General features: G+C 38.6%; 1 pseudogene; it reads right to left on the bottom strand.

The window, feature by feature from the left end:
• Nucleotides 1-43950: 43950 nt before the first annotated feature.
• On the bottom strand, nucleotides 43951-127812 carry LOC132215439 (WD repeat-containing protein 53-like; annotated as a pseudogene).
• Nucleotides 127813-144179: the final 16367 nt, after the last annotated feature.

Raw genomic sequence — 144179 nt, 5'->3', positions numbered from 1 at the left:
GTTCAATTCCCGGTCAGGGCACTTGCCAGGGTTTGGGCTTCATCCCCAGGAGGGGGCATGCAGGAGGCAGCCAATCCATGATTCTCTCTCATTGATGTTTCTATCTCTCTCTCCCTCCCCCTCCCCCTTCCTTACTCTGTAATCAATAAAAACATATTTTAAAAAATAAAAAGAAATAAAAAATATACCTCAGGATATGGGACTACTTTATAAAAGAGATCCTGGTACTTGAGTAATTTGACCATCTCAAATCTAAGTAACTTTCTATAGAGCAAAATGAGGTCAGGTTACTAATTTCGTTGTATTAACTTTTCCCCCAGAATTCTTTGCCAGTAAGACAGGAGATGCCACACACTACATGCTGCACGCCTTAAAATTGCTCCAGTGCCTGTGCTGCCTCTGTTAAACCTAAGAATCTCAAATCTTTTCTCCATCATGTTTTTCAGTTTCCATGACCTTATGGCTTTTCAGACTCTCCCCCCATCATCCTCCAATTTTTTCTGGCTATTCATGTGCAAAACCACACAGAGAAAGGCCATGCTATCCATTTCTGGGAAATGGCCTATTCGGGCTCCATTTCTCTAAGTGGTCTATTTTATTAAATTACTATCTGGGTTCTCTGAGATGATGACTGCGTCAGCCATTCTGCCCCATTGGCCCAGTTCTGGGTCTTGGCCCTGTGGGGCCATAATTAACCGCCTGCATTGTGGTGCTGGCCAGCCTTTGAAACTAGTGATGCTCTTGGCTTTCCATGGAGCTGCAGCATACAGTGGCTAGCTACTTTGTGAATCTCTGACTCACAGAAGTATCTCCTTTCCTTGCTCTGAATTTGCTCATTGTGACACATTTTTGCTGTGGAGTATTTTAGAGCTCTTCATTTATCTTTCATTAAAGTCTGAATTAGCATTTTGCCACTCTGGGTTTGAACGTACAATTCACTTGTTATATTGTGCTAATATAGTAAAATCAAAGTGCTTATAAGTATGGTAGCGTCTTACCCACAGCGGTTAGCAACTTCTCAAAGAACAATGATCAGAGCACAGAGTTCAAAGTTAAGAAAAACAAAGGGCTGCAATAAAAATTGATTATTGGTGTCCAGCTGACAACAGATTTATACACAAGAACCAATTTATATGTAGATTCAGAATATATAACAATGCATTTATTTCAGATTCTCCTATTCTTTATTACCTTTTCAATTTAACCATGTTTTTAAGATCTTTTTTAAAAATTTTATTGGATCTAAAGTTTCTTTCCAGTGATATGTCCTCTACATCTATTCCTTTTATTAAGTCTCATAATACTTTCAAGCAGAGATGATATTATAGGCTATGAGATTCTTTTGCCACATACTCCTTCCATGGGAAACAAGTAGAATTTTATTCCACAAATAGATTTATATTTGGACTTCCTCTTATTGAAGTCCTTCATCTTGTTCTTTGGCTTAATCTAAGCATTTCAGTTGTTCTCTCTTCTCTGTACTTTCAAACTGGCCAATTTACTAGAAGCTGAGAAGCTATTATAATAGCGCCCTAGAATTTTTACAGCATTACAAAATGCATTCCTGTGTCATCTTTCCTTCCCTGCAAAATGAAATTGATGAAGGAACTGAGGCTAATGAAGTGATGTTCACAAAGTTAATAAGGAAGAGTTAGAGCTATGTGCAACAACTTTTTCACCTTTTGTCTAAGTCCTTTCCCATTTAGAAGGGAGAAGATGATGGATGTTAAGATTCACGAGGCAGATGTTTGAATAAAAAATAGTGGAAAGCTTACAGGAGTTTAATATAGAACTATTACTACCTCATCCATCTTTAAAATCAATTTTACCTGGATTCTTAAGTTTTCCTTCGATTTTTTACTCATTGCATAAGAACCTTGACTTTCGGTATACATTGATATAGAATCCAAGATTTTGGTATAAGCAACAAATAATTCAAATATATGTAAAAATAAAATGGTCATATGGACATGTAAATTTTGGCTTCCTGGAGACAAAAAGAAAATGTTGCTTCAAATTGAAAGATTATGGCCATTATTTCAAAAAGAATCATCATAGTATTGATTTTTGCTTGTCCTCTGAATTTTCCTTCCTTTCTCTACCAATCTTCATTCCCCGCCCCTTTTCAGTTAATTAGTCTTGATGAAAAGTGAAAATGAAAGTAAGAGTTTCCAATTACATTGCTATTCTACAAAGAATTTCTTTGATATAAGTTTCTTTTCTTCATCCTCAGCCTGAGCTGCTAATACTTGTAATTTTTGATATAAAATAACTCTAGGACCCAGAACTGAAAATACAGTGGCTATGTTCAAAGATGACAGAATGAAATTCATGATTTCATGATTACCCATCAATCCCACTCACAATCAAAGAGCATACTTTTTAAATTGAGATAAGGTCCAGTTTAGCATCCTTTCCTCTCATGGGTAGTGTTTTGGGTATCAGATCTAAGAACTCTTTTCCTAGTTCTAGGTGGCAAGAAGTTTCTCCTATGTTCTAATGTTTTGAGCTTTACATTCAAGTCCATGATTCATTGTGAGTGAATTTTTATGTAAATGATAAAGTATAGGTGAAGATTTTTATTTGTATTTTTGCCAATGAAGGTCCAATTTCCCCAACACTATTTATTGGCTTGTGCTCCTTTGTGAAAAATTAAGTGGCCATATCTGTGTGGCTCTGCTTCTGCATTCTCTATTCTGTTCCATCGATCTAAATGTCTACCCCCTCTCCAATGCCACACTACTATGATTTCTGCAACTAGATTATAAGCCTTAACATTGGAGTGATCATTCTTTCTAATTTTTTTCTCTTCAAAGTTGCTTCAGTTATTCTAGGGACTTCACTTTGCCATATAAGTTTCAGAATAAACTTGTCTACAAAAGGTTTTCCTACGATTTTCATGTGAATTGTATCAATTTAGGAAAAAATTGACATCTTTACTAGATTGAGTCTTCCAATCTAAAAATATGGTATGCTTCTTAATGATTTAAAGTCCTTCTTTATTTCTTTCATCAGCATTTTATAATTTTTATCACATAAATTCTGTACATGCTTTGTTAAATGTATATCTATTTTTTCCTTTGGAGAAATCCTAAGTGGTATGATTGCATTTTAAATGTTGGTTTCCACTTGTTCATTACCAGTGTATATAGATGCAACTGATTTTTATGTGTTGCTCTTGTTTCGTTTTCATGACAGCTGCTTTAAATCTTGTCAGATCATTCCAACATCTGGTTCAATTCCGTATTTGCATCTATTGATTGTATTTCTCCTTCAGATTATGGTTTTCCTCTTCTTTGGTATGACCTATGATTTTTTTATTTTATCCTGGACATTTTATTATATTAAGAAACTCTTAATCTTATGTAAATCTTCCATTTTAGATAATACTTGTTCCTTTAGCTTTAGTGAGTGAATTCTGGCTACCTCTTGTGGGGTTTAGTTTTACTGACAGGTTAGTTGTTGAGCCCTTGCAATGATGTTTGGTGCACTTCACTCTCCTGGGGAGCCTGGGCTCCTCATCAACCCTTGCTGCTGTCATCTATGGGGACAGAAAGCACCTGCCTGGTGTTGCTGGGCTACGGTGGGAGGAGGGGGAGCAGAATCTGTTGGCATGAGTCCCCTTATTCCACTGGGTAGAAAGCAGGTGAATGCAGGTCTCTGGGATTTTGGCCCTTCTGGAAAAGCAATCTGCTTCTAGTGCCTCCGTTGTGACATGAGGGCTAAGGTGGTCCAACGTATTGCTGAACTGAATAGACCACACTGCTGCCAGAAGCAGGCTGTGAGGTGAGATGGGATGGCTACTTATAACACTTTGTAAGCACAAAAAAAGACATGAGAACAGCAGAGACCATTGGTTCTTCAAGTGTGGTCTCAGAACCAGCAGCAGCAGCATCAACCAAGAACTAGTTGGAAATGCAATGCAAATTCTGATTTGGACCTACTCTATCGGAAACTCTGGGGTGGGGACCAGAACAATGTATTTTAATAGGCAGGCCCTCCATGGGCTTCTGATGAACATGAACTTTGAGAGCCACTGCATAGGTGATGGCTATATTTAAGTGAATGTGGCCTCCTAGTGTCCCCCTTCTGTTCTTCACAGGATGTCTCTAGAATGATCTTAAAACTAAAACAAGCATTTGACAAGTGCTGGAATTCCACAGCAAAATGGCTCATGCATATTTACTTCATACATACTCTTCTTCATCCAAGCTGGAAGGACCACCTTAGCAATTTGAAACAAACACATAAGACATACCACCATGTAAGACAATAGTTTTCCCATTCAAAAAGCCACATAACATCTTTTATCACCATACATTTGGCCCCCTTTATCCCTTACTACTCCTACCCTCTTCCTTCTGGTAACTACCATACTGTTGCCTGTGTCCATGAGGGGTTTTTTTTGTTTGCTGTTCTTCTTTGTTCATTTGTTACTTTCAGTTTTATATCACATACTAGAGGCCCGTTGCTCGAAGATTCGTTGCATGAAGATTCTTCCTTCCCCTGGCTGCCGGCACTGGTTTTCCTCCAGCAGCCATGACCCAGGCCTCTGGTCTGGCCTCAGCGCGGCTTGACTTCTCTGCTGTGGCTGCAGCGAGGCTTGGCTTCTCCCCTCCAGCTGCAGTGAGGCTTGGCTTCTCCACCAAGCCTCTTCAGTCTTCAGTCTTCAGTCTTCAGTCTTCACTCTGGCCAGAGCCTTCAGCCTTTGCTTCGTGCCTGCATATGCAAATTAACCACCATCTTTGTTAGGTTAATTTGCATAGTTGCTCTGATTTGCTGGTGGGAATAGCGGAGTGACACCAATTTGCATGTTTCTCTTTTATTAGTGTAGATATGAGTGAAGTCATAATTTTTAACTTTTTCGACTGACTTATTTTGCACACATACAATATGCAGATCATGCATCATAGAAGTGTACACTTGAAACCTATATCATCTTATTAACCAATGTCACCCTAATAATTTTTTTAAAGCCACAGAACATTTTCTATGTATTTTTAAAATCTTCACCTGTGCTTCCTAACCAGATATCAAACGATACTACAACGCTATAGTAATCAAAACAGCATGGTACAGGCATAAAAACAGACACATAGAGCAATGGAACAGAAGAGAGGGCCCAGCCATATGCTATTTGCTTTAAATTGTTTCATTTGTTTTGTTTTGTAATTGAGACAGATATATGTGACATATTCCATCACTTCCCATAGGCAAAGAAAGGATTCCAAGTTGGACTATAGGGGTATATTCTGATTATGGGACACGATTATGCTGATTTACACAACAATAAAATCCTGACTAGTGTAATGCAGTAGCTAAGTTAATCAATTCCACCGAGTTTGGAATTTTTTTACTCTTTTTTCTATGTATTTTATCACTGAGAATATTTTTTCAGTGTAACTATTTATAGATCTGATAACCAAAGTAGAATGTAAAGTTCTTAAGTATGTGTGGGGGGGAAGGGGGGAGGAAAGAGAACGTCTGTAATGTCGACAATAAAAAATAAACGTAAAAAATAAAAATATTGTAATGATCAAAAAAAATAAGAATAAGTACAATATTGTATCTTACACAAATGTATATCCCTAGCATCACAGTGGACAGTTTTTGACATGTAATAATAGGCACTCAAAAAAATATCTGTGGAGCTGAACTTTTGAAGAAATTCTTATGACGTTCATCCATTTAAAGCCAATAAATTCTGTTTTGTTTTTCCCTCTGATACTCTTTTTGGCCTCTCTGATTTATAAAGAACCTAAGAATGCTATGAATTGCTATTTAAGGACTCTTTAAACTTTTAAATCTCACCACATCTGTCATTGCTGTTCCTTGTAACTTCTTTACATAATTCCTATGTTCACACTTTGAAGTTTTCTCAGTCCTACATGTTTTGGCCTCTGAACATCTTCTCCCATCCAGAAGCCCCCATTGCTTCACAGCTTGTTCCAATCACATATCACAAAACTCATATTCCCCGGTACCTTCTCTTTTTTTATGTCATCTCTTCTCACCTAATGAAAGTGGCCCAAATCCTGTACTCAATCTCCATCCCATTGCGTGGTATATGAGCGTATCTCATCGCTTCATTTAAAGGATTCTGATGGGTGATAGTCATCTTGTTACATAATACATCTTCCTTAGTTCAGCCACCCGGCTTCCACTTTCCTTAACCCTTTCTCTGTTCTGCCAAAATGTTCCTCGTCAAGGACATGTATAACACACGAGGGTCTTTGAGTTTGCCCTCTGACAAGGATCTTTTTTTTGTGCTCAGCTCTTAGATCTCCCACTTCAGAAATATTTTCCTGAACTTACAGATAAAATTAACCACTCTTACACTTGCACTTCCAGGTGACTCCTCCCTGCTTCTAGTGCCTCATTGGTCACATGCTCACTTATTTGTTCACACGTCTGTCTTTTTGCTCTAAGAGGAGACAGCCCCTGGGTCGTATTCACATCTAGATTCACAGCACCCAGCAGAGGTCGTTGCAAATTTTTTTTAATTTAATTAAGTAACCTCTTTGAGTATTGCCTTTATAAGTAATATATTTTAGAAGCCTCTTGAGAGGATTTTCCAAATGTATACTTCTCTGCACCCTTTCCTTGACCACCCTGCTTTGCATGTAGAGGGCAATGAAAAAAAAAAACTTAAAAAAAAATCGAAACAACGTTGTTGTTGTTGTAATACACAAAACGAGGAAGGTGTGATTATATTGACAAATGCACATATTTTCTTAGAACTAGGTAAACAGAAAACATCAGGACACCTGACTTAGTGATACCATTAGTGCTAATGGTAAGTACCACTGGGTCTAGAAGGCCTTGGAATTTCATTGTTAGGAAATTTCACTCAAGATGATTTCAGGAGTGGGTTGTTTTGCTGTTAGTTTGGCTCCATAAGAACTAGATAAGCTCTATATGGCTAACTTCTCTTTCTCTTCCAATAAAGTTTTCAATATCATTTTTCTTATTACAAAAGTAATACAGGCTTATTTCACAAAAATAAAAAAATACAATCACAAAGAATGTAACAAGCAAGCACGCATATTTCCATTGATCAAGAGATAGCTGCTGACTAACACTTCGGTATATAGACTTTGGGGAGGGGAAGTGGGTATATCTAATCACAGTAAATGCTGCCAGTTACTAAACATTTTCTCTATGCTAAGTTTTCTACACATTTAGCCCAGATGTCAGCTCAGCTTTTTCTGGCTCTTAAAGTCTTTGTTGGATTGAACTGACCTCCATTCTAGGGCCTAGGATAATAGTGCACCCTCTTCTTCATGCTTACAAATGTTAGAGAAATTGGCCCTGTGTCCTTGCAAACTGCAAACATTTGGTGTCAATCCAATTCTACAGTTTAAAAACAATTCCTTTGCAATTCCCCCTTAGATGTTTCTGTTTATCCTACGTCCTGCTTCCACCAGAGATCACTGAGCCTTCCTCCTTCTGGCCTCTCGCCAACCAGGAATCTCATCTCCAGCCACTTATGTTTATGTGGGGCCTCCTCACTCTCCTTCCAAAGTCCTTTCTATATAGAGACACTCATAGTTTTCTCCTCTTCTTAAGCCTAAGAGTTAAAGATCATCTTTTATTAATTAAACCTGACCTCTGGGTTTTATCCTTTACCACACCTGCATTGATCTTTTTTTTCTAAATAAGAGTAATTAACCAAAGATATAAGCATGATATTGTTTAATTCTCACAGCAACAGATGAGGAAGGTACAATTAGCTCTATTTTATAAGTGAAATCAATGAAGCATAAATAAGAAAGATAAACAAGTTACAATAGTGTTTATAATTGCCTCTAATTGCTTGTATCCCCATTCATAATGGTAGAAATCGTGCCCTAGTCTCATTTGTATCTACAGTGTCTAATCAGTGGCTGGAATATAATAGATAGGCAATAACTTTTTTAAATATATTTTATTGATTTTTTACAGAGAGGAAGGGAGAGGGATAGAGAATCAGAAACATCGATGAGAGAGAAACATCGTTCAGCTGCCTCCTGCACACTCCCAACTGAGGATGTGCCCGCAACCAAGGTACATGCCCTTGACAGGAATCGAACCTGGGACCTTTGCGTCCACAGGCCGACGCTCTATCCACTGAGCCAAACTGATTAGGGTGGCAATAACTTTTTAAATTAAAAAAAAATACATGAATGAGTACGTAATATTGTCCTGTATCACAGTTCTCATTTTAGTTGACAACAACTTTAACCCTGTTGATGGCTGCCCACTCCACACGGCACTTCCTCTATTTGAGTCCCAGAACACTAGCTTCCTTGGTTGCTCTTCAGTACTTTTTTGTTGGTTTTCCCTCTTATTCAAAACCTTGGAATGTCCCAGGGCTGAGTCCTTGGTCATCTTCTCTCTTAAGTCTACACTAAATATATAGGCTTTTATCTCTATCGGTCCACAATATGCTGGTGAATCTAATTTTTATGTGCAGTCTTGAACTGTCCAATTGCTATCAGAACCCAAAATATCCAAACTTAACTTTTCATCTCCCACAATTCTGTTAACCCTGTTAGTCTGCTTGCTCCAAACACCTGTAGTCACCCTTGATTTCCCTTTCCTGCACTCCATATTTAATATCTTTGGGAAACCTACGGCTCTAATTTTAAAATATATTCAGAAATCAAAATGTACCACCACCTCCACAGCTGCCATCTAGTCTGAGCCACCATTACTTCTCCTCTAAATGAAGACAACAGCTGCCAACTGTTCCTCCCGCTTCTTTCCTTGCCATCCCCCAGATGTTCTTCCTACATCGGCCACAGTGTTTCTGTTATCCCTTTGCTCAAATTATTCTATAATGTATAATTTACACAAACAATAACAGTAAAAAAATCAAGTCTCTAAAATAATTGGTGGAAAGTGAATACTGACCGGCTACTTGGTAACAATCAAGATTTGCTTTTCAGTATGATAATGGTTTTGTGGTTATATTTAAGACATGAAGGCCCTATCTTTTAAAGCGTATTAAAATATTTATAAGTCCAATGATATAATGGCTGTAATCTGTTTTAAAATAATCAGGGAATGAGGAATGAAATAAAACTGACCTTATATTGATCATTATTTTAGCTGAATTATAGGGCTCAATTGTACTAGTCTTCACTGTTTTATGTGTTTGACATTTTCTATAAAACAAAGAAAAGAAAAGTAATCCTCTAATGACTTTCCTTGTCACTCAGGGTTAAAACTAAAATCCTTCCAGGTTGCCCTCCCCCAATTTTTCTCTCTGATTTCATTTCCTATTGACCTTCAAATTGCTCATTCCACTGCAGCCTCTCTCAGCTCATCAAACATATCAGATACACTTCCACCTTAGGCCCCAAGCTCTAAATCTTTTATCTGCTTATATATTCCTAACTTTCTCATCTCCTGCAAGTCTTTGCTCAAATAGAACCAGCTCAATGAGATCTATCTTGACTACCCCATTTAATAATGGAATTTGTCCCCCACACTCACCAAATTCCTAATCCTCCCTACACACCTCTCCTTTTTCTCCATACCATTTGAAACATTTTCATGTTCTTAACAATTAATTTATCATGTTCATTATTTATTGCATATGTCTGTCCGCTAAGATGTAAATTCCCGAAAGCAGTGGTCCTTGTATTTTTTTGTTCTCATACCTGGCACATTATGGGAATTCAACAAATATTTGTTAAATGAATGAATCAATAGCCTATAACTGGCAGAGCATAGATTCAAACCAGAGTGGGCTACTTCCAAAGCCAATGCTCTCAATTGATATGTTCTTATACCAAGTCTATAGGTAACAAATAATCACTTATTAAAATGTCTCAAGTACACCTCTACAAAAATCTTTATCAACTGACTACTAACAGGTGTAGAACATTGCATTTTCATATTTAAATATAGAACAAGTTTTAAAGTTTGTTTTCTGAGATACAGTATATAAATGCTATGCCTTTTCTTTCAGCCTCACAATGTCCCTGATTGGCAGCACACAGGGCCAAACTAGGCTTCCTTTCTTAATGTGAAGAGATTGTGATATTCCTGGCAATAGAATTTCAATAAAAACCAAACCCTCAACCCAATGTTCTTGGCTTTAAGCAGGAGTCCATTGATTTTGCTTTGTAAAACTTCGCTCTGGAGTTTAAAATATAATACACAAGCAATCCTTTCCATTTTGGAATAAAGGACACTCTCCAGTTAAAATCATTTGACAATCAGTCAAGTGGAATCCGTGGCCTTATCTTTCATACCAGTTCCTCAAATCCCCGTCTGCACTTCAAACTCAACATGATAAAAAGAAAACTCATTATCTCTACACCACTCAAGTCACCTACTCCTCCTCCTCTGACTTCTTTATTTTGGAGAATGACATTACTAGTCTTACAAGCAACAATTGCTTCAAAGACTCAAGTCACTTTTGACTTTCCTTATTCCCATCATCCCATCAGCTGTCACATCCAATAGAGTCAACTCCAGCAGAGCATCTTGCATGCATTTTCTTCCTGTCATTTTTTTTTCTATTTTCACCCAAATGCATCATGCCTATCATTTAGATGTTGGCAATACTCTCATGCCTGGACACCCAACACTACATCTGTCCCACACACTCAGCCAAATGATTCTTACTAAACTGAAGCTTTAGCTATGCTGCACTCTTGTTCTTATGATTTGAGGATGGCAGAGAAAATGTACATATCTACATTTAAATTAACATTGCATTCCATTTAAGAGAACCCGAGCCTATATGGAGGCTTAACTGTCAGTGAACTACCTGTAAGAAAGGACTGTTGTTATAAAGGACTTTTTATGCTCACTAAATTGAGAAGCAGCACATTCCAGAATGGAAGATTTTATACAGTATATATCGACTACACATTACCACTAGCTTAATCAATGAGATTGCATAAAAATCACTCCACCGTGCAAGGACTTAGGGAGTAATCATTTCTTTTTCTCACTGTTAGGTCCGTGAGTCGGGTGGGATAGCTTTGCTCCAGTTTGGGATTTGGTTGTTTTTGGATGCAGCCTGTGCACGGGGCCCAGACATGTTCTACATGTCTCTCATCCTCTTTGGCACAGAAGCTACCCTTGGGACTTTACCTCTCATGCTAGTTTTATGGCAAGAGGCAAGCCAAACTGTGTCAGCACATGTCAGCCCTCTGCTTGAGTTCATCTTATTATGTTCCATTCGCCAAAGCAAATCCCATGGCTGAATCCCAAGTCCAAGGTCTAGGCAAAGAAATGTATATCTCTCTGACACCAGAGAGAAAGGGAGGCATTTAAACATTTCTCCGGTGTATCACAGCCGCCTTATTTATTTGCTACTCCTCATTCATGTTTGATGACTACTGATAATAAAAATATTTTAACTGTGATGATCATTTGAATCAATACTTATAATGATTACTTGTAATAAGAAAGTTGATAATTTTTGAGGTGATTTAGTATAGATCTAGCTATGTTATTTGCATATATCAAACTATTCAGCATAAGTTCATTTTCCTCAGATATGTCCCATGATTCCTCTTAAGTTTTATTCATTGTTTCATTTGCATAGTATGCTTTCTTCCCACTTTTATAACTTTCTAAACTTATCAACAGCCTATGATCTACTGGAAGTATCACCTTTTCTATAGTTTATTCTTACTTAACTAATCAGACCTACCTACAGTGACTCTCCAGAGCACTTTACAAAAACAACTCATGGCATTTCAATTCTGTCCCATGAAAGCCAGTTTATGTCCCTATTCTCACTCTGAGAATGAAGCTCACTGAGGACAGTACAGCTGTCATGTTCTTCTTTGTGTCTCCCACTGGGGTTAGTAATGATCCATGCCAGGTATTGTCTCCCCCTGTCAATTACAAGCAAGATGCTGCCGGGAGTCTCAATCCCCTTTCCACAGCAGCCTCACTGATTCCTGAGTAACTTTTAAAAAGTCACATAACCTCCCAGTTCCTCATTAGCTCTGGCTTTAAAAATCAGAACATGCTTATCGTCAAGCTGTCTAATGATTCAGAGGTACTGTTAAGGATTAATGAGATAGAATAAAGCTCCCTGAGTCCTCTAAGGAAAGGTGTGATAGAGGAACAAATGAGTTATTATTATCTATTAGTAGCACCTTGCATAAAATTCTCCCCAGCTCTGAAAATAAATTAGATGATTTTGGAAGAACAATTAACTCTTTCGGTCCATTAGGCAATGAATTAATACATTAAATTTAATAATAAGGCCTTACAGATTCCATTTACAGAGTGCTTTCACAAATATATTCTCTCATTTCACCTTCACAAAAATGTTAGGGAATGAGCAGAGCAAGCACTGTTATCTACCATCTACATATGAGGACATTGAGGCTCCGGAAGATCAAGTGGCTGTGCTAGCTTCAACAATTAAAAAATTTTATAAAACTAAAACCTGAACTCATTGTTTTGACTGTAATTTCAGATCCCATTTCACTTTATTACACCAAAGTATTAATATAATGTGTAAAAATGTCCTGTGTTATCAATAATCTCAGAAATGCAAACAAAAAAAACCCATCTACAAACATTAACCGTCTTTCAAAGTTCAGCTTTGAAAGTGTAGAATAAATGGATTCATATAAGTTGGTGGTAAGTTGAAATAGTATCATCAATTTCAAAATCCATTCATTCATTCGGCAGATATGTATTGCCTTGCTGTGATGTGCTAGGCATGCTGAGATAGTATGGTTCCTGCTCTTCTAGCTTACATTCAAGTGGAGGGAAAGAGATGGGAAACATACAATAAATAATTTCAGAGAGTGTCAAACTAAATAATGAAAATCGAAGAATGTTGGGATAGAGGATGACAGTGGTGAGCATCTGAGATATGCTTGTCAGGGAGAATCCCTGAGGAGGTCAGATTTGAGCTGAGATCAGACAATGAGGTGCTTACCATGAGCAGGAATGCGGTGGCCCAGAGACGGGAAAGAATACGGCCTGCTGCTAAGAAGTCAGTGTGAGCGATCAGGCTGGGACAAACTAAAACCACACTCATTTCTTAAGGAGAAAAAGGTATGTAATTTATTGATCTAAACTTACACTGACAAAGAATAAAGAATAGCAAATCCCAAAGACTCTTTTTTTATCTTCCTTGCTCACATAATGTTCAATGTGGAAAAATATGAACATTAGTAATTCCCAATATCAAATTATTATTAAAGATTTCAAATAAACTATTAACATGTTTTATTTAATTGACTACTTATAAAAATAAGCAGACTATGGTTCAGAACACCCTAGCAAGGACCATTAGTACTAGGAATTATTAGGACTTGGACATTATTGCAAAAAAAAAGAAAAGAAAATATTTTCAGTAGGAGGACAAAAATGAATAATATGTATTTTTTTCTTGTTTAAATAAATTAAAACATATTTTAAGTATAATTTTATTTTTCTACTTCCTTACTTTAAGTATTTTGTTATACTTACACTAGAGGCCCAGTGCATGAAATTTGTGCATGGGTAGGGTCCCTAGGCCTGGCTGGAGATCAGGGCAAATTAGGGCCTTCCGACTGCCGGCTGGGGCCTTCTTTCGTTCTGCACCACCTTCTGGTGGTCAGCGCAAGTCATAGTGAGCAATCGAACTCCCAGTCTCCCAGTCAAACTCCCAAGGGGACACTTTGCATATTAGCCATATATATATATATATACAGAAGACTTAATATTTACTCAATATTCTTTCTAAATTGATTAGTAGACTCAGCATAATTCCTATCACAATTCCATCAGGATTATTTTTGAGAACTTGATTCTAGTTTTACATGGAAATGTAAAAGCCCTAGAATAACTTGAACAACCTTGAAAAATAATAAGTTGGAGGACTTATACTACCTAATTTTAAGACTAACTAGAAAGCTACAGTAATGAAGACAGTGTGTTATTGGTAAAAAGATCAATAAGTCAACAAACAAAAATAGGAATCTAGAAATAGACCCATACATATAGAATTAAATGATACTCAACTAAGGTGTGAAGTTAATTCAATGGAGAGGTCTCCTTCCTCCCGCACCCCGCCCCCCCCAAAAAAAAATTTTGCTCTAATAACTGAATAGTTGTATGTTTAAAAAAGAATATTGATTCTATCTTATGTTATACACAAAAACATAATTTGATATGGACAAATAGCTCTAAGTATAAAAAGCAGAATCATCATGAATACAACATAGGAACCTATCCCTGCATACTTGGGGTAGGAAAAAGCACTAACTAAAAGACAAAAATATATTCACTAGCCTTCATCAAAATGAAGTTTTTGTACTATCAAAAGCTACTATTATTAAAAAAATAAGCCACAGACTAAAAGAAAATATTAGCAAATATATCTGACAAAAGAGTGGTATCAGGATATATAACAAACTCCTACAAATTAGTAATAAGAAAACTACTATTCCCAGCCCAGAGTAGGAGGCCATGCAAATATACATGTCAAATGAGTGAATGAGTAACTGGAAGCAATGGCCCAACCTACTATTTTTATAATTCCATCTTTCGAACATCCATACTTACATGCCCGCTGGACACCACTTTAGAATCACATTGATGAAAGGCTTGTTTTTATTTACTTTTAAATGAAAAAATGCCATTGACCATCTCAGGCTTTATGATATCAAATGTCTATCTTGGTTTTAAAGAGTGCAAGTTGCCTGACTCTTTACATGGAGTTGGAGGAGGGGAAAGAGTGGTTAAATTCTTATCAGAGGCCATAGAAAAGAAAGATACAGGGAGTATCGTGGTCTTCAAATAATACTAAATCATGCTGAAACAAATGCTTTTCAAGCAAAAGGCAGGAGAGGAAAAGACTGCATATCTTTGAACATTGTTGTTATTTTGTCTTCAAACTATTGGCAATAAACAGAGGATAGATTCTATCTTGTCTTACTTCATTTTTCATTATTAAGCACTTACCTTCATAAAATTTAACAGGAATTAGCATTTGTAAAATAGTCATTTATCTTCCTACTAGACATCCTCATTTTTTCAACCTGAAATGTTCTCCACCTCCAGTCTGCCAGATGAACTTAGTATCTTAGGAGATAGTAAGATATATTTGAAAGTTCTCCAATAGAAAGCATTCTCTGATAAACTGATATTCTCTCTCTCTCTCTCTCTCTCTCTCTCTCTCTCTCTCTCTCTCTCTCTCTCTCATACATACACACTCACACACACATGCATGCACACACACGCACACACACACCACTCTTTCTCCTTCCATCAGCCTCTACCCCTGGCATCAAGAAGAGTAAACATTCCTCCTTTGTGAAAATTTGGTCTCATATCTATTCTTCTAACCCCACTGTATTCTTTAGCCCACTACACTGCAACCCACTACACTGCAACTCATTTACATCCATATTACCACACTAGGCCACTTGTTTCTTTAAGTCAGGGGTTGTGTTGAAATCACCTGTCATGTCATAACTATCTAAAATGGAGTGTAATACCTCTGTATTAAGTTACAACTTCTCTGAGCTTTACTACTGACCTCACAACATTGGTATGAAGATTTTAAAAGGTGATGAACTTAAAGATGCCTGCCAGGCACAAACAGGATGGCTATGGATATTCTGAATTTAGGGAGGAGGTATTAGCACACACATGCTTCCATTATCTTATTTGATCCTTGAAACCAGGCATTGGGTAGATAGGAAAAGTAGTACGATTACGTATCCTTTTTTGCAGATGAAGAAACTGAGGTTCAGGAAAGTTGGAGCAGGCTCTAGGCTTCCCTGAGATAACATGGCTCACTTAGTGAGCAGTGATATAGGAATCCAGCTTCACCATATTGGCTGAGCACCCCACTGGTTTTTCTGCCACACTTTCGAAGTGCAGGATCGCATTGATGAAAGCTTTGTTTTTAATTACTTATAAAAGAAGAATTCTTGTTGACAGTATTATGTCCTTTTTCAAAACCAGCTCCATGAAAACTAGTGCTATCTACTTAAATGCTATGTAATTTTCACTGCTGGACAAAACCAGGGACAAAAGAGCATTTAAGGAAGCCTTTTGGATTTTTCAGACAATAGAAGAAAATAGCAATTGCTCTCTACACCCCCTGCTGGCCAATCCACTCCCCAGCATCCTCAACTCCCCAAATATAACTGTCAACTTCTTGGTAGACTATCACCATGGAAATCAACTGCAACTCTTTCACGGAAAAAGTCAAAAACTGCTTTTCTTCATTAGAGCTCATTTATGCCAAGGCTCTTTCCAGCAATCTACACTTTTTTACTAAATAGACAAAAATGAATAACAGTCGGAAAATGATTGCTTTTCTCTCTAACATGCATAAAGCAATTACTTTCTTTTGTGTTGAAGTCCAAAGAATCTGCATAGATGGCTTTGTCACCAAAGTCAAGTCAATCCCTTATTGCCAAATGGTGTAGCCCACTTCTAAGTTAATGATGCATTTGGCTTTTAATACTCTAGTGACTGAAAGAACTGTAATGAATCTCCCTGACTTGAATTTCAGGGCATGGACCTGCAAATCAATGGCTTGGAAAAGTCACCTTCAAGGTTGTCAAAGTGCTACGTTAGCTTTATGTCTCCTGGTATAGAAAACCGCTCTCTTTTCTTGTTTAAAATTATACTGTCTGTGGATTTGGGAGTCTATCAATAGCTAACGAACATCCCAGCATCATTTTCATGGAGATTACTAGCCAAGTCCTATTAGATTCCTATTCAAAATACCCAAATTTGAAAATGCACATGCAGAAAAGTGGGATGAGTTATAAACATCTCGGGGTGTTCTTTGTCAATTGCACTTTCTCTAGTTTGGTTTCGGTCGTGTTTGATTTGAAGATTTCAAATATAATTGAAAGCATTTGAGTTCAGAGAAAAGTCCAGCATGCCAATTATACAGATCAGCCCTTCCTATTCACAGTCCTCCTGGGAGGAGTATGTGCTGTGATGTAGCAGCAGTCCTCGATGTCTTTGGTAACTCAGGGACCTTCTTTTATCTCTTCTCCTTCATTTGCATTCATATTTAAATTGGACAATGTGCTTTCTGTTTAACCTGACATACAAGTGTTTCATGAGTTGGCCTGAAGTATAACATTCTGGGGTAGTGATAGCAACCCAGAAGAGACATAAGAATCTGATGTGTTCTGATCCCATCACTCTCCTGCTTAAATATTCGAATGTGTCTTGAACTATAAGAGCAGCCCTTGTTTTTCTTTCCGATATTTTTCTTTCCCCCTTTCTTCTCTGCTTGGTGAGCCTTGACTCATTTCCCAAAACTCCGCACAAATATCAACTTCCTTGTAAAGTCCATTCCCAATCTGTGTGGTTATTCTTTTACTTTATGCTCTTAGAGCTCCCTGTATAAGCCTATAATGTAGCACTTATCACCTACTATTGTATTTATTGGTATGTATTTCTATTTCACCAATGTTGAATTCTCCAAGGGCAGAGAATATCTTCTTTGTGGTTAGCTTGAACAGAGCAGGCCTGAAAATGTTTACTATATAAATGAGTAAGTGTGTTCTGGCAGGAAAGAACCATCAAAGAGTCAGAATGGACAGACTCTGGCTACGTTTGAATCATTCTTGAATTATTCTGCCCTCCTCTTTGAAGAGGGAAGAATTATTTTTAGGATCTCTAATGTGTGTTTAAAAGTTGCAGGGAACTTCCAGTCTTAACTGATTTACTAGCCAAAGCAGATTGAACCTGTGCAGGTCACAGCTTCCCGGGGATTTTTTTTAATAGCTGGTTAAACGTAAAAGGAGCACACAGGCCCCAAGGCTCTTTGCTGACAGATATACTTTCAGAAGGGCAATCCTGTTCTAAAGGGATGGTAAAGCTTAAGTTATAAAACTCAAAGTATTTGTCTGCTTTTTAGTAGTGCTATGATAGCAGACAGGCCTCGGGGGGATAAGGATTTATTCCAAAGGTTAGTTTAGTTGCTTACAAAGATGTGACTGATTGTTACAGCAGTATATTTTACTAGGGGCCCAGTGCACAAATCCATGCACCTTGAAAGGAACTGTGGGCCGTGGGCTGTGGTGGGCACAGGGGCGGGTCTCGGCCCATCCTCCATGCCCCTGCCTGGCCCCTCCAGCCACGGGCCCAGTCCTCTGTCTGTTGGCAGCCCCGTCCCTGCCACCGCCAATCCCACATGCTGAGGGCACTGGCCCCGCTTGCACCTGCTGACCGCACTGAGCAATTGGGGCCGGTGCCAGCAGCATGTGCAAGTGCCCGGCGGGACCACGGCATGCAGGAGCAAAGAATTTCAGTAACCACCAGCAGCTCGCCCGATGACAGCGACTGGTGCCCTGCCTTGCTCTGCTGCCATGCTCCCCTGCTCCACCATCTGGCCGCAGCCAATGCCTGCCATGTTCCACACTCTGCCACCTGGTGGTCAGCACACATCATAGCAACCAGTTGTTCAGTTGTTCAGTTGCAGTTGGGTCTATTTGCACGTTAGGGTTTTATATAGAGAGATTAGGCCTGCAGTCCAATGGTGAGATCTCTGCAGCCCAGCAGCAGGGCCTCCTCTACCCCTTACCTCTCTGCACACCCACTCAGCCAGGCTGAACAGAGAATTGCTAGAATCTGATGGAAAAGTAATGGCATGGCCTGTAGACACAAGATACATAAACGCAATTCAGAAAAAAAAGAATTGGGCCAAATATGATCAAGAAGACCAAGGAGAAATAATCATCCTTATAAATACGCAAAATGTGAAACTTAAAGCAACAGCAACATGGTAATATGCCTTTTTCCCCATCCAAATGTAATTATTTACAGAATACAGTGCTATAAATAGTCTTATCATATACTGCATAATCTGTAGGAAAATTTGAAGGTGATGATAAGAGACTTAGATGTATGCATAACCTTTGATTCAACAAGCTCACCTTCCAAAATCTAACCTAAAGAAACAACCAGAGATGAGTACACAGACTTACTTATAAGAGTTCTTGTTTAATGTTATCAAAATAACAAAAAATGACATGTTACATGCTGAACATGAAAAATTGCCTAAATAAATGACAGCTCACATGAACAGTTTTATAAAAATAACTGAAAGAATTTTTAAAGACAAAAACCAAGGCAAAATCAAAGTTTATGAGCAAGATGTACAATAGGTTATTATACGTTTACATCTAGAATATGTCCCAGTGGCCAAAAAAGGCTTGGAATAGCATTTAGCATTTCTCTGCCTTGACAAAAATAAATTGAATTCACCAGGAATTTATTGAAACTAGGTATTTTTACTAAAGATTCATTAAAATGGATGTGTTGGGGTAGGGCAGGTATACACTCACACAGAAAACGTGAATTTGCTCTGAAATTCCCCATTATTCGCCCTGAAGTCTACCCTTTGATGGTCAGACCTGCATCTCTGCCTTGTCCCTTTGCTCCATCAAAGGCACTGAATCTACCCTGTCTCTCATCCTAGGAACTGCCCACTATGGTAGCTCCCAGCCACCTACAGCTCATAAGCACTTGAAATTAAGCTGTGAGTATAACACATACACTAGATTTTGAATATTTAGTACAAATAAATTAATAAAAAATATCATATTATTTTTCTATTAAAACTGTTTTGATATATTGAAATTTTTGGCATATTGGTTTAAATAAAATATACCATTACTATTCATTTCTTTTGTTTCTTTTTATTTTGTAATGTGGCTAGTAGAAAATTCTAAATTTCAAATGTGGCTGGCATTATATAGTCAAGTAAGTCAAAAATAGAACTTAGATTTTTAGCCTCAGTTCCTGTTAGTCTCAAGATTACTCTAAACCAATCCCAACAAAAGTAAGAACAGAACTTTATTTCCATTTTTTACACTGAAGATGCTTTTGTCTTTTGGGGAAAAATCCTTAACACTCTACATATGTATCCAAACATAGAAGCCCTGATTATGAAATACCAAACTTATAAAGCATCAAAGTACCAGTTATTAAAAAATTCACCTTCTGACACCAATCATTTCGAGCACGTTGATTCCTGATCTACTCAGAGGGAATTGCCTGTGGAAGCCAGAGAGATGAGGCAGGTATAACCCACAATTGATCAGCTACATTAGAAGCTTCCCAGCCTTTGAAATCTTTCTGTGGCTGAGAATGTTGCAGAGCAGGAAAACAAGGAGTGACAGGGTTAGCTGGCACTTAATCTTCAAGTCAAGCTTTCTTATTTGGAAAGCAAAGCAAAAGATAGGAATGGACTCTGAGTCTCCTTGAGGATGAAGCAATTAGCTCTTTGAAATGTGCATTTCACTAGCTGGTGAAGGGGCTCTGGGAAGGAGACACACTCCACTGTCTTTCACTGCCTGCAGGCACAGGCATGTGAGATGTGAGAGCACAGAGCCACTCAAACTGGCCTTCCAGCAGTGCCAGTGGGTGACCCTTTGTCAGTGGTCTGTGGCCTGGTATGTGCAGTGCTGGGAGTGAGCGCTAAGCGCAAAGGCACTTAGAGAGCAGTTTGTCAAGTTGTGCTGAACTAAGAATACAAAAGAGGTTTGTAGTTTTATGGGCTTATTCTTTATTTTATTCTCTAGCAAATCAGTTTTATATAACGTTTTATAAATTCGGTGTCAGGTTGTATAGATAGATGAGATAGGTTAGAGAGGGAAAGGAGAGGAGGAGGGGGAAGGATGGGAAGGGAGGAGGGAGGGAGGGAGGGAAGGAAGGGAGAGAGAGAGAGAGAGAGAGAGAGAGAGTGAGAGAGAGAGAGAGAATAAACTAGTTCTTCACCACAGACAACTTGGGAAGCACTGCTTTAGCAGGTATGCATTATTTTCCTCAGGCAAAATGAAACTAATTCATTCCTCAGTTGTGATCTATTTCCTTTTTCTATTTTAAACTCACTAGGAAAACATGAAACCAAACGTAAGTCCCATAGTACTCCTTTGGCTAGTCCAACTAATGGCAGACAAATTGCAGAAACCACTTTATAGAGGAAAGATGCTCTATAGGGAGAAACAAACAGAAAAATAAAAGAATAATAATAACTCAATGAAAGAAAATGAGGAAAAACAAGGACTCTGTCTTATTCATATGTGTAACCTAAGCAGCAGCAGCAGCATGCCTGATACATGGTTGGCCAACAGCAAATATCTGTTGAATTAAAGAAGTGGTAGGTGCCATTATTGCTTCTTTATTCTTGGTAATTTTCCTCCTTCCCCTTTTCTAACAACTTCTCTCTACCATAACACAGAAGAAAAGAAGAGGGGTGTCTCAATCTATATATATAAAAACCTAATATGCAAAGTGTCCCCTCAGAGGTTCGACCAGGAGACCGGGAATTCGATCACTCGGTATGATGTGCGTTGACCACCAGGGGGTGGCGTGGAACGAAGGAAGGCCCTGGCCGGCAGCCAGAAGGCCCTAATCAGCCCTGATTGCCAGCCAGGCCTAGGGACCCTACCCGTGCACAGATTTCATGCACAGGGCCTCTAGTTAATATATATTGTATAATCAGTCTATTAATTGAATTGAAGACAGCTATCTATGAACTATAATATGGCCCCTATCATTTCTGGATTCTCTCCTTCCCACTTCACCACACACTACATAGCCACATCAATATCTTCTTGGTTTTCTATGCTTCCATTGATACTAGCTGTTGTGTGAGGTATATTTTTACTAAAGTTTAAGTTAAGGATGAACAATTGTAGCATCATATGATATAGACAACAACCTACATTAACTATCATGACCTAGACTATCATTCCTCCCACGGGGAATGCTCCTGGTCTTCCATTTGGGCTCCATCTTACTGCCATTCTCTAAGGATGTTTACATTCCCCAAAGGTCTTGCTCCTCAAAATTTTTGATGCTAATTTAAATCTCCAAATTCCTATTACTTCTGTAAAGTAATAAAGTTCTTCCTCAACCATCCAGTTATGTAGGGTCCCATATTTACAAAACAGAAGTGTCATTACAGGTCATCAGGATTTACCAAGATCATTTTTTCACAAAAACATACCTGCTGCCTCTCTCTTTTATGATGTGAAAGCACACCAGCTATTCTGTTTTCTCTCTGTTTCTTTCCCTGTTTGGTATTTAAACATCCATCAGTGGGAAAGTATGTACTGCATTGCCTCGCACCACGTCAAGTGCTTTGAATTATGAATAAGTGTAAACATTTGATCTTTGACATCAGTAGAAAGGAGATTGACATGAAGTACCCCTGGCACATTATAAGACTAAACTACGTGGTACTTTAGATTCAGTACCATTCAGTATATTTTAATTTAAACCATAGCAAGAACAGAGAGTCATGGAGAGTAGAGGGAGGCATGAATTAACATTGTAAGTAAATCTTAATGTTATACAACAGGTATAACAATGAAGATATATACAAGAAACAGAAGCAACACAAAGAAGAGGATGATTAAATGTGTACCTGAATGTGAGGTTCAGTGAAAGCTTTACAGAGGAGGTGGTGATTCTACAGAGCTTTAAAAGCTGAACCTTTTTCTAGGTAAATAGAAAGGGGCAAAGTGTTGACATTCCAAAGGGAGAACACAGCATGTGCTAAGGTACAGGGAAATAAACCAGTGTATGGTCAGAGAGCTATAGGAAATTGCCATGTCTGAAGGTTAAAAATCTAGAGAAACACACGGGTAGGTGAGCATCAGAGCACGACTGATTGTTAAGCTATGAGCAGCAGTCACTGTTGGCTGCGTATTCAGCATCTATTTACCTCTGACACATCCCCAATACTATGTCCAACTGAGGGATTATGTAATGGTGGAACTAAGCCAGTCTGGGAAATTCCATTGCTATTGCCATATATTGATCTGTGATGTTGCATAAGACCCAATTTTGGCCAACAGATTATCAGAAAGTGTTGCAGACATTTGCAACCAGAGGAAAAGGTCAAAAAAAATGACAGAGATATTGACCCAGAGCCTTAAGGGCCCTGATCCATTGTAAATCTAGCTACTTCCATATTCTATTTAAGTGATACAACAAAACACTGCATTGTTCACAAAGTTAATCTGTTATTTGAAGCCATAAGCATCCTTGTTGACATATCACATTAAGGTGCTACTTATCTAGCAGAAACAAGGTATAAATGCTAGAGGAAAGTGACCTGGAATAATCAGAAATGGCTTTACAGAGGAGGTGTGGCTTCTACCAAAGTAATCAGAACTAGTGCTTTTGTAGTACCTTATAGTTTACAAAAGAACAAAGTATTATATCATCTGGAAGGCAAAATGAGGGAGAAAATAGCCATTTCATATAAATAAATGAGAAGATTGTAGGAACCATGTAGAGGTATGTTGGGAAGGAGGAATTGAATCCATAAAGGAATTTTTCACATGCCAGCTTAAAGAAATGAAGCTCGTATGTAGAGGAGTCAGCTGTAGAAACCAGGCATGTCTGAGTCCACACCCATGCTTTTTTGACTACCCTATACTCTGATGCCTGTCAAGGTGGAGTGAAGGTAATTTAGAAAGAAGATATCAAGACCCATCAGAAAGTTATTACAATAATCTAGGATAGGGCTGATCTAATACCTTGCCCTGAACTAAAAATCAGCACTCCCCTCTTAATTCCTCCTGGTATGTCTTTACCAATGTAAGCCGAACACATTTTGGTAATGTTCTCTCCCTACTTAAAATTTTTCAAATTGTTTTCATTATTTGCAAATTAGACATAAAAAATACTTAAAATGGTCTAAAGACTCTACTGTTGTGACCTTCACCTCCAGCTTTTCTACCACATTCCCACTGACATTCGTGATCCTGCCATCTAGGCCCCTTGCAACTGTTGCCAACGGGCATTAGCCCTTGTTTTATCTGCCTTCAATATCCTTTTCTTCTTGCATTTGCCTTGTTCATATTTATTCACTTTTTATGTGAAGAATAACTTCCAGGAAAGCCTGACCTGAACTCGCCAAATACAGCAAAGCCTCAGTTATCTATCTGCATAGCAATGCTGCATAACAACCATGAAACTGCACTAGCACACAAACATGAACGTTTATTTTTTGTTCATGAGCCTCTGGGTCAGCAGGGCAATTCTGGAGATCAGAGATCAGCTTGGTTGGGTGCATTCACATATCTGTCATCGGTTATGAGCTACCTAGGCAGCTGGACTGATCTCTGGGCTCTCTCGTGTCCAGGGGCCTGGCTGGGACAATTGAGCTGACACCACTTTGCTCCATGTAGCTCATCCAGAAGGACTGAATCAAGCATGTTCTCATGACAAAGGCAGAGGAGCAAAAAAAAGGGAATGTCACAAAGCCTCTTGGGGCCTAGCTTTGGAACCACCACCGTGTCACTTCTGCCACTTTCTATTGGCCAATAAAGTCATGAGGCCAGCAAGGGTTCAGAGAGTAGGAAAACAGATTTCACCTCTTAATGAGAGGAATTATGAAGACATACTGCAAGGTGTTTGGCTATAGGAAGAGGCAGAGACGAGAGTGTATCCTCCAAATTAACCCTCCATACTGGCATAGTACCATGCATCTTCCCTACAGCCCTTGCTGAAAGTTTTATTTTATGTGTTTGCTTTACACTTTGATTGACATCTGTGTGCTTTCCCCAACCCACTAGAATGTAAGTTTACAAAGGCAAATGCTCAGTGCTTCATACACAAAAGTCATTTCATTTTTTTAAAGATTTATTGAAAATAAATCTACTATCCTCAAATGTCTTTTTAATGGTCTTTTGAATATGATTTAGTCTTTAGCATAGCTAACAATATGAGGAAAAGCTACAGATATCGTAAATTCTCCCATAATTTAAAAAAATGTTAAATATATTTCTTTATAGATATACTAGAGGCCCGATGCACAAAATTCATGCAAGAGTAGGCCTTCCTTCCTCTGGCTGCCAGCACCAGCTTCCCTCTGGCACCAGGGACACAGGCTTCCTTCACAGCCCCGGCTTTGTCCGGAAGGTCGCCCAGAAGGATATCCGGTCTAATTAGCATATTATACTTTTATTATTATAGATAAAGGAACTGTATTGTTGAAACCTTAGAGGAGGATATAGAAAGCTGGGATCCAGGTTTGCTTGCCATATAATTATTCCTATGACCACAAATGACATGTGGCAAGATCAATACTTATACTTTGATCAGATTTATAAAAAGGAAAAGTTGACCTGTGTAATCTGGAAGAGAGATAATAAATAGGGTATTTTGATGCATATTTTTTAACAAATGAGTAAATAAATCAATAAATTGCTTACCTACTAGAGAGGGAAAAACATCCTAGCTCTGCCGGGCCTGAGACACAGCTGTTTCCAACTATCGTTGACAACCTTTAAAGCTGACGGCAGACCACGGTAGGATAAGCAAGGGCATCACACGCATTTCCCCAAATCTGAGGAGACTGGATACAATCTAGGTTTCCCTAGGACTCTTTAAAGAAACAAAGCACATACCTCTACTTTAGAAATAAAAATTTTAAAAAAACAAGCAGAAATGAACAACAGCTTTTTCCAGGTTCAATGATTCCTACTGAGGATAGTCAATATAGTGATTATATTCATTTTATGGGTAAAATGATCAGTAAAATAAAATTTTATTTTTGATCACATACACATAACATAACTATTTAATTCACTGATATTTCCATTTTAGCTTTTTAAGTGAATTTGGGAACCTGTTAAATGGCATTGCCAATTTGGTTCAATGAATGAGAACAGCAGGAGGAAATAATATTAAAAAGAATGTCTTCGTTAATAATTGCATTTTTCCTACATTCCTTTAAAACATTTGGCTTTGTGATTAATGGATACACTTTCTATTTGAAGCTGTGGTATTTTATTTTTCTCATAGAGTTTAAAGAACCAATATTTTTTAAAAAGCAATAGGTTTTAGCTATTTTTTAAAATAGTGACTTTCCACCTTTGTAAGAACCTTTTTAGATTTTTATCACTCATCAATTACAGGTTGTGAAAAATATGAAACATACTGCGGAACAACATTTATGACCTCTAGCTTTCTTTGTGATAGTTTTTCATTTCTCAGAGTAGTCGCATTTTTCAAGCTAAAAAAATAATAATAATTCTACCCAGTGGAAATTATTAAATAAAAATAATGCTGCAATTAAAATAGCTTTAAAAAGTTGAAAGCACTTGAAAGACACACAGAGTCCTTTTCAGTGCTCTGGTAGAAAGGGCCTTCTGACAAGTGTGTTTTTTATCTCCATTTTTTAAAAACTGTGGCTTTGTGGTTTAGGAATTTATATTCTGTTTTAAAGCTTATCTCTTCAGTGTTCAACTCTCCATTGTGCTATGCTACAATATGCAATAAAGTTCTAGATGGAAATGAAAGTAATTTTTAGAAAACAGCCAATTTACCTGCCCTTCAGCTACTCAATAACATTAGGCAGTCACTTGCTTTGCATCAAAGGCTTGTAAAAATGATTGTTTAGAGCCCTTTGTGGAATCCAAACTGGAAGGTCAAGAACAGCCTATTCCCACACTTTAGGAAATGAAATTCATATGTGGGATGAACTTCAAAACTAAATTAAAAAGGAAAAAAAGAAACTGCCATTAACATAAACATCAAATAGTAAGTTCAGATCTAGAGTATTCTTAAATTGAAATAAGTACTGTTGGGAGAGAATGTTGCAACTTCTGAAGAGTTCAAGTATCCATGAACCATTAGAAAACAATACTGACCGAAGAGTGAGAAGACCTCAGTTGTGCCACTAGACCTGCCACAAGTTCAGCTGGGAGGATATAGTTTAAGTGTTGGAGGTTTGGAATCAGAAAAACTGATTCAAATCCTAATCTAGTACTTCCAGTTGTGTAACTTAAATGTCAGCAAGTTACTTTATAACTAGAAATCTCAAATTCTTAATATGTAATTTAGTGATAATTATAGGTTTTACATCATAAGATTATTGAATCAATGAAGAAATTTGATGCTTGGCATAGTAGTAGACACATAGTGAGTAGTTGGCTAATGAGTTGTGTAAACTTGGGTAATAATATATTGGTGTCGTTTTAAGTACCAAGCACTATGCTAGACACTCTACACAGGATATCTCATTTAGGTGTTCAACATTATGAAGTAGAAATTGTCTCCAGTACAGAAACGAAAACTGTGGCACACAGAGAGATATAAATCAATTTTCCAAAGGATACAGAAAGCCATGATTCAAATCCATACATGTGCAACTCAAAAATACATGCTCGTCTCATTTTGCCATGCTACTCCTAAACTCACTTAATAGTTCTTCTGTCTCTGAATTTATATCAAAATTGAATAATTCTGGTTCTGGGTAAGAAGGAATAAACATATGCCAATCCAAAGATGCTAAAAAAAAAAAAATACCCCAGTCTTAACTCAAATACCCTGTTTATTACCTCTCTCCCAGACTACACAGATCAACTTTTCCTGATTATAAATCTCATCAAAGTAAAAGTATTGATCTTGATCTTTCCACATGTAATTTCCTGTCATAGGAATAATTTATATGGCAAGCAAACCTGGATCCCAGCTTCCTATCGTCTCCTTTAATGTCTCAACAAACACCATTCTTGCTAATGCTGCTGTCATCAACACAATAGCCTCTACTTACAGAATGTAGCCAAGAAATAAAACTTAGTAGGGCACTTACTGTGGGGTCCATAGAAACCCTGCATAGAATTTATTGACTTGAATAGGGGAAAAAACCTTAATCTTTGATAACCCATATCTGATATAAAGCATGCCCTTTAATTATAAATGTTGGCAAATAAGAACAACAGCAACAACATTGCTGTCCAATAGTATGTGTCTTTGTCACCAAATGAAGTCACAAATATTCTACACTTCACACTTTACAATCATTGTAAATGTCTCAAAACATTTTATTGTGTGTCTATTTCCAAATTGTATTAGTTATTAGATCCACTGCTAGGTCTTATTAAGAAGAGGGAAAAGGTAAGATACCAGATCTGGCATAGCTGGCATGCGGAGCATTTCTAAGAAAGAGAGAAAAGAGACTAGAACAACTTCTGGGCTATGTGGAGCTCTGGGAAAAGATGAACAAAAAGAAGCTTTTGAGGAAGCTCTGTAATGTGTACACAAAGGTAATCCACCCTTGACCATGCCCTCAAAAATATTTCAAGTCAATGTTGCTTTTCTTCTGAAAGCATTTTTGCAGGGTTGAGGTACGCCTCCGGCAGGAGCAAGATGATCTGTCGATGGTCCCCACATGATGATGGTACAGAAGCAATACATATTCAGTAGAAACCTCACTTCAAAATTTGCATTTTGATCTTGTCCTGGGCTAGCAATATGTGGTACCATATTCTCGCACGAGGCTGGGTGGCAACAGTGAAGCATAGCTCCCAGTCAGCCTCACAATCATGAGGGCAAACAGCCCATACGCTACAGCGTACTATGTGGCCAACGTTTTGAGGATATTGTGTTTTGTGTTTTCACATCCCATCATGTCTACAAAACAGCCATTTGTGTTTCCTGCTTCTGGTGAAAGTACAGGAAGGCAATTACTCATTTTATTTGTTACTTAAAGCAGTGGTTCTCAACCTTCTGGCCCTTTAAATACAGTTCCCCATGTTGTGACCCAACCATAAAATTATGTTCCTTGCTACTTCATAACTGTAATGTTGCTACTGTTATGAATCATAATGTAAATATCTGCTATGCAGGATGGTCTTAGGCGACCCCTGTGAAAGGGTCGTTTGACCAGCAAAGGGGTCACGACCCACAGGTTGAGAACCGCTGAAAGGCTTCTGCCGTGTGTGTGTGTGTGTGTGTGTGTGTGTGTGTGTGTGTGTGTGTGTGTGTGTGTGGCAAGCATTTTTAAAAGACTTTGTGGACTACATCTATCACCTCACTAAATGCCTTTTATAGCTCAAATCACAGACTTCTCTCCCTGCCTTTTACTTTGCACTTCCAGCTACTTCCTTGACAGCTGTCTCCATGCCTTATTGATAGGTACAATTCAACATGCTTAACATTAAACTTTTCTTTCCAAAAGTTAGTGAATTATTGATTATGTGTACAGATTATTAGTTGTGTATTTTCTGAATCTCTCAAGATGAATATCTCGGGACTTCATTTTGCTTTCCTCATGTATTCATGTCCATCCACATTTATTATTAAACACATAGGTGTATTGGGTGTTGATCTAGGCACTCAGGATACAGTGGTAAAACATGGGATGTTTTTCTTCTAGAATTTCTTCTATCTCTTTCTTCCTTACTACCAAAAATCATAATTCAGATTATCATTTACTTATGCCTGAGGAATTACTATTATCTGCTATCTGGACTTTGATCCGCCTTCTAAACTTCCACACTGTTTCTTTACTGAGTTTTTAATCTTATATTTTACTTGAAAGCGTCACTTGACCTAAAGCATGGAATCCATTCACTTTACCTAGTATTCAGATACTCATAGCCCAACCCTGACATTATTGGTTAACTTCATCTCTTCTGTGGGTCCATTGATGTGCACTCTTCTACTTACTATATTTTCAACATGCCTTAAATTATTGTTCATGCTATACAAAAACAATAAGAAATAAATATTATTTATGTGTAGCATAAAAAAAGAACTTCAGCCCAAATTTATAGAATACCTTCAAGTTCTTAGAACACATTTGCATTAGTTCTCTCATTCATCATTGTTTTTCATCCTCATAGGAGTATGCTTCGAAGAACTGATTTTAGTTTAGCCAATCTGAATGAGGAAACTGAGTCAAAATAAGGTTATGAATGAGTTGATGAATATCAAGAAATTTAACTAGAAATTTTGAGTCTTAGTTTTTTCCTGCTCTTTCCACCACGCCATGTATGTAACTGCTAAAACTTACACTGAGGAGATTAGAATTCTAGCAACTTAACAAATGGCAAATGTAGCCTCCTCATGGAAAATTGCAATGCTCTCTCCCGAGAGTAAAGAACTTGATCAATTAGGATTCTATGTGACACAAATGCTCTGCTGTGGGATTGACTGCATCTCCTTGAAAAGCACACGGCCCTTTAGCTTTCATTTTATCTTCATCTCCCTGCCTAGGTGGAAACTATTGTTGATTTAATACCCTTAGCCTCCTTTTAATTCTTAGATTGATCTGGACGAGGTAAAGCTAGATTTGTCAAACTCGGGTTATATATTGGGGCTCAAAGTGAACCTCTGGGATGCCTCGAAACAGTTGGTGTCAACTAGAATATGATGAAATCCTGTAAGAACTGAATGGGCTATGAAAACATTGCAGCAAGGCCACAGGAGTAGGGAAAACAGGAAACATTTTTTTAAAGGTGAGAGAGAAAAAGAAGATAAATTGCTATGGAGATACAACCAAAAATTGGTGCTCACGTTATGTACCTCTTCTGACTGAAAGATATCTCTCTATAGTCAGCAAAAAAATTGCTCCAGCTCAGTTTTTTTATGGTCAGTGTTGCTATTCTTATACTAACATGTATATTTTACATTTTATGAATTTCATATAAATGGCTACTTTTTGTCACAATTGCCAGAGAATAAATATTTACCAACTGCAGTCCCATACAAAAACTCATTTGTTTTGAAAATACATCCTTCTTGGCTCAATGAGAATCATCATTTATCTTTCATATGTTAATATTAGAACATTTTGTGTTTTGACTATAAAATATTCCAATAACACAAAGCCTGGAAGAGAGGAGAAAAACAAATGGCATTTACTGGGCTCCCAGATCTTTACACATTCTCATTTTATTAAAAGTCTGTCTTTTGGTCTACATTTTAGAAATGAGTAATTAGAGTTTTAGAGAAATTAAATCATGCACTCAACAGCTCTCAGTTAGGAAATGTCAGATGTAGGCTTGAACTGGGTGTGTTTCACTCAAAACTGATGCCCCATCCACTTAGCAAATCATTTGGCACATATTCATTAATTAGTAAATAGTAACCAAATAGAAATTTCTTTCAAAATCAATTTTTTTCATACCTATGAAGAAATACTGAAAGTAAAAAATAATAAATAAGTAAGTAAACCGGGAAAGAAGTATGCATCTTTGTAGAAAAATTAGAAAAATGATTTATATCTTAAAATGTGTAAAAATTAGATTCTTTCTGCTTTCTTTAGAAAATACGTGGCAAGAAAAATTATTAAACCTCTAAGATTATATGTTTATTTCTTCAAACAACATACGCATAAAAAGTTGACATTAAAGTAAGTTGAAAGTAACAGGGAGCAGAATTTGCCACCTTAAAACATGTCTCTTTGGCATTAAGATTATTTTGAGCTGGTTATTTTTAAGAAACAGCAGACATAGAAGAAGCTCTGAAAACTGAGTAAGATGCGTATACCTTTATAAGGGAAATCTCTATTTTCAAGGGTTCTCCCTCTCTGTACCAAGCAGTATGACCCTAAATCTCTAGAAGTTGGAGACTTAAATCTGCATAGCAACCGTGCCCTTGTTTACTGTGCTTTTTCTGGTTCTATTACTGGTATCCTCCTCTCCAACATTTTCTTTTGTCTTCAGCTGGAGATGTTATCTAAGGTGATAGCTTGGGCCTTTTCAGGCAGTAATTCCGTTTTCCTGGATCTCTCGTATGTATGCAGGAAGTATACACATTATTTAACTTCTGGATTATTTTTTCCTAGTAATCTGTCTTTTATCATACCAGGTATCTCGGGCAAGAACCTAGAAGGGCAGAGGGCACGCTATTTTTCTCCCCCATGAAAGTAAGATTGCAAGTGAGTAGAAGCTCTCCACCATCTTCAAGCACAGGTGGGAGAAGAATGACAACATCAATAAAAGCCCAAGTCATTTTTCTCAGTCTCTTTTAAATGCTGGTCTTTTCACAGTCAATCATCATGCCATCAAAACTAGCACTATGGACAAATTGTCTTGTTCCTTTGAATGAAACCTGTGGCAGCTTAGCCAATTGTAACTGGTTTCTTCCCATGTGTTTCTAACCTTACTTATGTCTTTGGAGGATGTTTTTTATTTGTCTATTTCTGTCTAAAACATCCCCTACTTATGTGATATTTCGCCATTAAACTTTTTTTTCTGAATGGTATTTGAAATGTCCTAAGTTAAATTACAGTGGGCCAGAGGACAGGATGAGACAAGAGAGGTTAATGAGTTAACAGCCTAGAGCTGAAACCAAGGAAAGATTGCCTGCATTCCTCAGTGTGTTGAAAGGGATCAACTTCTAGGCTGCTATCTAAATAGAATTGCCAACCACTAGATGTTAAGGCAGCTTGCTTATGCACAAACTTTTCAGAATGTTGCCCACAACCAATCCAGAAACAGCAAATACTTCTTCCTTACAGACTATACAACTTCCTGGGAACTAGCCCCAATTTACCCACTCCTGCCCCCTTTATTTATAGCCACTGTAAATTCTTTTAAAACAATTTATGTATTTCTTCACCAAACTCAATATATAAAAGAGCTTCATCACTCCAGGATAGCCGACATGTTTGTCTTCTCAATCTAACCTTGGTACTGATGGTTTAGACTGCATGCCCCAAGGACTGGCCTCTTTTCTGGCCAGCTTGTGACTCAAAAAAAACCCTTTCTTTCAGAAAAACTTTTGACCTCAAAGGTTTTCATTTAACAAAGCAAATGATTTATTGTTGTTTTATATTGTGATTGAAGTGTCAGAATCTGGAGTAAGACTCAGGGGGATGAAACCCCAGTTCTGTCAAATATTAATTGTGAATTAGGGAACATTACATAACTGTTTTTCTCTTCAATTTTTAAAAATTGATTTGAGAGAGAGAGAGGAAGGGAGAGGGAGAGACAGAAATATGGATAAGATTGGCTGCCTTCTGCATGTCTTTTAGTGGGGATCAAGCCCACAACCCAGGAATGTGCCTTGACCAGGAACCAAACAGGTAACCTCTTGGTTCAAGGGTCAACATTCAACCACACAGGCAGGGCATTACTTAACCTTTTTATGCTTCCGTTTTCTCATCTTTAAAATGGAACTAGTAATAATCATATCAATATGGCTCACATGGTTTTATAAAGATTAATGTACGGCTTAGAAAGTATTTTACAAAATGTTTATCAAATCATACTTATCAATGAACAAAAAAAATTGTTATTAGTTTTTACCCAATTATCCAATAAAATACTCAAAAGCTTAGAAAAGAGAAATACATGATTCCACTTTAAAAAATTATTAGTGTCTCTGTGGGAAGGCCAGACTCTTGTCCTTTCCATGTCCTACCTCAATGTCTGGTATGTGTTTGCTCCTCAACTTAATTTATCTGCACTGAAATTGGTTCCCAAAAGTATGAAAAGATGTTCACTAATTTCATTTCCGGTGAAATTAAATTGAGTGGCACAAGTGATGACACACACTGTAAATGGGTTAAAGATTCTGCATATTAATATAGCCTCTCACTTCTGCATCAGAGAAGGGGCCATAAACTTATTCAAGGTTAATTAATCTCCATATTTGGATTAATTTCCTATATTTGAGAAATTGAGGAGAAAATCCCACAACAACATTAGTCCTGTGGGATAAAATGTATAAGGCTAAAAAGGAATTTATTCAGGAAAATATATTAGCTCTATAAGGCTTGGAAACCCAATATCAAGATCAGAGCTGATTGCCAGTGAGCTCTCTCTTCCTGGCTAGAACTCTGATATCTCCTATTCTTATAGGAATACCAACCCAATGAAATCAAGGTCCCACCCCTATGATCTCATTCAACTTTAATTACCTCCTAAAAGTTCTATGCCCAAATATTAAGTCATGTTGAAAGTTCTGGCTTCAACATATAAAATTTGAGGGGGACACAATTCATCCATATCAAGAACATAGCTCAGAAAACGCATAGATTATGAAAATAAGAAAAATGATGCTATTTTAGAAATCAGATATGAATGCTCCTGAAGGGAATGGAAAAAGATGGGTTTTTTGAAACTGGAGTGGGTGTTGAGAAGTGACAGACTAAGCAGAGATGAGCGGAGTAACAGGAAATGAAACATGCAGTGGAAGTACTGAATTTTTTAACCTAGAGACTGCAAATTTCCTTACTAAGTCACTCAGGTAGACCAGTTACTCCTAAAGTCTTTACTCTATAAACAAAAAGGGGGCTTTGTACAGTTCAGTGACAGAAAGTAACCTCAGAGGATGATCAGATCATAAAATCCTACTTGGGCAGGTCATGGTGTGTCATCATTCCTCAGTCCTGTAATTTCCCTAGTAAGAGATTCTCTTTGCCTTAAAAGCAATTCCTATCCATTGCTTTTGTGCATCTAAGTTAACACACCTTTGAAATGTCTCTTTTTCAGACTCCTCAGAAGTGAACCATCCTCAAGAGAGCACATTATCTTATTAACCATCATACAATCCAAGCACAGAGATTTCCCAGGCTTGTTTTCTCCCAAGTTCATGTCAGCTTTCTTACTTTCCCTCCTTAATTCCAAATGTAAAAAAAGAAACTGCAAGCTATCATTCTGAAAAGCATTTTTCTCAGTCAGTTGAGATCTTGCTTCCAGACATGTCCTTTTTTTTTTTTTTTGACTCAAACTGTTATAAACTCTTCTAAAAATTTTCTACAGGTTTGGGTATTCTTACATTGATAACTCTAATAGAGGAATTACTATCATTGATGCATTTTTCTTAACATCTACTGCTTGGTTAAATTGCAAATTTCCATGAAGAGCATTTCAGGAATAATTATTAAATAAATTTTAGATTGTAGTATTTGGTGTGAGGAGGGTTGGGGAAAGAGATAGGAGAGCAAATTGGATGAGTAGATAAATGAAAAGGAATAAAGAAGGGTGTTGATAAGGGATAGCCCAGTCATGGAGAACTCAAGATGGCAAAAAAAAAAAAAAAAAAAGTGGCAGAGGAAATTAGTTAAATAACAAGTAGAAATAAAGTAAATAATAGGCAAAGGCAAAAGGAAAATGCTACCTCAGGAACAGCACTTATGCCATTATCATATATTAAAAGATGATCTAAATATGAGAGTCAGGAGAATAATAAAAATGCTAAGGGGTTCAAATCATTGTTCCATTGTATTTTAATAAAATCTTGATGTGCTTTATTCTGTAAGTTACTTTCGGGAATGGTCCCTGTCTTACATCACCTTATATTCCCGTAGTACCGTGTGAACAAACTGTTCCACAAATATTTGTGGATTGTTGAATTCAATAAATATTGATTGTGTTTTTACTACCTACCAGATACTGTGATAGTTGCTGAGAATATAAAGATAAATGTGCTTTGGTTTCTAACCTCAAAGTGTTATCAAGCCTAGTTAAAGAGAAATATAGATATCCAATATTTACTCCTGAAATAGAAGCAAAAATCACCTAAAAAGATGGCAAAGTTTTAAAGGACAAATACTTAAGATAGTAGACAAAAGGCACATTTTTAAGTGAAAATGAACATTTTAACACCTTTTTTCATATCGGTATCAAATACTCCTAAACTTATACCAATGTGCATTATCTTCAAGGGCTATTCTTGAAATTTTCAGATTTCAGGCTACACTGAACTATTTCTTCTAATTATCCTATAAGTTAGACTCCTTCCTAATACCCTGAACTTCACACAAATTTTGACAATAATGAATATGAAAAGGAGTTGACTTTTCCAAAAACCATAGAGCTGGTGTGGGGCAGAGACAGTTTAATAACTAATGCTGTGGGTTCTTCAATCTGGAAATTTGGAGAGATAGCATTACAGTTCATTCTTCATAATATCTTCTCTCTCCTATTTTGAGATGAAAGTCAGAGGAAACTCAATTACAGAATCCTGTAACATTATATTATGTGTAAATCTAGCCCGCCCTCTTTTTTTAAAAATATATTTTATTGATTTTTTTACAGAGAGAAAGGGAGAGAGATAGAGAGCTAGAAACATCGATCAGCTGCCTCCTGCACACCCCCCACCGGGGATGTGCCTGCAACCCAGGTATATGCCCTTGACTGGAATCGAACTTGGGACCCCTCAGTCCGCAGGCCGACGCTCTATCCACTGAGCCAAACCGGTTTCAGCGAGCCTGCCCTCCTTTTAATTTCAGCCTTGGAAAGACTGATCAAAAATACAAGTCAATTTTAGGGCTGTGATAAGAGCTAGAAACAAAAAAGCAGGAAGTGAGATCATCTAGTTTAAGTAATTATAAAGCCCCTTCTTAAATCAGAACAATTTCTAGCAGGTCCTATCATAAAAATTTCTGCCCAGAAGAGTCCAGCAGAGAATGAACTAGCTGCCAGAGCCCTTGACACAGCTCAGCTTTATATCTCTTCCTCAGAATTTTTACTAAAGCTTTCGACAGCCTTGGCTAACTCACCAGATGGGTTTGAAAGAATGTCATTACAGAGTCCTTATGAGTTGGCAAACAGATGTCAACAAAAGCTTTGTACTTTATCCAGACCAGCCCATGCTGAGGACTCCAAAGTCTGATTCTCAATACTAAAATATTTTCATGTAAAAAATATGTCCCATCTGAAGCTCTACAGCTTTGCTCATGTTCTCCCTCTACCCCTCTCTCCATTCTCTCTCTCTGTCTCTCTCTCTCTCTCTCTCTCTCTCTCTCTCTCTCTCTCTCTCTCTCTCTCTCCACCCCTTTCTCTTTCTGTCTCTGTTTAAATTTAGACTTCATAATAATAAAATATTTCAAATGAGCACCAATTCTAAAAGTCACCCTGTACATCAGAGGCTAAGTCAACAGGTTGGAGAATAATAGTACTTGGGGGGAGATAAATCCTCTTGGTACTTAACGTTATGCATTTGTGTTTATGTGTATCCACATGTATAACTTATCTTCCTTTCACCCACTATGTCTCAGTTTTATATTTGTTACATGAAACAGATAGTAGGTCCTTCCTCTGAGAAAAGAGAAATCAATCTGACCAGTGACCAGCCCGGTAGGAAAGTTCTGTCTCCTGAATTGCAGCAGGTCCCCACCTGAAACTTGAGTTGTTGAGAAAGCAGGACACAAGCATTGCCAGGAGGAAACCTTTTAAGTTGTCTCTGTGTAGGACTCGCCACCTGGGTTGCAAATGGCCCATCTGTTAACAATGGCAGTCTCCTTGAGAGGCAGGAATAGCTCCCGTGAAATTGAATGTCCCACACAGGCTCCATGATCATCAAGAGGGGAAGAACCAAATGGCTCTCCCACGCTGTGGCCCACCCACGTGAGAGCACGGATGCATTGTGAAGAGCAAGCCTGGCAGATGTCCTCAACAGGGAAGAGCAAGCAGCATATTTGCACACTGTGCTTCTGGTCATACTTGACTTGTGAAGGGTGGGGGTAAACAGCTACTCAGAGTGTTGGCTGAGCTGGGAAGGGACAAGCTGAGAAGCATGCTATTCTGAAATGATAGTCATATATTCATTATATTTTAACTAGAGGCCCGGTGCATGAAATTTGTGCACGGGTAGGGTCCCTAGGCCTGGCCGGTAATCAGGCCCAATTGGGGCCTTCCGGCTGCTGGTTGGAGCCTTCCTTTCCCAGCTGCCGGCTGCCAACCAGGGATTGCCTTCATTTTTCACTGCCCCCTGGTGGTCAGCTCACATCATAGCGAGTGATCGAACTCCCAGTCTCCTGGTCAAACTCCTGAGGAGACACTTTGCATATTAGCCTTTTATATATATAGATATGCATTTACTGATACAGTTACAATGTTTTTGATGTGTCAGAAAGAAACTTTAGCTGAAACTGGTTTGGCTCAGTGGATAGAGCATCGGCCTGCGGACTGAAAGGTCCCAGGTTCGATTCCGGTCAAGGGCATGTACCTGGGTTGCGGGCATATCCCCAGTAGGAGATGTGCAGGAGGCAGCTGATCGATGTTTCTCTCTCATCGATGTTTCTAACTCTCTATCTCTCTCCCTTCCTCTCTGTAAAAAATCAATAAAATATATTTTTTAAAAAAAGAAAAAAAAGAAAGAAACTCTAAATTCGACCTTCATCAGGAACAAAGGTTTTTCCCTTCATGTCCTCATTTATCAGAAATGCCTAGTCTGCCACTCTCTGTTCAAGGAACTCTACGGTACTGAGGACTCGCAGGTGGGAGGGTTGTTCACAGGGAATGGCGCCAGGGGATCTCACTTGGAAGATACCAGTATCTCAGGAGCTGTGATTCCCTTCCACTTTTTCTCTTATCCTCTTGACAAAAGATTCTTCTCATCTCTCTCATCAAGAACTCAAATCTCTCACCCTGCCCGGTTTTTCTCAGTGGTTAGAGCATTGGCTCAAGCACCAATGGGTCTCAGGTTCAATTCCCACTCAGGGGCACATACCTCGGTTGCTGGTTTGATCCCCAGCACTGGTCATGGTGCATGTAGAGGCAACGAATCCATGTGTTGTGTCTCTCTCACATTGATATTTCTCTTTCTCTCTCTCTCTGTCTCTCTCTCTCTCTGTCTCTCTCTCTCTCTGTCTCTCTCTCTCTCTCTCTCTCTCTCACACACACACACACACACACACACACACACACACACACACACACACACCTTCTCCCTCTCTCCCCCTCCTCCCTCCTTTCCACTCTCTCTAAAAAAAAAAAAAAAAAATTAATGGAAAAAATATCCTCAGATGAGGATTAAAAAAAAAAAATTCAGGTCTCTCAGCTCCTTTCTTTAAACCAATTTCCTCAGACTCAATATTATCTAGCCTTTGAGAGAAAAACTTACTTTGTAACCTAGCATTCACTTTAGACCTTTCTTTTTAGCCCTTAGGGCAAATGTTTCTTTGAATACGTATTTGTTTCTGCCCGTGGATGAGCTTAAACAGCAAAAATGGCTCACAAGCTCCCACTGGCAGATGAAGGGATCTGAGCAGCTTCCCAAGATGTGCTGCTTTGGCAAGGGCATTATTTTGAGATAAAGGCCATCAAGGTCCTGGGGACTCAATAGAAACGTTTACCTCTCCCTTAAAGCATTTAAATGTAGTGTCTCGCCCATAGTAAGAGTTATCGCCAGAAATGACTTTTTATGACCTATTTATAGGGCAGGGTAAACTTCTAATTACTGAACATCTGCTCTTCGAATCCAGCTGTTAATGCCCCTCTGCCGTTCTGAAGTTCCAGGGATCTTACCTTCATTCCTTGACACAAGGTTTCATATACACTTCATTTTATCCATTTTATCTTTCTGTCTCTGAATAGCTTGTGTATGTGTGTGTGTGTGTGGAGGGGGGGGGTGTCCTACTCTCTCATGTATGCAGGGTTCCTCTGTGTACATATGTAAGTGTGGTTATTTTCTCTTGTTAGTCTGTCTCAGGTAAATTTAATTACTAGACCAACCAAAAGAAACTAGAGGGACAGAGTAAAATGTCTTGCCACACAGAGCAAAAAGGGAACTACACAGAATGTACATGGATTTGTACTTGAAGGAAAACACTACATTTTTAAAGACATTATCACATGTTTTCTTCACACTACCACTTTTAGGTAGATATGATTAGCCATTCTGTACAGATGAGAAAACTGAGATTCAAAGAGGTGTTACTTCAGCGGGAAAATGTGGCCTATCTATAAGTGATATGAGTGTGTGGGTAGCAGAATATGCCACCTCAAAATATACATCTTTGGCATTTGGATTATTTTAAGACGATTATTTTGAGAAATAGACATAGGAGAAGCTCTGAAAACGTAGTAGAAATTACCCTTTATTTACAAGAGAAACTCACATTTATAAAATAAATCTACATTTGTGTTTCCTTTCTTGTACCCTGAAGAGGATGGCTTACCAGTGGAGAAGGAAGAGAGATAAATCTGCATAGCAAATCATATTCTTGCTCACTATGCTTTTTCTGGTAACCTCCCACAACTGGCCTCTCCCTAGTCCATATTCTTTCTTTTGTCTTAGCTAAAGATAGTATTTAAAGTGGTGGCTTGGGCCATTTTAGGGAGTTTACTCATTTTTCCTGGGTATCCCCCATGTATACAAGAAGTATGCCTGTTAATAAACTGTTGGTGTTCTCTTGTTAATCTGTCTTTTATGAAAGAGAGTCTCCATCAAGAACTCGGAAGAGTGAAGGGTACATTGCTTTGCCTGCCTGAAAAGTGATATTGGAATTATGAAATATTTCTATTTTCTCTTAGCCAGTTAGAGTTCTATAAGGTTATTATCTTTTAAACTAAGATATTGCTATTGCTTGTAAGCTCCTTAAACACAGAAACCAAATCTCTATGGCTCGCCATAGTAATGGCCAGCGCTTAGCACACTGCCTGACTCATGAATGTTCAATTAAATATTTGTTTCGAGGTATGGGTAAGGTATGCAGATAGAATTATAGTTCATGTGTTTTCTAATTTTTCTTTCCTAGTGTGGATTAGAGTTAATGTTATTCCTTAGCCTTAGGGCACAGAGTTGGATAGATTAATATATTCACTCACACATACATAGGTATCTCAGTGTTTCCTGAGTAATGTAGTATATTTGCTACTTGTGGTCTTCTGTATGTAATCCACTGATAAATAATGGGGTATGTAAAAATTGCATATATCATTATTTAGCTATAGAGGCCCAGTGCACGAATTTGATCAGGCTGGTGGCCAGCTGGGGATGGACCACAGGAGGTTGGCCAGCCGGGGAGGGGCCATGGGAAGACTCCAGGGTGTGTCCAGCCTGTCTCACCCAGTCCCAATGGGCTGGACCCCAGCAGCAAGCTAACCTACAGGTCAGAGCATCTGCCCCTGGTGGTCAACGTGCATCATAGCAACAGGTTTAGGCTTTTATATATATACTAGGGGCCCGGTGCACGAAATTTGTGCACTGGGTGTGTGTGTGTGGGGGGGGAGTGTCCCTCAGCCCAGCCTGCCCCCTCTCACATACTGGGAGCCCTCAGGCGTTGACCCCCATCACCCTCCAATCGCAGGATCGGCCCCTTGCCCAGGCCTGACGCCTCTGGCCTAGGCGTCCGGCCCGGGCAGCGGGGACCTGCAGTGGCAGCGGGGGGGTGCCGCGATTGCGCGGGCTCCGCCCCTGCCCCTGCAGGACGCCTCTGGCTGAGCAAGCAAAACCTACTTTATTTTGCACTGTGTACATGGCTCTCTTTTATGTTCCCCTTTTTTGATGTTGTCCAAAGGTATATTTCTTACCTTTGTGTATGTTATACACTTTTATAACAATACTTTTATGAAGACTTTCACTGATGCACAGTCAGTTGAAAGCTCTATAAAAATGTTGGCTCCTATTACTAGAAAAGGAGGCAGTTCTTGTCAGAACAAATTTCTCAATGGGTCTGAGAAAGGTTTGGTTTAGGAAGAAGTACCAATCAGGGTCTATCCAGAAGAGAAAACAACTTTGCTTCCATTCAAAGCATCTTAGAATACTCTCTTTAATTGAAGAGGGCTCAAAACTCAGTTATCTTTTAAGCACTTTCGAATTAGTTTTATTGTTATTTTTATTTGATCTGCCAGGAATATACTACTTTTGCATGTACATTACTCAGTGACTTTCAGAGTGTACCTTCACTTCAGTAGAGCTCCAGAGAAAGAGATAGAATACAGGGTGGGGCAAAATTAGGTTGACAGGTGTTAATATGGAAAGTAACACAATAATTATTTAATAATAATACAAGAAAAACTGTATGTTTCTCATAGTCACAACTGTAAACCTATTTTTGCCCTAACCTGTATGTTACTAAGAGAAAATGGCAATGTTTCAGATGACATTCTAGACAGAAGTCACTTAATAGATATACAGAGCATAAATTTTATAGACATAATTATATATCAGATTCAAATGTACATTTCTGATAAATGTTTATCAAGTCAGGTAAAAAATACTGTCCATAAAATTACATAACTTAAGGGTTGACAATGTCTATAAGTCTATATCTAATTCCACAATGTCTCAACTATATCCATCACACTTAGAAGCTATCGGAAGGCAGATTTATCAAACGTATGAGGGATGAATTGCCATGTATCATTAAGGGCCGGGTAAAGCTCAAAGAGGGGAAACAAAGGCATTCCATCTTTGTCCACATATGTAGAAACAGACTGTACCTCTATCATAAGTTTCTTTTCTGAGGAACTTTGAAAATTACCTGCCCAATTTCATTGACTCTTCAACTGAAGTGTTCAAACACTTACGATCAGGATTCATGCTAAGGAAAGACCCAATAAACAGCCATTTCTTTTCAGATGAGGAGGATAAGCACACAGAATAAAAACAATGATACTAACATGCATTCACATCTTAGTTATAAACTCATCCTACACCAGTAAAAACTGTGGCTTGTCCCTTAGTAGACCACAGAGCTAACATTTAACAAAGTGTGAGTGGATGCGGGAGTATATCACCTGGTTACCTTCATTCAGAATCAAGACTCTCATTCCGTGTCAGGAATTTTGAATGTGAGCACCCACATATGTGTCCCTCACTGCAGGAAACAGTTGCCTCAACCAAAGCCACGACCCCTCCTTAAGGATGGGGGCAGCAAAGACTGGCAGAGGCAGAGCACCAGGTTTCCCCCTTGCCTCAATTCTGGACCTTTCTAGAAGGTCGTTCCTGCTCCAGAGAAACCCCAGGGGATTGGCTGTGGCCCCTGTTGCTAATGCATTGCAGTTCAGCTTCTTCCTCTGCAGCCTGTACGCTCTCACAGGTGTTTCTGAGAGTACTCCCAATCAACCTCAGGCATATATACCTCCATCTCAGAGTCATTTCCCAGGAGCCCAACATGGCCGTGTGATTTTTAAAAAGCAGACTTTTCTGGGGTTATCTTCCGTGCATATAGTTAGTATTGTCCACAAACTGATCCGGAACTACCACCACCACCAATCACCCGCCCAACTCTACCTCCAGGGGAAAGAATGTTCTGAAATTATGTACAGTGGGGCCTTGACTTACGAGTTTAATTCGTTCCGTGACAGAGCTCATAACTCAAATTACTCGTATGTCAAATCAAAAAGTGAACGAGTGAGACACGTGATGCTGGGCTGATGTGGCGTTCACTGTGACGTTCGCTGTGCCAACTAGCGGTGGGGTATCTGAATCTGGCTCATAACCCGAATCTTAGTTCACAACTCAAAGCAAAAAATTGGCTGAGAGACGGCTCGTATCTTGAAAAACTCATTAGTTGGGACAATCATAAGTCAAGGTCCCACTGTATCTTCCTCCCACCTTGCTGGCTCAGCCCAATAAGGGAAAGACAAAGGGTTACATTTATTCATTTTTTAATATTTTGGTTGATTTCAGAGAGGAAGGGAGAGGGAGAGGTAGAAACATCAATGATGACAGAGAATCACTGATTGGCGGCCTCCTGCACACCCCCTACTAGAGATTGAGCCGCATGTGCCCTGACCGGGAATTGAACCATGACCTCCTGGTTCATAGGTCGATGCTCATCCACTGAGCCACTGTGGCCAGGTGATCTTTATAAGTACTTCTTTCTATTTTCTAGGTCTGGTCTGGGCCAATTCCACAAAAATGGAAATCAACTTTTTCTCTTTATTTGTGGTCATAAGAATATAATAATCATAGCAACCACTTTGAAAAAAATGTGCTGAGCCCTTGCTTATTTTCTGCTTCAGTAATCTTCACTGAACAGCAATCCTGTTCTACATTAATAATATTTGTTTTACTTGGGGGCCCTAAAATTCTTTATCTAATATTCATTGTGCACCTGGTCTCATCTTTACTTTTCTGTAGCTGTTTATGAAAACAAGCTGGCTCAAGAGATCATGGGCTGAAAAGAAACAACATAATTCTAACGTTTTTAGAGTTTTTCTGTGAAGCAAAATAAACACTGTGAGGCCCATTTCTCCAAAGGCTCTCTTCCTACATGATAGAATCCTAGATAATATAAGCTTATGATATGATTGCCTCAAGTTCCTCACTGAATTCTGCAGTATTACGGTAATAGAAAGTCTTAAAAGAAAATATTGGGTGTTCTTAGTGCCATATCATGAGCAGGTCTGCTAAAACATCAAGGACAACTGCAACCATCTCATTTCTGTCTATAAACTGCTATCAGCTAGGCTAAATATTGATTAATCAAAACTCCCAGGATTAGAAACCAAGTATAGAAAAAGAGACAAAAGTCCCACCTCCCCCCTCCAATTTTTCAACTGTTTATTATTGTATTTAAAATTTATTTCAAGGATATATATATATACACTAGTTTGATCAGCTACTAATAAATTTTGGTATCCCTTTATTTTTTTGTACTCTGTGTTCAATACTTAGCTTTGGAAGTTTTGCCAAGTTCTTCATCTGTTACTAAAGTGTTAGCATTTCCATCATGCTTGGTATAAGTTGCCCTTTTAGCTTTCTTTCTGTGGGTATGTTTTGTAGGACTCTTCTGTTTTAGGTTTTTGGTGTTTTGTTTTGTTTTTTCATAACTGCGCTGCTTACATCCCACAACATGATCTTCCCATAATTCCCTCCAGTAAACAAGATTCCAGCAGAAAGCAGACCCGGGACATCCCCAAAGTGTGACCCTTACATCCCAGTTCCTGTTCACATGACTCCCATCACCATCTTCTTCACCATAACTAAAACTATTGCCAGGTGATGCCACAGACACAGAATGGGCTAGAGCAGGGTTTAAAGCTAACCAATCCCAGTGAATTCTCTGTATCTGTGTCTTCAATGATGCTGAGACAGGCAAAACTACAATTACATACAATCACTCAATTAAATTTGCACTTTTTGAAATCTACATTAGGTCAGTTCCAAAACTCTGCAAGAAGGACTGTAGGGAATCAAATAAGAACACCCAAATGCAATGGCAATCCAAATGTAAATCCTTTCCTGGCAAAGATTCCCACAGCAAAATAGAATCCAGTTTTCTTGAGAATGAAGGAACTCTGGTATGGGAGAACACAACTTCTCAAAGGCCAAGGTGCTGTCTTTGGAGACATACTATGGCCCCCCAAAAAAGAAAGAACAAAGAGCATGTATTCTCTGTTCCTAAGAACCAAGATCTTATGACCATCCATTATACCAGCGTGGCCTCGCCAAGTCCTCCAAAGAAGCTACTGACAGAGATTTCAAGAGAATTCACAACCCCAAGAATATGCAGTTTTCAAGGATTTTATTCTAAACATTTGAGAATGCCATGCTGCTATTGCTTTCATTTTCCCAGGAAAAAATATTATAGACTATGAATAATAATCAATATTCTTAAGAATGTCTATGAATGTCAAAGGGGGTGTAGAATCATAGAATTCAGCACTCCCAGAGCCCGTTTATCCACAAAACTAAACAGTGTTGCCTTGTAAGGATAAGTTTTCTTTTTTTCTTTTTCTCAAAAGTAGGTGGCCGACTACATGATAGATTTCAGAAGCATCAGGAAGTCTCCCATTCCCCAAACATCTTTTTTTCTTTATTACTATGATTTCTTAAATAGGAAAACAACATTAATTTTAAAAATAACTGAAGAGTAAGTAGGAAAACAAATATCTTTTGAGCTCAACTATGTGCCAGAACTAGAACTGGAACACTTTCATAAATTACCTCACTTAATTTGTTAAGAGTAACAAATGTCAAGTGATTTGGACACAGTTTCTGTGGCTTCCAGCATCTCATTCCTTTATTCATTTATTTATTGAACAGTGTTTATCTAACAATTCCTCTGAACTAGGGATCATGTAAGATGAACTCAGAAGTGGGGATAAATCACAAGGATCAGAGTGCAAAAATATCATTAATTTAGCCAATAATGCTAGCTTCCTCTGAAGCTTAGTCAGAACACTATGTAGAGAATAATCAATAGATAGAAAGAAAATTTAGTTAAAAAAAAAAAAAAAGCAATGATAAACAATGATGCCATGAGATGAAGTCTTTGAGCGAGACAAGAAAGTATTGCTATTTCCAGCTGGATTCTCAGACCCATTCACATCATAGTCTTACTGTACTGCTCCCTTTCTATATGATGATCTGATAATTGTCTCTATTTATAACAAACTCAAAATCAGAATTAACAAAATGCGTTAAAGACAGAATTTTCTATTTCTACATTAGATGAAAAACATGATATTAAAAATGTAAATGATTTCCCTAAGATCATACAACTGGGAATGTTGCAATATTGAAATGTTAACACCACCCTAGTAGAAAGTACCCGATACATGCTGCCTCTTTAAGAGTACAAAACAAACATGCCTTGAATAAAGAAAGTAATTCAAAAGTTACCAAGCATAGGACTGATATCCTTACTTTCGGTGAGTACTGAGTTTGATAGTGGGAAGGAAACAACAAGAAGTGTTGACCATATACAATAATTTTTCTCAATTCCCAAATTTGCTTCTCACTATACTAGAAACTATGGTTTCATATTCTTGCTTGAAGGTTGTGATGTTTTGAGTCCACACAGAGTTCTGGGATCTTAATGGAACATTTTTGTAATGAAAGAACAACTTCCATTGCAATTAATTGCATTTTTAACCAATTGATACTGCAGTGACAAATCTAGTCAAGAAGTCCAGTAGCCATCTGTTCTGATATGATATTTCTGCAGAAAAGTCATCTTTTCTTAGAGAATCTTAGAGCTGGGAGTAACTTTAAAGATCATTTAATTTAGCTCTTTGGAGAGCAGTGTTCAATAGATTCTGTGAGATTTACTGAGGAGCATTAGGTTTTTTTTTTCTGAAGTTATTGATTAGACCCAGAATGAACACAGTTGAAACTGCATAACAACCTCAAAACTTAGTGGCTTAAAACATCAACTTATCTTCCATGGTTCTCTGAATTGACCTGGCTCAGTTTTGCAGTTCTTGCTTGGGATTTTTCACATGCTTTGTCAAATAGCAGCTGAAGCTGGAGTAGTCTGAAAGTTCAGCTGACTCACAGTCCATGACAGCTGTTGGCTGGAAGGTTAGTTGAGTTTCTGATTAGAGAAACGGGGCACATGTCTTTGACCTGCAGTATGGACTTCTGACAGCATGGTGCTTGAGTCCCAGAGAGGGAGCACCGATGAGTAAGTCTTCCAGAGACACAGGGAAGAAGTTTCAAGGAATTATGATTTGACCTGGTACATCCCAGAACATTGAATCACCACCATCTGTTGTTCAAGTAAGTCACTAAACCCATACTACATCCATGAGAAGGGCAATTATATTCTACCTTTAATGTGAAGGGCAACCAACATGTGCACATGTTTAAGGAAAGAAATTGTTGGTGGACATCTTTGAAGAATATCGACCAAAACATCTTTCCTTGGTATATAGTTAGATTAGGTGAAGTTTTACTTGGCAGTTTTATTGTCTTGAGTTTTCTCCTTTTTATCCCTCCTGTGAGCATTGAAAGGTATGTTTTTGGATAGAAAATAATAGATCAAGAATAGTTTTATTGCTTGATTGACATTGTTCAAGTAATATCAATTCTGGGCCTAATCAATAATTGGATTAAATAAAATGAGCTTAATTATTCTCACTGAATCTGATAGAATATACTGAATTCTTTTCTCTAAAGAGCTCAAGTAAATGGTTTTTAAAATCCTTTACAATTAAAAAATACTGTAACATAGGATGATTTTCTACAGAAATACCTGCCTCTACCTAGTCAACATCAGATCATTAAATAGAAAAAAAATGTCATTATTAGAAGTGTCATCACATTTCTTGATAAATAACTAACTCATTATATAATGAAATTGCATTGTAGGAAATCGGATTTTGAATAAAGAAGTAGAGAATTTCTACTATCATTCCATCAGTATTGTCATTTAGTATATATCTGCCTGAGTTTTCACTGCCTTCAACAGGATCTGAAATGTAGTTACCACTCAGTAAATGTGTCTTGAATCTTAAATGTTTGAAAGAATGCATGAGTGCATGACACCACTAGCACGTCTAAAATAGCACAAGGATGTGTTCCACAAATCCCAGGAAATGAATGCGAATAGATAATACTAACTTATGTGAAATTTATGTGGCATAGTGCAACTAGATTTATAATTTCCGATCTCTCTTGAATGGAGCTGTATCTCACACTCATAATCCAGGCCCCAGGAACCATTTTTCCATTGTGTCCCAAAGATTCAACAAAAATCCGGATGCCTTGAGTTGAGTAACGAAGTTACAAACTCAATAGGTAATGAAAAATCACATTTCTGATATAAATCTTTCAAAGATCTTTCTAAGGTATTATTTCCATTTTGATCCTGTTTCTGGACAGAAAAATCAGCCCATGTCTGTATCTGCAAGGAAGCAGATGCAAAGGCGACGTCATTTGAGTTGGTTCGATGCCCTGGCATGTGTGCTTCCAGGCTGATTGTGAATGTTCCAGGTAACAGACAACATGGTGGTTCCAGCTCATGTCCACATGGCCTGGAGGCCCATGTGCCCCAACACTTTTTGAAATACTGTTGCTAAAATCCTAACACTGCTTCTCCTAAGAAACTGCAATGAATTCAGATACGAGAGTACAACTTCAAATCTGGTAGCCTGAGAACAGGCACACTGCTACCTATTGTCAGAATCAGAGCAGTTTGGCTTTGCTCCAAGCTGTACCCTTCACACACACCAGTATTGTTATAGAGAAGCTTTGTAAACAGAGAATTAGACAAATTCCTTAGGTGATAGATCTTTTCTACCTTCCTGTATAAGAAAATCCCTGCAACAGGTAATTTTTTTTTAATATCAATGTGCCTTTTTATCTTTGTGTTTTCTTATTTATGACTTTTCATTTACTCCTCACCCAGAGGTATGTGTCAGACAGCAATTACAATGTGACTGCAAACAATTAAGATTTGGCTTCTCCTATCTCAGTTGAATTTTAAAGTCTACATCAATGGTGAAGACTGGAATTAACTTTAAAAGGGGTGGGGGGGTGTTCATTTTCTTATCATCTTTCTTGCATTTGAAATATGAAGAGGTAATTCTTACAATTTGATCACAGAATTTTACAAAATAGAATTCTTTCCCAATCAGGAAGAAAAAAAAACATAGTGGAAGTTCTGCCCAGTTCTGACAGATTGAGAAGAGTGAAAGAGGAGAGAGAGTTAAGGGAATGAGAAACTTGCCCAAACCTTGCCTGTCCAGGCCAAAATTATAAAGAAAAAAATGAAGTATATGTGTTGGGAGGAAGGGAATCCACAGAGTAGACAGGCCTCTATTTAACTACTCATTTGGACTCAAGGAAGAGAAAGGTATCCCTCTAACTTCATAAGAAAATTCCAAAAGAGTCCACCAAGAGGGAGCAATGACATGGTCAGATAAAGAGAGAAATTAGTGCTCAAGAGCTGCCATTAGCTCCAAAGTGACAGAAATAATTGGAAGGTCATGCATGTCACCTACGAGTGGGGGAGTGCGGTAGACAGCTTCTAAGGTGGGTCCCGTGATACCCACTTCTTGGTATGCACATTCTGGTAGAATCTCCTCCTTTTGGGTAACTTGAATCTAACCAAGAGAATGGAGTAATCCTAAGGGAATGTCACATCTGTGATTAGGTGTCTAACACTGTGATTTCTGTCTTGCTAATGGACTCTCTCTGTTGCTTTCTCAGCTTGCACACTTTAATGAAGAGGCTAACTTGGCTGTAATGAGGAAGCTAAACGTAGCTGTAGCTGTCTGCCCAGGTGGCAATACCAGAATACCAGAGATTGAGTGTCTTAAGTAACAGAAAATTATTTTCTTACAGTTCTGGAGACTGGAGGTTTAAGATCTAGATGTCATCAGGGTTGGTTTCTGGCGAGACCTCTCTCCTTGTGTTGCAGACAGTCACCATCTCACTGTGTTCTCACATGGTCTTTCCTTCTCTGCACATGTAGGGGGAGAGGAGGAGAGAAAAAAAAGAGAGAGAGAGAGAGATCTTTGGTGTCTCTTTCTCTTCTTATAAGGAAACCAGTCTTATTAGATTGGAGATCCACCACAATTACCTCCTTTAACCTTAATTATTTTCTTAAAAGCCCCATCTCCAAGTGCATACTGGGGTTTCGGGCTGCAATATATGAATTGGGGGTGAGGGCACAATTCAGCCTATAACAGTAGCCTCTGGGCAAAAGCCAGTGAGGATCTGAGGTCATCAGTCCACCAGCTAATGAAGATCTAAATGCTGCCAACAACCAATGTGTGGCCTCGGAAGCAGATCCTTTCCCAGGTGAGAAAGCAGACCCTGGGCCACCACCTTGTTAACAGACTTGAGAGTAACTGTGAAACAGAGGATAGAGGTCAGTCATGCCAAGACTCTTGAGCAACAGAAACTGCAAGATGACAAATTTGTATTGTTTTAAACCACTCAGTTCTGTGCTAATTTGTTAGACAGCAATAGATGGCTAATATAGGGCAGTAGATGTTCTGAGAGCCAGCAGCTCACCTACTGGGGCCAGGAATCAGGCAACTACATAGCACAGGAATAGGGAGTGGTGTTGGTGAGAGGAAAACGCCTGTCCCTCCTCAGTGTGTTATGAAAGCAGAGAAGTTTAAGTGCAGTTGAGAAAGTGGGTTCAGCCCCGCTGGTGTGGTTCAGCGGTTGAGCATCCACCTATGAACCAGGAGGTGACGGTTTGATTCCTGGTCAGGGACATGCCCAGGTTGCCGGCTCAATCCCCAGTCGGGGGTGTGCAGGAAGCAGCATATCAATATTCCTCTCTCATAGATGTTTCTATTTTTCTCTCCCTCTCCCTTCCTTTCTCTCTAAAAAAATCAATAAAAACTTATTTTTAAAAAAAGGGCATGGGTTCTAAAGTCAGACAAATTTGAACTCTTCTCCTTCTGAACCTTACCAGCAGTGTACATGCAAAGTGGTGAGTGAAAAACACAGTGGCTTAATATCACAAATGAATATTCCAAATGTGCTGAGAAATAAATGACATACCAAGAATAAACTATTTAGCATATAAAAAGTGTTTGATTGACATTAGCTATTATTGTTAAGATACAACTAGGGAGGGAGAGTAGGCCTGGGGCTTAAAACACATATTGAGTTTATGTGCCAAGAAATTTGCTATGCTGTACGTATACTATGCTATGTAAAACTCTAGTATATAAACTAGATATGGTCTTGCATCCTCTACATGATGATTCTGCAGCCACTGCACAATTCTCCTCAATGGTTACTATTAGCCTCATTTTTGGAACAGGCATTACAATTTCAGAAATTGTAAGTAATTGACTAGGGTCATATGGATCCCATGGGAATGTGGATCTAGGATTATGGGTCTTGGGAACCTTGGCCCTTTTCGTTGTATCATGTCTGAAAAATGATGATAAAACCCTCCCAAACAACAACAGAACCTGTGGAGGTTACGCAGTACCCTGCAGAGCTGTGTGCCAACCTATTGCAAAACAGAAAATCTAATGACAATAGGACACTCGATGGTTCAGACTGTTTTCAATTTGGATTGAATCCTTTTTGCTTTCATTTTGGCTAATGTGATGGCCACATGAGAAAGAGATTATCATTGGCTGATTTAAAATGACTTTATTCAATTTATTCGATTTACTTCACAAAAGAGAGAAGTAGGTTTATATTTCCCATCACTTATGAACAAAATAGGGTCATCAACCTTTGCATTGCATTGATTTGATTTTTGTTCACATCTTTCTCACATACTCTGTTAGTTGCAGCCAGATAATTTCTGCTTCCTGAAACTGATCAAATGTACATTGGGGAAGATGCTTTCTGAGGCAGAAATCAGAAACATGAAACCTTTTTCTTTCATATTAATAAGACCAGAAGTGGCTCCTGAAATTGGCATGCTAACCTTCTATTTCCATGCACTCTAGGGGAAAAAACCACACAGCTATGTGTATATGTTTCTTAGGCTTTCTCAATATGCTCTAAATGTTGCATCTGGAAAATACAATGGTCAGATTCTCTAAGAACATCAGGGAACTGTCAGGCACATCCCACAAAGATGACAGGAAGACAAAAAAAAAAAAAAAAAAAAAAACGAACGAGACCAGGGAGAAAAACACTAGATAAATAATGTCAGAGTCAAATGTGTTAAATAAGAAGAAGCTAGGAGCGAACAAGGAAAATGACAAACTATCCCAGTGAAGACACTTTCCGATGCTGTGTTTCTATTAAAGGCAGAAAATTGCCTGCTGAAATGACTACCCAAAAAAGGAGAGGAAAGAATTTCAAGGGATGCTTTGTTCTTCCCAGTCATTTGTTACCACTCCAGAATTCCAGTAAATATATTCAAGGATCTATTGGCCATGAATGCAGCCTTTAGATCCCTTGGGGGGAGGGAGGGTATTTGACATACAAAGCGATCAATTACGGTGAATGAAAAGCAGAGTGGCCTCAGCAATTCTCCGGTGCTCTGCTGGTTTCTTTGTCTTTCCAGGTTTAGCTGTTGTGGTGGGGCTTTTTGTTTTGGGGTGGGTTTTTTGTTTTGTTTTGTTTTTTTCCACTCTGCATCTTTTCTCTTTTCTTGTTCTTTATTGAGTTTAATTACAGTTATTGTTCATGGGCTATTGAGCTTAAAAATCATTTGCTGTCTTGTATATTTACCCTGTACTTGATTCATTCACAGCTGTTCATCACTGCCATGCAGTTCAGACTGGGGAGTGAAATCGCTTATCTCCACAGAGCAAAGAAAGCAGTTTCATTTATTCAAGGTCTGTAAAGAGAGAATAATAAAACTATTACAGTGGTAATTGTTCCATTCAATTTATTTAAATTTTCTTTTACGTACCAATAGTATGGCATATTTTTTATGACACCCCATTAACGATGGTCAGCAATTCCTGGAGATAACGGGAAGAATGAAGCGGCACTTTTTCTAAAAGAGTGGGTCTACATCTGTTGGCCTCCTGCGGAGATATATTGGCATCTCTGCCTCAGCACTGATATCAATGGACTAGCTGCACCCTGTAGGCATAATGTGAATCATATCAAATAAGCTTTCTTGCCTTAAGAATTTTGCTGGAGCCCTGGCTGTTGTGTCTCAGTTAGTTGTGCATCACCCCATGCATCAAGAGGTTGCAGCTTCAATTCCTGATTGGAGCACATGCTCGGGTTGCAGGCTGGATCCCCAATAGGGGCCATGGAGGAGGGACAAAGGGGCTAAATGGTGCTTCTCTCTACCACTGATGTTTCTCTCATCCTCTCCCTCTCCTTTCTAAATTCAATAAAAAAAAATTTTTAAGAATTTTGGTGGAGCCCTAACCGGTTTGGCTCAGTGGATAGAGTGTCAGCCTGAGGACTCAAGGGTCCCGGGTTCGATTCTGATCAAGGGCATGTACCTTGGTTGCAGGCACATCCCAGTAGGGGGTATGTAGGAGGCAGCTGATCGATGTTTCTAACTCTCTATCCCTCTCCCTTCCTCTCTATAAAAAAATCAATAAAATATATTAAAAAAAATTTGCTGGAGTGCCTGGCATTGCCACATTTTAACTTTCTACTTTGTGTGAAGATATTGTCTTGAAGTGATAATTTTTACATTGTAAGATGTTACATAGGAGAAGCAATATATTCGCTCTCCCAGCATTTGGAATTTGCTTATGAAATTACAGAGTTGTAAACTTCCTCCTTTCAGGATGAAGCAACTGTTCTCAAGCATTGATTAGTAGTCTGTGAGAGCAGAGTTTCCCCTGAGCTGCCCAGAGCATTCTTCTTAAGGTTTGGCTTGCCAACTTTCTCTCCTTACCAGTAAGGTCACCAGCTAATCCATCCCTACAATACACAGTTTGAAGGTTGTTACTGAGAAAATATTTGAAAGAATCATAATACAGATCACCTACTATAACTTTTCTCTATTTACTTGTAAAAAAGCATGAGACTTAGAGGTTTTAAATGAATTGAAGGCTTGGTCAAATTTTCATGGCTTAATAAAAACTTCAAGAAAGAAAATATATAGAAAGAATTAAATGTTAATATGGCATTTATCTTGGAAGCATGTGCCAACTCAACATGGCCCACACCATGCTGGGGCTTTGTTGGGACAAAAGTCAAAATCTGAGGTCCTAAATAAAACATGGAAGTTTGAATCACAGACCATACCATAAACACAAATTATACAGAAGAGTAAATGTGTTTATATAATTTTTTAAAAAGTGGTTATAAAAAGTAATTTAAAGATGTAAAAGCAATAAAACACCAATGGGCCAATTTGATAAACAAACAGAATTTCTTAGAATGAGAAGAGTGCAAAAATGCAATGAATTGGCTAAACAGCAAATTAGATGCAAATCAAGAGTTTTTTAGTAAACTGGAATATGGAAATAATCATGTTCAAAGAATGTAACAGAAGGAAAAATGATAGAAAATAGGAAAGTTGGGAAACAAGAAGGAGAAAGGAGCAAGTCTATCTATTGCATGACTAATTGAAATTACAGAGAGGAGAGAGAAAAGGGGGGGAAGGGAAATATTTGAAGAGATATATAGAGTTTTAAAGACATAAATGTTAAGGTTAAGGAAATGCAATGACTATCTAACTTTATAAATACCGAAAAAAAGAAACCTACATTTATTTGTACCATAATAGAACTACAGAATACTAAAGAAAAAGAAAAGGCCTTAAAATAGTCAAAGACATAAAATAGTAAAACTATAAATATCTGGCAATTTTACCACTAACTTCATACTAAATGCTAGAAAGCAGTGGAGTATATCTTCAAAATGCAATCCAGAACAATATACCTATCGAAAGTTTCTTTCAAGAATAGTGGAAAATAAAGACAGTTTTAAACATAAAAATTAGTTGAGAGCCCTGGCCAGTTTGTCTCAGTGGATGGAGCATTGGCCTGCAGACTGAAAGGTCCTGGGTTCGATTCCAGTCGGGGGCACATGCCCAGATTGCGGGCTAGGTTCCCAGTGGGGAGCGTGCAGGAGGCAATTGATTGATGAATCTCTCTCATCATTGATGTTTCTCTCTCTCTTCCTCTCCTTTCCTCTCTGAAATCAATAAAAATATTTTTTTTTTTAAAAATTAGTTGAGAATGTAGATGACCAATATGGTAGGTAAAATTCCAGTAGCATCCATGGAATATGGAGGCTGAGGTGAGTTAGGACTCTGATTTTATTTACTCATTCAACAAATAAATTACAAATTATTGGTTAGTAATCTAGACACTAAAGAAAAAGCAGAAAGGCACAGTCCCTAGACTCAGGGAGTTCAAAATCTAGTAGAAGAGGTCAATGAATAAGTAGGAAATTATAGTATAAGATGAATAAGTGCAGTGGCCATGTAGGGGAACTGCTAAACCAGTTATAGAGACCAGTGGAATGACACATAAGCTGAGAACTGAAGTAAGACTAGAAATTAATCAGGCAAAGAGAAAAAGGAAGAGACAATAAAAGTAAAGTGACCCAGAAACAGGAAGGAGTATGCATAACACACATAATATGAGATACTTGGAAATTTTTAAGAAATTCAGTGATTGATTTTTCAGGGAAAGAACAAGCAAAAGACCAGATTATAGAAAATTAAACAGCAAACAGAAAATAAAGGATCACAATACGTATCGATAAACTTAATTCAGTGGGGATCCAATGAAGGGTTACTTTTAAGCAGGAGGATGACCTATTCTAGATTTGTATATAAGAAAAATCTGCAGTATGAATATTTCAAGCTTGAGTAAAACTAGAGGCACCAATGCATAGGAGGCTATTATAAAAAACCTTGGCAGTAGATGGTATTTTAGGGCAAAGGGGGTGAATGGAAGGTTTTGAAATATACTTAGAAGATACAGCATTAACAAAATCTATACTAATAAAAGGGTAATATGCTAATTAGACCAGATAGACCAGACATCTTCCAGTCGTTCATTCCTCCTTCCGGGCAAAGCCACGGTGGTGGGGGCTGAGGCAGAGGCGGTTAGAGGCGATCAGGCTGGCAGGGGCGGGCAGGTAGGGGCCATCAGGCCAGCAGGCAGAGGCAGTTAGGGGTGATCAGGCAGACAGGCAGAGGAGTTAGGGGCAATCAGGCAGGCAGGCAGGTGAGCGGTTAGGAGCTAGCAGTCCAGATTGCGAGAGGGATGTCCGACTGCCAGGGTCAGGCCTAAACCAGCAGTCAGACATCCCCCAAGGGGTCCCGGATTGGAGAGGGTGCAGGTCAGGCTAAGGGATACCTTCCCTCACCCCCGTGCACAAATTTCATGCACTGGGCCTCTAGTAGATAAAAAAAAAAAAGGACATATGGGTTTGCCATCATAGTTTATCCTGTGCAAACAATTTTCCTCTCAATTAAGGATTCCTGGCGTGCTTTCAGTCAAATTTCCTAGAGTTTATTCATAATGTAGAGAAGTCTTTACCACGAACCATTTGCCAGAGGCGATCTCTTTTATACTACATTAGCATAGGCGATTCCTCCCTTGTGGAATGTTTCTGCAAATCTTATTAATTTACGTGTAGGTAATATTCTCATTTTAGCCATCTCCTGTAATAACATTAATTAGCATCCAAGAACAAGCCCTTGTAGTCTATACAATTTGACTCAGGTTTTTTTGCTGTTTTATTAGCATTTTTGACCTTGCCTCCACAACAGAACTGCTCAATAAAAGAAAAGCAAGCTTATCTTCTCAGACCCGCTGCCTTCCTGGTATCTGTTCTGAGCACAGCTGTGTATACCAAGGAGTCAACACTATTCCATTTTTCACTCCTTTTCTATCTGGCTTTTGGGTATTCTATAAAGCATATTGTTCTTCATTCCCAGCTGACTGAATTGTGCTACTCACAAAATCTCTTTGCATTTACCTTGTGCCAGAAATAATGTGCTAGCCAATGTTATAGGTCATTTTGTATCTCTTTAAAGCAAAAAGAAAGAAATTCTTCTGCTTGTGTGCTTAGGAAATAACTTGTCTCAAAGTATGGGCAAAGTCCTTAGGATAAATAGAAACTATAAAGGCAAATAAAAGACACCAGTAAAATGAGGCTTGCCTAAACGTAAGAGCTAGGCTTACCTATATGAGTGTGGAATCACAATAAAGTTGAATGCTGTCTTCATACCCATCTAGTCCTAATGCTCATATATTCGACACTTATTTTTTCAAAATCAAATCCTGTGGTCATAAAACTCCTGCTTGAATAAGTCCCCCAAAAGCATCTTGCTGCTTAATGCTTGATCAGGTATTTAAACAGCTCCTTCTCTCCTTTGCCCACTTAGATGGAGTCCTTGAAGGCAAACATACACAAATTTAACGTCCTTCTCCATCCAACCCCAAACAAGGCATCTAATATTTTAAGAGCACCATTCCCATTAGTAAGTGAAGTCTGAGATAGTTGCTTTGTTAACAGCTTACGTATGTGGTGGTCCTTGGCATCAGCCCAAAGCAGCTGAGTACTTCAGAAGTTCAGGATTCCCCTAACATTTCACGTCCTTTTCCAGAACCATAACTGGGCTTGCCCCTGATTGCTCAAAAAGAGTTCCAGCCCTGGCCGGGTAGCTCAGTTGGTTAGAGCATCATCCCAATATGCCAAGGTTGTGGGTTCAATCTCTGGTCATGGCACATAAAAGAAGCAACCAATGAATGCATAAATAAGTGCAACAACAAATTGATCTCTCTCTCTCTCTCTCTCTCTCTCTCTCTCTCTCTCTCTCTCTCTCCCCTCTCTTCCTCCCTCCCTCTCAAATAAACAAAAATTAAAAAAAAATAAAGAATTCCAATCTCATACAAGGGTAGAAGCTTTTCCTAAGTCCAGACTCATTTACATGGAATCCTAAAATTTCAGCTTTTCACAGATCCTTGATTCTGGAAGGCTAAATTTTGTCTTGATGCCACAAGATTAACATAATGTGGCTTATTTAGCTAACCTCTATCTGACTTCAATTTTCTCCATTCTAATATGGAAGCAAACCAACTTGTTTTGTTCCCCTTAAGATAAGATGTCTCTGAGTAAACATAATTCTGTTTTCTCCTAAGAAGAAAGAACTAAACTATGCCTTTGCTCTGAATAACTTAACATCTATGAATGCAACATAAAGAATATTAAGTTTCCTGGAAGCAACATCATGCTGTTAGTTTTTGAATTTACAAAACGTAAGCCGTACTGTAGTAGGTATTTCTTAACTGATAGTAAGTTTTTCCCTGTAATTAGGTAGAGTCTCTTTCTATGGTTTTTCATGTAGGTTGGTTTTTTGAACCCAGAAATTTGCAGCTATTCATAATACATTTTATTTTATTTTATATTTTATCATTCTTTTTTATTTAGATACTTTCAAAAGTGTTTTACTCCTAAACTGTGTTATTTAGATCTTAATGTGTCATCTAAAAATCTAATAATTGTATCTTCCATAGGCTCATTTGAATCATTGATTAAATTTAGTACTAAATGTAACCAAGGACAAAGCCTATCTTTTTCCACAAAAGTCCTCCTTTGAGGGTTTTTTCAATCTAATATTTATCATTTTGGAGTCATCATAATTCAATGAATTGCAGATTACAAATCTATCTCACAGCTTTCCCAACTTATTTCAAGGCTACAATAAGATGCCTTACTAAATATCTGGAGTTCTTTGAAGACTCATCCCTATTTTACAAATAAAGAATTGAAGCTCAATGAAAATGAGATAATACTTGCTCTTTTCCTACTGTCTAGAAGATCTACTATTCTTTAAAATGTCTTAAAAAATCAAGAGGGATTCAATTCTTTATTCAATAACCATAAAACCAGTGTTCAGTTACTATGTTAAACAGCCTCTTCAACTTCACTAAAGTACCCTAGGATACAACTCCTTTGAAAATAGCAGCATGCTATCCTATGACATTCCCACAGGACTGTGTAACTAAGATCAAGGACTTTGTTCTCCTCACCTCTTCATCCCTAGTGCATAACAGAGTCTAAAAAACAGTAGACATTAAATAAACATTTGCCAAAAGAAAAGCTGCTATTTCTTTTTTTACCAATACGAGACCTTAAGTCTGTCTTAACTGTACTTGCTCTGCCATTTTGAACTTAAAGCTAATTCTCTTTGGCAGAAGAAATAGAAACAAAATAAGAATCACATAGACTCATATTCTTCACTTAATCTCTTTTCATTTCCTGCTCCATGCTAAAGGCCTGGCCTTTCTTGATTCTTAAATATTTATGAGGTCTTATTGATTGGTCTTTGCAATTATTTTATGAACTAGCTTTTGTACTATTACATTTTAAAAATATATTTGTATTTATTTCGGAGAGGAAGGAAGATAGAGATAGACAGACACATCATTGATGGGAGAGAATCATTGATTGGCTGACTCCTGCATGCCCCCTATTGGGAACTGAGTCTGCAACCTGGCCATGTGCCCTGACTGGGAATGAAGCAGTGACATCCTGGTTCATAGTTTGACACTCAACCACTGAGCCACACAACATAACTGTTGTTAATATTATTTTATTGTTATAGATGAGATTATGAGAGTTCAAATGACTTGCCAAGACCTTACAGAGGCCACCACAAATAGTCCACATTCAAATGATATATTTTGTAACCCCAAATCTGAACTCTTCCCACAATATTATGCAACTTATAGCTAACTAATCATAACTGAGATACATAATTCCACTTGCATAACAATTGAACCATTAATACCTACTTTGAATAAGGGAGAACAGAAAATAGGAGATGTGAGCTCTCATAACTAGAAAGTAAATAATCAAAGAATCAGGGAGTTTGATTACAACATTGTGACATACATAGGACCCATAACTCAATACAACCCACTGTGGTTCAGCCGTGCTGACAAGCCCTGTGAGGAAGTAGATTCACACTTTTTATTGCCTTCTCTTCCAGAAAATGACTCCAGCATGAAGAATTGGCCTCCATGCATAACTCAGTAGAGATGAGTTCCAATCATAAAATAATAAGGTCAGTTATCAGCTTGAAGAGGGCAAGTGAAAAACTGTGGTCAGGAAACACTCCCACGAATCAGGACCCAAGGATTCCAGAAACAAATAGGAAACAAAATGCATAGTGGGATCACATTCAGGAGCAGACGTTGTTGGATGCCTGGGAAGAACTCTTATTATGTGATAGACGTGTGGCTACTGGGCAGCCTATGTAAGGACATAAGGGAGGAGCGAAAAAAAGTAAAGTGTGATGGAGGAAATAAATATTTGAGATCACTGCCCTAACCTGTTTGGCTCAGCGGACAGAGCATTAGCCTGCAGACTGAAGGGTCCCAGGTTCGATTCCAGTCAAGGGCATGTACCTTGGTTGTGGGCACATCCCCATTAGGGGGCGTGCAAGAGGCAGCTGATCGATGTTTCTAACGCTCTATCCCTCTCCCTTCTTCTCTGTAAAAAAATCGATAATATATATATATTTTTTTTTTTAAAAGGTAAAACCCTAAAATATTTGAGGTTACTTCTATGCAAGAAAAACCAAACAGACTAATTCATTCAATTATTTCATAAACTGAGATATGGGAAGCTATCATTTACTTAAAGCTACCCCATCCCATACCTGTCAAGTTTGCAACAGAGACATACATACATACATACATACATACATACATACATACATACATAAATAAATAAATAAATAAATAAATAAAACTCTTAAGGTTCCATGAAGAACATTTTTAGTCCTAACACAAGGCCAGGTACCATGACTCTAACATCCTTAATGAAATAGGACTGACAGTGAAAAACCATCCGTGTTTTTCCACTTGCACATGGAGAAGTACATCATCATATCTTTCCCCCCAAATATTTTGAAATGCATTTTCTTTTTTTGTACAAGAGAAAATGTGAATGAACAGGTAATGAATCTCAGGAGGAGAATTCATGGGATTAACATTCTCTTAGAAGTGACTGAGAATATTAAGGGAGAATATTTTTATTTCTTTAAGCATAGATTGTATATAAAATTCATCTAGCATATGTGCTATACAAAATACATATACTATATATATACACATATATATTTAAATATATATGTATATTATAAATATACATATATATATTTACAAATGATTTCTACCCAATTAAAATGCTATCCAATTCATCGATATGATCCAAAAGAGTACCCATTCTCTAGTCCACCTCCAGTTTTCTTTTTCTGGAAAAAGAAAACTAGGCAAGTTTCAGAAAAGCTGAGTCCCAACATAATGTATAATTATTCACACCATTTATTTATCAGAAGTTAGATCCAAATGCAATGTACCTACCCACCAGCTGCCAAAAGTGATTGACACATTGGTAATTACAATACAATTTTAAAGGGAATATAGTAACAGACTGACATCTGGAAATTTGAAATCTAAATACTTCTGTGAGTCTCTAGTGAAGATGTGTCTTGATTCACATTTCTGTCATGCCTATTTTATACGATTTTTAAAGTCACTTTCCATTTTTAAAGGCAGCCTTGCTAAATCTGCTGTCACTGCAGTTTGGTTCCCATGGGTTCAGGAATGGTGTTAGTCCACTGGTTTATGGTACAGCAGACCCCATTGTTTAGAGAAGAAATGATAAGCTAGATTGACTCATGAGAACAAAAAATAATAATTAAATAATATTTGATTATGTTTTTATTCTAATGCGTATTAATTAAAGAAACTCTGATAGAACTTCTGATAAATACATGTTAAAAGATCGCATATGGCCCTGTTTTTATGCCAGAAATACTGCTTGAGCATGATTGAGGAAGATTATTTAGTGAAAAAAAAATTACCAATAGCATAGATGATATTTTAAATGAATAGATATTATACAGAGAAATCTATAATGACAGCAATCTCATTCTCTAGGGCCACTGCCCCTGACTAAATAATCAGATATTGAATGTTTTAAAAAATTCTTGTGGCACACCGGTTGAAAAGCACTGGTTTAAGGGGATGTGATATTACTTCTACTTCACATAAGCACCCTATTATGGTTTTAACAATGGCAATGTTAATGGGAGAAGGAATTTACATATAAGTGATGAGCCATTTATTCTAGTGGACATTTTTATGAAGGTCCTGATTTTTAAAATGATTATATTCTCAATTGCTTGTTTTTTGCAATGAACATTCTCAACCAGGAGAGAGAAATAGAGCTGTCAAGTTCAAATGTTTGTTATAGAGATTTGGCCCAAAATAACTTTGGAGAAACTTTGTTAAGAGTCATAGCTCAGTAAAAGCTGAACTGCCATTTGACCCAGTGATCCCACTTCTAGGAATATATCCTAAAAATCCCAAAACACCAATCAGAAAGAATATATGCACTCCTATGTTTAAAATAGCTAAGATCTGGAAACAGCCCAAGTGCCCATCAGTAGATGAATGTATAAAAAAACTGTGGAATATTTACACCATGGAACACTACGCAGCAGTAAAAAAGACCTCTTACCCTTTGAGACAGCATGGAGGGACCTGGAGAATATTATGCTAGGCAAAATAAGCCAGTCAGAGAAAGACAAGTATCGCATGATCTCACTCATAGGTGGAATCAAATGAACAAAATAAACTGTTGAATAAAATAGATCCAGAGACATAGAAGCATGGAACAGACTGTCCAGTCTCAGAGGGAATGGGGGAGGGGTTGGGTAGAGATTAACCAAAGGGTTTATATGCATATATGCATAGCCCGTGGACACAGACAATAGTGTGGTGAAGGCCTGGGAGGGAGGGGGCTGGAACTGGCTATAGGTAGGCAAAGGCAGGGGTGAAGGGGGGGGGACATCTATAATAGTGTCAACCATTTAAAAAATAGCACATTCCTAATACTGTTCTGTTATGCATACAGAGGCCTTAAGGAGCGAGAAGAGAACCAGCACTAACAACCGCATGAACAAGGATGAGGAAAGGGCTGAATTCTGGGTCACATAGGCAGGCCCAGTGTGCACTGCAGGAAAGCAAGATGAGGCTGCAAGAAAATGATTGGTCATTATTTTTCACTTTTTCAACTCTACTGTTTTTATTAAGCCACTTTCCTAATCATTTGCAGCCACCGAATTGTCCTTACATGCTTCATAGCTCAAGAACTTTAAACACATTGCTTTTTTGGTTTTTCATTTTAAATAAAACTCCTATTCCATTCTTTGCTCTGGAATACAGTTTCCTAAAAATATACAGTTGACCCTTGAACAAGATGGGTTTGAACTACTTGGGTCCACTTATATGCAAAAATTTTCAATAAATAATATGAATATATTTTCTCTTCCTTGTGACTTTTAATAACATTTTTTTCCTCGAGCCTATTTTGTTGTGAGAATAGAGTATGTAATTCATATAACATACAAAATATATGTTAATTGTCTGCTTAAGTTATCAGGAAGGCTTGTAGTCAACAGCAGGCTATAAGTAATTAAGTTTTTGGAGAATCAACAGTTACGTATGGATTTTGGACTGTGCAGGGGAGGGCTAGCATTCTTAACCCTACATTGTTCAAGAGTCAACTGAATTCACAGAAAATGAGTCTTGTGGAATGTGAATGGCTTTTACACATTAAAATATAATATTCTGTGGTCAAATAAATTTGGTAAATACTAGGTTGAGTGGTTTCTTCACTGCAGAACTTTCCAGGAACTCTTCTGTGTTGATGTGCCTTGTGAAAATCCCGTAAGAGGTCACAGTATGTGCAGCACATTCCTAATTTTAAAAGTGCTACTACATTCCATGTCTTATGATTCTTGAACAAAAATACATCCAGTGCTCAGGTCTTTCAACAACAGCAGCTACCACTTAGTCATCCTTTCCACATATGAAGAATCCGTAACACAGATTTATCAAGTAACTTGACCAAGATAATGAGAGTCTTCTTTGGTTTATAAGGAACAAGCCTGTTTGTGAGTTTTGAGATAGCGTTTGCTCTCAATACACAAGCCTGAAACAGGTCCCAAGTGCAAAAGAGCATGATGATTCTAGATACATCCCAAAACCTTGGCTCCAAAGACGTGGTTCTTTCTGGAATCTACAACCCTTCTAATTTCACACTGCCATAGCATAAAGGCTCCCACATACCTATTGTTTCCTTAAGTCAGAAGGCAGAGCTATAGACTCATCAGCAGTGGGTACAAAATTTAAAATTGAGAAGGTCGAGTATTCTGGTGGGAATGGCATTCCTAATACAATGCAGTCACCATCCAGAAGGACAGGAATATCTTTGAGTTCAGCCACTAGTCTCTGCTTGAGGAGTAGCACAAATTGTTTATGATATACCTCACTCCACCTACTCACACCACCCCCCCCCCACCACCACCATAGTTCTGTTAGGCAGCAGGAAGGTCTGAGAGGGGCTGCTAAACCATGGCTTTTTGGGTGCTCCTCTGGTTGGCTCTGTTCATCGCACTGTTATCCTCACACACATCCTGGCTATTCTTTCTCAGCCTGTTGACTTGGGAGTCACTGCAAAGTATTAAAGATGTAGTCAATCCTATATAATAAAAGCCTAATATGCTAAGTGTATGGTTGACCAGTTGGCTATTCAACCAATCAAAGAATAATATGCTAATGATATGCTAAGGCTGCTCAACTACTCGCTATGAAGTGCACTGACCACCAGGGGGCAGACAGTCGACTGGTCAACCAGTCGCTATGATGTGCACTGACCACCAGGGGACAGATGCTCCGACTGGTAGGTTAGCTTGCTGCTGGGGTCTGGCTGATCGGGACTGAACAAGACGGGCCAGACACACCCTGGAGCCCTCCTGCAGTCCCTCCCCAGCTGGCCAACCTCCAGTGTCCCTCCCTGGCCCGGATCAATCATGCACCAGTAGGGTCCCTTGCTTGGTCTGTGCCCTCTTGCAATCCAGGACCCCTCAGGCGATTTCAGAGAGCCAGTTTTGGTCTGATCCTGCAGGCCAGGCCAAGGGACCCCACTGGTGCACAAATTCATGCACTGGGCCTCTAGTAAATTAATATAGCACTAAGGAGGAGGAAGACCTAGCCGTCAATAGAGGTTAAGAGACTAGATTTGAATTCTGTGTTGTTTTCTCATTTTGCGACCTGGAAAATGACCGAATTTCTCTATATCTTAGTTTCCTAATCTTATAAAAGGAGGACACTTGGAAGGTTACTGTAAGTAATAAAGGAGATGACACATGTTTTCTAGGATGTGTTCCCATAAACTGACCCTGAGAAAAATATTCAAGTGCTACTAGTGTATTTTGGAAATGATCCCAGGAAACATAGCAGGGGAATAGGAGAATGGGCCTGGAAAGGGAAGGAGGCAAATTAAGGGAATGATATTAAGCAAGTTGATGCTGTAGTCAGCAAGAACTTAATCCCACTGGAGAACTGTGGGAGATGTCATAGAACACACAGCTTAGAGTTATTCTGACCGAGGGCGAGGATGCTGAATTATTATCTACCAATTCTTTAACTGCCATTGGTGGAGGGTGATTCCAGGGGCATTAACACCCCAGAATTCCTGCCTTGTCCTGTGTGTGTGACTATGGTACCCTGCAGCCAAAAGGAAATCTCCCATGTACAGAGAGCCAGAGATGTTCTCTGGAAGCAGCCTTTGGTGGGAAGAGGTAAAAGCTTACTAAGAGCCTTTGTTAAATGGATAAAATCTGTGGAGCAGTCCCTGCCCTTGACTGGGGATCAAACCCACGACCCTTTAATCCAGTGATGGCGAACCTATGACGCGCATGTCAGAGGTGACACGCGAACTCATTTTTTTGGTTGATTTTTCTTTGTTAAATGGCATTTAAATATATAAAATAAATATCAAAAATATAAGTCTTTGTTTTACTATGGTTGCAAATATCAAAAAATTTCTATATGTGACACGGCACCAGAGTTAAGTTAGGGTTTTTCAAAATGCTGACACGCCGAGCTCAAAAGGTTCGCCATCAATGCCATGGGCCAACACTCTAACAACCAAGCCACACCAGCCAGGGCTAAAAGGGTGATATATTTTTTTTAGATTTTTATTATTTTTTAAAATATATCTTTACTGTTGAAAGTCATACAGATCTACCCCTATTTTCCCCCATTGACTCCTTCTAACCCACCCCTCTGCTTGCCCCAGGCATTCATCACACTACTGTCTGTGATTTTTATGGTACATGAATTACATTTCAATTTTTCAAAATGTGCTAACCACTGTCCTAAAATAGAAAACACTACTATACAGGGGACATTGATTCAAAAGGTAAACTCCTTTCTCTGCCGCCTCAGTTTTCTATCTTTTGCTTAATTGATTCCTTAAACAAATTTCTACATTGCAAATTTCTACATAGTATCTTACAGGATGGATGTGCTGAAGTTACAGAACCAGACATAGTTTCTGCACTCACAGAATTTATAATCCAACTCTAAAGAGTCGGTCAATCCCATGCCAGTATAGAGAAAAGAAAGGAAAATGATGTGATGCACAGCAGGAGCAGCGGAGCCAGGGTTTTGAGCTTATCACACACATGTCTGGTTCTCAGACTCCTCAACTGTTTTTCAACGCTGGGATTTTGTCCACCGCTTCCCCCAGCCAACAGTGAGGACTGACCTTGTTGAGGCAGCCAGAATGCTGACTGCCCATAAGACAGCTGCCAAATGTATGCCACCCTGTTTATTTCCAAACTCTGCCATTATATAGCAGATTTCAATGGGAAACATCTAAATCTCTTAACCCAGCTGAAAAATTCAGAAACACAGCAGCAAATATTCACACTGAGTATCTTAGTCATTGTCTCTCTGCTTTCTTGAAAGAAGACATCTAGCCTTCAAAGACACCTACTCAACAACTGTCTACTCCTGTTACTGCAGGTAACTTCTTCATATTCCACCCTGTGTATCTATTCCATATGCAATTTTGAAATCCGAGCCTCAGTATTTTTTCCACTTAAACTTGAGTCATGTTATAGGAGGAAAGAGGCAATGTGATTCTCAGCACTAACCATACTAAGTTCACAAGGTATCGTCAACACAAGTCTTGCATATGGACAGAAAATTAGTGCAGGGGCAACAAAAAAGGGAAGGCTCCTAAGTATTGGACAAAGGGTTGCAAAGCAGACTATAGCATCCTTTCTTCCAGGAAATTTTAATTTTGGAAATGGGCATAAGTATGTGATTTGGCTTAGGTATCTTCTTGCCTAAAGACAGGAAGAGATTTCATTATTTCTGAGAGTTCTATCTTTCCTAGAATTCAACATGGTGTTGTGTGGTTACTACAGCTCTTTGTAATTCTTAGTGATCTGGAGGAGTTCAAAATCATTCCACAACATTCTATGAGTATGTTTAGCTGAATCGTCTATTTTGCACATTCCTTTAGAACAGCAATTGTCAACCGGTGTGCTGCAAGAATTTTAAAACATGCAATACCTTACTGTTTAGTCAGGGGCACTGGCCTCTTTTCCCTTGGACTGTCAAATAAAAAAATGACAACAGCCCACACAATAACAGCCATCTAATGTGAATGACTCAAAATTATACCTTTTTTTTCTCTCAGATCAGCAAAAAATATAATCTATTTTTTGGTGTGCCACAGAATTTTAGTAATTAGTTTATATATGCCATGAGATGAAAAGGGTTGAAAATCGCTGCTTTAGGAAGAGATAACTGAAATTGGCTGTAATCCTGGCTTTCTCCTACTTTCCTGCACTTGTCATGGCTCAAAAAGAGAACTGGCATTTAACATGTCCATAAAGAATGATCATATTTGTGGATATACTCTGTTTTAAAATGTCCATTGTCTATAACAACTTGAACTTGAAAATAAATGATTCCACATTAAACCATAATATTTCCAGCATGACACATGTGTTTCAATGCCAGGGCTCTGAAGCCCAATTATAAAATAAACTAGAAATTTGGCTGAAAGAAGAGAGAGCAGGAAACAAATCCTGTTACTCCTAGGAAGGAACATACGATTAAGGATCTGAATAGTACCCTAATTTGCAAAGGACATCTAAATCTTGAGTTGCAGATGCAAAATAGATACATAGCTTTTAATAGACCCTGACCAAATGAGAAGAGAAGTTCAATCAATGCATACAAACAATGAGACATTCCAGAAGAAATAGGGGATTGGTGTTCTTCGCTGAAAGAGACCAAGAAAATGAACACTCAGGGGATAAGTTGTCTCTGTGTATTAAGATTTACTAAACTTATAAATATCTATGTCTGCAAGGCTGTTAGAATTGGGAATTATGTGTTTATCCCTGTGAGTAAAGCCAAGACTGTGTATAAGGGAGAGAATGAGTAACAACTATCAACAGGCATGTTTAAAATTATCATATGGGTGATTGCCAGAAGGCAGGGGGATGGGGGAAGATAGGGGAGGGTTAGGAGGGGAGAAATGGTGATGGAAGGAGACTTGACATAGGGTGGTGAACACACAATACAATATACAGATGATGTATTGTAGAATTGTATACCTGAAACCTATATATACTTTATTAACCAATGTCACCCCAATAAATACAATTACAAAATAAAATAAATAAAAAATAAATCCCCATACAGATTTTTACCTCTACATAAAGGTTAGTAAACTCTCCATTGGTGTATTTTAGGAAAGCATTACACTACATCTGAAAATCAACACTTGCCTACCCATGTGTCAAATCCTAAATTAAGAAATTAGGTCAGTCATGTCTAGGTGTCTACATTACTATAATCTGAAAAATAAAGATGCAATTTCTAACTACTTAAGGTGCTCATAAAAAGACTTTGATAATGCCAGTAATGGCTGTTTGACTTTCATTTCCATTTTCAAGTGAAACTGTTATCAATAAGAGGTTTTGGCTGGCAGATATATTTATCTGTAACTGAATTAATAAATGAGCTTCTACCATATACCAACCCTTGTTTGTGGGCATTGTGGTGAAGGTGGGTGGTATTAGATATAATAGCATCCACCATAGTTGAGGTGGTAAGATCTTTTGAAGGAGCAATTGAATGACATGACATAATCAGTAAATGTCTGCATTTAAAGGCCAAAGCAGTACACTCCAAGTACCTTGTGTGGGCTATTATCAGCAACACCTGGAGCTCATGAGAAATACAGAATCTGAGGACCTACCTGAGAGAGTGTATCTGAATTTGGGGGGTAGTGCCCAGAATTTTTTGCTGCCATTCATTATTTCTTCCTGATACTATCTTTATTATTAGGGGAAGTTGTTTAAACATTCTTCTTAGAGCAGAGCCTCCTATAAACTCAGATTTCTTCCTCAACCTTGGAGGCATCTCTAGTAATAATGTTGGAGTCTTCTCTGACCAGTGTGTCCAATTTTAAGTCTGATCATCTCCATCCTGTTGCATCAAACAGGCCCCCGTGGTTCCATCTTACATTAGTCACCCTGACCTTTGAGATCCAATACCATTGACTCCTTTTGTTTTTCAAGTCTACAAATGGTGGTTGGATACCTACTAATGTTACCACACTAACCACTGTTTGGTTGGCTCTCTCAACACCTGCATAACTCATTTTCTGTATTAAAGTCAGCCATTTTTAAATACTTAAGAGTGATTTTTCTCTTCAAGGTTGAACACTAACTGATAAACGTGCTTAGTGACTTTTTTTTTCTCTTTCCTCTTTTCTTATCCCTTCTTCTGTTTCAGTATTTTTTAATCTGTGGACTTCTAGGTCAATCTTTCTGTATTTTGTGTCTACTTCTTCCTGTCTATGTGGCCTTGAGAAAGCCACCTTCCTGAGCCCGTTTCCTCAGCTGTAGACCAGGAATTAAGTTCTCCACATTGTATAGTACAGGGGTTAAGCATGCTGAAGCTAGAGATAAACTGAAAAACTCAAATCCTGGTTCCGTCCCCTTCTAGCTGTGTGATTTAAGCAAGTTATTTTGATATGTGTGAACCTCAGATAAGGTTTCCTCTATACAAGAGTGAATAATTATTGTAAAATTCTCATAGGACTATTTTGGAAACTAAATGAGACAACACATATGAAACATTTAATAGAGGGCCTGGTACCTACCAAGTGCTCAATAATTGTTACTATAATGACCATCATGATTATTATTATAATTATCATAACTATAAATCAGGGAGACTATTGCCAATGATATCTTTTTGTATCCTTTCTCCTTACTAAGTTTTTTTTTATCATTTCCCTTTCTATTCCTACTTTGTAACTAGTTGTACAAACTGTAACAAAGTTAACTTACAATTTTTTTAACTTACCTCATAAAGCTCTTTCTATAAAATTGTAAAATTAGGCAAATCAGAAGATAGCATAATAGTGTCCATAATGCCAATATTCATAGTCTAAAACCAATGCTCTTCACATTAGGAAGAGAAATAACTTATAGTCACACATGGTATATTATATAGCGATGAGGATGAGTGACCTGCAACAGTATGAGTAAATCTCACAAACAATGTTGAGAAAAAGAATCCAGATACAAAAGAGGGCATCGGGAATGATTCCCATTTTGAATGAAGTTCAAAAACAGGCAAACTATTCAATGATGTGTGAAGTCAGAATAATGATTGTGGTTTGGTCATTAGAAGGAAATACACAGTATATGACTTCTAAGGTGCCGGTCATATTCTGCTGTTTGCTCTGGTGACTTATAACAGAGGTGTGTGTACTCGCTTAGTGAAAAATTCATGTAGCTAAACACATATCCGTACACATTTCTCTCTACATGTTTAAATTCAATAAAGACACAGACACAAAAAGACAGGAAAATTAAATGTGCTGTAGTATTACTCCTAGAAAAATGAACCTAAAATGTGTTATTTATTGTCTATAGCCATCACATTATTTTGTCTTCTAATAATCTAAATAGAAACAAATATATACTTCTGCTTGACTACAGAGTTCAGTAGCAATTGTCACTAATTGTCTCTCACCGTTCCTGGGGGCGGAGAGGAATACAGATTGTATAAAATGGTTGATGTATGGAACAAAGCACCCAACTTCAAGATGGTAAAAAAATAAAAAATAAATAAATAAATAAATAAAAAGCAGTGCTTCCAGTCCCAGTCCTTATGCTTATTTAGTAAAAGCCTGTGACAAATCACAGACCCTCCATGTGCCTCAGTTTCTCTGTCTGTAAAATATTTATGATGATATCACGTGGCCACCTGCGTGGGTCTCTCCGCAGAAACAAATGAGGTGGTCCATGTTAACATTCCTATTGTTTCTTGATCTTACTCATCTTGGTTAATCAAACATCACTTCCTCTTTTCATGAATCTCTCATCTCCCCCCCCCCCAAAGGAAAAACTATCATATACTGGTATGATATATACATCATATTCTCAATGTACCTTAGGTACACTTCTATCCCAGAATGGATAACTGATTATATTTAATTTTTCATGATTTGTTTCTGTGACTTTCCTCGCATAAGAATTCCAGCTTTTTCATTCTAACAGATGCCTAACAAACCAGAGAACAGTATCTTAACATATGTTGTAGTGAGATGGCGTTGGAATTCCTTACAGAGTTTTACACTTAACTGATTCACTACATTCTAGTTGTCCTTATGCACTCTCCATGGTATGTGGTTTTAACATTTAGGCAAATATCATGTATAATTCCTTTGCAGAAGGCACAGAATCATGAACACATTGCACCACCTCAATAAACTCCCTGGTGTGCATTACAATGCAACAAACCAAGTAGTTCCTATTGCACAAGCTTTCCATTGTAGGGTAAAAAATGCCTGGAAACCCTTGGGTAGTGGAAATGCCATAGAGCTTATAATGACCTTTGTAACAAAAAGAGTGAATCCAGTGGCATTTTGGAGCTTTCTTGTATTGTAATTGAATGTTTCATTGCCTTTTAATTTTTTTTGACCTTTGTCTTCCCATTGTATGCCATATTTAGGCTTGATTGGTTCAGAGAAATTGTAGCTTCACTGAGACTGGACCTACAGAATCACAGACTCAGGTTCTGGTCACTTTCCTGAGAGTTTCCCAAGGTATAAACAGAGGTCAGAGGTCAGCCCAAAGGGCAAGCTGGAACAGAAGTGCTTACCTGGATAATTTAGCTATGAATGGGCTCTACTATAGAATATAAGTAACACGGCCAGGCGGGCTACATAATGCACCCAGCTATAAAATAAAGAAAGAGAAGGAGACCCACCTAAAGCAAAGCCAACAAACATGTTCACTTTGGTCCATTTTATCATCCCTTTGTGGAAGAAGACTTGCAATATGGCGCCAACTAGAGTAGCAATTTTAAACTCTCCTGTGCTGATTGCTGGGAGTGAAAACCAGATTTCAGTCTCTGGCTCTGTGAGCCTGCACAGATGACTATCCTATTTCAACCCCGGGCAGTGAGTCCAAGGCAGGACACTCCAATGATGAGTTACACACTCACTGTCATTTGTGGCACTTGGTTCAAAGAGAAAAGATCGCCAGTGATGATGAGGGCAGTTCACTTCAGCCCTCGGATGCAGATTCCTGAGAGATGAAAGACACACACATGTTACAGAATAGCTATTTTGAGAGAAAATTTGATTCTTTGAAATTAAGTTAAAGCTTGCTTTCATATAACTTGCAGTCAATTTTCATAAATATTTCAAGAGCATACTTCAAAGAAATGAGTATTCCTCATTTTGTGCCTTTAATAATCAGTGTATATTCATTATACCAAGATTATTAATTGTGCTGTTCACATGTTCTTATCCTTACTAGTATTTTGTCATTTGATCCATTAATTACAAGGTATAGTATAGTCTACCACTCTGAATTTATATCAGGTGTACACAAATTATAAATTATTATATTTTCCCTGGTGAATTAAAACTTATCATTACATAATTACCTTCTTAAACTCCAATAATTATTTTAACCTAAAGGTCATTTTGTCTGATAATCATAGTTAAGTCAACTTCCTTCTGGTTAGCATTTGCCTGATTTTAGTGCATTCATTTACTTTTTCCTCTCTGTAAACTTCTCTGTTTTATTTTTATTTTTTAATATATTTTATTGATTTTTTACAGAGAGGAAGGGAGAGGGATAGAGAGTTAGAAACATTGATGAGAGAGAAACATCAATCAGCTGCCTCCTGCACACTCCCCACTGGGGATGTGCCTGCAACCAAGGTACATGCCCTTGACCAGAATTGAACCCGGGACCCTTGAGTCTGCAGGCCGATGCTCTATCCACTGAGCCAAACTGGTTAGGGCTAAACTTCTCTGTTTTAATCATTCTAACCATATTTATCTTTTAGCTACTGAGTTTATTCTGTTTTTATTTACTTGTTACTTTATATGTATATACCTGTATGTATACAGTGGGGCAAAGCACATTTACAGCTATAAGCACACAAAAACGGAGTTTATTTCTGTATTATTAATTACAGTATTATTTTCCATATGAACAACTGTAAACCTACTTTTGTCCCACTCTGTACATGCAAACATATATTAATTTTGTCCATATAATTTTTATTTTCTTCTTGTAACCTTTTTTATTTTTCTCTTTTTCTTTCCAGTTTCTGTTTTTGTTAGTTATCTTACAAATTACATTTGCAAATTAAAAAGGGAAATAAACCTTTAAAAAAAGAGAGGAGAAAATAATAAATGTGGAGATAGAATTAAAACCTAAACAAAATATTGGTAATTATAAGTAAATTCAAGGGCTTTCCTTTAAGGGGATAGCGGGATAAACACACCTGTGATAAAACTCATAAAAAAGGGGAGGGGGTCAAAAAATAGTGTGACAACATGTAGAGAGGAAATTAAAAATTACAAGAGAATAATATTCTCAATTGTGTGTTAATTAAGCTAAAGAAATCCCCATGAAGTAGATAATTTTCTTGAAAAATATATTGCTGGATGCTAGGAACAGTAGTTAGCATAATAAATACAGAAGGTCCATCAAAAGGTTGATGGACACCTTCAGCAGGGCTGAAAATCTGCATGTTATTACCTGCTGCTGGAACAGCCGAAGGCAGTTCCCCCAACCTGAAAATCTTTTTATTGTTTACCAGGCCTTACCTTTGCTATGTATATCTGCTGTGCTATAGGGCAATGTGTTTTTATTCACACATTATTTTTATGTGTGAATAAAAAGCCCTGGGTGCAGAGATTCGAGGAGCTTAGTCACTAGAACTAAGTTTCCAACTGGCCCTCCAAAATGCCTTCCAAATTCATATTTCTTCTCTAGCCACTTCATTCATTTATGCACAGCCCCTTTTCCAGATTTCTGAACCCTTCTAGATGCTGAGAACATCCCCAGCACGAATTTTCGTGCATCAGGCCTCTAGTTCAGCGGTCGCCAACTGGTGGTCCGCGGACCGCTAGTGGCCCATGAGGTCTGAAAGGTTGGCGACTGCTGGTTTAAGGAAATCTTTGGAGCAGCGGTCACCAACTGGTAGTCTGTGGACCACTGATGTTCCATGATGTCCAAAAGGTTGTTTGCCGCTGCTCTAGTTTATATTCTAAAAACAAGAACCCTATATAATAAAAGCCTAATATGCTAAGTGTCTGGTAGTCCAGTCGTCTGTTCAACCAATCAAAGCATAATATGCTAATTATATGCTAAGGCCTCTCAGCCACTCACTATGGTGTGCACTGACCATCAGGAGGCAGACAGTTGACCAGTCAATCAGTCGCTATAATGTGTGCTGACCACCAGGGGGAAGACCCTCCAACCAGTGCGTTAGCTTGCTGCTGGGGTCCGGCCAATCTGAGCAACACAGGCCGGACAAGCCCTGGAGCCCTCCCATGATCCCTCCCTGGCTGGCCAACCTCCCATGTCCCTCAATGCAGGAGCTGCCCCCGGTGGTCAATATGCTCCCACAGTGGGAGTGCCACTCAGCCAGAAGCCTCTCAGCCAGAAGCCTCTGCAACAGTGCTAAGGATGTCCAACTGCGAGAGGGTGCAGGCCAGGCTGAGGGACCTGTATTGCCAAGTGCACAAATTTCATGCACCAAGCCTCTAGTTCAGTATAAAGGGGAAGAATGAAGAGACAAAAAAAAATACAGGAATAACTATAACAATACTTTGCATCAAAGAGTCATTTAAGTATTTGATGAATCGGTGAATAAATGAATTAGAGCAAGATTCATAATCATCTACTGTTTGGGATTATCCATTTCACTCTAAACCTATATTAGCCTGGAAAACAGACAATTATACTTTTAAAATATAGTGTAATATGTCAAGAGGAAGGCAAATTAAGATATGCACTTTGATTGACTCAATTGATTGACACAATACAGATGACAGTCCAATCAGAAAATATTCCTGATTGGTTCCTCCACACAACAGTACCTAGGTCTCTCTGTTTCGTCCTTGACATGCTTCTTGGTTGAAACCGTCCCAAAGTGACAAAGGTAGAAAATTTATAATAAATAAATAGACTGACTTAAACTAGAGTTTCCTTCAAAGAAATGAGGTCTGTAATTTCTGATTTCAGATCAAGTGATTTATTATGAATCTGGAAATATAGTGGCCATACTTCTAATATGGAATGAGAATATACTAAGTCACATGACTTCTAATTCACAACGTTCTCAGTTTCTGGTAAAGTGCTCAGCATTCAATAAGAAATTAAGAGAATCCATTTTCTTACAATTCAATTAATTCTTTAAAAATGGTTTAATAATGTGTTTACTAGAAATGCTGTATTGCTCATTTGGTCTCTCTAACATGCATATTGTGTGTTACACATAGTAGGTACTCAACCAAAATGTGTTCATCTGCTTACTTCAAAATAACTCCAGATTTTTTTATTTAGCAGTTTAATATCAAGTGATTATTATCTGATTATAATGCAAAAAAGCCACAAATTAAGATAAATCATTCAAATTGTTCAACAAGTGAATTGTACCTTTATATTCAAGAGGCTATGTGTTATCTATCAGCAGCCACTTCTTTTACAACATAACTGACAGACAAATATATCTTATGCTTGGACTACATCAAGATTATTATCATTGTATTGTCAATATATGACTGGAATACAGTCATGGACATTTCATTAAGTTCAAAAGTTAAGGAAAGAATTGCAATAATGGGGAAAAGGTGGTTAAAAAAAAACCATGTCCCTTTTTACATATTTGTAAGATATTCTGCCTATATGATATCGTGTTCAGAATCTTTCCTCTATTCACAATCTATTCAGAATCTTTCCTCTATTAATCCATGTCTTGAATCCTTCCTCAACTTACATATGTGGGTAAATGCAAATTTAGAAATATATTTTTAAAAATGTTAAAACAAAAAAACAGACCATGTCTTTCCTTGAGTATATTTACTTTCCCAGAGCCAACTTTCTTCTGTTGCTCATGCTCACAAAAGATATAAGGAATGGCATCTTGCATGAGAGGTTTATTTCAATCCTAATGCAGTTAAGTGCAGAGAAAGTTTGTCTCCTTACATAGTAAACTATGACATCAACTTTGGGATATGTTTATGAAAAAGGATTAAGGAAGTTCTGGTCTATATTAATTCTAGCTCATGAACAAGAGTGCTAATCAAATGAAATTATTTTGGTTTGGGTTGTGTACTTTATGATTTGCTATATATTTGGTTCAAAAGCAAATTCAGCATTACATGTATATCCTCCCTAGCTGATGCCAGGCACCTGGAAAGGGTAAATTTAATCTTTCAGGACAAGAATTATGTTTGCATGTTTCCATTTCATTTGAATTCCTTCTTTAATGCAGAGTATGATAGCATATTACAGTTGTTACATATGGCCAATAATGAAATTTAAATTGATTAGGAAAAATAAATACTACTATCTACTTATATGACCAATGAGAATTTTATTCATTACTTTCTATTTGATCTCTATTTAAATAGAAAATTATGTTCGACATGTATATTGTAAGATTCTACATGCTGTTAAGACATATGGCATCAGAAAATGAGACCTTTGCCTATCAAAGTTATTACAACTGTATTACCCTGGCCTAGTTGGTTATCCTTACTAGACTGCATTCCCTCATCAGTGGAATGAGAAAGCTGAGCAATAATTCCACACTTTCTCTGTCAGGATCCAGTCAAGGGTGGGTTGATGAGTCCCTTAAGTCTCTTTAAATCTATAGATTTCCCTCCAACTCCTTTTTTGTTCCTCCTTGTAATTTATTTATTAAATGAGCAAATATGAAATTTTGCTGATTGTGTACCTGTGGTGTTAACATGTCCTTTTGTCCCCTATATTTTCTGGAAAATGCTAGTTAGATGTAGGTTTGATCAAATTCAGATTTAATTTTTTAGCAAGAATATTTTGGAAGTAGTATTGTAGTCGTCCACCTGACGGCACATAATGTCTGGCTGTTTTTCTTTTTGTGATGCCAGCAATTGTTGTTAATCAGTGTGAGTTCATAATTTCTATAGGGATTTCTTCATTTTTTTTGGATGAACAGTTTCAGAACATATGATCACATTGTAAGAAGTTATCTGTATTCAATTTGATGTAACTTTCTCTTATATGAAATAAAAACTATAAATTTATATTTACTTCTCAAGATCCTTAGTCCATAGAAATTATCAACATAGACAATAGGGTGGGGGGTGGAGGTGGGGATGAGCTAGAAAGGGTTAATGGGGTAAAAAGGAGGACATATGTAAAAATTTAAACATTTTTTAAAAGAAATGAAATGGACAGAAACAGACAATTTTGCATGCATGCTTTAAATGAAAAATGATGTCCAAGTGCATGAGAAAGGGGGAGAGAATGGCAGATAAAAACATAAAACTATAGCACATACTTAAAGTACATAAATTTATTATGGCCTCAGTAAGCACCTTTATCTGATGGCTTTCCATTCCTGGAAACCAAACAAAAAATAAGTAAGTAGAAATAAGTCAATATCCCCACATACTTTCATGAGAAATTCAGTCTATTAGACTTTCCGAGAAAGCCTTGAAAAATGTCTTCACTGTATTGCAATTCTGAGTGACAAATTCTGCCTTTAATCCTAACAGGAAGGAAGGAGTTTACCAGATGTAGCATGACATTAAAGAGCAGACACACTCTGAGTGAGGTTGCACCAGAAATATTCTCCAGAGGAGCGAGCACCTAAAATGAAGTGATACCCCCCCAGAATGTCAACACCAGGGGCAAAGGAGAAGCTCTATTACAAGCTTTCCTCATGACAGTGAGTGGTAACTGAGTCTGCACTGGGGGCGGGAGTGGGAGGCCAGGAGCCATTGCATAAGCAGCTAAGTCTGTGGAGTGGAATAAAAGCCCTGCTGTCATCATCCAAAGCCATTTGTGCAGCATGTAATTGCATATGAGCCTTCTCTTAGACTCTGCCTATTTGGTCTTCTGGCATATAGGTGCACTGGGCACAGTCCCAGAGGGGCAGTTTCAGATGAAGGATCAAAGGAAGTCTGCATCTGAAGTATAAAACAGTGAAATGAAAAAGTTCAGGTCAGGTAGTAAGAGAAAACATCGTAAGGCTTCAGAAAGGGAATCATAGAACACTCTACCAGGAAAATTCTGATATGAATAGAACAGTGCCCGGTTTTGTGTTCCAAAAGTTTATGTGGAAGATGTTTGTAACCCTGAACACATTTCTTCACAGAAAGTTTAAGGATATTTATGCTACTAAAATAGTATATTTAAACATCCATAATAATAAAAGCATAATATGATAATTAGACTGGATGTCCTTCCCGACAACCTTCCAGAGGAAGCCGGGGCTGTGAGGGAAGCTCGGGTCCTCGGTGCCTGCTGGCAACCAGAGGGAAGCCTGGGTCCTGAGTGCCTGCTGGCAACCAGAGGGAAGCCTGGGTCCTGAGTGCCTGCTGGCAACCAGAGGGAAGCCTGGGTCCTGAGTGCCTGCTGGCAGCCAGAGGGAAGCCAGTGCCAGTAGCCGGAGGAAAGAAGACCCACTCTTGCACGAATTTTGTGCATTGGGCCTCTAGTGTTTCGTAAACAGTCAATTTCCATCTAAATATACAGAGTTGCTTTTTTGAGCTGAACTGTGTCCTTTCAAATTCATATGTTGAAGCTCTAACCCAGCCGTGGGCAAACTACGGCCCGCGGGCCGGATCCGGCCCGTGTGAAATGAATAAAACTATTGAAAAAAAAGACCGTACCCTTTTATGTAATGATGTTTACTTTGAACTTATATTAGTTCACACAAATACTCCATCCATGCTTTTGTCCCGGCCCTCCGGTCCAGTTTAAGAACCCATTGTGGCCCTCGAGTCAAAAAGTTTGCCCACCCCTGCTCTAACCCCTAGTATCTCAGAATGTGACTGTATTTGGAGACAGAACCTTTAAAGAGATCCTATATAATAAGAGCCCAGTGACTGAATGGCAGAATGACCAGAATGACCGGGACAACTAAGCCTCTCGCCCCAGCCAGCCATATGCCCCAGTGGCCCCCCACCCCAATCAGGGGCAGGGCTGGCCAGCAAACTGCCCACGGCCCCTCTCACCAGTTGGCCACGCCCCAATGGGCCCCTGCACCCCAATCGGGGGGGGGGGGCAATCAGCCCCCATTGGGTTGGCCGACTGGACCCCACCAGTGCACAAATTTATGCACTGGGCCTCTAGTAATTACATAAAAATGAGACCACCAGAGTGGGCCCTAATCCAATCTGACTGGAGTCCTTATAAGAAGAGAGGCAGCAGAGGTGTGCATGAACAGACCACCATGTGAAGAGGCAGCAAGAGATAAGCCAAGGAGGGAGACCTGAGAGGAAACCAACCCTGCCAGCACCTTGATCTTGAGATCAAAGTTTCCAAAACTGTGAGAAAATATATTGGCTGTTTAAGCCACCTAGTCTTCAGTATTCGGTATATCAGCTCTAGCAAACAAACACAGTAGCTAATATCATTAAATTTTATTAAGCCAAAACAAATTTTAAATGCAATTGGTTATCATAGATCTACTGTTGCAAATGGAGGAAAAATTTTCCTTAAGGAAAAACACCCTGAGAGCACAATTTCTCTTATAGATATAAAAAAAGGAAGTCATTTCTGTGGTAGCCAAGTGTCTCACCAGACACACTTCCATAAACATGCATGGTAGCCACCATCTGCCTGATCTTGAAGCCTTAATCTCTTAATAGATCTTTAGATCCCTGTGCTAATTCCAACAGATTTCAGCAGAGGCAATTATTTCTTCAATGGGCCCCTTAAAGAGGCTATAGAGGAAGTTGTTTCTGAGGTGATAAGATCAGTGATAAATTTTAGAATGAGGCCCATAATGTTTGCAGCCTGGTCCTTTGCTTCCTCAGTCATTGAACCATCTATCTTCCAATCAGCAGGCATTTAAGGTGAGACTACACTGTCACTTGATAATTAGGTGATGCATTAAAATAACGAAGGGTTCTTTTTCAAAGACAGCTTGGATAATAAACATTTTAGTCTCTTCTAACATGTAGTAAGTACTTGCAATAATGAAAAGACTTTTGTTGTGGATGTTGGAAGCACACACACAGTATGAGGAAAAGAACAGAAAAGCATTTTTACCTCTAAGAGTCCAGAGGAAAGCCTATGAGGGAGAACCCATGTAGAGCTTGGGGTCAATGACTTCTGTTCGAATCCCATGTCCCTCTTACAGATGTGATCAACTGTGTTAAGAGACCTGCCTTCTGTGAAGGTCATAGTTTCATGGCTCTTCACTTGTGCAAGACCCTCTTTCCAAGGTCCTGGGAGGGGCACTAGCCAAGTAAAATATTTTGATATTTTTTATATTTATTATATTTGGCATATATATATATATATATATATATATATATATATATATATATGATTACTTAATTAGTATACATATTTGCTTTCATGTTGAATTGTGTAATTCTAATTGTGTATGTACCAAGTAAATATCAGCCAAGAAACTGTAGATTATAGCTGTTCTACAGATGACACAATTATTACTCAAAGAAGGTACAGGATATCTCAACCAGAGGAAAGTTTTCCTCCTGGGACTATGTGGCAATGTCTGGAAACATTCTATTTAACAAAACAAAGGGGCAGGGTATGTGCATCTAGTGAGTGGAAGCTGGGGATACTGCTTAACATCTTAAAATGCACTGGACAGCCACAACATCCAAAAATTATCTAGCCCAAAATGTCAATAGTGCCTAAAAATAAACTGTCCATTCTTCCAAAACTAAGAGGTGCTCAATCAGGATGTAGAAACATGTATGTCTAAAACACAAAGCTCATGCTCTTTCCACTACATTATTCTGAGTAGTTATAAGAATTACACTCTTTTTCAGCAGCACCAATAGCAGTGAAATAAGTGAGTCTCGATTGTATGGTACAACAATGGTCACTGAATCTGCCTTCTTGACATTCTGTAGAAACAAACATGTACCTGTTCCTATGCTGGATACCGCATGGACCAGGGGAGGCAGACAAGCAAGATAATACTGGTCCTTTCCCAGTGCTATCTGCCCTAGTTAATGGCACCATCACGCACTTAGTTATACAAGCCACACACACCTCAGGGGGGATCCTTAACTCTGTTATCTCCCTGCTTCACCATATTTATTCCATGATTTTGTTTCTTAAAACCCACATTATCCAAGCTATCATCCTCTCCTACTACTCCAGCATTCACATTGGTGTAATAGTCTACACTACATTCAGAATGATTCTTTTGACATATTGGTCAAAATATGTCACCTTACCAGGTTCTTAACTCCACACTAACTGCTTACCCCCTCTATGATCCTGGGTTTAAATCAGACGATGACCTCCCATTGGTCTTAGGACAACAGCCAAAATTCCCAAGATGGCCTACAAGGTTTTCTTGGTCATACCCATTCCTTTCTTTCCAGAATCATCTGTCATCTTTCCCTATTATTCTTGGTGCTCTAGCCACTGGCTTTCCTTTAGCTCCTTGATAAAGATATGGTACTGCCTCACTACAAGGTCTTATGCTATACTTAAGATACTCTACTTCTCACTCCTATTTGTTTTTTCTCGAAAGCATATCTCTCACTCCTTGGGTAGGTCACATTCCCCATTCTAGGTTTTTGTAACTACACAGGTCTCCTTTGTGAACTTATCACAGTATAGTTTTACATTCATATGTGTGATTGTTTAGAAAAAAATGTCATCTGTCTGATAAACTTCATGAGGGCAGGTACTTTGTTTAGCTTTACTTGAAAAGCAAAGTGTACTGAGTCTATTAGCATTACCAGTCTCTTAAAGAACTTGGTATTTAATGGGGTTCAATAAATACTTGTTGAATGAATTAGTGTACAAATAAGTGGATGAATGTTTGAACTAATGAATGCATGACAGTAAAGGGTTAAATAGACTTAGAGAAAGTATAAGCCTTAATGCTCAGTAAAGCATAAGCGCTGGTAGGTCTATACCAGCTAAGTCATAACCAACAAGATATTAGGTGACCAGAGATGGCTAAGCCAGATGGCTACTTTGATTTAAAAATATATATCAAGAACTCCTGAGCAAACTGAGTTTTTCCAAGGAATGCAGCCTTTTGATTTGGATTTTCCTGTGAATCAGCCAATTATTTCCCCAGAACAGAATTTAAGCCTTAAAGGATCATCATTAGTGAAAATAAGAATATCTGACATTGGTGAAGATAATTCCATGGATTCAACTGTACATGGCAAAGGAGTACAACATTCTCTAAAAGACCCAATGATTCCACTCCAAAGTGACTTCCCATGATTTAGCAGAGGACACAGAACTCCTGGCATCGGAGACTACATCTGGAGTGACCAAAGCATACCCAGTCTCCTTTGAGTTGAGGTAAGAGAACACATAAAGATTTGAAAAGGCAACATAATAATGCATTGCATGTCTTTGTGGAATCAAATGTCAAATGTAGGAGCTTCTCTCTAAATGACATGTAAAATGCAATGCTAGATTCTAAGTTTGAGGCATCAAGCATTTGTACTTGACTTCAGGACCTTTATGTGTCTTTTTCTCACAGTGTGTTCTCCAAATTGCAGGTTATCTTAACTGAAAATGACCTTTCTCTGAATCTGCCAAATATTTCTCTTCAAAAAAATGTTATGTTGGAAATGAAAGCAAACCTTTGACCTAGATGAATATGATAAAATAAACGAGAGAGGAAAATGTTTTAGTTATGGCATTCATCTTAAAACAACTATAATTCAACAAACTAATATTCAACATCTATCCTTTTGTTTTTTGCACTGACATTTTCCCATCCATTTGCAAACATGCTGCCAATGATTGGCCATAAAACAACAAAAGTGGGTTAGTTAACTTTACCCAAACTTGCTCCAAATGGATGACTGTAGAATCTGCCAGAATAATAATTTTAAAAAAAGGATAGGTGACCTCTTGATCCTTCTTGCTTTTAATGTACAAATAAAACAGGGTGTCCAATCCTTTCTAAAGCTGAAAGCCAGTCCTAAATGCCTAAGTGATATGACTCTAGACAGGCACAGACACCCTGGGACAATGAGATGCTGAAATTAGAAGTGCTCATAGTTTTACATCACGAATGGGCTCACTGTGCATTTTTCCAACAACATAACACTAAGTTGTGACCTGCTTGGCCTGGCTGGCACTTCTTTTTAAAGCAGACAAAAGGCAAATTGACTCCTTCTTCTAAAGTAATATCAGCAACGACAACATAATTGGCATCCAACTGGCACCTTTCGCAGAAACTGTTGTAAGGCTCCACATCAAAGACCAGCTCACCATGAAAAAGTTCTAAGTTTAGCACCAGACTTGTTCTAGGATGGCTGATTGTAAAATATTTCTGAAGTACTGAGGAAACATTCCAATGCGGAATTCCACCTCTCTTAAATAAAGAACTATCAGTTTAAAACAAATAGAAATAGTAAGCAAAGCAGAAAGACAGGTTTACTTGTGTCTTCAATAAACATTTGAAATTTTGTGATATGTCAGATGCTGCAAGAAATATAAAACGAATGAGACGAGGTCCATTCACTTACAAAAATCAATTTTCTTATGTGCCAGACATTGTGCTAACTGCCTTATAAACAGTATTTCATTAAATTCTCACAATCCTATGATAGAGGTAACAGTTTTATTTCCATTTTACTGATGGTGAGATTGAGATTCAAACAGGTCTTTGATCACTGGACACAGAATCAGTATATGGTGAGGCAGAATTCATGTCCAAATACGAACTGCTATCTTTCATGAAAACTTAACAGAAAATTGTTAAGTTTCCAGTTAAGTTGATCACAGGCAGAATGAAATAACTGATGATAAGTGCTACTTTTAGATTGGGGCGGGGGGGCATGTAATGCTGACAGGGTGAGATATTATAACATTTATTTGCCTGTTCACATTCAGATTCATTAAGATCCTCCCCTTATTTTCCATCGCAGAGGGCTGACCCTGCAAACTACATTTCCCAGAATCCTTTTCTGCCTAGATTAGCCCAATGGAAAGTACTCAGTGGATGATGGGAAAGCGAAATGAAGAAAGAAGCCAGGATATTTCTCCTCCTCTCTGTTGAGCAGTATCGCTGTTCTGGGAGCACTACTAGGACCTGTAACTTTACTACTGGTTTAGCTCTCATCAGGCTGGTCCACCATAGTTTCAGCTTCAGCCAAGTGGCTCTAACCCATGGTTACAACACCTCCTTCTGTTCTTCCAGCCCTGTAGTTGATACTAGCTTCTAGGAATTACAATGTTCTGCACTGCTTTTCCTTTCCCTCTGTGCTTTTTTAGCTCTTCTAACACCTTGTTACTAATTCCCCACATAGCATCCTTCTATTGAATAACTTGGCATTCTGGTTTTATTTTTCTGGCTAGACCCTAATTAATACAAGTATCATGGAAATCTGCTGGATCTGGAAGGACTGGGTGGATGACAAGAAAAAAATATTAGAGGTTGAATAGTCTTAGGAGCAGCTCTTAGCCTTGACCTTTCTATATTCATGACACATGTAAGTAAGGAATCCTCCCTATGATAATAAAACAAAAACAAATGGAAAACACACACACACACACACACACACACACACATCAAGTTAGGCCTTTTTCAAAGAGGCTACTAAGGGGAAGGCATTCTGGCATGGATCTTTCTTTCCCTGCTTAGGGATTATTAGTGCAAACAGAAGAGGAATTTGCTTCCTCTCTGAAAAACAGGTGGTAAGTGATGCTAAAGACATATATGGCACTGAAATGTGACCAGGCCTTCTGTATTGCCTGCTTTTTGGCTCCTGGGCATAGTCTGTTGAAGGCAGATTGGGCAACTGATACAAGGACACACCATTGTCAGACTCAATCAGTATGAAAAAGATGCAGGTGGCCTGGCAAACAGACCATAGCTACTCCATATTGGTAATGAGAAACACAAGAGAGAAATACTCTGAAGCTAAAATATGCAGCACCATGCAGACAAATCACAGCGTCAGATCCAAGATTCAACGCCACCTTAAATGCAAGCCACAGAAGCCTTAGAGAGTAACATATTGAAAAAATTTCTTCAAGGAGGTAGGACATGAAGATGAGAAAGTGGGACTGGTAAAAATATAATGAAGAAAAAAATAGCTAGAATCTATAGAGTTCTCAACTGAAGTTCTGTAATAGAATTACACCCTCATGTCTTAAGTCAATATAGCTTTCAAAGTGGGATTCCCCAACCTGGATACTTTTTAGAAATTCAAATTTTCAACCTCTACCCCAGACCTACTGAATCAGAAACTGTCATCAGCATCCCGAGTTTGTAGATTAAAAAAAAATTAACTGGGATAGGTTAAGTGTCATGATCCCAGTGTCAAATAAGTAGTAGAGTTAGAATTAAAATTGGTTTATGGAAACCTGTACTGTATTGTTCTGCACGCATACTCTACCTGAATGTAAGAACAGCAAAAGGATGATTTTCCATGATGTTGGCCATCAGTCAGTTTTCCAAAGGGTGATATGTCACTTCCACTTCCTCCTCATTCATAAAAGTAACACAAGTAAATACTTATAATCCCATCCAGTTGTCGGCAAACTGCTGCTCTCGAGCCACATGTGGTTCTTTGGCCCCTTGAGTGTGGCTCTCCCACAAAATACCGACTTCTGCGCATGGGCCACGAAGTTTCGATCGCACTGTACATGCATGCCCGCGTGTGGTATTTTGTGGAAGAGCCACACTCAAGGGGCCAAAGAGCCACATGTGGCTCACGAGGCGCAGTTTGCCGACCACTGCCATAGGCTATCAGACGAATGTCCTTCTGCTTTGGAAATTGGAGTGTCCTGATCATGCATCTTGCCAGAAGCCAATAATTCTGTCTTCCCTGCTGTTGTGTAGTGGGTGAAAGCATAACCTTCAAAAGCTGGATTTACCAATTACTTACAGAGAACGTTGGTAAATATCTTAATCTTCCTGAGTCTCAGCTCCTTTATTTGTATTTTGGAGGAATTAACATCCTCTGCCTCATAGGGACGTGGTATGAACTACTAAGGCTTGCAAATTTCTCAGCACACCTTTTGCTATTGCACAGTATTTTCTTTTGTATCTCTTTTCCATCTTTGATAAGACTAGTTACTCCATGGCCATATATGAGAAGGAGGTCATGGTATTGTCAGAATGTTTATAAAACCAGCATGGAATTTTACAACAGTTTCATTATGTACAACAGTTTCACAACCTTGGCACTACTGATGTTGGTGGCCAGATAATTATTATATGGAGCATTCTGGGCATTGTAGAATGCCAGTAGCACCCTCCCACCATCCCTTGATTATGGCAACCAAAAAAAGTCTTCAGACATTGCCAGGTATCTCCAGAGTACAAAACCCACTCTCTTTGTATCAAATCAGATCTTGATTTGAGAAGGACTGAAAGAAAAGAGGGTTACTCTACCCCATTGCATGAACAATGAGGGAAACTAGTTATTAAACCCTCACAGAGGATTTCTGCTAAATGGATTTATAACTATTCACATTTTGGCAGACCATTTGCAAAGAATGTTTACACAGAAGCCAGCTGGTGAACTGGGGCAAATAATTTAATAATTTGGGTAGAACAGAAGCCAACTACTAAATAAATACTGGTGTTTTTACGTGGTTGATTTATCCATTCTGTTATAAAATTTTACTAGCTCTACTCAGCACAACAAAAGCCATCCAAGAAGCTCTTAACAGTTATTGTTAAAGTATTACCCTTTCATTAATTTATATTTCATTATAAACATAATTGATAATCCCATTCTTCCCAGACACAACACTTAATGTGCTCAATGATCAACCCCTCAAAATAAAAATACAAAATGGTTCACATCTATCCCTGTGACAGACTGAGCAGCTCATGTATTATAAATAAAGGGTTGCATTTTATTCAGCTATCCCAGCTGAGTCTCAAACAAATGAGATAATATAACCCCTGGGAAGTCCTAATTATTTTAACTCAATTCCTTCCCCTTTGAGGAACACCTAGCCAATGTTTCCTGGGGTCCTGAGATGAGACAATGAGTAGGAGGGAGAAAGTGATCTGTGGATCCAAGTGATGAGTGCCCAATGTAAGTTTTTCTTGGGTGATAAGAACAAGATGAGTCCAACATCCTCGGAGTATCTGTAAGAGTATGTGTCTCAGTTGTCCATGTGGCTGAAGTAGTCAGAGCGTTAGTCATATTAATACAGTTTGCAGAGATGGGTGTGTCTGGGCTGTCACTCACTAGTTTGAAACAATGTACAAACTGATCTGTATATCTGGTCCATTCAGTGTAACCCAAGTGGTTACTTCATCCTGAATGGATATTCAGTCCAGAATGGAGACTGTAACTGGAACAGCACCATATCTGGGTAAAGTGTTTGCCTTCTCAGGAGTCACCAATCTGGACTGGACCCTCTGCTTGGAGTTGCCAGGCTGACTGAACCAGCATTATGTCTAAGCTCGCTGTGTCCTAGGTAACTGGGATGTATTATGAATTGCATGTTTGTGTCCCCCCAGAAGTCATATGTTGAAGCCTTGACGGTGATAGTTGCAAGTGAGGAAGTAGGCAATAAAGGTGGGGTCCCCATGATGGAGTCCTTGTAAGAAGAAGAGAGCCAGCCCTAACCCTCAGCTCTCTGATGTGAGGATAGAAGGAGAAGACTATCATTTGTAAACCAGAAAGAGGGCCCTCACCAAGAACCTAACCATGCTGGCACCTTGAACTTGGACTTTTAGCCTTCAGAACTGTAAAAACAAAATGCTTGTTGTTTAGTACCCAGTCTCTGGTGATCTGCTATAGCAGCCTGAACTGACCAGGGCAGGCTGTTTCTACAAAGTTTTACTGGGCTTGGTTCCCACTCTCGTGTCCCATTACTGTGGCTGGTTGTGGTTTTCACACATCACTGGATACCTACTTGTTCAGTGGCTGAAGAAATCACACAAAGACCATATCAAGCTGAACTCAGGAAAAAAAAAAGAATAAAAGGCACTCTCTTAGATGGGGAAACCACCATAAATTAACTGATTAGATATTTACTTCAGGTAGACTGAGTCAGGTGCCCTCTCTTGCTCTCGCTCTCGCTCTCGCTCTTTGACATTCCAATGACTTTTTTTTCCAATCATAAATGATGAATTTGGATACAAAGCTGGACCACCATTTACAAAGAGATTCAAATACTATTTTACTGTTCTCTGAAGGAAAAGTGAGCTCCCCAAACAAGACATTCTGAATTGAGAAACAAAAGCCAGGTAATATATATATAGCCTGTGTGCCCTTCACCTAACTTTTCCTCTGCTTGTGTTCAAATAGCTATTCACTAGATCACAGGCTAGAATGCCAGTCTGGCAGGCACTCAAGAAAAATGGGTAGTCTTATTTTTAAAAATTTTTTCTTTTTGTTCTTATTTTTGTTTTAAGACCAAGAGAAAATATTCAAATGACATGGAACTGACAGAGAAGAGCAGATGTCTGCAGTTTATTTTCCTTGATTGGATTTTGATCAAATTTGCATAGGCCCTTATTTATTTTCACTTTATCGCATTAGGGAGTCTGGGCTCACAAAGCCAACTAAGGGTCAGTGTCTGTTCCGACTGATGGATGACAGAGCCATGAGACTGGGATCACCCGAGGAAAAGTCTGTGATTCTGAGCCAAGACAGAGAGTGATATTCAACCCTGGGGAACAGCTGCAGATCAACTTGCACAACTTTTTCTCTGATCTCCCAGGAAATAATGCTACTAATCATGATTAGTAGCTTACAAGCCTTAGTCATTCTGCTGAGCACTCTACATGGAAAATCTAATTCAATATATTCATCACTGTGAGTGAAATACAATTCCACAACCAACCCCTTATCAGCAATTCCGATACCCACTGAACTCTAAAAGCAAACAAAATAACTTTGTGTCCTCGCAAGTCTCTTTCAAACCTATTTGTGGCAAAGCGTGACCAGAACTGATCTGAAGCTATAAAAGACTTACTTTCTTATTTCATCCCACTTTGTGCGAATATTCATACATTTGCTGCAGAAATAGAACTGCGATGATTACCGGGTGTTGTATATCCTGGGGAAGGGGGGTCTATAAATAACCTTGCTAAAATTGGAAAATGCTAAACTTCAAAATCTGCCTTTCCTCAAGGTTTTGGGGTAAAAGATTGTGGGCCTGCAGTAGTATTACTATCTCTGCTTAAAGGAAGAGGAAATTGATTCACAGAAGTAAAACAGTTTGTTCTTTAGAAAGTGTTCATAAAGGATCAGCTCCTTTTTCTGAGTGATAAGAGGGTCAATACACAAATTACATGAGCGCTATGTGTATTTCAGGTCTCACTGGCTTCTCCCTCTTTCTACCTTCCCTAGTCACCACCAGAGAGAAAATCCTTACATTGCAGTAGAGCAGCGGTTCTCAACCTGTGGGTCGCGACCCCTTTGGGGGTCGAACGACCCTTTCACAGGGGTCGCCTAAGACCATCCTGCATATCAGATATTTACATTACGATTCATAACAGTAACAACATTACAGTTATGAAGTAGCAACGAAAATAATTTTATGGTTGGGTCACAACATGAGGAACTGTATTTAAAGGGCCAGAAGGTTGAGAACCACTGCAGTAGACCATATAATTTACATGAAAACTGGGTCTCTTGTGACAGTGAAGGGATTACTATTAATAATTCCACTAGCCTGTGTTCATAGCAGCACAATTTACAATAGCTAAGATTTGGAAACAGCCTAAACGCCCATCAGCAGATGAGTGGATTAGAAAACTATGGTACATCTACACAATGGAATATTACGCTGCTATAAAAAAGAAGGAATTTTTACCATTTGTAGCAGTGTGGATGGAACTGGAGAGCATTATGCTAAGTAAAATAAGCCAGGCAGTGAAAGAAAAATACCACATGATCTCATTCATTTATGGAAAATAAAGAACATTATAACCTGATGAACAAAAAGATAGATACAGAGGTAGAGAAGTATAGAACAGACTGTCTAATTACAGCAGGAAGGCTGAGGAGTGTTGGGGTTGGGGGCAAGAGATTAACCAAAGGACTTGTATACATGCATATAAGCATAACCAATGGACACAAGACACTGTGGGGGTGGGGTGAGGGCATGTGCGGGGCGGGGGGGTGGTGTAGGGGAGGCTGGGGAAAGGTCAATGGGGAAAAAAGGAGATATAGTTACTACTATTTGTAATACTTTAAACAATAAAATTTAAAAAAAAATAATAATAATTCCACTAGGACAAGCCCTAGCTGGTTTAGCTCAGTGGATAGAACATCGGCCTGCAGACTGAAGGATCCCGGGTTCAATTCCCATCAAGGGCACATGCCTGGGTTTCAGGTTCAATCCCCAGTAGGGAGTGTGCAGGAGGCAGCCAATCAGTGATTCTCTCACATCATTGATCTTTCTATCTCTCCCCTCTCCCTTCCTCTCTGAAATCAATAAAAATATATTTTAAATAATAATAATAATAATTCCACTAGGGCAAGGAACACAAAGCAGGTCTGGCTGGGACAACTGTCTCCCTGTGTATGTAATATCTTTACCTAAATATAGACTCAGGACAGAAAACAATGACTCTTCCCATAGGGAGTTAACATTGAACTCCCACATTGTTCCTCTGACACCCTGACCACTTGCCCCAGAACAGTCATACATTTAATCACTGACAAACCTCTGCGTAGAATGTCCTCCTGTCTTTCCCTGATGACACTCTCCCACCCTCCACGGCACAGTCCCAGTGGGGCTACTGCAGGGAGCTGCCTCTATCACAGGACATAGAGTTAGTTCAGTGGCACATGCATTTATGAAGCATATGGCTGTGTGGAGCCTATGTTGGCTGGTGGACACCCAAAAGTCCATGATTCTCACTGGTCTTTGGAGGTGAAGAGCTGTCTTCCTTTGATATCTCGGATTGAGACTGCCAGAGCCAAAATGCACCAAAATGTTTTTCAGTCATTTCCAAAGATGAAAGATGCTGCCTGCTGGTGGCTCCTGATTCTTCTGTCAGGAATTAGTGTTTTTGCTTCAAGAACATTTCCTCATCAAACATATCCCACTAAAAAGCTTTGTTTCCTGAATGTATTTCTAATCTGGTTCTTCAAGTTCTGGTTGCCTCAGTAATACCATGTCCAGTTGGTCTCCCTCTAATTGTGGCTCATTGGTTCATTAGAAAATAACTGGTACCTGTCATCACCATGGAAGAACCCAACATAAATATTTATGATTTTTTAGGACCAGTCCTAGGCCCTATCTCTAACCTAATGTTTCTAAAACTGTGATCTGTGCAATCTACATCAGAAATTCCCAGGGTATTTGTTAAAATGCCCATCCCAATCCTATTACAGCTGGGGCTCAGAATGCTGTATTTAAGTATATTCCCCAGGTGTTTATGGGGTGCAGTATAACAGAAAAGCCACTGTTCTCATTAAATTAAAGTAAATGAAGTCTTCCTTTAGTTCTAGTGAAATTTCCGTCCTTTCTCTTCTTTTGTCCATCTGGCTTTCTCTCTTCATTTATCAAGAAAATTTTCAAGAAACAACAAAAAATGTCAATACATCGAAGAAGTTTTAAAAAATGAAAATTTTGTTGCATTTTCTTTCTTTGTCATTGTCCTTTCCTCCACAAGCCTGTAACACACATCCCACCCCTAAACATCAGAAATAAGAATATAGAGAGGTTAAATAATAAACGCAGGATCTGAGAGAAGTTACGTTCAGTGATTTACTTATTTATTCAGCAACTTATTTGATCATTTTGATCTAATTATATAGACCATTTATTACATTATTACCTAGAATAATACATGTTGTCTAATACAATATCCACTAGCCATATGTGGCTATTTAGCACTGAAATGTAATTTATCTGAATTGATATCCTCTAAGTAAAAAATATACCCAATTTCAAACACTTGTTATAAATACAAGAATATAAATTATCTCATTAGAATTATTAAATTGACTTTATATTAAAGTGATAAGATATTGGATATTGGGTTATTTCAAATATATTAAGATTGATTTTACTTGTTTCTTTTTATTTTATGTGGCTACTAGAAATTTTAAATTAAATATATGGCTCACATTTGTGGCTCACATTGTATTTCTAACTAATAATGTTGTTGGAGATGCCCAAACTGGGTGAAGTAGAGGACCCAGTGTAAGGTGACAGTTGTAGAAAGATGGGGGCCTTAACATATAACTCCCATCACATGGGATTGAGCCCAGAATCCCCATCTTTATCACATTTCCCAGAGGATCCTAGTAGAAGGACTTAGCCCCAGCCCCACCTCCTATAATACCTCATTTTGAATGACATTTCAGGAGTCTGCCTTCAAATGTCATGTTTGTGCTTTTTTCCTTTTTCTTTTTTAAAATTCACCCTCTTCCCATAAGCTAATTCTTAAGACTTTAAAATCCTACCCATTTAGGGGCTGAGTGAAGCTTTCATAAGCAAAGTGTGATACCATCAAAAAGTTCTTATTTGTCTTTGCTTAGTTTTTGCAGAAGTGCACTTGATGCATGGGGGCTGGGCTTGGAGAGATAATGACAGAGGGGAGGCAGAGCTCAAGCTCATCTCCAGTAGCAAAAAGAACAGAGTCACAGATCATCCCTTTATCTAAAGCCCCATTCCTCCTAAGCTGTCATATGCTGCTTTTTCAACCACAGATAATGTGGCTTTTCAAGAATCACTTCCTTTGTCTCTTATCAGTTTGGACATCAACTGCAAGGGTGATATTCAAGCAGCAGAATCCTCCAGTGGTCTATTAGAAACTGAGGTCAGAACACAATTTTTCGCTGACTGAGACAGATATTAGATATGAGGTTTCCTTAAGCAAACAATCTCAGTCTGAAGATTCTAGAAAACTATCCATTGCATGTCTTCTTTATAGCTGTTATTATGGTGACTGAAAGTGTTTGGGCTTTTGGGGGGGACTTCAGATAAATAAAAAATCAGGCATCTAAAATACATGCTAAAATTGTTTATATTAGTATTATGAATAATAGCCCCATGATGTTCATCAATAGTAGAATAAATGAATTATGGTGTATCCAAACAAGCAGAAAATATAGCAGTGAGCACAGACAATTACATAACACTGTGGATGGACCTCATAACATTGAACAAAAGAAGCCAGACACCCAAGAGTATATCTACCTACCTAAAGTACCAAATTAAGCAAAAGTAAGGTATGTTGCTAGAAGAATGAAGGTTACTTTTGGGGGATGAGGTAATAGTGACAAGAAAGGAGCGAGGAGGGCTTCTTAGATGCTGGTCATACAAGTGTGTTCAGCCTGTAAAAAGTCACTGAGCTCTGCACTTGCAACATATACAAATTTATATTTGCACATTATACTACAATAATAAGTATAGAAGAAACAAGAGGAACAAGAAAGGTAGAGGAGGAGGTTGGTAGTTTCAGGGTTTTTATCTGATAAAAAAGAGATTTTTATTGACCTATGGCTTGTCCACTTCTGTAAGACCCAGGAAATGTCCCAGTCCAAAGCCAACTGAGAAGGAAAAACTCACACGAATACTGCATCCTTCAGAAAAACTTCCAATCTCTTTTCATGAACTACATTTTTAAAGGGATACAGAGACTTCCATACTAATCTCATCTTCTCCTTATTCCAAGCTCTTTACCATACATATTTCTGCATTATGCCTTTAAAAAGCAGGTTACATAGATCAGGAAGCTCAGGAGACAACAGTGACAATCTTAGGTTCATGAACAGGAACTACAAAACCAACAGAGGGACAACAGGAATTCCACTGAGCAACTATGTAAGCATTTAAAACTTGAGAAAATTTAGGGGAGAAGAGTAAGTACTTTCAAAAGCTGTCACTTTTCTGAGTTAATAGAGTTATGATTAATTATAGACCCCCATTACTGTTATTCTTCCAAAAGAAAATTTGTTTTAGACTGAATATTGCATTTATTCATTCATTCAACACATATTGATTAAATACCTACTAAAGGTCAGGTGCTATAATAGATGCTGACAATATAAGAAGAATGAGTTCTGATCTCGGATTTTTAGGGTGCCATTGATTAATGGGAGGAAAGATTTGTGAAGAATTACAGCATGCTATAAAAGAGAGAAAAGCACAGATTCTTAAGATAGAGTTGCAGAAGCACTTCCTCTACTAGGTTGTATATATAATAGACGATGAGAGATTATTTGCTTTCAAGACTAAAATCACTCAAACTAGCTTGAATAAAACTCAGAGATTTTTACTGGATGTATAGAAGCACATTGTATAAAACCAAGAACAAAAATGCAGTGACTCCAAAAACATTGGATTGTGTTCTGAAAGCTGACCAAGAATGAAAGAAGCAAATGCCATTGGCTTTTCTCTCTTGTTCTCACCTAGAGTTGCTGCTCCTCTTTCTCGGAGGTCACTTTTCCTGATGCATTTGCATTTAAGCAGGCATGGTCATCACTGCCTTGGTTTTATGCCATCTCTAAGTTTGGGATCACAACAGAAAATATGTCCCAATTTTAATTTTTCAGAACACTTGCATCCTTGCATTTATAGGTGAGGTGCTAGTTTAAATTAGGCATTAGAGCAATCCCTGAAAATGAGCACCATCCCTGTAAGTCTCAAAAAGGAAATGACGTTTTTTAGTTGAGTTTTGAAAGTTGGGCAGAGCTTTGCCAGCAAACAAAGAGGACCAGATAAATAGTACAAAATATGCAAATGCAGATAGGCATGAATTGGTGGAGAAATGGTTTTGGGAGTCACTCTCAAAGCCTCTAGACACGTAGAGGTTAGGGGTTTTTCTGCAGAACGGAAAGATCATTTTGGCAAAATACATTTAAATGAAGTCACATCCTCAAAATACCCATAACTCCCAATGCTGTTTGAAAATGACTAGCTGCTAAGGAAGTGTTATCTGGAATGGGTTAAGAGAGAAGTCATTTATAAAGATGCAAAAGTCTTTTGAAGATCATAAACAGAAATTCTATTAAACTAATAGTCAATGGTGATAATAAAAACAAACATGAAAAATCTCTCATCCTGAAAATAGGTTAATATCTTTCAAATAGTATACATGTATTCAAAAGCCAGACTTGAGATAACAAACCCCTAAGGGTTTGGTGAATTTTTATCATTGTATTTGTAACCTCTCAACTTCCTGCTTTGCGTGGTAAATATGAGTTATGGTGGTGATTTCCAAGTGTCTCTAGTGGCAATGATAATCTGAGTAAATCAGATATATCCTTGGTACTCTAACACACAGAGCAAATAATTTCTTTCCCCTGCATGCATGTTTATCTTAACATTTATTTACTCTTTCTATTTCTAATACTTTCAAAGTTGTATGTGAGTGAAGCACAATTTCTTCCCTTTAATATGGTAGTACATTTTGGGTTTTCATGGATTTATCAAAACTGTCTTAGCCAATGCAGAAGACCAGTGTCCTGAATTTCAAACAATAGAATATGCATATTTGCACTCCTCAATTTTTTTTAAAATTTTACTCTAAGGGATATATTTTAATTTTTTCTCATTACAAATTAGATATGTTGCTTCTTAGAAGATTAAACAGTTTATTCACTTCCATCCTTTCCCCTAGGTAAAAACAGAGAAACCAACTAACTAATAGCTTCAAATTATGTAGGAATATATTATTCATATACTTATTATTGGTAAGAGAATGTTCTTGTGGTCACTGACAACTGGACTTTCTTTTCTGGTTCTTGCATTTCTCCCTTGGGCCTGCATAGGCAACTCTGTGGAAGAAGGATGTTGCACTCACTTAGGAAATATTTTACAAGAGCTACTGACCTTCATGTCTACCCACGGAAAGACCTGGGCATTGGTCAAAGGGCCCTTGATCTTGGCTTCAAGGCTTTAGGCTTGGACCGTGGGCTTGCCAGTGTCTCCAGAAAAATGGCAAGTTCTTAGTCACTCTGAGGATTAGGTGTCTCATCCGAAAACTGCAGTTGTCATCTAGTATCATGAATATAGAAATATGTTGAGATGATTTGGAGCTCTACTTAGGTGCTTTACCAAAGCAGTTATATATTTACCTGTTTTTGATATTGAGGTTTTGAGAAAAATTTCATCTGAATAAAGGCTCTTTTTAAAACTTTGAAACCTTTGACCTAATTGATGTCTGTTTCTTTCCACTTTTCAACGTCTATAATTATGGGAAAGACCACAGTAGCAATGGGTTTCTGTTTGTTTTTGTTTACTAAAAGTAGGCTTTATGATTGCACTGCTTAGCCCAGAAGAAAGAATAAAATCCATTATGACAATGGTCTGAGTTTTAGCAAATTCAAGATCAAAAAATCCCTGTGGGGTCCTTGATTGAAGGCTTGAACAAGAACATTCCAGCACTGAGATGAAAACAGATATGGATAGAGCAAACAGCCTCTTGGAGCATGAATTGAAGAGCTCTATTCACTGCTACCACCTATCAATTGCTTCCTGTTTTCATAAGATTTTTATTTGGGCTCCAATTAACCAAAGGGTTACTATTCACTCTTCCAAAGTCCTCTCCATATAATTGAAATTATTCCTAAGATAAGCCATGATAAGACCACTCATACTGATATTGATCTTTCCCCCAAAGAAAGCTTGTGGTTTTCCCAGTGCATTCTAAACCAGTGGTTCTAAAAGTTGGAGCATCCGCATCACCTGGGAACTCATTTAAAATGCATATTCTAAGGCTCCATCTCAGAAACTCTGGGGGTGGGTCCAGCAACCTGTATTTTAGCAAGTCCTTCAGGTCATCATTCAAATTTGAGACTCACTGCTCTAAACTGTCTCCTCTCTGAACCAGCAGCAAACACCATTCCGGAGGAGATGTTACAGACACAAGGTGTTAGGACTTGAAAGATGGAAAATTGCTCCTCAGAGATACTACCTTTTCCTGTCTCTCACTTCCTGCTTTTTCCTTTCACAGAGAAAAAATAAAAATAAAAGTGTTTTTCTTGGAATACTTTTATCTTGAAGAAACAGCAGGAAGTTGGAACAGTATTGAAATAGAAAGGATTTAAGAAATAAGACTGAGATATCTGAGGGCTTTCAATTCTCATCATTGCTGCTAGTAAAATCAGTGCCGCTATGACACTTAACCTACATGCCATCACCTCGGGCACACACTGGCAATAGGTTCAGTAGCTCGTAACTCCAGATACAGGAAAGCTATCTTTTGCTATAGGTTCTAGCTGTTCCTCAGCCCTTCTTCCTCAGCCCCACACCATCTCCAATCATTTTACTATTAAAGCTATATCTAATCTTTTTCAGAAACCTAAGTCACATGCTTTTATAAGTTTTTGTGCTGCCCGGAACTTAATTCTTGCTGAAAGAATTGACTGGTTACTTGCTGCTTGCTGCAGTCATTCTCAAGGAAGTGAAAACATCCTTTGTTTGCTGTTTGACTGATGGTATCTTGGGGGTTTTAATTTTAAATTCTTTAAAAAGGTGGCAAGCCCTAGCTTGTTTGGCTCAGTGAATAGAGCATAGGCCTGCGGACTGAAAGGTCCCAGGTTTGATTCTGGTCAAGGGCACAAGCCCTGGTTGCGGGCTCAATTCCCCAGCAGGGGGCATGCAGGAAGCAACCAATCAATGATTCTCTCTCATCATTGATGTTTCTATCTCTCTCTCTCTCTCCCTTCCTTTCTGAAATCAATAAAAATACATTTTTAAAAAATGTATTAAAAAATAAATAAAAAGGTGATGATGTTAGTGTGATGGGGACAGAACGTCTTTTGGTATGTGTCATATGTAATCTTTCTGCAAACATGAGACATTTAGATAAAAGGCAACTTTTGACTATAAAAAAGCCACTTTTGGGGGTCAAATTTACCTACTGAGACAATATTTTTGTGATTACTTACCATTTGTTATCATGCTCTATATGCCCACTTAAAGAATTAATTAAAGTCAGGCAGTCCATGGTCTAACCCATATTCTAAAAATCATTAAATTATTGTGATAGGAAGGAAATTCTTTAAAGGAATAACTAAATAACAGTCCCTTTCCTGTTCATTGTGCCTTGAAGCTTAAAAAGGGCTTTAATATACAATAACTATACAGTAGGTAAAAAGGGCATAATTATCCAATGTATAGAGATGAGAAATTGAAGCTTATGGAAGTTAAAGGTCTTACAAAAGTTATATAGTTAGTAAATGGTAGACTTCAGGCTCTGAGACAGAAGGGTACAAATCATTTCTGTGTCTTAAAAGGAAGGACAGTTGAAATAAGAGAGGAAAACACTACAAACCTAACTCAGATAAACATGCGCTTCCACTATTTCAAGTTCCCACTGTTTCCCCACTGGCTAATTTGAGCTACCGGGGCTCATCCTGCCAGGGTTCTTGTTCCAGCATCTAGAAGGGTTCAGCAATCTGGAGAAGGGCTGTGTGTAACTTAATAAAGAGTCCAGAGAGGAAGCATAATTTTGAAAGCCATTTGGGGGTCAGAGGAGTCTAGCTAAAGAAACTAAGATCTCCACCTCTCAGGACCCCATGCTTTTTATTAACACAAATTGTCCTGAGGCGAGGCAGAGATATACACATAATAGGGTCAGGTTTCATTTACAGAGTCCATTGTCAGATTGGAAGAATTTGCCTACTGGTTGTTCAGGTGTTTGGCTAGTAGGAGGCAAAAATATGTAGATTAAGATGCCCTGAGCTGTCTGGCAGCAATTAATTTATGCATCCCTTTCCGGTTTGGGAAATGGCATCAGCCCTTCCCAGGTGAATTGGCTTCCAGCATCATCCCACCTTGGGCTCCACAGAATAACTCTTAGAGCCATGCAGCAGGCCTGAGACATGCTCCATCTTCTATGTCAGAACACAGCAGTCTGGGGTGTGGAACATAGAAATGATGGTAAGATCAATTACAAGAGAGAGAGGATCCAAAGGCCATCAATATAGGGTTTACTGCATTTCCATACAATAACTATCCTGCTATGTCACTATGGGCAATGTTTTTTAAAAATCTTTCCATAGGTAAGTTTGAGGACCAGTAGTCAAAATGTCTAGCACAGCTTAGAAGAAATACGGATAGTAAGTAGGATTTCACTTGCAAACTTTCCTTCATGAACTTCATATACCTCATGTAACTCAATGTAAGTGGACAGAAATAAAACATATACTGAATGCCTACATTGTAATAAAGGTGAATCTAGTCACTTCAACATAGTGAATTTCATTTAAGTTGCACAATGAATCTTTGAAGTAAATGCTATGGCTTCCATTTGCAGATTAATTTCCTCAACAGGTAATGATTGAGCTTCTCCTATATGCTAACCCCTGAAGAGAAAAGTTTGAAAGGAGAAACTGTACCCTCGAATCATTCATTCTATACTGCCAGAGACACATAGATAGCGATAAAACAATAAATCGATGCATTGGTAGAAAATAGGCCAACAATACTATGGGAATTCAAAAGGGGCAGATAACTGAGCTGAATCTTAAACAGTAAGTAGGAGTTAATCAAGCAAAGGACAGGGAAAGGAGACGTCTAGGGAAAATTTCAGAATAAAAAAAAAGGAGTCAAAAAAGGACATAGTATCTGGGAGAAATTTTTAAAAACAAGGGAAAAGTTTTCAATGAATGAAGAGAGTGAAATAGGGGAGAGGGCTGGGCTGGTAAATAGAATAAACATGTTAAGAAACTTGGCTTTGTCTGAGGACGATGGGGAACCACTGAAAAGAGAAAGAGAATACGTGAGGTTAGAACTTTAAATTGACCATTCACCGCAGTATGGAGCATGGGCTTAAGAGGAGCAAGACTGGAGAGAAGAAATACACTTAGTAAAGCATCGTAGTCATTCAGACAAGAGATGATGAAGACCTAAACCTTTAGAGTGGAACTGAGGGTGGGAATAAAAGGAGAGACTTAAGAAACATTTGAAACAAAAACAGTGAAAAGTATACTTAATGACTACAAATAAGCTTAATTAGATAAAATATTTTCCTCAAGGCAACATGGGCAGGATGTGGCCAGGCTTGAAATCCAACCCCATGAGAACAAGGGATGAAGAATCCCTCTTGCATAAGCTGTACACAGCTAACTCAGGAAACATAACCAGTAAATAACACTTAACTCCATATGTCTTCATTCATTAATACCCAACTTGTTTCCCCCAATGTTTGTAGATATACTAATATACCATGCTCCAGCATTGAGTCTAAGGGTAGATGGTAAGAAAGAAATCTACTTTTCTAAAGAGATCTAAAGAGAAAGGTGATTTTGGAACCAGAGTTTAAAGCATAGATGGGATACTCATGAGTAACTTGAGAATAAAAACAGCAAAAAAAACCCCACATATTTCTGTAGCTAGGGTTTCATGAGACATAACTTAGAAATTTCTTTCGCTGAATTAAGATCATCTCCAGAGAAGTCTTCTCATTGTGCACCTTTGATTTATCCAGGAACACTTGCCTAGCAGTATCTGGTTAGGCAAATGTAAAGCGAGCAATCACCCACCTCCATGAAGGGAAAGAGAACAGGGCCATTGCACCTGGCAAAGGCTGATCCTCCGATCTACAAATTTGGCAGCCAGAGAAAATGCTAGAGAGTTAGTGGCACATTTACATAAGGGGCTGAGAAACGGTTAGTAGGGGAAGGGATCGTAGATCCATTCACAGAATCAATGGCACTGGAGTCTCTTCAATGGTTCTCACCAAGAAAGGGCCCCGTGCAGGCAGAGGTGGTATCAGCATTAGATGAGATGCTCTGACCTCAGGTATAGCCCTGAGTGCCTGGGAACATGGTGTAAGCAGCAGGTGAAAGTTCATTTGGTCAGAGTCATTTTCATGGTGCGCATGTAAACAGTGGCTTTGCCTGTTGGTGTAGATCTGCTCTCAGATCTGTAACTGTGGTAGTCCAACGATAGACACTATGGCAGCTCATACAAGGATCTGCGTGAGTAGGCATTGTTGGCTGGCCGTTGGCTGGGCTGTGCAAGATGCATTTTCAGCAACGACTCCATGTTGCTATAGCAGCAGAACCCACAGCAGGAGTAGATCCACTCAGACTCTCCTGTTCTCTATCAGGGGTGGGGAACCTTTTTCTGACAAGGGCCATTTGGATATTTATAACATCATTCAGTTAATATAACTCACTTAATATAAATGTATGTTGCTATGAAAGAAGCTCCTAGATTTATTGAATTTCAAGTACTGCCTGTGGTTGCCTTGGCAGGGCCAGACCAAATGATTTTGTGGGCCTTATACGGCCAGCTGGCTGGACATTCCCCACCCCTGCTCTAGACCCTGCATCTACCCCATTAGGCTGAATTAGCAACTAAGGTTTAAGTAACATTTAAGAATTGGAGAGGTAGGAGAGTCTCAAGCATAGAATTATTTCTTAATGGAACCAGTGGGAGCTCAAGTAATTAACTAAAATAACAAAAGTGATCCAAACATATTTGTGCCGCAAACCAGTGAAACTAAATGTACTATATTATAAAATTTGTATTAAAAATATTGTTACATCTATTTCTTCTCTCTTTACCTATTCACTTTATTGTAATTTTATGCATGCTATAAAGTGCACTCCATCATCAATTAGGTAAAAAATCTTTACAGTAACATTATAAGTATGATAAAAGGCACTCTTGAATTTACAGATGAGGAAAATAACAGCAGAGCCCAGACTAGCATTGTAACTCCGGTCCACCATTCCTTGGCTGTATTCTATCTGCCACTTCTGCTCCTGCCTTCTAAAGCTCCAATCTGCATAGCTGTTTGTAAATTAAAACAGAAGGCTAAATTAAAAGGGAGAGAAAGCAAGCCTGGTCTGACAGTGATATTAAACCCTCTGAAATCACTGGTCTTTTCAATTAACAGCCTCTTTCTGAGACATTTATTGCTCTTGGCTTGAACCGAGGTCATTAAAACACTCATGAGCGGGGCTCTCAAAAAGTCTGCTTAAACACTCTCTACAAGGGCTTGGGTACCACTTCTGTTCTGCATAGATTCAGAGAGAAGGCATAATAAAGCAGGCCCTAGGGCTGCCATCTTTGCCTCTCTGCCTCTGTTTTATTACCCAAGTTCAGGAGCCTGTTCAGAATTCACCCCTGGATCTATTCCATCATCCCGGGGAGAAACCAAGATACTTTATTTCAAACGTAGGTCTGAATGAAAGTGAATATATAAATTAGGTACACCCTTACATACAGCATAAATTCCAGCTAACCTCAATGCGATTGTGCACATCCACCTAAGAGAGGCCCGGCAGAGAAAGCGTGCTGCGCGGCAAGATGAATTACCGCGGCTTTATTAACCTTCACTGAATTAGCCTCCTCACACTGGAATATTTTACAGCATTATTTTATTGGCAGTCACTGTCACCAAATAAACTACAAAGTGGTGACTGATGCAGTAGAACTAGACAGCTTGACGGATCTAGATTACTTGTAAAAGAGAAGTATTTTGCCAAGCGCGGCAACGATAAAGCAATCCCGATGCTCATAAAAGGAGGTAACGGATGGTGGCAAATCTCAGCTGAGCCTGGGCCTGCGAAAATTACCTGGTGAGGATGAAACCGACTGGATTATTTTCAGATGCCTGAGTTTGCTTTTGTTTTTATTTTGTTTATTTTTTTTTTATGACAGAAGGCAATAATACCCTAAACATACTGTGTGTTATTGCTGTAGCCAAACGCATCATGCATTCATTATACTCTTACATTTGGGAGGAAAACTGCTAGACTGTAATATAGGAAGCTGCCCAAACTGAGCGTGAAGCGTCTGTACACAGCAAAGAGTCGTTCTTGTCTCTTGTTCACTAAACATTCTGATCGGCCCTTCCTTCACCTGGAAATGACTAACTGAATCTTTTTCCCAGAAGGAAATGACAGAGGTGAGATAAGGTTGAAATCTGAGGTGTGTAATGCCATTTTACCAATGTTTAACAGCGGGCAGAATGTACTTCATCCCAAGAGAAAGAAAGTTCAGTCTCTGAGTATACTAATAAAAAATGATTGGCTAGCTAAAGGGGACGTTCTGAATTACATAGGAAGGGAGGGGGAGGAATTCCAAAGTGCAAGGGGGTTGACAAGGTTATGGGCGCCGACCTCTCTACTGCCTCTGCCCGACCTGCCTCTCTAAGACCAGACCTGTTGGTTCCACCCACCTGGTTCAAAATGGCTGGCTGCCTGTAGGAGAAAACCCAAAGCATTTAAATTGATCTCTGCTATGGGGACCCAGGTTACCTTTCCAACTTCATTTTTCATCTTCCGCCTTAGAACATCCAGCTCTATGCTTCCATGGCCTGTCATTCTTCCATACCTATTCACATGACTTTTCTCTGCCTATTCATTCCCCGCCACCTGGCTCCTCCACCAGGGTCCTTCCATGCTTTGTACCTACCTCCGTAGAAGATACCTCAAACATGTTTGAGGGCTTAACTCTCCCAATGGATGGTGAAACAGTCATGGGCTGGGACTTGGACTGCTAAGAACCAGTCTGGCGCCTTATTCAGGTTCTGGAACACAGGTGCTCCATAAATAGTTGAATTAACTAAATTTCATTTTTAAAATTGTGCTTCTGCCTGTCCTCATCACTACTGAGCGATTCCCTTGAGAACTAAAACTGTTTTATTTATTATATTACTCCTTCAACTCAGTGTCTAGCAAAATGCTTGACACATAGAAAACATTTATTATTATTATTATCATTATTATTTTACTAAATAAATAAGAACATGAGTAGGGATGCTTTTTAGACACAAATACCTAAATTTAAATCTAGACTACCTCCTACTGACTTATAAACTGGAGTCAGTTTTTAACTTTTCTTAGCGAAAAAAAAATAGTAGTAAAGGTATGTACCCCCTGGGTTTATTGTGAAAATCAAAAGTAATGACATGTATATGGAATAGGCCTGTGTTTGACACTTGGGACATGCTCAACAAATGTTGGTTCATTTTTCCTGCTATATCTTTTCAATAAGGAATATTTCCAGCTGCAGGTAATAGAACACCCCATGTGCTGTGCCTTAAACAAATGCTGGCCGGTTTTTCTTAATAGCAAGTGGTGCAGCAGTAACTGAAATGTGGTGAGTTTTTCTTAACGTCCGTTGACTGGAGTCAGGAGAAGAGCTACCAGCTCTCCAGGCAGGACTCTGAATAAGACCACCCCTTCCCCAGCATCTATATCACCATTCCTAAAATTCTGCTTTCTCCTAGCAAGTCCCCTCTCACTCCAATATTCACCAACACTATCTGTCTTGTGACCGTGAGGGTAAATTTAACTTCACAGTCTTCATTTGTATTGCATAACATAAAGTCCAGAACACAAGTCACCTCTCACTTTCCAGATTCTAACTCCCATATGTGTCCACACCCTTGGCAATCCTAGCCCTCTCTTTTTCCTGGTTTATTTTTCTCAGGATTTGTTTAAATCATTTTTTATATACTGTACACACACATGCACACACCTTAGAATTTTGTTTTCTGTCTCTCTTCTCACATTAGAATATAAGGTTCATAAGAGCAGAAACTTTTGTTCATTGTTTTCACTGCTGTTTCTCCAAAATCTAAGAGTATGCTTGTAACATGTAAATGCCCAATAAATAGTTGTTGAAAATGGAATGCAGGGCTAAAGCATTGATTTAAATGTTTACTGATGACATCAAAACTCTGGTCCTTTCCACATTTTTGCTCCATTATTTTTAGCCTATTGAGTTGTGGGATGCTGCCCCATTTCTAAGCAACAATCACATGTCAGAAAGAAAGAAGATGGTTGGGAAAAAGCTTCACAAGCCTTTTTATATCCTACCCTCTGTTTTCTAACCTTAAAAATGAATGTTTGCCCAAACACTTTTCACAGATTTCCACTTAAACGTTATTTATCAGAATATACTATTCATGAAAGTGTCACATGATACCCTAACTTCAAGGGAAGTTGTTAGTTCAATTTAAATTTCCTAGTAAACAAAGGAAGTGAGGAGGGAGTAGATATGGATTTCGAGTTACCCAATATATAGTTTATGCCAAAAATACCTCTGTTATCTTGCAAATTATTTATACTGAAATGAATAAATTAGAATTTAAAGCACCACATATTACATGAAAATAGCAGGTAAGGAATCTTGAATGTAGTATGATTCCATAGGTTAGAAGAGAATGCAGGCACATATGTTTATATCAATGAGAGCAGAAATACCAAAACTTCAAAATTATAAGCAATGAAACTCTCCACTTACATTTGGTTTTGGAACGTTTCTTAAATTATATTTGCATAGGATGAATCTCAGACTGAGTCAGAGTTCACCTTCTATAAGACATTTCTAATAAATTTTTGAAAATGAGAAGTACTTCAATTACAAATGGCTTGAAAATAGCTATCCTTGGAGTGTCTGCTAATTCTAGATGCTTTGCCTACATTGAGTTATTTAATCCACACTACAATAATCCTCCAAGTAATATTATCTTTGATGTAGACACATTATCATCTCCTATTTTAAAGATGATGAAACTAAGGTTCAGAGATTTTTGAAGACTTTTAGTCTTTATAAATGAGAGAGCCAAGATTTGAACTAAGTTTGGTTTGATCCCAGAGTACAGTTATCCAACTATGTTCAAAGCACTTCCTCACACAGAAGGGTTATAGTGCAGTATGTCATTGAAAGTTGTGCACTGCAATATAATTTGCCCGTTTTCTCTTCTTAATCAGGACACTGACCCATCCCAGATGAACCACATTCCTTCAGACTGATTCAAGGTTGACCTTCCTTCCCCAGGGAATCTTGAATCAAAGAGAAAATGAAAAGTGACTAGATGATAAAGGTTTTCTTCAATTAAAAATGAAAGTGCAGTGAGTTGCGATGTCAACTAGACTACCATTAGCTCTGATCAGCACTATAATGGACAAGACCCTGTCAATAAAGGTGAAAAGGGATAGACTGCACCATGGACAGAGGTCTATAGTCTGTGTCCATTTTCATTTGCTTTTGAGCCTTTTGGAAATGACTTCTATTAAAAAAAAAAACCTCTTGATAACTGTAATACCAACCCTCAGAAGCGTGATCATTTATACTTCCAGTTCCCTCCCCATTTCCACATAGCTCCAAAGTTCACTATTCATAAAGTATTAGAGGAGAAGGAACTGATGAGAGGGTGGCCAGGCCTACTTCAAGGTCATACCCTTTCTTCAACAGCCTTAAAAACACAGAAAAATTCCAAATAATTAGCACTATATAAAAGAGAAAGAAAAAAAACCCCACCTTCCTTCACTATATAACAATTTATGGTCTGACTACAACAAGACCATATTCTAGATAACCTCAAAACAAGGCTGAAATAAGTAGAAAAAAATGGGGTAGCGGGGAAGCTAGCATTATTGAGAAAAAACTTTGCCAGGTACTTCATATGTATTATTGCTTGGGATCTCCACAACAATATTGTAAGCAATGCATTATTTTTACTATTTTATAGATGAGGAACTGAGGCTCAGTAAAGCTCAAGATCAGTAGTACAGCCATGCACTGCTTAACTATGGGATACATTTGGAGAAATGTGTAGCTAGGTGATTTTGTTGTGGGAACATAATAGAGTGCCCTTACACAAACCTAGATGGCATAGCCTACTACACACCTAAGCTCTATGATATAGCCTATTATTCTTAGGCTACAAACCTGTACAGCATGTTACTTTACTGAATACTGTTGACAACAAAAATGCATGGTGCTATGATGGTGGCTGTAGTGTCTTTTGGCAATAGGACTTCTTCAGCTCTGTTATAATCTTAGGGGACCACTGTCATATATGTGGTCTGTCCTGACAAAAATGTTACTATGTGCGGGCATGACTGTACATAAGGAGTAAGTCCATCTGATGCCATGACATATGTTATACCTTGACCACCCTAGCTTTCAAAAATTGTCTTTAACTTTCCCAAAATACACCTGCTTTCGATTCAAATGTGACTATGTTCTAGCTCCTTGGATATTTTGTGATTCTCAGACCAAGGCCAACTTAAATCAATAAGAGGTACTGTAGATTTAGGTCCATAGAAAAGACTTTGGGTTTGGGTAAAAGTAAGCTTCTCTACCAAGAGCCCCAAAACAATAGAACCTCTAACAAAGTATAAATTTATTCTCTCTCAAATTTATAGTTCAGAAGTAGGAGGGGTTGCAAACGGCAGGAAGTTCTGCCATAAGTGGTATCCAGAGACACGGGTTTATTTAATCACCCACTATACCTGGGGGATTGCCCTTCTCTTCTCAACTGTAGCTGGCTCATCAGCACCATACTAAGATCAGTCCACAGGAAATGTGAAAAAATATAATGTAGAGCTACCTGCTTCCTTTTTAGAGGCATGATGAGCAAGTTGCATGTATTACATGTACTCAAAATTCACTGATCAAAATTTAATTAAATGACCAAAACAAGCTACAAAAAGTTTCTAGCTCTCTAGCTGGGTTGCTATGGGCATTGCTAAGCTATATTGAGGTTTGGATAAAAATAAATTTTAAAAAAACATGGATGAATGAATACCATGGGACAAAAAGTGATTCAGACATAGGTCTTCCTTTTTTTTTTTTTTTTTTCTTCTTAATCCTCACCCGAGGATATTTTTTCCATTGATTTTTAGAGAGAGTGGAGGCGAGGGGTAGAGACAGAGAAAGAAACATCGATGTGAGAGAGACACATAGATTGATCCCACAAAGGGCCAGGGCTGAAGACTGCAACTGAGGTACATGCCCTTGACCGGAACCAAATCCTAGACCCTTCAGTTCATGGGCCGACACTCTCATCACTGAGCAAAACCAGCTAAGGTATGTCTTCCTTCTTGATTGAAGTGGATTAGTCTGGAAATCCTCACACAATATTGTCTTCTTTTTAGAGTGACTAATACATATTATTTTCATGTAACTTTTTTCAAATCTAAATGACTTGGAGCCCTTTTGGAAACCAAGGTTGTGGCAAGGAGATGGATGGTGGTTGGCAATGTTTCTGGTGAAATATTAGTGTCTTTAATTATTATCAGTACTGAAGTGCTATAGGGATTTGCTATAATTACACAACATCATCCCTCCCCAGTCACGGCTAGTAAGTGACCTAGTTGAATAAAGGAAACACAAGGAACTTGCCTGACCTTGCTTTCCCTCAATCTCCATTAGGCTGCTCTCCTACAGAGAGGGCTGCCGATTATAAAGGAATTTTAAACAGCCTTCTTTCCTGCCAAAGGAGTGATTGAAGAGTTTCTGAAAGAGTCCCAGGCACAAGGCAGGTTGACAAGTCAAGCCATATCTAGGGCTGTGCCCGAGTCCTCACAGGGTTGAATCTTCAGTTCTTAAAGATTCCTCCTTGTGAATTCATGATGTAAATAAAATAATAAGCAGCAGCTAAACAGTCAGGAAGTACCAGGATCTTACTAAAAACTTCATTGCATGTGGTAATGTTCTTGCCTAGGAAATTTCAGTGCGGTGGCCAAATGGAGTGCAGAGATTGTAGAGAGCTGAGTTTTACAATTAATAAATCTGAACTGTTAAAGAGTCCCCTGCTGATGCTGCAATGCCAGCCCCTCAAGCCTATTAGGTTGGCTGTAATAGCAACTAATGATATGGGAACAGCATGGTGTGGTGGTTGAACAGTTATACTCTGAATTCCTCACACTGTGGTTCAAGTTCAGTTGCCACTACTTCTAACCCCTTTTCAAAAAGAAGGAAGGCAAACCAATTAGATATTTCTTCTTTCAATACATTTTTGCTTTCTGGTACCTACTATGTGTCATAAAAGTGGAAGAGAGCCAACCTGAAGTAGTGGCAGAAGGAATGGAGGCTAGAGAACACACTGAAGAGCTATTTGTTATTGTGGAAGTAGAACTGTCACTTTCCTAAGTAAATACAGATCTCATTACTAGTATGTCTTTCTCTCTCTCTCACTCTCGGATCTCTTTAATGAATTTGCTGCAGTTTATTTTCTACTATAAATTTTACACCATGTGGTCAGGATAGTAGCCAACAGAATGGGAAGGTCTGGATAAATTTTTATCAATAAAGTCAACATGATAACTCTTTGCTTCCCTCACTCTGGGTACACAGAGGGGTTTTTTGTTTGTTTGTTTGTTTTCTTTATTACAAGAAGACTTTTAAAAAAATACAGTTCTGACTGAGTGGCTCAGTTGGTTGGAGCATCGTCCCAAACACCAAAAGGTTGTGGGTTTGATCCCCAGTTGGTAGGCAACCACTCAATGTTTCTCTCTCACCTCTCTCTCTCTCTCTTTCTCTCTCTCTCTCTCTCTCTCTCTCTCTCTCTCTCTCTCTCTCTCTTGCTTGCTCTCTTGCTCTCGCTCTCTCTCTCAAATCAATAAAACATACCCTAAGGTGAGGATTAAAAAATAAAATAAATAAAAATAGATAAAAACTTCTAAACTGTGGCATGGATAGAGTGTAGAAGAAAGAATGCTAGATTCAGAGCCAAAAGACTTGAAAATGATTTCTGTTAGTTCTACTGTATCACAGTATCAAATGGGACAAGTCTGTTGGCCCTAAAATTCTTCATTGGTCAAGTGGGGATGGTATGGCTGTGCTGCCCACCTCACAGAAACGTTTATAGGATATCAACTCAAAGTGCTTTATATATCAAAATATTTTGCAAGTACTCCTCCTGGGGAAATAGAACTCAGGGTCTCTCAACTTAGCATACATTTATACACATAAAATAAGATAAAAACTAACACCAAGCACAGACCAGGAGTATTACTGAAAAGATGAAAAGCAATCCAAGTGTCTTCACATGATAATTATGTGGATTTATGTAGACAGAGACACACATAAACATATATATGACATATTTTTCACACCAAGAGCACACCAATTACTTCTATCTAATTTCTGGCTCAGTTACTACTCTGTTTCTCATAATATCTGATAGGACAACAGAGAGAGGAACAGAAATACCAAATCATGGAGTACTTACTTTAATTGGCTGTTTCCTGTGAAGGTTTTGGTTTTGATAGAATTTAAATATTTCTCTACAACTTGCTGGATCTTCCTGTTTATTGTCTTTGATTTTAGTTCTATAATACAGAGCACTATACATGATTTCATACATATAATTTTGAAGATATTATTAAATCCTCTCTTTGTTGGCTTCCATTTCTCTACAAATCTTATAAGTTTCTTCTTTAAAAATCTACCCATTTTCATGGTACCTAAAAAGAGTAGGATTGCTTCTTTGTTTGTTTGATTTTTAAAGGCAAAGAATTCTTTAAAGTCATGCATACACACTTTCCAAAGATTTCCCTGCAAGTATCATCTGATTCAACTTTAATTGTTCTCATACTCAGAAGTCAGAAAAAAATAAAATTAAGAGTATCAAGTTCATTTGCCTCTCCAACACTCATCCCCATGCCTGGAAATATCACCTGTGTTACTATATTTTTTGTAATGCATTTTATATTCACACTTAACACTAGTTCTTGCTCTCTCTTTCATAGCATATAGACTTGAATTTAAGACCAAGACACCTATGATTTGACTCCTCTCTGAACAAAAATGATGGTCTTTGATGATATATTCCTTGGGTATCAACCAGAATAGTTATTAAAAACTGGCATGGCTAAATTAGAAAATAATTAAGACCAGTATTATCTAATTTATTTCAACCTTAAATAAAAGTAAAATTTAAGGGTTACCGGATCAATGTATGTTATTAACTTTAATGACAATCCCCATAAATGCTGAATTCCTGAACACTTGGTGAATCCAATGAGTTAAGATGGTATTAAAGTTATTTAGATAACACGTCCATTAGAGCTATAATAGACAGCCTAACCACACATTGGGAATCTATTAAAAAGTAGACGTCACAAAAAAATATTTTGAAATGTAATGAAATTTGCAAAAGTGCACATGCAATTTTGCCAGCTAGCATAGCCATTAAAAACACTACTCAAAGATTGGGGTCCCGTTCTTAGGAACACAGCTAAAGAGATGGACATTTTTTCCATCTCACATATAAAATGTAGTTCTTATATATTTTTTGCTTGTTCTAAAGGCATATACCTACAATAAAAAATATCTTTCTTTCTTATTTTTCAATTTTTAGAAATAAGTCTGACCTCTTGAACAAAACTGACCATCATTATGAGGTACAATCACTGATGGCCCTACTTCTCATTTTAACATTTTTTATTGTCCCATAGAGGGAAGCATAAAATGATGGGCTAGTACAAACAGGGTACTCCAAATACTTATAACCACAACAGTGGTGTGCTTCATTCATGGAATTTATTAACTGTAAAAACTCTGACACTTGGTTTCTCAAGGCCAAGATTATATTAGTTATGAAAAATGGAATAATAATAAGCTCTTCTGTAACACTCTGGAGGCTGACTCCATCTCAGTATATTCCTGGGACACACCATCACAGCTATGAATTTTGAATCAGTAACACTGTCTCCCTACCAGAAACCAGGCAAAATTTTTTAAATCTCTGAGGAAAAACAAAGCAGAAAATAGCCATATAAAAGTGAAACTAAAACGATACATTTTAGTTATGAAAGAGCCAGCTTGCTGGTGTAGCATTTTCGTTCAAGTATCCATTAATCATAGGATAAAACTTTGAGCATCAATTCTATTTGGAGGGCTTTCATTAGACCATACATATTCCTATTAAGGTTTATCCTTATTAACACCTATTAATCTGAAGGCAATATATGTCATGATTTGGCATTTTAACTGGTGGAAAATATCCTAAAGAGACCCCCATTGGATATATATGTAGCCCATACCTTAGTCTTCCAGCGTGAGTAGAATTATATACTCCAGAAAAGACAATTTTCTCTCTCTTTCTTTAGGCTGAGATATATTTTTCCTTCTCCATTCTGTCTCTACTATCTTACCGGGACTTCATTACATGCTAGAGTATTTGATATTGTCCCACAGAGTTATTCTGTTCTATTTTTTTCCACTCTTTTTTTTCTTATTTGTGTTTGTTTGGCTGTGTTCTATTGACCTGTCTTTCAAGTACACCGATCCTCTCCTCTAGTCCATCTGCTGTTAGGCTCATCTGGTAAATTCTTTAGTTTTTTGCCTTTATTTCTTCAAATTTTGTTTCATTCTTTTGTATAGTTTCCATATCTCTAGAAAAAAATGCTCCATCTCTTTATGCATGTTGTCTTTTTCAGTTGATTGTTAAAGCATTTTTTACAGTTGTGTTAAAGTTCCTTGGCATATACATGGCCATGTAATGGAGATAGTTACATCAAGTTATCACTATTTGGTAACATTAAACATTAGAATCATCAATGAACTCTCCTACCATCAGCCAACTTTCATCACTTTAATTCCAGGCTAACCCCAAAACTCCTGATTTTACTCTGTCTTCCCATCAGGATATTCAACAAACAGAGATGGACTATGCCCATAATCAGTGGTCTGCTCTATGTGGCAATTACTTTATTTCATATTTATTAAAATAAGGAGATATGCTTATTGGTGTTTACAAGTCAGTTTCTAAAGAGTCTAATTTGTGTAAATCTTTTAAGAAACTGATCATCTCAAAGCACACAGTCAAAAACCAATGTGGAGAACATCTCGTTTCTTGGTTACTTTATGAATTAACTAGAGGCCCGGTGCACGAAATTCGTGTATGAGTATGGTCCCTGGCCTGCAATCAGGGCCATCTTTCCCAGCTGCAGGCAGGAGGACCCCCCCCCCCTCACTCCCTACCACCACCCACCCCTGGTTCCCTGTTCGCCATCAGGCGATCGGAGCCTGCTGGCCAGGGGGAGGGACCAAGAGGTTGGCCATTCCCACCCACTCACCAGCCCCGCCTCCCACCACCACCCACCCCTGGTTCCCAATTTGCCATTGGGCGATCAGAGCCTGCTAGCCAGGGGAAGAGACCAAGTGGTTGGTCAGCAGGCCCCAATTGGGTGACCAGGGCCTGCAGGCTGGGAACAGCTCCTGCATTGAGCATCTGCCTCCTAGTGGTCAGTGTGTGCATAACGACCGGTCATTCTGCCGTTCAGTCAATTTGCATATTACCCTTTTATTATATAGGATGCTTCACTGTGTGACCAACTCTGAGCATATGGTCCATACCTGCCAAATGAGGCTGACAGGAAAAGGAACTTTTGAGGAACGTTGTGAAGATTAAAGGAAACAATGCCATACAAAGCATTTAGCATGACTTTTGGTGCATAACTGTCATTCATGCTGTTTTACAAATATTATGATTAGAGAACTTAAAGAAGTGTCTCTAGACCAGTGCTTCTCAAACTTGAATGCTTATAGAAATCACCTGGGGATCTTGTTGAAATACACATTCTGATTCAGTAGGGGGATCTAGGGACTCTACATTTATAACACACTCTCAGGTTAGGTCAATGCTACAGGACCACGGACCACACTTTGAGTAGCAGGGTTCTAGATTACATACCTACCATGGCTATCTGCTGAACATAAAAGCTTTACAACAAAAGCAGCAACTCTAATCTTTTCCATTGCTTAGGTAAGCATCCAGAATATGGCCTTGGGACTGACTGCTTTGCATCTACAGCACCTCCTGGCCAGAGGGATGTATGTGCTGGTGTAGTTGTCCCTTCAAGTTTCCAACTCTCCAACAGAGGCAAGGAACAACTTTCCACTACTCCCCCACAAGAAAAACTGCACCCAGCCAGTCGGCATGGCTGTGGTTGAGCATAGACCTATGAACTAAGGGGTCACGGTTCAATGCCTGATTGGGCACATGTCCAGGTTTCGAGCTCGATCCTGAGTGTGGGGCATGCAGGAGGCAGGTGATCAATGATTCCCTCTCATCGTTGATGTTTCTGTCCCTCCCTCTCCCTTCCTCTCTTAAATCTATAAAAATATATTAAAAAATAAAAAGAAAAGCTGCACCCTGAATTTACCTAAAACATAGCAGAAGTCATCAAAAAGCCATATGACCTCAAGAGATGAAAATTCTTTGGAAAAGAGAAAATCTCGCTGAGGGAGGAAAATAGAAAGTATTAGAAGAAATTGTAACACAAAAAAAGAAATGGATGAAAAGAGCATGCAGAACTTCAGATGGCGCTTCCCGGTAAAGGTGTGAGCCACATAAGGAAGGCTGCATTAGCAATTCTACCGAGTCTGGCTAGGACTGAACTCTGTAAAGAATTTGACTTGTAGCTTTGATAATACCAAACAATAAAACGTTATCATTTTCAAGTTTCTTTTCTTCACAGATAAATTCTCCCCAGTCAGAGCCACTAAAATGTATTTTAATCAGAAGCCTATTTTTATATAAATGACAGATAAAGTACAGGCAAGAACTTTTTCTTTCTTTACACAGTTCATCATTTCTTTGAGGAATGGAAACACAATAAAAGAATACTAATATCCATTAATTTTTTTCTCCTTGCAAGTACATTTAGGAACGAGTCAGTGAACAATTCTCTACCTTTCCATTTATTTTTGGTATTCCTAATTCTCCACCTAGACTATTTCTAATAATAACAGGAGAATTCTGCACTATATAATATTAACATAAGCACGTTTCTTTCGTGAATGAAATGACATTATGTTGCAAATATTCAGCTTTTACCTCTTATTAGAAGTCAGAAGAGGCAAATTCCAATTTCCATTACTCAGGGGTCATTCCAACATACCAATGTCAGCAAATAAGGGCCAGGAAGTACCCATTTGCACAAGTGGCTCTCACCAATGATTAAAGTGGATTCAAACAAAAAAGAAAAAGACAGGAAGACAAAATTTTCTCAGAAGTTACCCAGAACCACCCAGGAACAAATTTAACCTTAAGGAATCTGCACAATATTAAAAGGAAAATGTTACACTCTTACTAAAATATCTCCATAAGCAGACAGATGAAATACTGCACATAACCATGAAATGCTAAAAGCTTTTTTTTTTTCTCCTAAATTTTCACCTTTTTTTGTAGGTGGATGAACTGGGTTTGAGTAATTCGCAGGAGAATGCTGTTATGTTTGCATAAAGGAAACATTAGCCTATAGCAGATATTACATTTTTTGAAAATTTTACCTAACTCTCCTTTCCAACCCACTATGCCTCCCCAAATTTTTCATAGGTTAAATTTACTAGGTTGTTTATTTGCTCTGGGGAGTTTCAGTAACAAGTGCCTATGGTTGTGAGAAATATTCTCCCAGTGTCTCCCTCCAGATAGGCAGGGCCCTCCCATCCATTCTTACCATCACAGCCCAGAACATTCTATACAGTTTTCTAACCCTCAGTAGGAATGGTTACAAAAATGCTTGAGATGCTTCATATATGCATAAAAACAAAAACCTTTTCAGCCTTCTTAAAATGAGGCTATAAGAGAGCTTTCCTATTAATCTAGAGATGTTCCAATTTTTTAAGTTAATTGGACAAGTCACAGGTTGTCTAATATATTATGAACTCTTTGAGAAACAAAACCCATTGCCAAATGACGGTAGGTAAGGTCAAGCCACTTGAAAGCAAGAAAACGAAATAGATAAAGTAAACTGTTTCATCAGGACTAGTATCATTTTATATTTTGGGCCAAACACTATATATAATACGTCAGTGAGATGGATTGACAGGAGTCTTAATGGTACTTATTACATTGGATTTGCACAGAGAGAAATTCAGACCTAGTGACTTAATAATGTTGATAGCATCATCCATCTTAGCCGAAGAAAACAGCTAATCTACTTTAGCACAGAGTTCATTAAAGACTGATTTTTTTTCGCCCCCCTGTGGGAGAAGCAAGGTCTGAGATAAGTCACCTTCAGCTAAGTATTTGCACAGACAGGTAACATGACAGCCTACAAATAAGAAAACACAAGAATAAAGAAGCTGTATATTTTATTAAACACTACAAAATAGAGAATATTAAAAGGCTGTCGACACACCAGTTGGGGATTATTTAATGTAAGAGGCTGAGAGGTAATTAAATTGTTGGGGGGTTGGGGAGGAGGTAGAGAGAGAGAAGGAAGCATAGGAAGACAAGAGAGTTGCTTGCAGAGGAGCCAGTGATGGTGATGCGGTCCAACAAGGTTTTTCTAGTACACTCCATGCATTAGGATGGCTAATGTCATAAGACAAACCAGTGACAGGAAAGGCTTCAGAGATGGATAAAAATCTAAATAAAGAGCCATCAGAGTTGACAAAAAGAGTGTTCCAATGAGTAGCTTTTTTACTTAGAATACCTAAAAAGCATCTTTAAGGTCTGACTATAGCAGGATGGGTTTTTGTGACAATAGCTGGTTTTTTGAATTTTTACAAAGAGAAGGAAGCCATAAAGGGGACCTTGCTAGTTATGAGTTTATATTCAAGGTAGTTTTTCTGAGAAAACCATTCCTGTTAATGACATAAATCATAAACAGTGCTACTTTATAGTTTTCAAGGCTCTTGACTCAGCATAGTAAATGTGTTTGCATCTCTATTTTAACATATGTAAAAATTCAGTGGTGATTTATGTGTCTCAGCTCACTCAAGAAGCATAACTGATGACCTACTGTGTGCATAATAATATGCCATGTGCTGTGAATAGTAGAGATAGGGCATGGGCCTGTTTTCCTTACAAGCATTCTTAGGAAAGAAGTAAGTCATGGACTTGCACATATGCACATAAGGACAGGGACGTATAGATTATATTGCTGGGGATATTCAAAGGAGAGGGGGATTGGTTCTAACTGGGGTACCGAGAAAGACTCTAACCAGAAGGTGTCATTTAAGCTACTTACTGAAGGATAAATAATATTTGCACAAGTTGAGATTGACAAATGACAGATTCTAGGCAAAGGAAGAAAAGCTGATCACATTTAATTCAAGGAACTCAAATTATTAGGGCTGCTGGCGGGGATTCTAAGATCTCTCTCCAGTCTCATTAAAGGTAAAAAAACAAACAACAACAACAAAACAATCTTAGTTGATCAGTTTTGTCAGTCTCTTTATCGTTCAATTTTTTACATTTGGGATTTAGTTCTTCCCTTCAGTTAGTTACTTTAAGTGAAGTTTCTTTTGAAACCCACAGCCCCTTCTCAATAAAGAAAGTCATTGCATATATATGCTTTCCTGTTTCTCTTGAGGATTTGACCAAGACATCTTAGCACGCAGACTGCTTCACTCTATTTAGGGCTACGAGTTCAACTTCTCATTTTTTAATATGTGTATGAATCAACTGGGAATCTGGTTAAAATGCAAATTCTGCTTAAGTGGAGCGAGGGCAGTCAGAGATTCTGCATTTCTCAAACTCTCAGGTGATGCTAATGCTTCTGGTCTGTTAGACACACTCAGGGTAGCAAAGATCTAGATTACATGTTATGAGAACAACTTAACCACATTACTCACACTCTCCCCAGTATCTAGCTCAGTGACCTTTACACCTTTTACACAATAGGTGCTCAATTAATGTGTTGCAGAGACTATATGAGTGAAAGAATGAATAAGTGAGTGAATGGACAATGAATAGACTACTCTCCTATTACACAGGACCCTGCTAGCCTGTAAGTAAAACAATTTCCCCAAATCTCTCATAAATGAAGACTGGAAATACATACTTTGGAATTATCAGGTGCTCCCATAAATTTAATGACCAAAACAAATACAAATAACAGGTAACAGTTGGCCTCCAGCAATAGATTTCAGTCTTCAAGGGGATTTTCCTTGACTCAAAGAAATTATCTAATTCTAGCATTTTTACTTTGTCTCCTTTCCATAACCTCTTACTCAGGCTCTCCCAATCTCCCAGCTGGAAACAATCTTCCTTCTAAATTCTCCTACAGCTCATCCTGCACCTGTCTCTGAGAAGACTGAAACTCATTTGTTCAAATCCTCAACCTAATATGATGGTATTTGGAAGTGAGGCCTTTGGGATGTGATTAGATCATAAGGGTGGAGTTCTCATGAATGAGATCAATGCCCTTATAAGAGATGAAAGAGCTCCCTCATCCCTCCCATCATGTGAGGATGCAGCAAGAAGTGAGCAGTCTGCAACCCAAAAAATAGCTCTCACCAGAACGTGACCATGATGCTCCCAGATCTTTGACTTCCAGCCTCCAGAACTGTGAGAAATAAATTTCTGTTGTTTGTAAGCCACACAGATTATAGTATTTTATTATAGCTGTCCCAATGGACTAAGATGGCATGATTACATGACAGCTCTCCCTAGACACACTTATCTCATGCACTAATCTATAGATTCCTTAAGGCAGCGGTTCTCAACCTGTGGGTCTCTACCCCTTTGGCGGTCAAACGACCCTTTCACAGGGGTCGCCTAAGACACTCCTGCATATCAAATATTTACATTATGATTCATAACAGTAGCAACACTACAGTTACGAAAATTTTATGGTTGGGTCACAACATGAGGAACTGTATTTAAAGGGCCAGAAGGTTGAGAACCACTGCCTTAAGGAGAAGATTCACATTGTAATTGGAATCCCAACTTCCACACTTCATCTCCTGCACTCATCAGAAAGCCCTATGCAGAAACTATGCCAAATAAATAATTATTCTAGGAAAGGAGAAAATGTTGTGATTGACATTTTTCTAAGAGCTTTATTCTAAAATTTCTAGGGCTTGAGAAATATTATGTTCTGTTAAGAAAAAATGCAGAAATATAATACCATTTTTCCATTAAAAAGCAAATGTGGTAGCTTTTGATCATTCATAACAACTAATCCAAAGCTTAGATCAGTCCTGAGAATGGATGAACAATCTTTCTTTCCTTATAAAAGCAAAGGGAATGTATTTAGGTGAAATTAATCAACCCAATAAAATCTCGGGCAGAATTCACAGTCCAGAAAATATCACAGGGGAATTATTCATTACTATTTGTACATAATTTGCTTATAATAACCTGGAGGTGCCATTTGCCCAGATTTCAGAAGATAAAAGACAAAAAATAATTAGTAAAGGAAGAAATTTCAATTCTACTCATATAAGAAATGAGGGAGGGCGGCCACATACTGAAGTTACTGATTCTTTCAAATACTTTTTAAAAATGAGTTCAGAGTTCAGTTCATGAAAAACAGTGCTACTAATGATAGTTTTCAAAAAACACTTTAGATTTTTGCCATTTTTATCATTGCATAATTCATTCATTCACTGTAATCTATGTTTGAGCTGAGAACATTTTATCTTCTGGATCCAAAATTAAAAAGGAATCCATGCCATCAACTGCACTCTCTCCTCTTCACCTGTGCTGTGGAACACTGAGCTGGACCTTGAAGAAATATTATAAATTGTTTTCACTTTCACCCCGGTATTCCTCTCATTAGCCATTAAAAGTATCTTGATTGTGGAAAACACTGAATAAATGTCAGCTAATTGTTGGTTGATTATTTCTGCTGTTCAACAGATAATTGGGTAAGCCTGATTCATTGGTTACCTCATTCATTTATTCAATTATTTGTTCATTCATTCTGACGTTTATTTATTGGACTGTTTGTCCGACAGTCATCTATTAATAATTTAGCATTTGTAAACTAGTTTGTGAGGCACAGTGGAGAGTATCTACTAGTACATGCAGGGCCTACTTCATGGATGTGTGACCAGCTATAGTCACACAAGGTCCTGCAGTAGGATTTTATGCTCTATAGTTACTGTCTTGGAACTCTTAATAATTTTATCTTTAGATTTGTAATTTAAAAAGAACTCCAGGCCGAAACCGGTTTGGCTCAGTGGATAGAGCGTGGGCCTGCGGACTGAAAGGTCCCAGGTTTGATTCTGGTCAAGGGCATGTACCTGGGTTGTGGGCACATCCCCAGTAGGAGATGTGCAGGAGGCACCTGATCGATGTTTCTCTCTCATCAATGTTTCTAACTCTCTAGCTCTCTCCCTTCCTCTCTGTAAAAAATCAATAAAATATATTTTTAAAAAAAAAGAAGTCCAATGAGATAATGAAGCACGCAGTAGGGACTCACAGATTCAGCTCATGTGTGGTCCAACCTCCACCCACATCCCCAGGATGGGTTCTTATCCACCAGTTCTCACTTTTAATATCCTGGGATGCCCCCCTCTCATGTCACTGCCAATCTCCATCCCTAATGGATCTGGGGCACAAGCATGAAAAGGGTCAGTTTTGGACACATTCCCCAAAGTACCTCAGGGTGGAGCATGGTGGCAGTGCCATGAGATGGCAGTGCCATGAGTTGTCAGCACCACGGTGCTCTGGATGAGCAATTTAGTGGAGGTCAGCCTTTCTGGTGCCTCCTGGCATAGCTGTTTCAATGCTCCTTGGCAGAGGGGTTACCTGTCTACTGGCATCAAGCCCATGGGGAAGGTGGATGCCTGACTCAACTTCCAGAGGCATTGGTCTGGCAACAGGCAAGAGAGACAACCCAACCCATAGGCCCTCCCAACTGCATGTGCATGCATGCTAAGTCATATGGTAGGGTCCCTTGGTGTGTGTGAGAATCTATACTTGTACCTTTAGTATCCCTGTACTAGAGAGACTGCAATATTATCTATATAATAGAGGCCCGGTGCACAAATGCGTGCATGGGTGGGGTCTGGCCAGCCCTGCCTCCGAGTGGGGAGGGGGTGGCACCAATCAGGGGTGGGTCTGGCTTGAGGGAAGGGCCCTGGGTGATTGGTGGGCTGGCCCCACCCCAACCCCTGGTCAAAACTCAGGTGGAAGGGACAATTTTCATATTACCCTTTTATTATATAGGATATAAAAGGCTAAACGTTGCTTCACTTGACTAGAAAAAAAAAAAAAAGGCTAAACGACTGTCTGACAGGCCGGTAGGTATGACACGCACTGACCACCAGGGTGCAGACGCTCAATGCAGGAGCCATTGAGCTGCAGTGACTTGGCAGTGTGGTTCTTGGGTGATGCACCCTGGAACCAGAGAGGAGGGAGCCCGATTCTTCACAGGGCTGCGTGATTCCACCTTTGGCCATGGATTATGTTGTTGCTGGGGCACTGTTGGCCCCAAATCTGGTTTACTGCCGAGCTGCAGTGACTGCAGATGCCCTTCGAGCCACGCACCACCCCAGGTGCGACTGGCCGCTGGGAGGGACCATGAAAGGTTACCTCCTGGGATTGTCTAGCCCATCTGGCCCAGTCCTGCCCTGCCAATCACCTTCTAATTAATTTCCTTTCAATGTGCACAAATCCGTGCACCGGGACACTAGTATAGAAAATAAACATCATGCCCTAACTGGTTTGGTTCAGTGGATAGAGCGTCGGCCTGCAGACTCAAGGGTCCCAGGGTCGATTCCAGTCAAGGGCATGTACCTTGGTTGTGGGTATATACCCAGTGGGGAGTGTGCAGGAGGCAGCTGATCGATATTTCTCGCTCATCAATGTTTCTAACTCTCTATCCCTATCCCTTCTTCTCTGTAAAAAATCAATAAAATATATTTTTAAAAAAAGAAAATAAACATCATGACAGATCAAAAGTGAGATTGATGAGGAAAGAAAAAAGCACATTTCCCCTGCTTTTTGAGCAAGAACCTCCACATTTTTGTTTTGAATTGGGTTTCAATAATTATGTAGCCAGTCTTGAATATATAAATAAGCCAGCCTTTGTTTTCAAGGAAATTATTAATTTCTATTGAATCAAAAAGTCAACTTTTATATAAAAGTTTCTCTCTCTCCCAGCACCCTACCCCCAATTCCTACAATATTCTCAGAGTGCGTGCCACTGAAAAAACCCATTGGGAAGCCTGGGAAATGCAATTTGTAAGAGCCAGTCATCTGTAACAAAGAACAACAGAGCAAGAGATGGGAAAGCTATAGAACTCAAGGAAACAGGCCCAGACTATCACAGGGAGAGAAGATGTCTGCACAGAAAGGTAACTGAACATACAGAATAATAGGTAGTAAGTATATGAGGTTACCTTAATCATCTTTATATCTCCCTGGATTTTGTCCATTAATGGCACTTAACATGTTTATTTGATTCAACAGAATTGCACTGACTTCATACTCCATTCCACATAAACATTTGTGTCAAACAAGCAAGACAAATAGAATGTGACAAAACCCAACGTAACTCACATCTCTCACCATTTTCTTAAAATTTGGTAGGGGTAACCTACCTTGCCTCTGGATGGCAAAACTCCAGCAGGAACATGACATTTCTGGGCATGCATACATTTTCCTGAACCTGGAATCTCTATTTGGGGTATTGCTTTGCCTGGAATTAGGAAAATGCAGGAGACAGGTACCCAGCAGTCAATAGACTCTGAAGAGATTTTCTAAGTAAGATCTTCCCTGTCTCTTTACTTCTCTTCTCATTCATTATTGGCTTTCAGTGGCATACCTCTATCCTCTCTTTGCTGCGACTCCCTTAGCCTTCCTTGACTTTCCATAAAGTGTCACAAGAACTCCTTAATAGAGTCCTTTATAGGCTCGCTCTCTCTCACATAGTCCCATGGTGCTCAGAAATGTAAACATCCTTAGCCCAAACACACCCAGGACAATTACACCACAACAATAATCTTTTGGATCCTCCACCAAAGCCTAGAGATCCAGCATACAGTCAGGTCCCATCCCACAATCTATTTTTGTTCTTTCAGACATAAATCCAGCAACTACTGGGCATGCAGCTGCCCATGTTCTCCAAGTGACTCCTTGAGGTCCTCCTCACTAGGCATATGGTTCTAAGGTAGCAGAGCCGCCCTGTCCCCGGGGCACAGTGGGCAGGACAGATTCAGCAATAGCTCTCTTCCAAGAACCCTCATTTCCAGCCTCCTCTTCTGAGATCTCTGGAAACTCTTTGTTTTTCATTCTTAATCTGGCTGAGAAGCTCAAAAGTTATTGAACAGATTCATAGTCATTTCCTTTTGCTTATGTGTGGAGGCGAGGAGGGGTGGTTCCTATCTCTAACTCTTGCTGTTCTCTTGATACATACAGAATTGGTGCCACCCTGAAACTAAGAGAGGAAGGCCATACTCTGAAGTCACTGTTTACACAATTGGATTGAGTCAAGAGCAAGAGAGTGAAGAAACTTTTTCAAGGTTATTTGGGCATTAAGTGGTGATGCTGGAAGAAATGGTGAAGACTTTAGAAACACTAGTGTCTTTTAGCTTTTTTCATTTATGTTAAGCCGTGATTCAAAACACACTGGAAATTTTGCCTTCTTAGGTTAAAAGAGAAATAGATATTCAAAATTCAGCAAATGAATTTTCTATTAATATCTTCTCTTTCTCTCCCCAAATTCCATACAAAATTAAGTTCAGTTCTCCCTCAAACACTGTCAGCTAAGCACATTTGTCAGCTCGAGTGAGTCAGCCAGTCCTTCATTACAATGCAGTTTACAGGTGGTTTAGTTTGGGGGGGAGGGGGGGTCACAAATGGCAAGCTCTGAGAAAAAAACAGGAAATATGAGTAAGAATGTCCCATCATTCCTTTCAAGTTTCCATCACATTTCTTCTCTGCATATTGCAAACTTCTTCTGGGCAAGGGCCCAGGGGTATGTGCTAGTTTGTGCAGTGGCCTTAGAAGGTACTGTTCTAATTGCTTCAGCTGAAATCCATTTGTTTTACAGCCCAATAAAATTATGTGTGCAGTGGTAAATAAAACCATGTGGACGCGGCCTCGGTGCATAGTTCTCTGGGCTCCATTTGCAGCCGGTGATAAATTAAAGAGGGAAAAAAGCCATTGTACAAACGGATGCAATTAGCTGAAACGGTATATTTTTGGCCTCTGATGATGTCTGCTTACATTCAATCCCCCACTTGAAAACCAATTCTCATTTGAAAGCGAACTAGAAAAATCTCTGTAATACAGATGGACCTCATTTGGTTGCATGTTGATATGCAAAGACACCTTTATACATTAAATTGCAGTGTTGACTTCTGCACTTGAAATTTCATTTTGTCATTTTTAATCACAATGAGCAAATGTCATCCTTAATAATAACCCTCTGCTTCTCTATAATGCCTCTTAACAAAGGACCTGCAAGCACTTTTGCAAATATTAATAAACCGAGATTCACAACAACTCCCAGAGGCATCTGTGCTGCAGGCTGAAAAGAAGCCCAAAGTCATGGAGTGACTTTGCTAATCCACACAGGAAACTAAGCTCAAGGAGGAGACACAAAGACTATCATTCTGCTTTGTGTCAGCCTCACCTTATTCATGTTCACCAGGCATGTTCAGCCACAACTGGAATGTCAAAGCCCAAGGAATGAATGAAGGACAATTTGGGCTCTTACTAAAAGTTATGCTTAATTTTTCCCCCCTTTTCAGTTCTAGCTCTAGCATTTTGACTCCCAACTTCATATATCCAATCCAACTTGTCCCTTGCTTTCCATACTCAGACATTGAACAGTCCCAGATGTCTACTAGGCATCTTGACCTTGACATATCCATAACCAAACCCATGATGCCCCTTCCAGAATCCGGTTCCTACCTGTCAGAAATTAGCAATTCTCTTCTAGTTTACTTTGTCAGTTCAAACACCTTAGAGCAGGGGTGGGCAGACTTTTTGACTCGAGGGCCACAATGGGTTCTTAAACTGGACCGGAGGGGCCGGAACAAAAGCATGGATGGAGTGTTTGTGTGAACTAATATAAATTCAAAGTAAACATCATTACATAAAAGGGAACGGTCTTTTTTTTCAATAGTTTTATTCATTTCAAACGGGCCAGATCCGGCCCACGGGCCGTAGTTTGCCCACGGCTGCCTTAGAGGCATCTTTGAATCCTTATCCTCTTTCACCTCATGGCAAATCATCTGTGAACCTAGATGGCTCAACCATTTAAATAAATTCAGAGGCCAAACAAGTTTCATCACTTCTTCCTGGGCCTAGGCCACAATCATATCTTGTCTGGGCTATTGTGATAGCCTGCTAACATATCTCCCTGTTTCTACTCTTGCATGATAGTCTATGATTTCACAGCAGACAGATGGATCCCTTTAAAATATAAGTCAGATCATGCATCTCTGGCTTCAAAAGCTTCCAATGTCATTGAAAGAACAATCCTAAGTCCTTACCATGGCCTACAAGACCTGCATGTTCTGGTCTCTAGTATCCCCCTGCCCTTATCCACTGCCACCTCCTCACTCCTTTAGCTCCAGTCCTGCTGTCTTTTTTGTGCCCCCCAGGTCAGCCAAGAACCCTACTGCCTCAGAGCCTTCAGACTTGTTCATCTTTCTGCCTAGACCGCTCTTCCTCCAGATAGCCAAGGGCTGTCTCTTTTTTAAAATCTCTGCTCAAATATCACCTCATCAGAGAGGCTTTCCCCAACTACATTATATCGTACAGGCCCATCCTCCACAACACTCTAGGGCCATCAACTTTGGGTTTTTTTTTTATTTTCCTAACACTTAGCATCTAGCAGCAACCTCTAAGTTATCCTTACAATTGAATGGCCTCTGTGGTCTGAGACAGGTCTTCTCTCTATAATTTCAGAAATTCTTCCTTCTTCTCTGGGGAGAATTAAATGCAACTGACTTAGAAGTCTTTGAAAATAATTCAATTCCCAAGGACTACATTAAAACTTTTCCTAAAAAAGAATAAAGTATTCTATTAATTGGCAATTTGAAAATCCTAGATTTGAGGACTCCTAAATATTCATAATATGCATTTAAAAAAAAAAAAAAAACAAAACCTGATGACTTTGTAAACAGGCACAGTGAAGCTTCAAGTACTCAGAGTTCCCAACCAGAGAAAAAGTATCTGTTTCTTAGCGCTATGAAGGATCTGGATTGGATTGTTTAGTGACCTTCCTGTAATCCTTTTATTCTTCATCCTCATGAAAGAGCTAATCAGAGAAAATTCTTCAAAGTAATTGGTGAATACACAATTTTGAACAAGAAGATTTTTTAAGACCATGTCACACAAAAGCAAGTTTCCAGGGCTACAGCCAAAACCCATTATAACAGAATTCAGGCTCTAGAATATTTTCCTCAAATTGGAAGAAACTTGCAAGAGACAAGTTAAGGATAGAAGAGGGGGGAAAGGGAAGGAATTTGCAATGTTGAGAGATGAATCTTTAAGCCCCTGCAGGATAATCTCATTATTCGGTTTGTCCTTTTAATTCTCAGAACAATCACGGAGGTAATTTCTATTTCCTTCATTTTACAGATGGGGAAATCAAGAGAGATTTAATTTAATCCATGCTCAGCTTAAAAAAAAAAAAAAAAAAGGTCTTTAAAGGAAGGTCAAAATCTATGACTTCAAGCAGAGAACAGACTTCTCAAAGAAAGGAGGCTTCCCTGGATTCTGACTTCTTGGTCCATTTTATTGGTAAAATGGAAGATTCACCAGCTGACAGCAATAAAACTTACATCTTTCAACTGTTTTACTGTTCAAAAATTTCAGAAAATTATCATTTTCACCTAATCTTCAAGTCACCCTTTAGAAATATATGGCTCCCACTTTACAGATGCAGAAACTGAGTTAAAGAGAGTAAGTTATTCAGTGTCTCCAAACAAGAAACTAATAGAGCTGGGGGGAGGGGGGGGGCTCTCCAACTTTTATCTTCAAACTCCAAATCTCACATTGTTCTCCCAGAGCCTCACATATCATTTCCAAGGCAACAGAGGGGAGCCTGCCCATTAGTCAAAACAAACCATTAATTTCCTTGTAGTTTCAACATTATCTTTCAGTTCCATTCATTTCACAGGCTCTTCCAAATGAAGGCGATTTGTTTCCTTCCAAAAGTATTTGAAATTTCTTCTAAATTGTGTTACTAAACTTTCTAGTGAAACTTTTTCTTTTTAATTTATCTAGTTAAACTTTTTTTTTATCTTGTTAAACTTTTGAGTAAAAAGGATGCTCTGAGAAGATGTCGATCATCTGACCTGAAGCTCCAGTTGCTTCTGGCTCATCCATCACTGTGCTTTCTGGTTGTCCCAATTCCAGGTTGAGCATCACAGCTCTATAACTTTTATTCTAAAATAATATGGATGCTGGGGAGGGGTTCAATTTATTTAGAACCCAGTCACCACTATGTAGCCATTTATACTTACCCATTATTGATATTTTCAGTAAGGCTGTTCGTGGGCATTTTATTCCCACTAAATGGGAAGGCAATGGAGGGCCAGACACATTAGGTTCTTGTGCAAGTTTACACACCTGAACGAGGCTTTGAGTCGACCCTGAAGCACAAGTTTATCTGAGAAGCTCCCCTCTGTCACATGATGTTCCCATATAGGGTTTCTTTTAATACCAGATGCTTTTGATTTTATTGAGGTAAAGGAAACAGACTGTACTCTACCTATAGAGGAAATAAGTAGATTATGAGTAAAAGCAAGAGATTTTCTCTTTTATTGTTATTATTAGTAAGCCTAGTGAAACCAGAATATCCCACAACCCCACATTCAGAGTTTTCTGATAGATGATGCTCAGTATCAACATTCCTGCCATAACCCGTGGGCATCATTTGCTTGTAACACTTTCATTTCTCACTGGTTTGAAAAATGCATACAGATTCTCTTCTAGCTTTGGATCCTGGATGCTAAAATTTTTTTAAAAATTTTTTTTATTGATTTCAGAGAGGAATGGGAGGGAGAGATAGAAACATCAATGAGGGATAATCATGGATCGGCTGCCTCCTGCAGGCCCCACAATCCAGGCATGTGCCCTGACTGGGAATTAAACCGTGACCTCCTGGTTCATAGGTTGATACTCAACCACTGAGCCATGCCCGCCGGGCTTGGATGCTTAATTTTTAAAAGTGATTATAAGGAATAGTTGATTTCATGATATGTCAGATATTCCTGAACATAAAGAAACATGAAAGACGATGTAAAACTGATATCGGTGGGGGGCTCTCCATGTTCCCACCTGCTGCTGGTGGAAGTGGGCTTGTTGGGGTGCTGCTGGAATAAGAATTGCCAGAGGCCCCCATGGGAGGATGAGCTATCATGGGAAGTTTTATTTCTGTGGAATTACACCCCTGAGTTTCCAAAGTCCCATATCCCTCCCATGGCCAAAGTTCCATTTTGTCTTCAGCAGGGCTAAGATCAAGGTCACTGCCCAGAGCCTCTGTCCCATGTTTGCACAGTCCAGTCCAGCATTTGGCTAGCTTAGTTTGTGTTCTGGGCTGCAGTCCATTGCGTGTGGAGTCTGCATGGCCCTGGGCCATGCTGCTTCTAGGGCCACATGGTTATGGAGGGAGAACGGGCGAGCGCAAGTATTACCAAAATATTTAGTGGGTTAGATTTCTCCATTGCTCATGGGAAGGGGGTTCTTGGGGTACCGCTGAAATAGCCATTTTCAAAAGCCCCGAAGGGAGATGGAGACGTGGTAAAAGACTTTATTTGCATGGAGTTACATTCCCTGTGCCTTCAACCAGGGCTATAAAGGGGGCAGCTGTGGGCCCAGCAGAGCCTAAAGGAGGGTCAGTGTCCAGAGTTTCCATTCCATGTGCAGCTGGGGCCAGCAGAGCATCTGCTAAAGCCCCTTAGTCCATGAATGGGTCCCACATGGCCATGAGTCACGTGGGTGCCGGAGAGTGTGTCCCCTGTAACAGGAGTCATGGGAGCACAAGCAAGCAGGAGAGGCAAGAGAGGGAACTCCCTTTTGTCTAGGAGTTTAAATATTCAGGTTCCTGCTCTTGCAGTGACCACGCCTATTCTGGCCACTGTCTCACTTCCAGCTGTGACTGACAGAAAGGCACCTTCCCAGGGCACTCAGACCTTACTGGGCATGCGTCCAAACAGCCTTTGTCCAGTCCCTTCCCCCATTGATCAGCAGGGAACAGGCTCAGAGAGTGCTGAATTAGCAAAGCTGTATAAATGGCATGCCTCTATTATCTAGCCCTCCCTTTACTCCTTTCCTGTTAATAATAACCAGGTTATTACAATAGTATCACAAGGAAGTAGGAACAAAGCCAGAAGAGCAAGAGAGCAAGTATTCCTCTGGGGATTTTAACCTTCTAAGATTTCATAGGCTTGAAGTGGCTCTACCCACTCGCCCCCTAACCCCCAGCCAATCCATGGTTTCCCAGGCTGGATGGAAGGCAAGCACCTGACCTATATCACCCTGATTTCACTGCGCATGTGTCCACCTGCTCCTTCGTTGGACCCCTTTCTCCAGTGATTTGCAGGGACTGGACCAATGGTTCTCTGAGGAGTATGAAATTTCAGCTTCCTGGAGTATGAAAGACCATGCTTATAATGTCTGGCCTTCCCTTCACTCCTTTCCTATTAATAATATTAATAACTAGCTAATTGCAATAGTAACAAAACTACATTAGATTCTTGAATATTTAAGAGCATGAAATGTATCTGAAACAATATATATTTTTTAAATTCAGGGTTAAATTAGAAGTCTGTAATGTCAAAATGATATGGCTTTTAAATATCATTCTTCTCCCCTTTTACCAATATATAATCATACAAGCCAAACTAACGTCTTTAAATAAACTAAGTATGTTTTTAAATTTAAAAAAAAAATTGCTGTCTCAGTTTACTGAGACAAACACTCCCTTGGTGTTCGGTAGAGGTGCTATTTTCCTACATTTTAATTGTAAATTTCTGATAGCCTGTGGGTATGAGGTGCTAAATGAAAAGGCGCTAACACTTAGAGAAGACTTCATATGTACTAGTTCCTGATCATACATTTTCTTATTTTATCCTTATAACAATCATGCCTTGATATCTCTGTTTTATGGGTGTGCAAATTAAGGTTCATAGAGGTGAAGTATTGTTTCCCAGTCACATAGATGATATGTCTAATCATAAATTCCAATTTACCAAGGCTTGGCCAAATCCTGCCTGCATTCTGTTTTTGTAAATAAAGTTTTATTGGAAAACTTCCATGTTCATTTGTTTACATGTTGTCAAGGACAGAATTGAGCAGATGTGAAGGGCCAGAAAGTAAATATTCGTGTCTTTGTAAGCCATATGGTCTCTGTGTGGAAACTCAACTCTGCCTTTATAATAAAAAGGCACAGACAATTCCTAAATGAATGTGTGGCTGTGCTCCAATAAAACTTTATTTACAACAACAACAAAAAAGGCAATAGGCCAGTTTTGATTTGCACGTTGTCATCTGAAAGTTGCTCCCTTCAGTACAGAAATGTGTCCTCTAGAGTAGAATTTTGATTAGCTCATTAAAAAATATAGAAAGTTTGAAGACTGTCTTATTATTATTATTTTAAATCAGTGGTTGGAAAGCTCAGGCATTCATAGTTCAACTTGCTCATAATTACTTGAACATAAATCTTGAGGGTTTTTTCATTGCCTTCTATTAAAAAATGCTAGAGATGCAAACATCCAGTATTAGATGATCTTAATCTACAAGTCGTTTTCTCAAAATAGGTACAATATGGACTATATATATATATATATATATATATATAGATAGATATAGATATATAGATATAGATATATTCTGGTCTCTGTGACAGGTCTGGCTGCATATACAGACAAGGCTTTGACCTTCAGAAAGGTCATACTTTAAAAGGCAAAGACAAGCTCCCTGACACACATCAGATAGGCCGAGCATAGAGCCCAGGAAAGCCTGAGATCTCTCTGCTAAATCCCCCAGCCCAGGTATAATCCCAAAGCTCAGTGAATTGGCTTCCAAAATGTGTTCTCTGCCCACTTATCTCACCCAGCAATACAGTCTTGAGTGACACCACATCTCTCAAGTGTAATGAAAACTGGTGCCAAACCCAGATGCCCAGCCAAAGGGAAAGAGTACATCTGGCAGCAGAACATGTGTTAGATGTCAGTCACACGGAGTAAGAATTCTAGCCACAGGAGGAGGCTGGCATTTTGCAAGAGAAATATCAAAGAGCCATGATCCCAGGTTTACAATGGTCTACAAAAGGCTGTCACTGCTTGAAGACCAGAAAATAGAGTTACTGTTGCTCACCTGCATCGTTATAAAAATGAGAACACGTAACAGTGTTTTCAAGTTGATTTGAGCAACAGCACAATGAAAGAGGGATGCTTTGTTTCCAAAGTACTCACGTTTAGCTAAAACTGAAGGAAATGTTTAGCAAGAACCTAGGCAATTTTATTCATTTTCAAGTCAGAAATAAAAATACAAAATAATGTTTTATGTAATAGATTGTATGTAGCACTTAGTGTGTTCCAGGCACTGTTTTAAGTGTTCATAAATATTAACTTTTTTAATTTCTTTAAAATCTTATGAGGTAGGTCCAATTATTTTCCTTATTATTTTTAATATTTTTTTGTTGATTTCAGTGAGGAAGGGAGAGGGAGAGAGAGATAGAAATATCAATGATGAGAGAGAATCATTGATCAGCTGCCTCCTGCAGAGCCCCCACTGGGGATGGAACCCACAACCCGGGCATGTGCCCTAACCAGGAATTGAACAGTGACCTCCTGGTTCATAGGTCAATGCTCAACCATTGAGCCACACCCAGCCAGGCAATTCTCCTTATTTTTACTGATTTGGAAATGGAGGCACAGAGAAGACCTATAATATTTCCCATCACAGAGCTCCAGAGTTCAGCCTGCTCTTAACCATTTATGTTGTTGATCATGCCTCCAAATGTAGCATTCTCAGGCATGTTAGTTCATGGCTCTGAACCTCTGTTTTCTCATGCACAAAAGGGGGATAAGAACTCTTACCTCACCAAATGGTTATGGAGATTAAAGATTAAATAAAATGTCAATTACCCGGCAAGGCATTTAACAGATAATAATTACAAACAATTTTGCATCTTATGAGCTCTTACTATATGTGATTAAGAAGTTTGTGCACATTATCTTGTTAATCCTCAGCAAACCTCATGACATAGACACTAATATTATCCATATTTTCTACATGAAGAAATTGAAGATCCTGATGCTTAAATGCTGTGCTTGAAGTCATGCCTCTGGCAAGGAGCAAAATCAGGCCTCATATTTCAGAGGCTCAAATGCGCTCATTAAAAGTTTATTCCCTTCTTATAACAACAACAACAAAAAAGACTATTGGTGGCAAAGAACCAGGAAGGTTCTAGATATCTGAAATGAATGGGATTTTTCTGGTTCTCAAGCAAAGACCTTGATCCTGGGACTAGCCATGTACCCGTCACCTGTTAATCCTAGAACTCACCTCAGAAAATCCCTGTCAAGGTGCTAGTGGGAGACTAAAATAGAAAGTAGGAAATTTTTAACCTCCTAGTTTTATCCTGTAGAACCACACTCATAGTTCTTATTACAGTACTAGAGGCCCAGTGCACAGATTCGTGCACCAGTAGGGTCCCTCAGCCTGGCCTGCACCCTCTCACAATCCAGGACCCCTCGGAGGATGTAGTAGTGCACGAAGCAGCAGGCAGCCAGGGAGGAGCCTGAGCCCTGGCCTGGTGCTGTGGCGCTCCTGCTCATCCCGGCTCCACTATACCTGCCACCGACTCCGCTTCATAGCACTGCCCTAGAGGCAGGAGAGGCTTGCACATCAGCTGCACTTGCCAGCCATGAGCCTGACGCCTGTAGGTCAGCTGAGTAGTGCTCCTGCTGTGGGAGCACACTGACCACCAGGGGGCAGCTCCTGTGTTGAGCGTCCACCCCCTGGTGGTCAGTGCACATCATAGTGACCAGTAACTAAGGGTTTTATATATAGAGATAAAACAGTTCTTTATATCAAGGGTACTTGGAGTTTCATAGATATCTCTTCTAGGTGAATTGTTAACTCATGTATTTGTTTTAGGTTTTTTAATATTTAACAATCAAATATTCCTATCAGGTAGTACAGATGTGAAATGTCTCAATAAATTATCAAGTCAAAGCTGATAATAAAGGAAAAATAACTGAAAACTTTAGTTCTAATCTTGAGGAGGAATGAATTTACTATGCCAAAACATTAAAACATCCCCCTCAATTTACTTTGACCTAAGATTACACCAGATATTGTCCTAGGCCACCAGCAAGGGGACAAATAAAGGTCATACCAGCTACTTATGGCTCAGCCCTTTGAAGTCTTTGCTTTGGCATTTATTTATTTTAAATACATTTTTATTGATTTCAGAGGGGGAGGGAGAGGAGAGAGAGATAGAAACATCAATGATGAGAGAGAATCACTGATCAGCTGTCTCCTGCATGCCCTCCACTGGGGATCGACCCCAAAACCCAGTCATGTGCCCTTGACCAGAATTGAACCTAGGACCCTTCAGTCTGCAGGTCAATTCTCTATCCACTGAACCAAAGTGGCTAGGGCCGTGCTTTGGTTTTTGAGAGAGAGAGAGAGAGAGAGAGAGAGAGAGAGAGAGAGAGAGAGAGAGGATGAATGAGAGAATCCCCCATGGTTTGTCATAACTGCTCATTTTGATCCTGATTCACAAAATTCATACAATTCCCAAATAACCCATTTGCTTCACAGCTCAAAAGACGCATCCACTGCAGCTGGCTGGCCACACTGCATCAACTACATCACTGTGCCCAGAGCTGTGTTCTCCCACATGCAGGCCTCTCTCTCCTCAATGGGAGCTGCACCTGCAGAGGCCTCCTGGGGCTGTTGCTTCTCATCTAATACTCCTCCTCGTCTAATTCCTGCCCCACCTTGTATTTCAATGTAACTTCTCACCACCTGACTCAGACTCTTGATTTTATCATAGCTCCTCTCCTTCTCCTATGGATGCCAGTTGCTGATATGCCAGTGTTTTCTCATGAAGCTACTCTCCAACTCCAGCCTAGGCCCATTCATAGAAATCAGGCCCCTTTGTGTTTCTGGAGCAACAATATATAAAAATATATATAATGTGAGTCACATCTGTAATCTTACATTTTCTAATAGCTGCATTAAAAAAAGTGAAAAGAAAGAGGTAAAATTAATTTACTGATATATTTTACTTAAACCAATATATCCAGAATAGTATTTCAATCTGTAATAAACAGTTTTAAAAATATTATTGCGATACCTTACATCCTCTCTTTTAGTACTAACTCTCTGAAATCTGGTATGTATTTTATACTTACAATACATCCCGATTTGAATGCTAAATTACCACAAATACTTAATCTATATGCATTTTACAAAATACATAGTTGAAAATATAGATTGACATACCCAAGTTGTTCCAATTTAAAAGTTTTCCAATGACTGAACTGAGTATCAATTTTGAAATTTTAATTTAAATAAAATAAAATTTAAAATTCACTTTCTTAATCACACTTGTTATATTTTGATTGCTTAATAGCCACATGGGATGAGTGGTTACCATACTGAATAGTGAAGTTCCAGAGGGTGTAAAGTCTGCCTTCATCAGCTGCTCAGCTTTGAGCGGCCTCACAGGACATATTCCATTTCTATTTCTTATACTCCCTCTCTGTACTACATCAAAAACTCAAATCACAAATCAGGCTTCTTAGGATGCAACTGAGTGATAACCAGATCAAGAGGTTTAATGAGAATAAAGTGGGTGGTAAGAAAAAGGTCATTATCAGAGAAATCCTTTTGAGAAGTGTGGCTAAGAGACAAAATATGAGTATGGAGAGGAAGGACATCTACATTAAATGAAGGATACTGGGTTACGGTGAGAAACCTTCAAATATGAGAAGACAGAGAACAAATTCAGTTTGAAAGAAGACATTAAAGATATGAGAAAAATCAGAACTTTTAGGGAAAGCCAGATATGGAGATGATGAGAAAGAATGGATGAACAGAATAAAATAGATGTATATTAATGATTAAGAGTAAGGCTTAGTACTAAATTAAAGAAAAACCTAAGGACCCCATGAATTCCTGAATCCTGTCCTAAAGCCAAAGTTTACCTTTCCCAGAAGAGTGCTCCCAAAGGAATTATGGACACAACAGAATGAGAACCAAAACTCCTACTTGGGTAATGATTGTACAACAGGATCCTGCTAATCAATGCAGAACTCTGAGAAAATATGAACTGGAGACCCGTGAGAAGGCTCTTCTTTCTCATCTTCTCACATCCCAAATGCAAGTCTACCACGTCATGCCTACAGCGTCATACCTACAGGACCCAGAGTGCAATGATGGCTGGCAACAGGGCCTTGACTCAGTTTCCCAGCTCAGACGTTGGAAAATCAAATTAGTGTTGTTTCCTCAATTTCTTCTCTGGATTTTTAAAAATAATACTTCAAAACTGCATTTATATTCCTAAACAGCTCTCTAACTCATCATTCTGTTCTACCCCCAATTGAAAGATTTATTTTTTCAAAATCAAGGTAGTCCTGAAATTTCTAGGGTATTGTTAAAAATATATTTTTAGCTGGCCAGCGTGGCTCAGTGGTTGAGGATCAACCTATGAACCAGAAGGTCACAGTTTGATTCCTGGTCAGGGCACATGCCTAGGTTGAGAGCTCGATCCCTAGTAGGGAGTGTGCAGGAGGCAGCTGATCAAGGATTCTCTCTCATCATTGATGTTTCTGTCTCTCGCTCCCTCTCCCTTCCTGTCTGAAATCGAGATATATATATATGTATATAAAACAAATTATGGAAAATATTTACAGAAAATGTTCCTGAACACTCAAAAGTTCATAAAGAGAATACAAAGGTCTCAAACTGAACCTTCCTACCAAAACCTGTTGTTACAAGTTTGGAATTTTGGCCTGGTATCACAGAACATTTGCATCTGCCTTTTAGGGAATCACATTTGTTTGTGAGTTTCTGAGCTTCAAATCTATCTGGAAAAAATACGTATCAACTCTGTCAAGGTACCTTAGGTCAAGGAAGGTTTGTGAAAATATTCAAGTCTAATCTCCATCGTCAGAGACAATTAGCACCTGTAACTCACCTCCAATACCAGATCCAGATGCAAATTAAATCATAATAGTAGTAGTAATAACAGCAACAAGAATTCCCCAATTATGCGATTTACTTCTGCTTGAAACAAACCTCTCAAACAGCCACATTCTTTTCTAGGGTCACCCAGGTCCAGAGAGAATATAGCAGCTCCTCTAGGCAATTCTCAACCCTGCCTGACAAGAGAATGAAATGATGTGACTCAGTGTGACCCACAATCATCCGCTGTGTTCCCTTTATGGGCCAAACACTTGAAACAGGAATTGCTTTATGATCCAAATTGGCTGCATAGCTGAGACTCTGCCATTAGAACAAATCTGGAAGCTTATCAAGTACAGCATGTTTTAAAGCTGCAGCTGGATAATGGTTAGACTCAGAGATTTATTTTGCATATATATTTATATTTTCATGAATGTGGCCAAAATAAACGCATTACGAGACCCAAGTCCCCTAAAACATTGCTAAATCCAAATAGTGGATGTTTATAAAATAGGTATACATACATATGTATGTAGACACATGTATATATTATTACATTTACAATACAGGTTATATAGTTAGAATTTCAGTTTCAAAAAGGATCACACTGCAATTCACCAAGTCGCTCACATACTTAGAATTGGAGAAAAAACAGACTTGGGGGGGGAAAATCACCTTAAATTATATATATAATATAAATTTTTTTAAGTTTTATAACCTCACTTGGGTGTCCTGATACAGGTTTCACATTTAGAATTTTTACTTAATCGTTCAAAAGGTATTGATAAAAGATCTTCTTTGTGCCAAGTGCAGTGCCATTCACTCTTCTCCTACGCTGAAGACAGGTGCCAGAAAGTCACCATCTCCAGAGGAGGGTGTATCTCTGGAACTGCCCCCCTCCCCACAGAGGGCACCACGGCAGAGCCACTTGGCCATGATAGAGATAGCTAGCAACTGAAGCATGAATGGCAACCTCTAGTGCAGTGATGGCGAACCTATGACACGCATGTCAGAGGTGACACGCAAACTCATTTTTTTTGGTTGATTTTTCTCTGTTAAATGGCATTTAAATATATAAAATAAATATCAAAAATATAAATCTTTGTTTTACTATGGTTGCAAATATCAAAAAATTTCTATATGTGACACAGCACCAGAGTTAAGTTAGGGTTTTTTAAAATTCTGGCACGCCGAGCTCAAAAGGTTCACCATCACTGCTCTAGTGGCTCAGACGTGTGTTTCGAACTCTTTTTATTGCTGGGACTGAAAGGAGAAAATGGTGGGTTTCTGCTACGTGGATTCCAGGGAGTTAAGAGGAAAAGCACAGCTCTGCACTTGGAGGAACAGGCATGGTGGGGAGCAGCTGCTTCAGGAACACAGGGAGCCGAGCATGAAGGATCACCCTCTTTGGAGCGTGAGCTAGGACCCTTGGAGCCTAACTCAGGACCAAGAGGATGGGATGGTGCTGTTAAAGACTCGTGGCTTTGGATGGTGCTCCCGTGGGGATTTAAGACCAGCAGCGGACAAGCAACACCCGCTGGACGGCATCACATTCTACTGTCCAAAGGCTCTATGTGGCAGCCAGAAGGAAGGGCCAGTGAGACTGAGGAATTGTGGGTTCCCTCTGGTCTGCTCAGATATGTGAGTAGGTGGAACCTCCATTCTTTCACACTGTGTAAGCTCCTGGGCTTCTTGGATGTGGGGAGCGGGGAAGGCCCTATGAGCAACTGATGAGACTTTTGCTAATCTGGCGAATGAGCACGGGAGCTCGTTTTCTTCTGAATGACATTTCCAACCTGAAATGACCGTTTGGCTGGGAGTCAGAGGCCTGTGCAATAGGAGAGCTTTGCCTTTGGGTAGCCATGTGACGTTGGAGGAAGCTTCAGCTCAAATTCTTTGCTTGTACATAAGTATTTTGACCATACAGTCAATGGGCCCTTCTCACTCTATAATCTATTAACTCAGCTTCAAAATACTTTTTAAAAAACTTTTGAAAAAATTAGTCCATTAGCCTGGATGAAATATACTATCCTCAGCTCAAAAAAACATGTGAATTGTCTCCTGGATACTCACTATAATTATTTATCTCGGGTTAGTTAGAAGTGAATTATGTTTATAATGACTATGACATATTTTTAAGTGCTTCCCCCACCCAGAAACTTATTTTATCAGTCTTATAAAATGGGTATCATTTTAGAGATGAGAAAACAGATGCTCACAGGGTTAAAAAACTGGCTTAATAGCATACGGCTAACATGTTGAAAATACAGTTTCAAACACTTCTTCCTGATGATGAACATGAAGCATTTTAGCACTGCTTTTCAGGGAATAAATTGGATTGTGTTCAAGAGATATCATCTTTCTTTTCCCATCTCTACCAATATATCTGAAAGTCAGTTTTGATAATTTCACATTAACAAAAAGTGAGACTCCCAAGACTAAGCAAATGCAAAAATCCACTGTAGTTCTTAGACACATAGACTTAATTTAGCATTTCTACCATACACAAAAAAGCTGAAGGTTGTTACCTATTGCAATTCTGCATAGCAGTGAAGTTATCCTCTCTCATCAGAAGGTGTTATTATTAACAATAATATATTTTAAAATGTTATTTACAAGATAACTGAGGAACAATAGTTATTTCAAGTTTTGAGATAAGTTAGAGATAAGTTTGTAGTTTTCAAATTCTGCCAAGCTCTCTTTCTATTCATGTTGTTTTTGTCAAATTGTAAAACTATTCTATGCAAATAAGTTATATTCTACTTCCTGATACAGTAAAGAGGAATCAGAGCTTCAAATAGCATATATCAAAATAGTAGTGAGATTGTGTCACTTGTTTAAAACACACAAGAACTTGCTGTTTGAAAAAAAGCAAATGTTTGGCTAATTGAGTTCTAAGATACTTTCCGACAAGCTCCTTTCATTTCTCTAACCTGAACCATATGATTATGTTTTCTGACAATAGACTGTGTTCTCTTTTCCTTTGCATTTTATCAAAGAGAATGTTAAAATTACTTTTGCAGTAATAACCTTCCCAAGCTTAAGAACTCAAAACATACTAAAAAAAAAAAACATGCAGAGATGACATATTATTCTAGAGAAGACGCCAGATATCTTCCCTTCTGAATTCTGAAATTCTCATAAAAATATATTATGCAAAATATATCTTTCAGTGTAAATTATCTGTTGGCAAATGGTATCCTTCAATTTCATTTCCAAATTACCCAAAATGAATTAGGATTTCATATCGAGCTGTCAACATCAAATTCCACCTCCCAAAACACAGATTTCATTTATACAAGAAAGTACAAAGTGGTAAGAGCCAGGCTTCTTTTATACCCTCCAGTTATAAATAGCATTCAGGAATCACATATAATCCCCTAAATAAAGTTTTTTTTCTTTTGTTTTATTTTACTGTGTGATGGTTTGTGGATAACTTACTAGTAAAGGCACTGATAATAACTGTTTTTAAAAAGGACAAAATATCACTAATTCTAATAAAATGTACTAAATAGATCCAGGTTTTTATTCATTCCATACAGCTGTGCAAGGTCATGGTATCACTGAAAAGCAAGGAAAGTTATGCGTCAGTGTTACCAATAATATGCAACTGATTAAAATGAAATTATTGGATTCTAAGCATGGGATGTATCACTGTGACATTTCCCATTAATCTTTTTTCAGTTTTGGGGTTAAACTACGAAGGCATCTTTTGATCTGAGATAACCAGGTTGACACCCAATTTACCATGAAGACAAACATATTGCTATCATTAAAGAACATGTGTGCCAATGCCAATCAGAGAAGGATTTCCATTTTTGATGCTGTTCATGTGAGCATAAAGGTAAAAGAAGGTTGAATTAAAGGTCCAACTCTCCCTCCCTAAATGCCCTTAGCCACAAAAGGAGTAATAAAATGTTACATGGTAATGAGCACATTACCCCATCAAAATACACTATCTCCCCTCAGCTCCAGACATATATCCAACTGCATACTTCTCATGCTGAATGGGCTTGTCAAAACTACTACATCTAATATTAAAACAGTCCTTTTACCTTTCTCAGGGTTATTACGTCAATAGACGGTACATGATCCAGCCTGTTGCTCAAGACAAAAAAGCCCAGGGTGCCTTCTTTGATGTCATGCTTTCTCCTACACTGCATCAAATCTATCTATCAGTTCCTATTGGTTTTACCTACAAAATACTTTTTAAATATTTTGCTTTTCCCCCCGTTTTATTATCACCATTCTTGCCCACCGTTATCTCTCACCTAGACAACAGAAATAGCTTAACAGGCCTCCCAATATACATTCTGATCTGTTCACATCAATCTCTGAGGAGGAGCCAGAGTTATCTTATTTTTTTTTTAATAATTGTAAGCCACAGAATTGCTTTAAAAGACTCTGGTGGCTTCCCATTGCTTTGACCATTACTCTTTATTTCAATCCCAGCCCCCACCTCCAGACAACCAGTCATCGATTATCATGTTTTCTGATAGGAAGAGCAAATGAAGGACTCAAAGTCTTGACTAGAAACTCAAAATTGAGAAAGTTAAATGGTCCACTAAAGACCCACTAGTGGGAAAGCTGAGAAAGAAATTATAATCATTTCCTGATGGAGAAGCTCCACTATAGGAAGAATCGCAAGGTCTTTCAACCAGAAGACTTTTATGTTCATAGAAATAAGACAGAGAAGACTTCATAGGACCTTAGCATGAAAGATTGGTGAGTGACAAGACTCTAGTCCCTCAACACATCATTGCAGATGCAATTTTTTCCCCCTTTATTGAATATTACAAATGTGTCCTTATCCCCCTAATGTCCTCCTCATCCCCCCAATCCTGCCCTCACCCTCACCCCCTGTTGTCCTATCATCAACAAATCAACAAATGACAATGCTGCCGAGGATGCGGAGGAAGAGGAACCCTCATTCACTGCTGGTGGGACTGCAAACTGGTGCAGCCACTGTGGAGAACAGTAAAGAGTTTCCTCAAAAAATTAAAAATGGAACTTCCATTTGACCCAGTGATCCCACTTCTAGGACTATATCCCAAGAAACCAGAAACACCAATCAGAAAGGATATATGCACCCCTATGTTCATAGCAGCACAATTTACAATAGCTAAGATTTGGAATCAGCCTAAGTGCCCATCAGCAGATGAATGGATTAAAAAACTTTGGCACATCTACACAATGGACATACTATGCTGCTGTAAAAAGGAAGGAACTCCTACCATTTGCAACAGCATGGATGGAGCTGGAGAGCATTATGCTAAGTGAAATAAGTCAGTCAGAGAAAGATAAATATCACATGCTCTCACTCATTTGTGGATTATAATGAACAACATAAACCGATGAACAAAAACAGATCTAGAGACAGAGAAGCATCGATCAGATGCTCAAAACTCAGAGGGAAAGCAGGGGAGGGTGGGGTGAGAGGGAGAGATCAACCAAAGGACTTGTATGCATGCATATAAGCAAATTTTTATCTGTGCACTTTTTCCTACCCTTATCTATCCACACTTTCCCAAACTACATAATATGTAGAAGGCAACTCCTTGATTTCTACCAGTCTGAGTGAACAAGAATAGATTCTAGGAACAAAACAAAACAAATGACTTCTCTTTGTTTAAACTTGGGCCAGCCACAGGCACAAATTGGTACATGACAATTCTTTTTTTATGCAGAGATAGGACCAGAGGACCAGAGCTCACAAATCAAGGTATCTATATCCAAACATTTCCATACAGAGTCCTGATGGCCATTTCATTCAAAACATTCTCTAATACCTATTTTATAAAGACCTTTGAACACAGGTGCTTCTCCTGGTGATGCTACATAAATAAATGCAAACTGAATTGTTTTGTACTTACTTTCTTTGACCATTTTGGCCTCCCTGACAGCAAACAGAATATTTTCCTCCTTGTATAAAGTTGGGCGATGGAAGGTTTTTTCAACAACTCAAATGTCAGAACTATAGAGGCCTCAAACATGTCAACTGAATGCCTATTTACTATGTCAAACAATGAATTCATCATCTGTCTGTGACAGGAGAATTTAAGCCTCTGGGTACTAAATCTGCTTTGCGCTACAAAAGTCACAATAGGTACTAAATTAATTTAATTTGATTTTTTCTCTCATGAATATTTTATAGCTCCTTTTTCAGGACATCTAAATTGTCAAGTATATTATTAAACCCACACTAATTTTAATTTTTTAAGAAATGTTTAAGATCAAATGTATGTGTCGTGTGAATGTCTTTTCTGCCATAATCTCATCTGCAGGACAAATAGAAGTGGTCATGGTTTAATGCCATCCGTCACGTTAGTGAAGTCCACATGAGGAGGAGTTTCTTCCTGAAATGTAAAAAGTGTAGGGCTCTTTATTGTGATTACCAAAGTGCAGATTCCTTTAAAGAAAACTTCTGACCTAAATGGATAGAGCTTATCTGATTGAAAATTTTGATTAGTTATTTTAAAACTCAATTATATCGTCCTTCCAAAGCACAATTGTGCATAATTTAACAGTGTCTTGAATTATGAAATAATTTAAAAGTCACATTCATTAATTTTGAACCAAATACTGTTAAAACATACCACATATTTTACATTACTGAAGTTGAATCAAACAAATACAAGTCTTCCGAGTCTAGAAAAGAAAAGTATAGACCAAAAAGTTAGATGAGCATTTACCAACTGGAGACAATTTTACCACCACCACCCCTAGTCCCTGGGGACATCTGTCAATGTCTGGGGACTTTTCTGATCGTCATAGCTATGATAAAGGAGGGGTGGGTTGCTGTTGATATCTAGTAGGTAGAGTCTACAAATAATGATAAATACCCTACAATGCACAGTACAGTTCCCCACAGCTAAGAATTATCTGGTCCAAATTATCAATAATGTCAAGGCTGAGAAATGCTATGTTATAAAAATCAGGAGAACTGAACTAAGAAAGAGGTGGGGAATGAGAAGTTTTTCTCAAAATAAATAGAGAGCTCTTAGAGGAATATCACAAATGGCTCTGGATACATAACGCCATACCTTGATTTCAAATTCATGAATTCAGGATTCAGATGGCAAGGATGAAATAATACAATGGAAATTATGAGGAAAAATAAAAATTGTTTGACCATCACATTCACAAACGTGTCAACTTCACAACAAACAGGAAAATCATCTTTTTCAACATCATCATCGTCTTTCCCATGTAGCCCTAGCTGGTTTGGCTCAGTGGATAGAGCATCAGCCTGTGGACCAAAGGGTCCCAGATTCAATTCTGGTCAAGGGCACATACCTTGGTTGCAGGCTCCTCCCCGGCCTTGGCTCTGGTTGGGGTTCATGCAGGAGGCAACTAATCGATGTGTTCTCTCACACTGATGTTTCTATCTTTCCCTCTCCCCCCGCAAAAAAAAAAAAAAAAAAAATCAATGGAAAAATATCCTCGGTGAGGATTTAAAAAAATATTTTAAGACATTGTATAACATTTGAGGAAATTAAATATGGCAGAAGTCAACAGACTTGCCCAAGTTAGTCAGGAAAAATCACAGTGAGGATGTGCACCTAAATTGTCTGACCCTAAATCCAGTGCTTTTCTCATTATATCGTGATAGAAAAGTATCAAGTATATTTCTGTCACATCCTTCCCAAAACAAAACAAAACAATGTATGTGGCACTTCACACCAGCTGTTATGTGAAGCAGTGGCAATGAAGAAGTTCCATTTTAGAAATGGCAATGGCATGGATGTGTACACTTGCCTCTTTCAGGTTTTGCAATAAGACCCAAGAACTTCTAAAGCCCCTTAAAATTCTAGTGCAAATGAGTATATGTCTCTGAGATCAGATACTCTCTAGAAGGTAAACAAATCCCATCACCAAACCCAAAGCACCATCAACATGACATAGCAATGTCCATTTATCATCAAGATATTAAAATCATCACCGACTCTGGTTGAGGAAACATTTCTGTAGCTCCATATTTCTGGCATCACCTTGAGCCCAAGGAAGAAAGGGTATTGGATAAATAAAGCAAAGAATAGATGTGGCATCTGAAAGCTTTTGGAAATCACAGCAAGGGCATTAGGCTTAGAAATTCTTTCAAAACCTGGCTCTTTCCCTGCGTTGCTATGTAGCTTGAAAAGTAATTTAAACTTTCCATATTTCAACTTTTTCATTGGTAAACTGAAAAAAATTGCTACCACTTAGGCATAGTTTTACAGATAAAATGAGACAAATTTATATAAATGGATCCAGATAGGAAAAGCCAATAAACAGATACATAATGTCATTACTCACTGTTAACTATATGCCTTTATTATTGATGTTGTTTTCCACAAGGCTTTCAGTAGTGTGTCCCCTAAAATATGTGTTCAAGTAACTGGTAAAGGAAGAAGTACTGGCCAAACTTTATTTTGCCAGGTTCAAATGGGCTCTGCCAAGAATGATGTTGGTTTTTAAATGATCCTGTAAAATACTGTGAGAAGAAGCTCCCTGAGAGAAGTAACTCATAACCAATAAAGAGGATGTATTTATATTGATACCTTTTCAGGAACAACCCTTCCACTAGACCCTGTTTATTTCCTTCATGGCAGCTATTCTTTGTGTTTGCAGCTGCTCTTCTCTAACTAACAGACCTTTAATTTCATGTTGAATGACAACATGCTCAGCTCCAGGATATGAACTGATTGGTCTAAGCCGTCACATTTCCTTAGAAAACAGCATGTAGCCTAGTCCTGACCAACGACCTGTAAGGAAATATCTATTGAATGAAGGAGGATTTTGTCCTCCATGGTTTGAATGAGA

Source organism: Myotis daubentonii, chromosome 14, assembly GCF_963259705.1.
Source record: "Myotis daubentonii chromosome 14, mMyoDau2.1, whole genome shotgun sequence".
Classification (NCBI taxonomy): Eukaryota; Metazoa; Chordata; class Mammalia; order Chiroptera; family Vespertilionidae; genus Myotis; species Myotis daubentonii.
The sequence above is the reverse complement of the archived record's forward strand: the minus strand, read 5'-3'. Positions and strand labels throughout refer to the sequence as shown.